Below are 144179 nucleotides of genomic sequence, written 5' to 3'. Positions count from 1 at the left end.
ACCGATAGCGTCCCAAGGCGGCCGTGAACTGCTTCGAAAAATGGGCTCTAGAAACTTTTGTAACACACGGACGGAAAAACCTTTTCGTCCCGACATTCTCGACACATATACCTTTCCCAAAATGCAAAAATAATCGAATTTTCGACTATTTTGATTGAAAAACTGGCTTTAATGTGCAGACATTTAAAATTTAGAACACAGCAAGGGGTCGTGTGCTTGTTTTGCGCCCAATACTATACTTTTTGCATAGGTGTTAGCAGAGGTCCAGTCCTCCATTATTGCAGTTCTAGGAAGTCAGATTTTTTACCGTATAACGCATTTCCTTTGTCATGGTTCTCTGCAGTCAGGCAACAGCAGGAGGACGAGACACAAGCAGCAACAGGGAAGTAACCGATTTTGTGACATTTTACTAGTTCGTGATTGAGGGAATTATTTAGTCTCACCTGAGTTCTTTGATAGTTTAATTTTTGAATCTCTGCGCATTAATCTAATTCATTAGACACAGTTCTTACGTTTTCGGCAGTGTCCACAGTAGAGTTCCGTAGCGCGTGTCGATAGTCTTTTGTTTGTCTATGTAGTGTAGTTTTTGATGGTCTTTAGTATGGATAGGGACTGTGATTGCTGCGTGCAGATGTGACCCAAGTTGGTGACACTTCACTCTCAGCTCCAGGCTGTGATGGCTTTGGTTGCATAGCTTGAGGCTGCAGTGGGTGGGTGTGATTGTTGTGGGTCAGCCATGAAGCCATGAGAATCCAATGGCCGTCCAGAACGATTCACGAGTCCGCCAACCGGTCCACACCGGTGGCCAGCCCTGTTACTGCTCGTACTGAGGTTGGCTCCTCACCTGTGGTCAAGTAATTGCCAGGAGTACGAACGTATGGGCTTCCTGGTAAGTCTGACAAACAAGTTCCAGGTGCTGTCTGTGGCTGGCGCTGTCCCTCAGCCAGATGCAGTCGGTTGTCCTGTTTCAATCGAAATCGCTCAGCTTGCAAGACTCGGACAATCACAGAGGGTGAGATTATTGGTAGTTGGAAACTCCAATGTTAGGCGCGTTATGGGGCCACTTTGGAACATGGCTGCCAAGGAGGAGAAGAAAGCCAATGTGCATTCTGTGTGCATACCAGGTGGGGTCAGAGCAGACATGGAACAGGTTCTGCTGGATATCATGAACAGCACAGGCTGGAGGCAGTTGCAGGTAGTGGCTCACGTTGATACTAATGACGTGTGTCACTTTGGATTGGAAGAGATTCTCTCTGGTTGCCAGCGGCTCTATGAAGTGATAAAGGCTGCCAGCAATGCTTGTGAGATGAAAGCAGAGTTCACCATTTGCAGCATAGTTGACAGGACCGATTGTCGACCTCTGGTACCGAGCAGAATGGAGGGTAAGAATCAGAGGCTCAGACGATTCTGTGACCGTGTAGGCTGCAGAGCCCTCGACTTGCGCCACAGGGTGATGGAGTTTCGGGTTGTGCTGCATAGGTCAGGAGTCCTCTACACGCATGAAGCTACACTGGTAGCGGGGGCTGCGTGGCGCAGATTGGGCAGTTTTCTAGGTTAGATGGTCTCAGGGAAACACAAGAAAGGCTTCAGCCTCAAAGGATGCAGGTCGAACGCAGGAAGAACGTAGGTATGGGAACCATCAGTATAACAGTTGTACATTGTCGTAGCTGTGTTGGGAAAGTATCAGACCTGCAAGTGCTAATAGAAAGAACTGATGCTCAAATCGTTCTAGGTAGTGAAAGCTAGCTAAAGCTGGGGATAAGCTGAAATGTTAGCAAAGGACCTAACGTTGTTCAGAAAGGGTAGGGTAAACACAGTTGGCGGTGGAGTGTTTGTTTCGGTTAGTAGTAGTTTGTCTTGTAGCAAATTGAAGTAGATTCTTCCTGTGAGTTTGTATGGGTAGACGTCATTCTTGGCAAACGAAAATAATAATGGGATCCTTTTATCGACTTCCCAACTCATATAACGCAACTGCTGAAAGGTTCGAAGAAAACGTGAGTCTAATTTCAAACACGTACTGTACAATTGTAGTTGGTGGTGACTTCAGATTACCCTAAATGCATTGGCGAAAATACATGTTTAAATTCGGAAGTACTCATAAAAATCATCCAAAATTATGCTAAATGCTTTCTCTGAAAATTATTCCAAATAGTTAATTCATGAACCCACTGGAGTAGTAAACGATTGTGAAAACACTCTTGACCTTTAAGCAATAAATAATCCTGAGCTAATAACGAGAATCAAAACGTTTACAGGGATTAGTGAACACAAGATTGACGTAGCGATACTGAATATCATAACTACCAAGTCCTCCAAAAATATACGAAAAATGTACCTATTCAAAAAAGCGATTAAAAGTTCGATTGACGTCTTCCTGAGAGACAACCTCCACTCCTTCCAAATTGATAATGTAAGTTTAGATTTGGCTTGGATTCAAAGAAATAGTACCGGTAGCAATTGAGAGATTTATACCAAATAAATTAACAAACGGCGGAGCTGATACCCCTTGGTACATAAAACGTGTAGGAGCACTGTTGCATAAACATCTAAAACAGCATGCCAACTTTCAGAGGTGGCAGTATGGACCAAAACAAGAAAAAAGTCCAGTAAAAATGGGCTCTAAGATGCGTACCTTAAGAGCTAAGAACACTTGTTCAATAGAAGACAAGTGTTTCACAGTAGCGAAGATGAACAAGTGCTCAGAGCTCCTCAGATATGCACTTTCGAGCCCGTGTTTGCTGGACTTTTTTCTTGTTTTGGTCCATACTACCACCTCTGAAAGTTGTCTACCCTACAAGCTTAGCAACAGCAGTACCAGTATATGTATTCCACTGCTAGAGGTATCAGAAAGGTTTTCGCTTATAACTTTCGAGTCGTTGGTTTCCGGTATAGGGAACCTTACCTCAAATTGATACATTTATCCTCCTCGATCATCCTAGAAAGTCCGTAACATCATCATGGGATCACTCTGTGTGTACATGCATTTACAGGCGCCGGCACCTTTAACTTTGACACTCTGTGGCGTAGTTGGATGATGTTTCCGGACATGGGTTCCACTTGATCTACCAAGTCGCCTCTACAATATCTAGAAGCGTGTAAGATTAATTGTGAAACACCTTGTAGGAATAAATACCGTATTCATATTTTTGGACCTTACCATGCTCAATCTCAAATTTATCATAATCATCGTCGCAAAGTAAACCCGAAAGAATTTTCAGACATTTTGCATGAAGAAAAAAAAAAAAAATAAAAACACTTGTTACCTTCTTTACGATCAAGAGAAGAAAAAAATGATATGCAGAAAATATTGGTAATTAATACCACGTACTTATGTGCAAATGAGTAAATATTTTATTCGATCTTCCGTGGACTATATCTTGCGGCAGAAAACACTCACTCACGTCTAGTCACGCTCGGTAACAGTTAGGTAGCTTAACGTACAATAATAATACCAGCAGTTACTCCGACTAAACTATTCCAAGCCTGTAGGCAAGAAAACAAAATACATTGCAGTAGAAAGTTCCAGAATAGACATAAGACAATTCTGTCCTGTCATTTTGATCCGATTCGAGCACTTATGTATTTGCATTACATATTTATTTATTTAACGTATGACGACAGGAGAAAATAATACACTACTTTTTACAACATGTACAATTATTTACATTACTACATAGGTACACACAACCTCAAGTTCATTATTGGTTCATAGCCCGAAGTCCAGTTTTGAAATCCAGTCATAAGCTTGTGCAGACAAACTGTGAAAGTTTTCCATTGCCCAACTGAGAGCTCTGAGTCAACATTAAAATATGATGCAGTGGTTAGCACACTGGACTCGCATTCGGGAGGACGACGGTTCAATCCCGTCTCCAGCCATCCTGATTTAGGTTTTCCGTGATTTCCCTAAATCGTTTCAGGCGAATGCCGGGATGGTTCCTTTGAAAGGGCACGGCCGATTTCCTTCCCCATCCTTCCCTAACCCGAGCTTGCGCTCCGTCTCTAATGACCACGTTGTCGACGGGACGTTAAACAACACTAACCTAACCTAAAATATGATGTGACGTACAGTACAGAGGGTATGGTCTAAGGAAGCTACGGTTTCTTTCTATCTCTTTTGCCTGTGCTTATTTAGTGATTGTAGAAGATCGGGAGAAGTAGGAGGATTACCACCGTCTTCGATTTCCTTTAGAAGTCTTTCGCTGTCTTCGTTCTAATCAGGAGTGTGTTTGCGGTAACCTCTTAACGCGAGTCGTTTTGCCGCACTTTTCAAAACGCCGATGAATCTTTTGTAGTTGTTGAATTTACGGGATTTGCGTGCTAGAGCGAAGACATCTGGTGCCAAATATCTCTGGAAACTTACCAAGGGCTTGTCGAATCCATGTTATGCAAAATCGCTGCTGTGGTGCGTTCCAATGGTGGACCGAAACGCTGTTAAGCAGATGGTCGTAATGTTTTGTCTCGCCCGCGTAATCAAGAGAATCATTGAGTAGACGAAAAGCAGATACAGTCTGAAGGAAATGAAGGAGGAAATGGCGAAAATAAATATGTCGAAGGAAACATATAAAACAGAAAACAATTTCTTAGACCTGATGAACAGGTAAATACTAGAAACTATAACACATAGTCACCAGAAAGCAAAGAAAATCACTGACAAAGAACGAAAGATGCACTCACTGTATCACTGAAAGCAATATAAGCTCTGACTGATGTTTAACGTTACATAGTCGTAATGAAAGAAAGAGGGCCGTTTGACAGACTTTGCGTACCGCACGTGCAGGATTTGGAGTGCTGGCGGTGCGTTGTTTAAGGTGTCGGTAGGAGGTTCTGAGAATTGCCATGTAGAAAGGGCTGGGTTTCAGTAACGAACTATATTTTCAGCCGTTGCCTTAGTGCCAGGGAAGTATACCTCCTGCGTCAGTAACATTTGATAGCTTATGCAATCTTCTATGTTTCAAAAATGAAAATGATCCAGTGCTACTCGATAAATGTTAACTGGACTTCATCTGTACAGGTATTCCCGATGATCATTTATTTTCTCCATATGTTTGAGAAACCGAAAAGATGAAATGATGCTCTTTTTGCTGTATCAAATTGGAAATGTAATTGTTGAAAACACTTATCAGATGTAGCATGATGTAAGTAATAACGAGCTGCTTTTTATTTTCCAATGTACGTCATCATAAGTTGTCCTAAGTGCTCACTGTCAGGATATTATTCTAGAAAATGCAGTTGCTACAAACCACACTGGTATGTACGATGGATGATGATGTCTTACTTACGATATTCTATATTGGTAATTTCAATTTTTCTTTTAAAAAGTTGAATGAATCCTAGACCGACTGAACAATAATCTGTAGCATGTAACAAACAATGAAATTAATATCCATAGGTTTGACAAATCATTTCACGCCATGAATGTCTTACTGAAGTGATAGGATAAAATACAGCTGCGTAGCATTTTGTGCAGTGTCAGATCCGAATCTTAGTTCACTTGTCATAATCGTAGCACAAAGAACTACTACGCAACCCCTAACAGGTAGCCGTAGAGACCCTTCATACGTCTTTGACAGACTGAGTAGCTTTTGACATGTTTTATAAACAAGCTGTCGTGATATGATCAAAACAGTCCCTCGAGGCAGCTGCTGAGTAGCCATGAATCATCAGGACTTCCTGTCCGCCTTAAGCTCTTGTCGAGCGTATGGCGTAACGAGCAGCCTGTGGCACTATGACGAAAGAGATATCCGAATCAGCTGTTATTTAGTATAGAAAAACTAATGTTCATAAATTAAGGGTGCTGATACATGGTGAAACAACGCTCTGGTGGGCGGTTTGCTGGTTTAGATCACCTCGGGGTATGACCATGCGATGAATCTGACCTGCGGTCGTCGCACGGTGGCGCTGGCAGCAGTCCACATACGCAGAGGTGTGTTGGTGATGTCAGAGTACGGTGCAGCGAGTAAGTGTGCAGAGGTTTCCAGACGTGCTAATGGTGACTGTGTGTTGAAAATGGCTCAAAGAACACACATTGGTGACATTATGAGGGGTAGAACACTAGGGCGACTGGAGGCTGGTCAGAGCAGGTTATAGCACGGGCCCTCCGTGTGCCACAAAGTGTGATCTCACGATTATGGCAACGATTCCAACAGACAGGAAACGTGTCCAGGCACTATAGTACGGGACGTCCACTGTGTACAACACCACAAGAAGATCGATATCTCACTATCAGTGCCCGCAGACAGCCACGGAGTACTGCAGGTAGCCTCGCTCGGGACCTTACCGCAGCCGCTGGAACAGTTGTCTCCAGACACACAGTCTACAGACGACTGGACTGAACAGACATGGTTTATTCGCCTGGAGACCTGCAAGGTGCAAGGTGCATTCCACTGACCCCTGGTCACAGGAGAGCCCGTAAGGCCTGGTGTCAAGAACACAGTACATGATCATTGGAACAGTGGTCCCAGGCTATGTTCACGGATGAGTCCAAGTATAGCCTGAACAGTGATTCTCGCCGGTTTTCATCTGGCGTGAACAAGGAACCAGATACCAACCCCTTAATGTCCTTGAAAGTGACCTGTATGGAGGTCGTGGTTTGATGTTGTGGGGTGGGATTATGATTGTTGCATATACACCCCTGCATGTCTTTGACAGAGGAGCTGTAACAGGTCAGGGGTATCGGGACGTCATTTTGCACCAGTATGTCGGCCTTTTCAGGAGTGCAGTGGGTCCCACCTTCCTCCTGAAGGATGCTAACGCACGGCCCCACCGAGCTGCCATCGTGGAGGAGTACCTTGAAATAGAAGATATCAGTCGAATGGAGTGACCTGCGTATTCTCCAGACCTAAACCCCATCGATAACGTCTGGGATGCTCTCGGTTGACGTATCGCTGCACGTCTTCAAACCCTTAGGAAACTTCAGGAGCTCCGACAGACACTGGTGCAAGAATGGGAGGCTATACCCCAGCAGCTGCTCGACCACCTCATCCAGAGTATGTCAATCCGTTGTGCGGCCTGTGTACGTGTGCATGGTGATCATATTCCATATTGATGTCGGCGTACATGCGCAGGAAACAGTGACGTTTTGTAGCAAATGTGTTTCGGGACGGTTTTCTCAACTTATCACCAATACCGTGGACTTACAGATCTGCGTCGTGTGTGTTCCCTATGTGCCTATGCTATTAGCGCCAGTTGTGTAGTGCCACGTTGTGTGGCACCACATTCTGCTATTATCCTTAATTTATGAGCATGAGTGTACTAACATAGTTATCAGCCGGAAAGGTGGTTTGAAAAACAAAGTATTTAGATATGCAATATAATTCCTCCATGGAAGGCAAAGGAAATGCAAGATCAGTTGAATGGATTTGATAATGCTTTGAAAGAGGATATAAGAAAAAATCAACAAAAGTGAAACAGTGGTAATGGAGTTAAATCGATTTAAATGAGATGATGTTATGGGAATTGAATTAGGAAAGAAGAGGCTAAAAGTGGTAGACGATTTTTGCTATTTGAACATTAACAGAAAAGTTACCACGACTACAATAAGGAAGATATAGAACGCAACTGGCAATAGCAAGAATACCTTTTCCGAAGAAGAGTAGTTTGTTAACATTGAATATAAATTTAAGTCTAAGCAAGTATTTTCAGAAAATATTTATCTGGAATGTAGTCTTGTATGGGAATTAAAAGTGGACTGAAAACAACAGAGACAAGAAGAGAATGGGATTTTTTGAAATGGTGTGCCACAGAAGAATGCTGAAGCTTAGCTGGGTAGATCGGATAAAAAAATGTAAGAATTGAAGCAAATTGGAGAGGCAAGCAATTTGCGACAAAATTTGACTAAAAGAAGGGAAGAAAACGACAGGACACCATCTTAGGCATCAAGAAATAGTTTGACGAGGAAGGGACCTGTTGATCCTAAACGCTATGGAGAGAGGTCAAGGCTTCACAACAGTAAACGGTTCAAATAGGTGTAGGCTGCAGCGTTTATGCAGAGATGAAGACACCTGATAGAAGGAAGTGGCGAGGAGAATTGCATCAAGCCAGTCGTTAGACTTAAGACCATAACAGTAACAGCTGTACTGCAGCCAGCAGGATCTCCGCTTCCTCCGATGTTGATATTAAGTGAGATGTGGCTAGATGAGGAACTTCCACAATTAAAAGTAGCTTTTGTATTTTTGACTCTTACAAGAATATTGTAGAGGGGAAAGTGAACTGCTAGAAAAAGAACTCTATACGTGTGCTAAACGGGAATCCATTAGTGGCTCATTGTATGTGTACTTGACACTTCCCTCCACAGTCACCAGGTGCAATAAAAGTTACTTAGTTCGTTAGTCGATTTCAGGTCAACGGAAAGTAAAATTACCCTTTGACCTCAGTCCATATGGATATATTAAAAGCAGAGTGTAAGCTACTATTGAAGAGGAATGGAAAAACAAATTTGACGATGCCTCATTGAAAGTATGGTCCATGGAACCTTGCAAAACCAGATGGTAAAACTGGTGTCTGAACCCTGGTTCTCTTGAATACTAGCCGGCCGCGGTGGCCGAGCGGTTCTAGGCGCTTCAGTCCGGAACCGCGCAACTGCTACGGTCGCAGGTTCGAATCCTGCCTCGGGCATAGATGTGTGTTTAAGTAGTTCTAAGTTACAGGGTACTGATGACCTCAGATGCTGTCCCTTAGTGCTCAGAGCCATCTGAACCATTTGAATCCTGAATACTAGTCTCTGAACAGCCACGCCATCTCATCTCACCCGGTCCGTTAATGTCCTTGTTGACTTAGTAGCAATCGAGTGTCAGTTCGAGAAAGATGGTGGTCTGAGCTACAGCCCTCCTCGTCTACCACAAAGAGCGTTGAGGAAGCCGTGGTAAAAGGATCGTGACATGCCTACGCATCGATTCAAATGCACAGTTCGAGCGTGTTCAATCGAAATGATCGCGTTGCCAAAGCAACAGGTGGCCAAGCAGTCACGGGGATGCCCCGGCAGTCAGTCGAAGCGAATCAGAGCAGTGTTGGTGGGGGAGAGGAGACGTTCTCCAGGGCAGGCACAATTACAGACGCGATCGCCTTTCACCGCCAGCTTGTGCAATCCGTAATGGCCCGCTCTCCGAGATGCAATTTGCCAGTGCGGCGTGAGATTGCACGTTGACTTCTTTTTAGTGCGCTGAATGGCTGGTTGCTTCTAAAGAGCGTGCGTGTCAAGCCATGGAAAGTGTCGCCTCGTCCATTTGTTAGTAAATTCAAGGTCTGTTAGCAGATCGTTTGTGTGGTTTAATAGCTTCGTGCACGTATCTTATCTGTAAACGACAGGAAAAAGTTCGTGTTCACTGCATGCCTTAAGACTTCTGCACAGTTCTTGGTATTTTTTCAACTTCTAGATATTCTTCCTCTTTCATTTCTTATTCTTGCAGTGTCTTTTAGATAGACCTTATTGTATTCTTTCTCGAATAACGCTAGTCGTGTAGCCTACACCGATGTCTTCAAGTAAGTAGATGTCGATGGAGTGTCTGCTTTCCGTCACGAAATTCTCTCCTGTGTCATCTTCTGCATTTGAGGGTAGAACTTGCAGCCAACGTGCCGAATAATACGTTGGATATATTCCAATCCTTGGTTCCCCTACCGTTTTTGCCCTCTACTGCTCCCTCAGGTACCATGGAAGTTATTCCCTGATGTCTTAACAAATGTATCATCCTATCTATATTTTTCACACTTTCCTCTCCCCTTCGAACCCTCTCCCTCCCCCCCTCCCCAAAAAAAAAAAAATTTCTACGTCCTTCTATACGTGGTCCACGCAAACGACTCATCATTTGCCGTATACCTCATCTACATCTACATGTACATGTACATCCATACTCCGCAAGCCACCTGACGGTGTGTGGCGTAGGGTACCCCGAGTACCTTTATCGGATCTCCATTCTATTCGAGTCTCGTATTGTTCGTGGAAAGAAGGATTGTCGGTATGCCTCTGTGTGGGTTCTAATCTCTCTGATTTTATCCTCATGGTCTCTTCGCGATATATACGTAGGAGGGTGCAATATACTGCTTGACTCCTCGGTGAAGGTATGTTCTCGAAACTTCAACAAAAGCCCGCACCGAGCTACTGAGCGTCTTTCCTGCAGAGTCTTCCACTGGAGTTTATCTATCATCTCCGAAACGCTTTCGCGATTACTAAATGATCCTGTAACGAAGCGCGCTGCTCTTCGTTGGATCTTCTCTATTTCTTCTATCAACCCTATCTAGTACGGATCCCACACTGCTGAGCAGTATTCAAGCAGTGGGCGAACAAGTGTACTGTAACCTACTTCCTTTGTTTTCGGATTGCATTTCCTTAGGATTCTTCCAATGAATCTCAGTCTAGCATATGCTTTACCGACGATCAACTTTATATGATCATTCCATTTTAAATCACTCCTAATGCGTAATCCCAGATAATTTATGGAATTAACTGCTTTCAGTTGCTGACCTGCTATATTGTAGCTAAATGTTAAGGGATCTTACTTTCTATGTATTCGCAGCACATTATACTTGTCTACATTGAGATTCAATTGCCATTCCCTGCACCATGCGTCAATTCGCTGCAGATCCTCCTGCATTTCAGTACAATTTTCCATTGTTACAACCTCTCGATATACCACAGCATCATCCGCAAAAAGCCTCAGTGAACTTCCGATGTCATCCAAAAGGTCATTTATGTATATTGAGAATAGCAACGGTCCTACGACACTCCCCTGCGGCACACCTGAAATCACTCTTACTTCGGAAGACTTCTCTCCATTGAGAATGACATGCTGTGATTTGCTATCTAGGAACTCTTCAATCCAACCACACAATTGGTCTGATAGTCCATATGCTCTTACCTTGTTCATTAAACGACTGTGGGGAACTGTATCGAACGCCTTGCGGAAGTCAAGAAACACGGCATCGACGTGGGAACCCTTGTCTATGGCCCTCTGAGTCTCGTGGACGAATAGCGCGAGCTGGGTTTCACACGATCGTCTTTTTCGAAACCCATGCTGATTCATACAGAGTAGATTTCTAGTCTCCAGAAAAGTCGTTATACTCGAACATAATACGTGTTCCAAAATTCTACAACTGATAGACGTTAGAGATATAGGTCTATAGTTCTGGACATCTGTTCGACGTCCCTTTTTGAAAACGGGGATGACCTATGCCCTTTTCCAATTCTTTATCGTATAACCGAAGTTTAACGAATTCCTTTTAAGCACTCATGAGGATGACCTCACACTTTTCGTTATTTAGGGTCAACTGCCACTTTTCGCACCATTCAGATATCTTTTTTAAATCGTTTTGCAGTTTGTTTTGATTTTCTGATGACTTTATTTGTCGATAAACGACAGCGTCATCTGCAAACAACCGAAGACGGCTGCTCAGATTGTCTCCAAAATCGTTTATGTAAATAAGGAACAGCAAAGAGCCTATAACACTACCTTGGGGAACGCCAGATATCACTTCTGTTTTACTCGATGACTTTCCGTCAATTGCTACAAACTGTGACCTCTCTGACAGGAAATCACAAATCCAGTCTGATAACTGAGACGATATTCCATAAGCACGCAATTTCACTGCGAACCGCTTGTGTGGCAACGTGTCAAAAGCCTTCCGGAAATCCAGAAATACGGATTCGATGTGAAATCCCTTGTCAATAGCACTCAACACTTCATGTGAATGAAGAGCTAGTTGTGTTTCACAGGAACGATGTTTTCTAAACCGATGTTGACTGTGTGTCGATAGACAGTTTTCTTCGAGGTAACTCATAATGTCCGAACACAATATATGTTCCAAAATTCTGCTGCATATCGACGTTGACGATATGGGCCTGTAATTTAGTGGATTACTACTACTGCCTTTCTTGAATGTTGTTGTGACCTGTGCAACTTTCCAGTCTTTGGGTACGGGTCTTTCGTCGAGCGAACGGTTGTATATGATGGTTAAGTATGTAGCTAATGCATCAGCATACTCTGAAAGGAACCTAATTGGTATACAGTCTGGACCAGAACACTTGCTTTTATTAAGTGATTTAAGTTGCTTCACTACTCCGAGGATATTTACACTGCTGGCCACCGTAAATGCAACACCCTGAAGGAAACATCCGAATCAAGTGAAATTTACACCATGGGTTTGCAGCGATGAGATATGCAACTGATTAGAATTTCAGCGCAGACGCACATCACGCGCGCCTGTGGCGCCACCTCATAGCGCCATTTAAGGCTTGGCGATTTCGACGAGTGTACGTTCGGCACGTGTGTTTACCCTGTGGTTGTTTCACAAGACGATCAGTTATGCCTCGTAGACAACAGCGAACATCGTTTGATCAAGTATCCGAGTTCGACAGAGGAAGGATAGTGGCTTACCGAGATTGTGGATTATCATACAGAGAAATCGCTAGTCGTGTTGGACGAAACCAAACAACTGTAATGTGGATATGTGACCGTTGGATGCAGGAGGGTACGACGGACCGACGTGGTCGATCGCATTCACCTCGGTGCACCACTGCACGTGCTGATAGGCAAATTGTGCGCATGGATCGCTCAGTGACATCCCGAACCATAGCACAGCACATTGGGTCTGTAACGCATCATCCAGTGTCTGCGCGTACCATTCGACGCCGTTTACAGCAGAGTGGTCTGTCCGCAAGACGTCCATTGCTTCATCTACCATTGACGCAGAACCACAGACGTCTCCTTCGCCAATGGTGTGATACAGACGGATGTGGACGGCAGAAAGGAATGACGTCTTTACTGACGAGGCACGCTTCTGTCTGCAGCACTACGATGGTCGGATTCGAGTGTGGAGACACCGTGGAGAGAGGATGCTGGACAGCTGCATTATGCACCGCCACCCTGGTCTTGCACCGGGTATTATGGTATGGGGCGGTATTGGATATTACTCTCGCACGCCTCTAGTACGCATTGCCGGTACTTTAAATAGCCGGCGCTACATATCCGAGGTGCTGGAGCCAGTTGTCCTTCCTTACCTTCAGGGCTCAGCCACAGCCATGTTTCAACAGGATAATGCGCGACCACACGTGGTACGCATTGTCCAAAGGTTCTTCGTCAATAACCAGATTGAATTGCTTCCCTGGCCGGCTCGCTCTCCGGATCTTTCGCCGATAGAAAACATGTGGTCCATGGTTGCTCAACGAGTGACCCAGATTACATCCCCAGCTGCACACCAGATGATCTTTGGCAACGTGTGGAAGCTGCTTGGGCTGCTGTACCCCAGGAACACATCCAACGTCTCTTTGACTCAATGCCGAGACGTGTGGCAGCGGTGATCTCCAACAATGGTGGCTACTCTGGCTACTGATTCTGGCAGGAACCACATGTCACAGACGTCTGTAAACTTAATCATTTGATACTTGGTCAACATGTTATCTACAAAATAAATTTTGTTGTGCTACCTCTTGTCTTTCTTGGTGTTGCATTTACGGTGGCCAGCAGTGTACTTCTACGTTACTCATGTTGGCAGCTGTTCTCTATTCGAATTCTGGAATATTTACTTCGTCTTCTTTTGTGAAGGCATTTCGGAAGGCTGTGTTTAGTAACTCTGCTTTGGCAGCACTTTCTTTGACAGTATCTCCATTGCAGTTGCGTAGAGAAGGCACTGATTGTTTCTTGCCACTAACATACTTCACATACGACCAGAATCTCTTTGGATTTTCTGCCAGGTTTCGAGACAAAGTTTCGTTGTGGAAACTGTGGTGTCACCGCCAGACACCACACTTGCTAGGTGGTAGCTTTAAATCGGCCGCGGTCCATTAGTACATGTCGGACCCGCGTGTCGCCACTGTCAGGGATCGCAGACCGAGCGCCACCACAAGGCAGGTCTCGAGAGACTGACTAGCACTCGCCCCAGTTGTACGGACGACGTAGCTAGCGACTACACTGACGAAGCCTCGCTCCTTTGCCGAGCAGATAGTTAGAATAGCCTTCAGCTAAGTCCATGGCTACGACCTAGCAAGGCGCCATTAGCTTTACATAGCTTGTATCTAAAGAGTCTCACTTATATCGTCAATAGCGATGTATACAACAAGGATGGATTAAAGTTAAGTATTCCAGAAGCTACGTACTTTTCTTTATAGCATTCATTACGTACCCTGTTACAGACCTATCTCTTGCCTGCGTGAACTAAACGCGTGCCTTTCGGCTACTTCCGTGGCGTGGCTGTCTTGCTACGCCACAACAGAAACTGTTATAAGCATCTCGCATTTAAGTCCGTGCTAAATTTCGAGCTTCTGTAAAAGATCGTCAATATTGGGGGTTTTTCGTCTTTTTAAATTTGGCATGTTTGTTTCGTTGTTTCTGTAACAGTGTTTTAACGTGTTTTGTGTACCAAGAAGGATCAGCTCCGTTGTTTGTTAATTTATTAGGTATAAATCTCTCAATTGCTACCGATACTATTTCTGTGAATTGAAGCCACATCTGTCTATTATTAATTTGGAAGCAGTGGAGATTGTCTCCCAGAAAGGAGTCAAGTGAATTTTTATCTGCTTTTTTGAATAGGTATATTTTTCGCTTATTTTTGGAGGATTTGGGGATTACAATATTCAAACTCGCTACGACAACCCTGTGTTCACTAATCCCTGTATCGGTTTTGATGTTCGTTATTAACTCAGTATTATTTGTTGCTAAGGGGTCTACTGTGTTTTCACAACCGTTTACTATTCACGTGGGCTCATGAACTAACTGCTAGAAATAATTTTCAGAGAATGCGTTTAGCACAATTTCGGATGATATTTTAAGCGTACCTCCGGAATTAAACATATCGAGGGTAAATTAAAGTCACCATAAACTATTATCGTATGAGTTGGGTACGTGTTTGAAATCAAACTCAAGTTTTCTTTGAACGTTTCAGTAACTGTATCATCTGAATTGGGAGGTCGGTAAAAGGATCCAATTATTATTTTATTCCGGTTGCCAACAATGATCTCTGCCTATACTAACTTACAGGAAGTATCTACTTCAATTTCGAGACTAGTTGAACTACTTCTAATAGCAATAAATACGCCACCGCCAATTGTGTTTCGCCTTATCCTTTCAGAACACCGTTGGGTTCTTCCCAAAAATTTCGGCTGAGCTTATATCTAGCTTTAGCCAGATTTCAGTGCCTATAACGATTTGAGCATCGTTGCTATCTATTAGCGCTTGGAGCTCTGGTACTTTCCCAGCACAGCTACGACAATTAACAACTGTTAAACCAATGGTTCCTGTATCTACGTTCTTCCTGTGTTCGGCCTGCACCCTTTGTGACTGAAGCCCTTCTTGTGTTTTCCCGAGACATTATTTAAACACAGTTCTTGATATTTTGTAATCAGGCTAGAGAGAGAAAGAGAGACCTGAGACCATTCGTGTTTTCCTTCTCTATACAAATTCAATATCCCCTGTTAGTTGTATGTGGCACACGTCCCACACGCATGAATAATATTCTAATATGAGTCACACGATTGACTTGTAAGCAAACTGCACTGTAGACTGAAAGCATTTCCCTTGTATTCAAACAATAAACCGAAGTCTGCTATCTCCTTTACCTGCGAGTGAGCCTATGGGATCGTTCCGCTACCAGGTACTTATACGGGCTTACCGATTCCAACAATGAGTCGTTGATATTTAGTTATAGGATACAGCTTTTTCCGTTTTCTGAAGTGCATATTTTTACATTTTTGAACATTTACAGCAAGTTCCGATCTGTGCACCAATTTGCCTGTCGATGGCTCTCCATCCAAGATAACATGCTGCGTCGTGCCTACCGAGAAATCCTCAACCTAGTCACACGTTTAGCTTGATACCACATAAGATCGTAATTTTTATAATAGGCGTGGTTGTAGTTCTGAATCAAGTGCTTTTAGGAAATCGAGAAATGTAACTGGTTGCCTTGATCTATCGTTTTCACAATGTGAGAAAAGTGCGAGTTGGGTTTCAAACGATCGAAATTTTCGGAATCCACGCTGCTTGGCTAGGTCGTTCTATTCAAGATACCACATTATGTTTGGGCTCAGAATATTTTCTAAGATTATACAACAAATGCATGTCAAAGAAATTGGACGGTAGTTTTGTGGATCACTTCTATTACTCTTCTTTTAGAGTTGTGAGCATTGTTCCAACTACTGGGATCTACGATAGATTGTGATTGAAAACGAGCTCAACTCAGCCGAAAATTGGGTATAGAATCTGACACAGATTCCACAGGATCCTGTAGTTTTGTTACGTTTAGTCGATGTCAACTGTTTCTGAACACATCACTTATCTTTGCAGTCGTACGAGAGATAAATTGGGACAGTAACCCTGGATTTTTCTTTGCAAAGCAACGTTTGACTCTGTTCCGCGTTTCTGCTTTTGCTGTGTTACCTTCAGTTTCAGTTTCTGCCCCGTCCATGAGCCTCTGGACACTAACTTTTGTACCACAAACATACAGGGTTATTACAAATGATTGAAGCGATTTCACAGCTCTACAATAACTTTATTATTTGAGATATTTTCACAATGCTTTGCACACACATACAAAAACTCAAAAAGTTTTTTTAGGCATTCACAAATGTTCGATATGTGCCCCTTTAGTGATTCGGCAGACATCAAGCCGATAATCAAGTTCCTCCCACACTCGGCGCAGCATGTCCCCATCAATGAGTTCGAAAGCATCGTTGATGCGAGCTCGCAGTTCTGGCACGTTTCTTGGTAGAGGAGGTTTAAACACTGAATCTTTCACATAACCCCACAGAAATAAATCGCATGGGGTTAAGTCGGAAGAGCGTGGAGGCCATGACATGAATTGCTGATCATGATCTCCACCACGACCGATCCATCGGTTTTCCCATCTCCTGTTTAAGAAATGCCGAACATCATCATGGTAGAGCACCATCCTGTTGAAAGATGAAGTCGGCGCTGTCGGTCTCCAGTTGTGACATGAGCCAATTTTCCAGCATGTCCAGATACACGTGTCCTGTAACGTTTTTTCCGCAGAAGAAAAAGGGGCCGTAAACTTTAAACCGTGATATTGCACAAAACACGTTAACTTTTGGTGAACTGAGAATTTGCTGCACGAATGCGTGAGGATTCTCTACCGCCCAGATTCGCACATTGTGTCTGTTCACTTCACCATTAAGAAAAAATGTTGCTTCATCACTGAAAACAAGTTTCGCACTGAACGCATCCTCTTCCATGAGCTGTTGCAACCGCGCCGAAAATTCAAAGCGTTTGACTTTGTCATCGGGTGTCAGGGCTTGTAGCAATTGTAAACGGTAAGGCTTCTGCTTCAGCCTTTTCCGTAAGATTTTCCAAACCGTCGGCTGCGGTACGTTTAGCTCCCTGCTTGCTTTATTCGTCGACTTCCGCGGGCTACGCGTGAAATTTGCCCGCACGCGTTCAACCGTTTCTTCGCTCACTGCAGACCGACCCGTTGATTTCCCCTTACAGAGGCATCCAGAAGCTTTAAACTGCGCATACCATCGCCGAATGGAGTTAGCAGTTGGTGGATCTTTGTTGAACTTCGTCCTGAAACGTCGTTGCACTGTTATGACTGACTGATGTGAGTGCATTTCAAGCACGACATACGCTTTCTCGGCTCCTGTCGCCATTTTGTCTCACTGCGCTCTCGAGCGCTCTGGCGGTAGAAACCTGAAGTGCGGCTTCAGCCGAACAAAACTTTATGAGTTTTTCTACGTATCTGTAGTGTGTCGTGACCATATGTCAATGAATGGAGCTACCGTGAATTTATGAAATCGCTTCAATCATTTGTAATAGCCCTGTATATTTGCATTTCTTTGGATTTTAAAGACCATTTGATGCTATTCAGTTATGGTGCCAACGGCTTTGCCTCAGTAGTAACTCTGGTTTCCGTCAGATCACCGAAGGTAAGAGCTATCGGGCTGGGCTAGGAATTGGATGGGTAACCATCCGGTCTGCCGAGCCCTGTTGGCAAGCGGGCTGCACTCAGCCCTTGTGAGGCAAACTGAGGAGCTACTTGATTGAGAAGTAGCGGCTCCGGTCTCGGAAACTGACAAAACGGCCGGGAGAGCGGTGTGCTGACCACACGCCGCCCCCCCCCCCCCCCCCCCGTATCCGCATCCAGTGACGCCTGTGGGCTGAGGATGACACGGCGGACGGTCGGTACCGTTGCGCCTTCATGGCCTGTTCGGGCGAAGTTTAGTTTTTTTTTCTTTATTCAGTTATGGTAGTCGTTGGAGGCTTCACGCATTGTCCTCTCGACAGTCAATCGCTTTTCTTTCGGCATCTCCCTATCTCGAGCCCTACACTTTGTTTCAAACATGTTATGGAGTAGCCTCTGTTTCTTTAGAAGTACAGAGGGTTCCCCCCCATCATGAACTATTCTCTTAGTTACTGTCAAGTGCATGGTACACTATTCTTAAAAACTTGAACCATATATCTTGTACTTGCTCCTCTCCAGAGCAAAATGTTTCGAATTCTATTCTGAGATGTGACACTACTGCCTGTTCATCTCTTTTGCTTAAAATATAAATCCTCCTGCTTGTTCCATTTGTCCTTTGTACTTTGTTAAGCACTAGTGCTACAACTGTCTTATAGTCACTGATACCGGTTTCTAGGTGGACATCATCACAAAGCTCAGCGCTGTTTATTGCTACTTGATGAATATATTTACATCATGAGTGGGCTTCCGAACAATCTGTTCTAGGTAATTGCCAGAGAACGCTTTTAGTAATGTTTTGCAAGACGTCTTGTTACACGACCCCCTACAAAACTGTAATGTTCATGGTTGGTTGTTGGGTGATTAACGTCTCCTTTAAAGATGACAGAGATTAAGGAATTTACCTACATTCTGAATAAAAATACACACGACACTGGTAAAATAATCTATAATATTTCTTATTCATTTCGTAAACCGGTTTTCGGCTGTTACGTCAACGTCAGGTGCAAAGATAAATATGTGGTGCAGTGAAATTTTTGTATAATCAAAGATTTTAATCTACTGCGTCTACAGAGTATCTCCTTTCTCAAAGATGAAAAATGTTAATGTAAGATTCAGGAATAAAACAAGAGAAATTATTTCAGTGAAAATACGATGTAAGATTATTTAACTTAGATAAAAATGTGACACATTAATTAATGAACCGTATAGCAAATTACAACAAATTACATAGAAGAAAATGATCTGAATAATAAACTCTGGTGACATGTCCCAAGGGTGTGGCCGAACAAAAAGAGATAGTATTATCTTTACCAACTCCTATGACAGGATATACCAGTGAGATTAAACAGGTAAGTGGAAAAATTTCACAGCACCACATATTTTTCTGATGATAGCGTAACAGCCGAAAATCGTTTTGTGAACTAAATAATAAATATTGTATAATATACGTGTGTGTTCTGATTCCTTATTCATAAAACATTCTACCAAAAACCGACGGAACAGTCAGTCTACGCAGTTAAATGTGCAAACACAGCAAAATTATCCGTTATTTATAGGAGGGTAATAAAATAAAAAGCAAAAGCTGATCAACATATTTGGTTCAACAGTCGGTGTATTCAGAAGAATCTCGTTCCGAAATATGTGCGGGTAAGACTAAAATCGATGACTGCTGTTTCTAAGAAGGCAGTAGACTTTGCACAGAAGTTGTGGATTAAAGGGAAAATTAAATGGCGCTACCGTACAGCATTCGTGATCACGTGAGTATCCGCCTGAAATTGACGCATACATGTATTTCGGCCCTTTTACAACCTGTGGAGTTCGATGTATTGTACAGTGAACTGAGACAGGAAGTTAATGACGTCGTGCATACCATGTACGCAAAGCAGGCAGCTAAAATTAGTGAACTATCCAGTAGTAAACAACCATCAAAACCAATTCAAAAATTAAAATTTACAGATCGTGTAACTAATCTTTCGGACTTAAAAACTATCACCCAAGAACTCAGTCTATTGGGAACAGGCTTTAAATACGCTCCATCACAAAAAGATTCCGAAAAACTACTGGAAGTAATAAAAACAGATCTAGAATGTGCATTACATGATGAGATATCCACTAAATATCTCGTAGCCCACGAACTAGAAATATCTAACCTCCTTTCTAGTGCCTCAGCAGCTAAAGTACAGCGAGTTTTAAACAATTTAAAGAAGAAAATGAGTGAAAATAATATTATAGCAGTCATATCAGACAAAGGAAGTTGTCCCAATGAAAAAATTGAACTACATTAACAGAATGGAAGGTTTCATAAACTCCATCAACTTCCAACAGAGCGGGAAGATTCCTATAACGCTAACATTAAAAGTGTTATTGAACTCTTTAAAACTATAATATTGGACTCTGAGACTTACTTTCTCACCGACATGAATCCCATAGCCCGCAAACTGTATGGCCTCTCTAAACTCCATAAAGAATCACAGTCAGTCCTGTGGTGTCATCAGCATCTTAGGATGTTGAGGTTATGTTGTGCTTATGGACAGGTACTACCAGACAACTTCAGAAATTCCTCAAGCAGCTAATTTATAAGCATAACAGTAAAAAATTCGCAATGGAGTTTGCAGGTAACTACATAAATGATTTAGATCTAAACATCTACATCAGTGATCATATTCATTCTTTCAAGATTTTTAGGAAACCTACCACCACAGATATTGTAATACCTGGCAGTTTTCACAACCAGTCACCCAAAAACATACTGCCTTTCATTCAACGATACATAATCTAATATCCGTCCCCATGAATGAAGAAAACTCCCAAATGGAATTAAATTCAATCAAACAAATAACATCAAACAATGGCTACTCTCCTATCTTGGTCGATTTCATAATGCACAAAAAGCAGAACCAACTGATGTACTCTCTTCTTTACCGTGCTCTCCACCCACCACCTCAAGAACGCAATAAACTGTGCACAATTCCTTATTTAGAGGAAGTCTCACCGAATGTAGCCAGGAGGCTTAAATCCAGTAACTTTAAAATATCTCTTTATGTGCACGACACTGTTGGACGATTTTTTCCCAATGATGAAGGCAACAATCCAGCTTTGAAGAGTGGCGTATACGAAATCTCTTGCAATTGTGGCGAATTCTATGTGTGTCAGTCTGGCAGGCAGTGTGCACCCTCTTGAAGGAATATCATAGAAGTTAGAAATTTAGAAAAAAGTAGCTCTTCTTTTGCAGGTCACCTACACAAAGAAGGCCATAGTAACAAGGTGCAACATGAAGAATTACATCACGTCCGTATAAGAAGGAAGATAAATTAACGTGAAATGGAAGTTAAAAAACATATGTCCATCTGCCCAAGCTTAGTACTGAATGATCAGGTGACCAAGCACAGTTCACTTATGCGCCACATCTAACTGCGGGTACTAGTCGTAATCCTATCCAGGCCATATTGTAAATTACCCCTATTACTCACATGGCCCCTTTTTTCCTTTATTCGTGTTACTATACTTTCTCTTGTTCTATTAAAAAATGTTACTTTGTATAATCACAGCTGCTTCACTTACCTGCTTAATCTCACCAATATAGTTTATCGATTACCATTTTTGTTCATCCACTCCCTTGGAACTCGTCACTAAAGTTTATTGTTCAATTTACTTCCTTTTATGAGCAACTGTTGTAATTTGTAAAAAGTCTTTGAGCTCACAAAAATTTCACAGCACCACACTTTTACCTTTGTACCTGAGTTGGCGTAACGGCCGAAAATCGCTTCGTGAAATATAAATATTGTACAATATAGACCAGCGTCGTGTGAGTTTTCATTCGTAATGTATAAAATATTCTACCAAGGACCAACGGAACAGTCAATAAATGCAATTTATTTACTATTGAACTTGGGCTTTCTCTCAAGTTTTCGTTGAGTCGAGTAGCAGTTACATCGCCTCCTTAATTATTTGTTGGCTAATTTCTGTCTGCCCTTACAATTTTTACCTTCTATTGCTTCCTCTAGTACAAAAAAGTTAATCCTTAATGTGTTAAAAGATCCTCTATCGTTCTGTCACTTGTTCTTGTCAATGTTTTCATGTTTCTATAGTCGCCAATACCGCGGAGAACCTCGTAATTTCTCATCAGCCAACATAATGTTTTTAACATTTTGCTGTAGTGCATCTTAAACGCTTATATTCTCCTCCTTTACGGCTTTCCCACAGTCAACGATTCGCTTCCGTACAATGTTGAGCTCCCAACGCACGTTCTCACAAATTTGTTTCTCAAAATTAAGACCGATGTTGATACCAGCAGACGTCTTTTGGCAAGGAATGCGCTCTTTGCCCGTGCTAGTCTGCTTTTTATGTCTTCCTTGCTTCCTCCGTCATGCGTAACTTTGCTTGCACGGTAGCGGAAATCCTGCACGCCGTCTACTACGTGGGCCCCAAATTTGACGCCGATAATCTCGTTTCTGCTACTGCTAGTGACTTTTGACCTTATTCGGTTTATTCTTAGTTTTAGTATTTTTGATTTCGGCAGGCACGGGCAGAGTTCACAGAGTCTGCTGAGCTCAGCTGCGCCAGACCGGCGGTAACGGTACCTCCTGTGTCGGCGGCGGCGGATGCTGCGCGGCGCGGCGCGCAGCGGCGTTCCGTGGAGCTGGCGCGGGGGTTGACGCTCGCCAGGGTTCGATGACACGTCCTCCGGCGCGCGACGCCGCCACTCACCGCGGACGCCAGAGTGTGCTCTGCTGGTTCTGGGTTAAGTGTACGGCGAGGACCACGAGTTACGTTACCGTCGGAGAAAAACGAAAAGTTCCTTGTATCCGTTTTCGGAACTACCGTGGCGTCGAGCGGATTTCGCACACGTGTCAGCGACCGCAATGCACGCGTTCTCAGAGCGCGAGGCAAAGTACTCTACCTACTGGTCCAATGATCAACTGGGAAACGTTTATTGATAGACAATATCAATTTTCTACACTAATAGTCCGCAGCTCGTGGTCGTGCGGTAGCGTTCTCGCTTCCCGCGCCCGGGTTCCCGGGTTCGATTCCCGGCGGGGTCAGGGATTTTCTCTGCCTCGTGATGACTGGGTGTTGTGTGATGTCCTTAGGTTAGTTAGGTTTAAGTAGTTCTAAGTTCTAGGGGACTGATGACCATGGATGTTAAGTCCCATAGTGCTCAGAGCCATTTTTTCTACGCTAATACAGTTTTCTATATAAACTCCTAATTCTCTAGATAGAGCAATCTGTTCGAGTACTGATCCATGACAGACTCGTGGCCGTTTCAGGCAAATACCAGGTTAGCTGGTAGTGCGGCAGTGGGAGGCCCAATTGGAAACATTTAGACTGGATTTCTACTTCCGGCATTTGTCATACAACGAATTGTGGTGTCACCGCCAGACACAACACTTGCTAGGTGGTAGCCTTTAAATCGGCCGCGGTCCGTTAGTATACGTCGGACCCGCGTGTCGCCACTATCAGTGATTGCAGACCGAGCGCCGCCACACGGCAGGTCTAGTCTAGAGAGACTCCCTAGCACTCGCCCCAGTTGGACAGCTGCCTTTGCTAGCGATCGTTCACTGTCTACATACGCTCTCATTTGCCGAGACGACAGTTTAGCATAGCCTTCAGCTACGTCAATTGCTACGACCTAGCAAGGCGTCATATTCAGTTACTATAATCTGAACGGATAATATTGTGAATCATGTGCGAAGAGCGACGTTCATCATTAATGGATTAAAGTTAAGTATCAAACTAATTACGTCCGCTTTCTGAATTCTAATTCCTTGTCATGTTCCAGACCTCACATCGGTATAGTTCTTCCCTCCTCACGCCAGCCCGCGTGAGCTAAAACGCGTGCATTTCGGCCTCCTCTAGTAACACGGTGTTGGCTCTTCTGCCAACACAACACGAATCTCCAGAATACCTTTGTCACACTAACTGGATGTTGGGAACTATTTTAGTTTAATTCTGGGATGATATGTCCAAGACAATATATCGAAGACTAGAGTATGTAAAAGTCTACTTGTTTATGTCCACATAATGTAAAGGTGATGACTTGCTCAACATGTGCAGTGCGCCTATGTCACTGTCGATCGTTGCGTCATGAGTCTACACTATCAAAACCGGGGAAAAACAAGGGTAGTCAGACCTTCCTTTGACCAGCAAGACAGGGTTGCAATTGTCACGAGTCCTACACTATGATAACTAGCCTAAACCAAGGGTCGCCAGCGTTGCTTTGGCCGATGATACAGGGCTAAAATTGTCTTTGTTACAAAACCAATTATTAATGCCTGATCTTCATTCAGAAATATTCAGAGCTGGACCACTGCATTGGAAACCGCGCACCACCTCCAGCTGGCTCGTAGTGCTTTTTCACCGACACAAATCTGCAGGATGAAATATACGAAGTAAAATCGTCATAAATTCGTAGCAGTTTGCGTTAGGACGTTCAAAGTGCACCGTTGGCCGCGGGGCATGATGGGAATTAGTATGTGCATGCGCACGCTCCTTGATGTCAGCCACTTCAATTTGTATGGGTTCGTCAATAACCAAAATGGCACATTTGGGGGACTGAGAATCCGCATTTTACGATCGAGAAGTGTCTTCATCCTCAACAGTTGACTGTGGTGTGCAATGCCCAGTCACCGAGTAATCGGTGCGATATTCCTTGATGGCACAGTGACTGCTGAACCGTACGTGAATGTTTTGGAAGATGATTTCATCCCCATTATCCAAAGTGACCCTCATTTCGGCAAGATGTGGTTCATATAAGACGGAGCTCGACCCCATCGAAGCAGGAGAGTGTCTGATGTACCGGAGAAGCACTTTGCGAACCGCGTTCTGGCTCTGGGATGCCCAGAGGCCACTGGCATGGTCCTCGATTGGCCACCATATTCTCCGTATCTGAACATATCCGGCATCTTTTTGTGGAACTATATTAAAGAAAAGATGTACAGCAAGAGCCCCAAAACCATTGCTGAGCTGAAAACAGCCATTCAGGAGGTCGTCGAGAGCATTGATGTTCCGAAACTTCAGCGGGTCATGCAGAATTTTGCTATTTGTCTGCGCTTCATCATCGGAAATGATGGCAGGCATATCGGGCATGTAACAACTTAAATCTGAATATCTGTAGTGACGTTTACATGTTGAATAAAATGTGTGCACGCCATAGTTTGTAACTAATTTACGTTTTTTTCATATAGTTCAATAATTGTCATCTTTTGTTCTACTGGACTCAACTGAACAACACTGAGCGAGTCACTTTCATGGAACACTTACTCCATCTGGCTCCTGACTCGTGACTCCTGGCTCGCCGCTCTGCTTTGAAGCCTCTTACTGCCGAGCATGTGCACCCTCACTAAACATCAACACTCGCTTCGAAAAACGGAAGATGATTAAAGAAAATTTCGCACCTCTGCGCTGGAACTCATAGTTGATTCTTGTAGCCTTTCTGTGTTCAAAACCATCTTAGTTCTTCACGAAGGATTACGAACTCCCGATTTCAGGAACGTCAAACACTTTGAAACAACTCATCCGTCCCAAAAGGTCTACGACTAGTCTCATACAGCCACGACGGTTGCCGACCAGAACATCGACTTTACGGGCTTCAAGCAACTCCACAAAGTTGTTTTACATCCAGTCTTTCAGCCATTCATACTCAGGGGCAGAAATTTCAACTCCTACGTTCACTAATAACACTCATCTGTAAAATTATACTATTTCTCCAGGTGCTACAGAAGGTTATTTCCAACAGTTGCTAAATTCAAGAGAAGTAAAAACCTAGCTGACAAACAAAAGTTGAACGAAGCGAAAATGAGCGGAAGGAGAGCAATGAGAGAAACGTTCAATGATTTCGAGGATAAGACGTTGTAAACTGACCTGAATAAAAACCTTAAGAGATTTTGGTCCTACGTACAATCAGTAAGTGGGTCAAAATCATCTGTTCATTCTCTCAGCGACCACACCGGCACCGAAACGGAAGGTAACAGAGAGAAGGCCGAAATACTGGACTCGGTCTTCCGAAGTTGTTTCACCGCGGAAGGTCGTAACACTGTTCCTCCTTTCAATCGTCGTGCGAACGTCGAAATGGCAGATATTGAGATAACCGATCGCGGAATTGAAAAGCAGCTATAATCGCTTAGCAGTGGAAAGGCTTCAGGACCAGATGAGATACTTATAACATTCTATAAAGATTGTGCGAAAGAACTTGCTCCCCTTCTAGCAATAATTTATCGTAGATCGCTTGAGCAACGAAAGGTACCTACCGACTCGAAAAAAGCGCATATCATTCCCGTTTTTAAGAAAGGCCGTAAGACAGATCCACACAATTATAGACCTATATCGTTGACGTCAATCTGTTGTAGAACTATGGAACATGTTTTATGCTCAAGAATTATGACGTTCTTGGAAGATGAACCGCTCCTCTATAAAAATCAACATGGATTCCGCAAACAGAGATCCTGCGAAACTCAGCTCGCTCTGTTCCTCCATGAGATCCACAGCGCAGTGGACAACGGCGCTCAGGTTGATGCCGTGTTGCTTGATATCAGTAACGCATTTGACACCGTCCCGCATTGCCGTTTAATGAAAAAAATACGAGCTTACGGAGTATCGGAGTAGACCTGCGATTGGATTCAAGACTTTCTTGCAGATAGAACTCAACACGTCGCTCTTAACGGAAATAAATCGACAGTGGTAAAGGTAATATCCGGAGGGAAGTGTGATAGGACCGTTGCTGTTCTCAATATATGTAAGTGATATAGCAGAAAGCATCGGATGTTCTTTAAGGCTGTTCGCAGATGATGCAGTTGTTTATACCAAAGTAGCAATGCCAGAAGATAGTAAGAATTTGCAGAACAACCTGCAGAGAATTGATGAACGGTGCAGACTCTAGCAGTTGACCCTGAACGTAAATAAATGTAACATATTGCGTACACATATGAAAAGAAATCCATTACTGTACAGCTACACTATTGATGACAAACAGCTGGAGACAGCGTCTAGCGTAAGATATCTAGGCGTAACTATCCAGAGCGACCTTAAGTGGAATGACCATATAAAACAGATAGCGGGAAAAGCAGACACAAGAATCAGATTCGTCGGAAGAATCCTAAGGAAATGTAACTCATCCACGAAAGAAGTGGCTTATAAAGAGCTTGTTCGTCCGATTCTTGAATATTGTTCATCTATCTGGGATCCCTATCAGGTACGACTGATAGAGGAGATAGAGAAGATCCAACGAAGAGCGGCGCGTTCCGTCACGGGATCGTTTAGCTGACGGGAGAGCGTTACGTAGATACTAAATAAACTCCACTGGCAGGCGTTACAAGAGAGACGTTGTGCATCACGGAGAGAATTACTATTGAAATTTCGGGACAGCACTTTTCAGGAGGAGTCAGACAACATATTACTTCGCCCCACATACATCTCGCGTATCCACTACGAGGAGAAAATTCGAGAAATAGAGCCAATACAGAGGCTTACCGGCAATCATTCTTCCCACGCGCTATTCGCGAATGGAACAGGATTGGAGGGATCAGATAGTGGTACCGAAAATACCCTCCGGCACACACCATTAGGTGGCTTGCGTAGTATGATGTAGATGTGGAAAACACCTGTCGACACACGAAAGTCGCTAGCTGCGACAGAAACCACTAATACGGACTACGGAAAGCGCGACCATCATTTTTGAGGTGGGCAAGGCTTCACCCATCCCCCTCCCAGGAGATAACAAACTATCTCACGTCTTCACAGTAGCCAAGAGAATGAGCGCACAGATTCGAACAGGAACGATGTGCTACATGAGGACGAGGATATACAGTAATATAGCTGCACTTTGATACTCAAATGATTTGAACGAAACGAAGCCAGTGAGAGCCATTGAAATAGGATAAGTCCTGGAGAGTTGGACCGGACTAGAGCAGTTCCCGCTACTGGTGAGGAAGGTCTTTTGTGGACAAATGTGGTGAAGAAGTGTTTTTTATTTTATTTTTTTTATTTATTTATTATTCCGTGGGACCACATTTAGGAGAAGTCTCCATGGTCATGGAACGAGTCAATACATGAAATTATAACACGATTGTAGAAACAGATAAAATGAAATATAAGAAACATATTCAGGCGACAAGTCGTTAGTTTAAATAAAGAAAATCAAGAATGTAACACTGGAATTTGCTTAATTTTTTAGCTCTTCCAGGAGCTCCTCGACAGAATAGAAGGAGTGAGCCATGAGGAAACTCTTCAGTTTAGATTTAAAAGAGTTTGGCCTACTGCTAAGATTTTTGAGTTCTTGTGGTAGCTTATTGAAAATGGATGCAGCAGAATACTGCACTCCTTTCTGCACAAGAGTCAAGGAAGTGCATTCCACATGCAGATTTGATTTCTGCCTAGTATTAACTGAGTGAAAGCTGCTAACTCTTGGGAATAAGATAATATTGCTAACAACAAACGACATTAAAGAAAATACATACTGTGAGGGCAATGTCAAAATTCCCAGACTATTGAATAGGGGTCGACAAGAGGTTTTCGAACTTACACCATACATAGCTCGAACAGCGCGTTTTTGAGCCAAAAATACCCTTTTTGAATCAGAAGAATTACCCCAAAAAATAATACCATATGACATAAGCGTATGAAAATATGCGAAGTATACTACTTTTCGTGTTGAAATGTCACTTATTTCAGATACTGTTCTAATGGTAAATAAAGCGGCATTTAGTTTCTGAACAAGATCCTGAACATGGGCTTTCCACAACAGCTTACTATCTATCCGTACGCCTAGGAACTTGAACAGTTCCGTCTCGCTTATAACATGCCCATTCTGTCTGATTAAAATGTCAGTTCTTGTTGAATTGTGGGTTAGAAACTGTAAAAACTGAGTCTTACTGTGATTTAGCATCAAATTATTTTCCACAAGCCACGAACTTATATCATGAACTACATTATTTGATAATGTTTCAATATTACACACAAGATCCTTCACTACCAAGGTGGTATCATCAGCAAACAGAAATATTTTTGAATCACCTGTAATACTAGAAGGCATATCATTTACATAAATAAGAAAAGCAGTGGCCCCATCACCGACCCTTGGGGAACGCCCCATTTAACAGTGCCCCATTGGGACTGAACATCATTACCACTCTCAATATTGCGGAGGATTACCTTCTGCTTTCTGTTCTTAAAGTAGGAGGCGAACCAATTGTAAGCTACTCCCCTTACTCTATAATGTTCCAACTTCTTCAGTAATATTTTGTGGTCAACACAGTCAAAAGCCTTCGTTAAATCAAAGAAAACACCTAACGTTCGCAACCTTTTATTTAATCCGTCTAAAACCTCACAGTTGTTAAGCCATTTCTAAAACCAAACTGTACATTTGACAGCAAATTATGTGAATTTAAATGCTGCAGTAACCTTGTATATACAACCCTCTCGATAATTTTAGCAAACACCGATGGCATAGAAATAGGTCTATAATTGTCAACATTATCCCTGTCTCCCTTTTTATAAAGTGGCTTCACTACCGAGTACTTTAATCGGTCAGGAAACCGACCACTCCTAAAGGAAAAGTTACAGATATGGCAGCCCGTCATATCCATGAGAGTTCTTGGTCTTTAGTGATTTAATTATTAACTCAATCTCCCTCTTGTCAGTATCATGGAGGAGCATTTCAGGTAACAGTCTCGGAACACTTTTTTCTAAGAGCGCTATATGATTCCCTGTTGGTACTAGGTTTCTATTTAGTTCACCTGCTATATTCAGAAAGTGATTATTAAGTACTGTACATATTTGCGACTTATCAGTAACACGGACATCCCCACTACGCACTGATTCTATATTCTCGACCTGTCTCTGCAGACCAGTCACTTCCTTTGCGACTGACCATATGGTTTTAATTTTATCCTGAGATTTAGCTATTCTATCTGCATACCACATACTTTTTGCCTTCCTAATAACTTTTTTAAGCACCTTACAATACTGTTTGTAATGGGCTGCTGCATTTAGATTTTGACTGTTTCTAACGTTTTGATATAATTGCCACTTTGTTCTACAAGATATTCTTATCCCTTTAGTCAGCCACCCAGGCTGCCTGTTTGTGGTAGTACCCTGTTTTGAACGTTCTAACGGAAAGCAACTTTCAAAGAGCACGAGAAAAGTCTTGTGGAAAGCGTTATATTTATCATCTACTGAATCAGCACTATAAACATCTTGCCACTCTTGTTCCTTGATAAGGTTTACAAAAGTCTCTACAGCAACTGGATCAGCTTTCCTAAAAAGTTGGTAACTATATTTAACATGTGTTGCAGCACAAAAATCTTTTAGACTTAAAATTTGTGCATCATGATCTGAAAGGCCATTCACCTTTTTGCTAACAGAATGCCCTTCTAATAATGACGAATGAACAAAAATATTGTCTATGGTTGTTCTACTGTTCCCTTGCACTCTCGTTGGAAAGAATACGGTTTGCATAAGATTATATGAATTAAGGAGGTCTACCAGCATCCTTTTCCTTGCACAATCACTTATACAATTAATATTGAAGTCACCACATATAACTAACTTTTTGTATTTCCTATAAAGTGAACCAAGAACCTCCTCTAGCTTTAGCAAAAATGTTGTGAAATCGGAGTCTGGGGATCTATAAATAACAACAGTAAGAAGTTTAGCTCCACTAAATTTAACCACACCTGCACAACATTCAAACACCTTTTCAGTGCAGTACTTTGAAACATCAATTGACTCAAATGGGATACCGTTTTTCACATACATGGCTACTCCCCCACACCGCAAAGAGCTCCTAGAAAAGCTGCCAGCCAACCTGTATCCTGGTAAAGGAAGCCTCTGAATTATCTCCTTATTTAAGAAGTGTTCAGATATACCAATAATTTCAGTGTCAACATCTATAAGCAGTTCACTAACTTTATCTCTAATACCTTGTATATTTTGATGAAATATACTAATTCCCTCATTAATCGGATACCCAAGCTTTGTAGAAAGTGGTTTCTTTGTTAGAGAGACTTCCCTTAAGCAGGAATACCTATCAGCTGACTTCAATCTAAAAAAGGTACAGCTTTAACACCCACAACTACCGGAATTTTCCCATGAGTGATCCCACCACCCCCACCTATGCTGTCACCTATAAGTTTTGCCAACCTCCCCTTCCCATACCTGTTGAGGTGCAGGCCATGTCTAGTGAAACCCGTCCTACTGATAGACTCCACCGACACCACTGAAATGTGACTCATGCCTTCTGTCATCAGCGCACCCCCAAGTCTCATGTTATTACGCCTGACGGCTGTATTAAGATGAGACCGATCGTGACGCTGAAAAAGTTCCACGAAATGCACATTCGTGTTGCCAGTCTGAGTGGCTATCTTTTCCAAGTCACCATCTATGTCATACTCCCCATCCCTATCAATACTATTACCAGCCCCACCCACAATCACTACCTGATCCTCTTTAGTAAAATCCCTACATAACCCCCCTATGTTAAAAGTCACCTGAGCCAATACTGCATTAGGCTTCACAATGCTGGTGACCTGGTACTCACTCCCCAAAACTTCCTGCAACTGCTGGCCTACACCTCTACCATGAGAACTACCTAACAGCAGAACCTTCTTCTTTCTCTTAGACTTTGCAACTGTCCTAGCCACCGTAACTGCTGAGGTCTGCTGCATACTTGCTACATCTACAGCTACTAGAGATTCCTCTCCACTAGACTCTGACAGTTGGTCATATCTATTACAAACACCAATAGTAAAACTGTCTGAAAATCTCCTTCTCCTAGCAGATCTCTTGCCAACAGCCAGCTCCCATTCCCCAACCCCCTTCTCCCTCCTCATCCTATCTAGCTCCTCCTGTGCGTTTTTCAACTGCACCTGAAGGGTACAGATCTTACGCTCCTGCTCCTCTATCAACTTACTCTTGCTACATAACCTGCAGTTCCGGGAGAGGATCTCACCAGAATGCCCACTGGCTTCCCCACTGCATTCCCCCCAGTGAAAATACTTCGAACAAGTCTCACACCGCAATCCACTACTCACGAACCTACGGCAAAGCCCACACTTCTCACTCATGGTAAAATTTTACAATTATTGAAACAAGAAAACAACTTTATCTAAGTTCCGCTACTACAATAAGAAGATGTTAAAAACTGACTACAATTAGCACAAACTTGCTCTACAAGGGAAGTAACTACTATTATTGACAGTATTAATCAACAACAAATGAGAATATAACAAAATACTAACACAGAAAGAAAATCAAACGTCTAATGACAGTAACGAAACTGAAAGCAGTTCGCAAAAATTTCTTCTGAAGTTATTTCACCGGAAAACACCAAGAACACCGGTTGAAGACTACTAAAGTTCCTAAATAAACTACTATACACAAACAATTAATTAGTACTTAGCTTTCGATGCGCCGCTACAGCTGCAACTGGTCAGCGCGGAATGTAAACACGGGTAAGAGGTTAAGTTGCTCGATACGAAACACTCACAAATATCAGGCCACAACACAAGAAATGCAGAGGTTATTTTCGTGTTAATTCTGGAGAAAAATCAAATTCCCTATTTTGGTAACTTTACCGTGTAGTTAAATAACTTTAGTATGAAGGCTTGGTTTGCATAATGTCGATGGTTTTTTTCCTGCACTCTTGAAAATTCTGTAGGCATGAATCGAACCTGGCCACCGTGATTGCTACCTGCAAATAGAAGTCGAAATAGGTCATCTCTCCCAGACAATTGGGAGAGATGGGCCAGTATTGGCTCTGAGCACTATGGGACTTAACTTCTGAGGTCATCAGTCCCCCAGAACACAGAACTACTTAAACCTAACCAACCTAAGGACATCACACACACCCAAGCCCGAGGCAGGATTCGAACCTGCGACCGTAGCGGCCGTGCGGTTCCAGACTGTAGCGCCTAGAACCGCTCGGGCCACCCTAGCCGGCAGGGCCAGTATTATTTGGGAGTGATCGAGCACGTGTTTTAATGTGTGAGAGATGCACCACAGTTAAATTTAGCTCAATACATGCGGAATAATCCCACCGAATATGACTGCGGTCTCCGACTATGCTTATTTGTGGAAAGATACAAATGGAAGAGCAGAATCTCACACAAAGGTCAACCAACCACTTCAAAGCTCATCAGAAGGCCTAAGAGTCATCAGAAGAGTGGTGTTATCAGCACAAGTCAAATATCTTCACTGACATAACTTCGGATTCTACTCCTATTAAACCTAAAACTTCTAAGATTACCACTTCAAAACTGAGTATTCCTAAGCCAACACAGACGAAACTTTTGGAAGAAATATTATTTGGCCCTGTTACTGATAAAACCATGAATTTTAAGAGAAAGGCAGCAACTATAGTCAGAGTGCTCAGCTGTGCTCAAAAGTTTGAAACTGTAAACAAGAGGGATGAGAAGAGAAAAAAGTAGGAAAAAAGCACAAGAAAGAACTAGTGAAGCGAAAAATAGACCGAAGCAGCTCAAAAAGGAAGATACTGCAGATAGCTCACTGTGTTCATCAGCTACAGAAAGCTACGACATTGAAGACTTTGTAGAAGATTACAAAAGTAACTTGATGAATGCGATGAAGATGAATGTACTGGGTGTGGTGAAATCTATTACGAAACTAATAAAAAGGACCACTGGATTCAGTGTGTCTCCTGTTCACGATGGTCACATGAGCGTCATTCAACATTAGTAATAAGTGTAATTACTGTGGTGAGAGAAACATACGCTAACGCTTGAACAAAATCAACAACTCCTTAGAAAAGCCAGTGTTCAATAAAGGTTTATAACAAACTGATAAAAGTGTTTGGGAGTAATACATTTAATAGTATCATTCTGTGTTCATTATGTTATACGTAATTGTAGTTGACTTTTGTCTTCGTGTATAGCCATTTTTATATGGTCCCTTTCTCCCCACACACTGGTCCAGCTCACCCATACGCCTATGTGAGAGACGGGCCACTCATATATATTTTAATTTTATCACATCTGTTGCATTTTAAGTGGCAGTGCCTTAATAATATATTGTACTTAATTTTATATGACACTGTACATGAACACGCTGCCAGAAGTAAAAAAGTTGAAAAACCTACAAATTTTACGCTGAAGGAAAAAGTGGTCCAAGTCCCCTAGACTTACCCTACCTTCTAAGTTACTAAATCAATGGAAGTCATAAAGTTTAAGTGTCTTGGTGGCTACGATGGCTAGTGTTAAGTGCCCGATAGATTCTAGATTAATTCATTTTTTTATCGCTTAACGAGAGCTTCACCTCTGGTCATTCTTTGTGTGCATGAAAAATAAAAGCTGTACCATGGTTTGGATATCACAGTAAATTGTAGGTGTCCCTATAGACAGGTAGACACGAGTTGGCCTAGTTGACTGGTAGAAGGAACTCAAGAGTTCAACATTTCCAATAAATCCAATACAGCTGTGAAGTATTCCAGTTGATGACGCACTTACGAATATGAAGAAGCCGGTAATTGATGAAAATGATTATCAACTCGAAAATGCAAGAGTTGATAAATCTGAGAACTACTGAACTGTCGGACTAACCGCTAGCTAATGTACAGGAAGAAAGAGTTGTAAGAACCCCGGAAGTGGAAGAATAAGAAGTATGTAGATAGATTGGCCATTTTCAATGCTTAATGGAGTTAATGAAATGTCAAAGAATGTAATTAAGTTTTAACGTAAGTGTCAAGTAAGGCTATAGTTTGTGGACATTGTTATCTTACTGTTGTGTCTAGGAAATGATTAAGGAAGTTAACATTTCAGAAGAGTTATAAGAGCGAAAAATCAACGAAGACTAGATCTAAGACGTGGTGACTGTTGGTGCTCGTGTCAAGATCTTCGGCCGATGGTCGCTTAGCAGATTTTGTGACGTTTCGCCAGCACGACTAGCTAGCATTGTCAAGCGTTCGCTCTCCATTGCTGGTGGCAGACCTCACCCGCATTCCGGCACCTGAAATGGAGGATGCATCTTTGTCAGCGCTAGCCACTTGTGCTGGCGAAACATCAGAAAGAGCACTAACGACCCCTACAGGCAAGACGTCAATAAGTTGCCACGAAGACCTCAACAGTTTCAGAAAAATACTACGTTTGTTCCGGTGGGGTTTTGAAATTGTCTTTTACAGTATTAGAGTCAATGGTCGTAAAAAAAACTGTGGAAATGTGTGACCATACTGGCAAAAAATTTCGCCCATTTTCTCCTGAAAACCTATTTGACAATTTGAAAGAACCGGTTTTCATGAAGGAAAGTACAAATGTTCTCCAGTTCCCTAGATCCTCTTCTTCAACATCTGTTAAAAACAAAGATTACTAGTGGGCCATATATTGGTTGCAAGCAGTCTGGTTCCATCTGCACAGCGACTTGCAAAGTGTGTATGTAGATGTAGAAATCAGTATGTGATAAAAATTAGAACTACCCTCCACCATGTTGCTAATGTGACTTACTTAGTAAAGACTGAATTTTCTCATTTTGAGAAGACAGAAGTGTTGATCTGTTGTTCTTGTCAAAAAACCTTCAAAAACCAAAATGCATAAATTTTTGTTTATTTGAAACCGATTTCGACAGACTTTCCTGTCATCTTCAGGTCTTAAAAAATCTTTTTGTTAGGAGATGTGTTCATTTTAAGAAGGATCTCAAGCGGAAGTTGTCATGTAGATAAGCAAAGATGTGAAGAAAGGGCCCACCATCTGCTGTTTCCCCATATGTGCAAAAAAAAAAAAAAAATGGCTCTGAGCACTATGGGACTTAACATCTGTGGTCATCAGTCCCCTAGAACTTAGAACTACTTAAACATAACTAACCTAAGGACATCACACACATCCATGCCCGAGGCAGGATTCGAACCTACGGCCGTAGCGGTCACGCGGTTCCAGACTGAAGCGCCTAGAACCGCACGGCCACAAAGGCCGGCATATGTGTAAAGTTACTTCGGTGTTTCGCTAATGGTACAGACGTAGACTCGTCTAGATCTCTCACTACATAGGGAGGAATGTTGTAAGTAGGCATTTTATATGACTACTCAGTGTTACTGTGTTGCGATGTTCCTTTTTTCTCGTGCCTGACTCCGGTACCATTGAGGTAGTGCAGTGGTAAATCCCCTTCCGGACTTCTAGGTACGTGGTGCTCTACTCTATACCGACAATGATGGATAGTCAATAATCTACCAGAAAAACATTAATGTAGACACAATGATGGGATTCATTTTTTGTAATCAAGTATTGCAACATATTATTTTCTGTATAAGACATACAAGCTCGGAGAACCGAATGGGCGTTAGTCGTTTGACTTGATTTTATGGTATAATCTGCGAAGATACTAAGGATAAAATCAATGTATGTCTAGATGAATGTAAGAGAAGCATGAATGCCACGATAAGTTAATAGTTCTTCGGTTTTGGTACCGAGGCATTCATCCTTTTATCTTCGGATCCCATGTTTTGGCGTTTTCGCTGAAACCGGCTTGTGGGAAGTGACTGCACGCTACAGTGCGCTGTCAAACATAAGCAAATGTGAGCAGAGTATTTCCCATGTTTGTCGCCGCAGATGTTTATGACTGGCTATTCTATAACATTCACATGACTGGAAGAAACGCTCACTGGTTACTGCTGGCTGGATGGGGGTGGGGGGCGTTTATGTTTACATGCGTGGTGGTCTCACAGCATTGATACAGACAATCAAGCCGCTGGCAGCCTAAGCCATCGTCACGATCAAAATTGTTCGACGGCTTCTCTGACCATTCGCTTCCACCGACACGGTGTTTTTGCTAAGATGTGAGCGTTAGCGAAGTCTTTAATCCTGGCCGTACGCTTCGCTGCGTTCGGCTGCTACTTAATCTGCTGAGTTGCTTGAGGCGCACATGTCATTAATGCTCTTTCAGCCATTCTCTGACTGGACGACCTTGTTTCCGCTGTATATATTGGGATTTGTGCCTAATTTCGAATACTCCAGTAGTCTGTAACGGACCTGTTTGGTCTTTCGCCGATCTTAACAAACCTTTTCGCCAGTCTTAACCAACCTTTAATTTTTATGGCTTTGGACCTTTACGCGGGAGAATCATTCCGAATGCCGGATATTTGCCACGCCGGACATTTGCCACACTTGCCCCTTCGCCAGGTAGCGATCCCTCAGGTAAGAGACGCCCTTCCTTGTACTTCTTCCGTCCGCTTTCAAACCGCCGTCTCCACATCTTACTCGATACAACCAGTACGTAAGGGACCTTCTTCTTCGACATCTTGACCAATTACAGAGCTTCTTTTCCGAAATCTAAATATATATAACTTTTGGGAAAGGAAACCAATACCGACGATTATGTCAGTATGTAATTAGTTCTGCCAAGTATAAATATAGATCCCTCTGTCTGTACGGTAGCTTCCTTTCACGCTTACTGATTGCAGTAGAAACAGTCCATCGCCATGACAGCAACAAGAAAGGAACGATGTAAAGAGAATACGAATGTACGCTAATCATTTATTTTTAATCACTGCATTTGTGCCTACTTTAATTGCTACAACTGCATGCCCAAAAGACAATAAGAAAAGAAGAAATCGGTGTGGATGTTCGAAAAGAAGAACGACATACTCCATATTAATTTACTCTCTAAAATGCGATATCCCTTGCGGCGAAACATTAGTTAATAAAGTGTAGCGGGACAATATTCAAAACATGACTGAAAATACGTTCACTAAATAGAGATAAGAACATCTATGATTGACATGTCATCTAAAGTCGACGTACAATTTTAAAATGTTAGAAATAAGGAAATGAAGTAATGCAGAATGCTATGCTACGTACGTTGTTGTTCTACATTGTTTAGCTCTGGTATATACAGGGTCACAGAGAAAGCATCTTAGGTTTTGGAGGGAAAAGCCGTAATTGTAATGATCTGCACTACAACAGAAACAAGAAGCGCAACTTACGGAAAAGTAATGTAATGTGTGTTCCAACTCACAAGCGACATTGAAGTAGATAGTTCCTGTGACTTAGTATGGGCAGAGGTTATATTCGACAGCCGGAATAAATTAATAACTGACTCCTTTTACTGACCCCCGGTCTGCCGGCCGCGGTGGTCTCGCGGTTCTAGGCGCGCAGTCCGGAACCGCGCGACTGCTACGGTCGCAGGTTCGAATCCTGCCTCGGGCATGGATGTGTGTGATGTCCTTAGATTAGTTAGGTTTAAGTAGTTCTAAGTTCTAGGGGACTGATGACCGCAGCTGTTAAGTCCCATAGTGCTCAGAGCCATTTTTTTTGACACCCGGTCTCAGATGAAATAGTTGCTGAACAGTTCAAAGAAAACTTGAGTCTCATCACAAATAGGTACCCCACTAATACAATTATAGTTGGCAGTGACTTCGGTCTACCTTCCGTACGTTGACAAAAATACATTTTCAGACCCAATTGTAGATAGAAAACAACTTCCGTAATTGTTCTAAATGCTTTTTTAAAAATATTTTGAACAATTAGTTCACGAGGACATTCAAATTGTAAATGGTTACGAAAACACACTTGACCTCTTAGCCACAAATAATCCTGAGCATCACGACAGATACAGGGATTGGTTCAAATGGCTCTGAGCACTATGGGACTTAACATCTGTGGTCATCAGTCCCCTAGAACTTAGAACTACTTAAACCTAACCAACATAAGGACACGACATACATCCATGCCCGCGGCAGGATTCGAACCGGCGACCGTAGCAGTCGCGCTGTTCCGGATTGAGCGCCTAGAACCGCTAGACCACCGCGGCCGGCATACAGGGATTAGCAAACACACAGTCGTGGCAAGGCTCAATTCAGTAACAAAGAAATTCCCCAAAACTAAACGCGAAATATATTTATTTATAAAAGCAACTAAAAATTCGGTTAACGTCTTTCTAAGAGACAGTCTCCATTCTTTCCAAACTATGTAAGTGAAGACCATGTGTGGCTTAAGTCCAAAGAAATAGTATCAACAGCAGTCGAGAGATTCATACCAAATAAATTAATAAGAGAGGGAACTGATCCCCCATGGTACACAAAACACGACAGAAAGTTGCTGCAGGAGCACCGAGAAAGGCAAGTATAATTTAAACGAACGCAAAGTCTCCAAGATTGGTGAAGTTTTACTGAGGCTCGAAATTTGGTGAGGATTTCAATGCGAGATGCATTTAATAGTTTCCACAACGAAACTCTCTCTGGAAATGTGGCGGAAAATCCAAAGAGATTCTGGTTCTATGTTAAGTAAACCAGCGGAAAGGCTCAGTAAGCGATGTGGAGGAGGAGGGGGAGAGAAGGGACCCAACCCTTCGGAGCAGGTAAAGTCGTGGCAAATGTCCGGCGTGGCAAATGTCCGCACACCATCCTTCCGATGCGATCGTGTGGTAGGAACACCGGTTGTTTTGGTGTTTTGTCCTCTCCTCTTTCTTGCCTGATCCATCTATCGACCTAGCAGCAGGCGGATGATTGATGTTAAGGTGTGCCTCAAGTCTAATCTTGAATAAGATCGAGTGTGGTGATGAAGTCCGTAGCAGCACCTTACTTGTAACGACTATAGTTCACCACTCTTACGTAACAAGCTCACTCTGAGAAAAACTGGCCAATTCAATGCACCAACACATGTTCAGTATTGCCCACCGTTGTAGATCTGCTGGTTTCAGCCTATACGCTTATCTCTTTAGGTTTTCACCGTCGCCGTGATTTAAATTGAAATTACAGAGATTTTGCATGAAGAATGGTTTGGCAGGCGAAGTCAGTTATGCATTTTCTTACCCAGCAGTTTCAACATCCGCGTCTGTGATATGAAACAAACGACGAGAAACGTAGGGGGGTTACGTGACCCGACTGGAAGTCGAACCCGGATACCGGTGGATGCGTGTCCTCAGAGTTGCGCCACGCTTCCTCAGGGAGCAGGTGGCTGGTTCACACGGCGCGCTGCAACCACGATGAAAGTGCCCCGAAGTGACCTTGAGAAATCCCGGCGGGACGGAGGCCGTTAATCAGGCGACTTGACAGGGCCGTTACATCCCTCGCTACTGTTTCCCTGGGGAGGCGAACCGGCCTATTGCTCACGTTACGTTACGTGATGTTGTGTTGTGTTGGCACCAGAGGCAGGCAGGCTGCGGCGCTCTTGTCAAGGCCAGTATACAGGTGCCCCGGGCTCTGCTTTGTGTTCTCAGCCCTGTTCGATAGGTTTCAGCAATTCCTTGGTGGGAACACAGCTCCTACAAAGAAACTTCCCACGTTTCATTACGGTGGTTTTTTCTGTTTTTTTTTTTATGTTACTTTTATACTTAGGGTGTAGCCGGCCGGTGTGGCCGAGCGGTTCTAGGCGCTTCAGTCTGGAACCGCGAGACCTCTACGGTCGCAGGTTCGAATCCTGCCTCGGGCATGGATGTGTGTGATGTCCTTAGGTTAGTTAGGTTTAAGTAGTTCTAAGTTCTAGGGGACTGATGACCTCAGATGTTAAGTCCCATAGTGCTCAGAGTCATTTGAACCATACTTAGGGTGCATGCATAAATTGCAACCAATGACAATTTTTATAGCTTTCTAACCTTGTACTATTGTATTTTCTGCAGCAGGTGCCCCACTATTTCACAAGTTTCTGAAAAGACAGTATTATTTCAGAACCGCCAAAAACTGCTAATAAGCAAATCTTTATAAACTAACGTTTTCAATCATTTGATCATCTTCCGGTATCATAAAATTATTTACAACAGTCTTACTTTCTGTCCGAATAAAATAAAATCCATCTAGCACTTTATTAACGATGGCAATGATGCAAGATGGCTTTTACGTTGATGGTTTGATACGTCTGCTAAATTTCTATGAAAGAACGGAACATTTTTGTTGCGCCTTCGTGGTTGCCAAGCTTTGTTATTCCAAACATCGTATAAAGCGTTTTAACAATGCACAGTCTACAGTTTATTGCTGACAGCCGCCTGAATTGGGCAGTGTGTTGACTGCGATTGAAAATGGAGAAAACTGAGTTTCGTGCTCATATTAAACATCCTCATTTGAAGGTTGGACTGCTGTACAAAATATAATAGAATTGGGCGAAGTTTACGCGAACTCTGCACCATCACTGAACACCATTTACTCTTGGATTAATGAATTTAAATGTGTTCGGACAAGCACCGAAAACGAAGCTCGCTCCAACCGTCCAATTGAGGTTACGACAAAGGAAACCATTGATAAAATCCATGATCTGGTAATGCAAGACCGCCGAATAAAAACTAATGAGATTTCTGAGACTGTAGGCATCTCAGCCGAAAGAGAGCATAGTATCCTGCACGGAGAACTGGATGTGAAGAGGCTGTGTACGAGATGAGCGTCACGATTGCTCACAGTCGACCAAAAGCGCATCCGGCACAGCATTTTAGCACAATGTCCGGCGATGATTTTTGCACCAATTTGTGGCTGTTGATATAAACTCCATCCATCATTACACACCAGAGTCAAAATTATAGTCAAAACAACGCACTAAGCTGGTGAAAGTGCATGAAGAAGACAAAGAGCTTTTTGTCGGCTGTTAAGGTGAGGACAACTGTTTTTTTCTTTTTTTTTGTATTCCCAAGGAATAATACTCATAGATTACTTGGAAAAAGACAGAAGCGTAAATGGACCCTATTATGCTTCCTTGTCAACCAACGGCCTTGCCGCAGTGGTCAGATCACCGAAGTTAAGCGCTGTCGGGCTGGGCTACGACTTGGATGGGTGACCATCCGGTCTGCCGAGCGCTGTTGGCTCAGCCCTTGTGAGGCAAACTGAGGAGCTACTTGATTGAGAAGCAGCGGCTCCGGTCTCGGAAACTGACATACGGCCGGGAGAGCGGCGTCCTGACCACATGCCTCTCCATATGCGCATCCAGTGAAGCCTATGTTCTGAGGATGACACGGCGGCCGGTCGGTATCGTCGGTATCGTTGGGCCTTCATGGCCTGCTCGGAAGGAGTTTAGTTTTTTTTATGCTGCCTTGTCAGATCATTTGGAACTTCTGTTGGCTCAAAAAAGACCAAGGTTGTGATACAAAAAAGTGCTTTTCACCAGGATAATGCACCATCTCAGACGTCAGCGATAACAATGCCAAAAGCGCATGAGTGGACTTCGAATAGGTTCCTCATCCATGCTATTCACCAAACTTAGCTTAAAGTGACTTCTTCTTGTTCCCTAACTTGAAACTTTGGCTTGCTGGGAAGAAATTTTCATTAAATTAGGTAGTGATAGTTGCAGTCAACGAGTATTTTGCAGAATCTGACGGAACCTATTTTTCCGATGAGATGAAAAAGTTGGAGGATCGCCGGACCAAGCATGTATCCCTCAAAGGAGACTATGTCGACAAGTAAGGTGAGTTGTTTACGAAACAAACATATTTTCTTCCTTTTTTCACTAGACTTATCATACCATCCTCGTATCTTAATTCAGTAATAACATTGCCATACTGTTCTTTAGAAATAGTTTTATGAACAGATGATGGAAGCTGGTATCTGGAGCTTCTGACGGTCGAAAATAAATTGTACATTTTCGACTCGTTTAGAGCCACTGGTGTTCATTTTCTGGAATGGAAACATATAACACACACAAACATTATTTACGCAACTATTACCTAGATTATCGATAGTCTGTATAACTGACAGGGTTTTCATTACGTCCAGATCGCAATCCTCTACACAAGGGACTGGAAAATATGTCTGGTATATGTCTCGCTAAATAGACGATTACTCCGTATATAACAGCCAAAACAAAAAATTTGAACTGATAAGCTCGGGTACCTTCTATTGTGTACAGCGCGCCCCAGTGGTAACGCAATACGTCACTGGCAACAGCGGCAGCCGCACATTTAGCATACTTGCAGCAGCGTATTTGATCTCTTCTTCTTGTAACGATTTTAGTTATAGACATTTTTGATTTTCTGTGACTGCATATAATTAGTGCATATTTTTTGTACTATACATCGTAACACTTACTTTTATGTTTGAAATGGCAAGATACTTCTGCCTCAAATTAAAAAATAGAAAAAAATCTGAATAATTACAAAGTAGCCGCTTGGCAGCGTTTGAGGCTCCGGAATTCCACTGACGTAATTAGTGCCCGCGTCTCCTCAGTTTTTTCTTTTCTTTTCCTTTTCTTTTTAACACAATATTATTTGTTAATGTGTTGCAAGCATAACATGAGAATAGCCGAGGTATGCCGAACATGATAACACACTGCGCCTCAGATAGGTATATGACGAACAGTCATTTACTCGCAGGATGTCTCAGCTTTCGCATGGCACGAAAAATAGTGTCCTAGAACTCGTCCAAGATAATGGATTTAGTGCGGATAAGCGGCAGCCAGTTGAGGGGTTCAGCCTCGCTGAATCCCGAAGTGGTTAAACAGACGTGCGAGACAGGGTAATTGGTCGGCTTCGAGGATCGGGCTCAGAAAAGGTGTCGACGCCTCAGAAAGACAACGTGTTAGTTGACGTCGGTATGGAACGATCGTTTTTGAACGTCGTCCAACTCAAGAATGAGATCAGTTTTCCTGAGCACTCGCAGACTGTTCACAAATGCTTATCCGACACTGGGTTTATAGCTCATAGGGCTGTTAATAAAGAGACTCTCTCTGATGATTAAACATGTATAGGGTTGCCGTCATTGAACTGAATATAGGTCATGATTACTGCTGTGTCGCCATTTGAGATGAGTCAATATTTACGAACCACAGTACGTGGTGCAACATACGCGTATTGGTCACATCACAGTGTCGTGCTGGGGGTGGATGTCGTCATATGGGGCAGGTATACTTCTTTATGGTCATCCGACCACGGACCAGTACGTGTACGTCATGAAGCATACCATGGTGCGGAGAATGTGGACGCGATATCCCAGAGGAGTGATCCACTGCCAGCAGGGCCAGTCCACAGCTCTTACGTATCGGATTGTTCAGCGGTGGTTTTTGCCACAGTCTGGTGTCGACCTGATAGACTGGCCATTGAAAATTTGTGTGCCAGAACGAAGCGTCACATGAATCTACACTGGCCCCGTACACACTTACCAACAGTGGTACCTAATGTTGGATACAGTGGAGAGTCTCGCGGACCACGAGACATAATTCTAGAGGCTGGCCGCTTCCATGACTCGTAATGGCAGGTAATTGAAGCCAGTGGTGGTTGGACCTCACATTAGCCTTATTCCTGATTTGAAACGTTCTTGGTCTCACATTATTTTACTTTATATTAGAGTATTTCACATAGCTGAATGTTTGTGAGCCGTGCGCGACACGTAGTCATGCCGTTTATTGCTTGTCATCTTGTTATTGTTGTTCTGTCGCCTCGTTTTTCTTTTAATTCGACTTACTGGCGTCACTAGGTTGCTGGTTTGCTTGCACGTGAGTGGCAGCAGCAGCGCTTATCGATAAGGGCACTGTCGTACCGTCTCTGGAGCGACCGCTAGTATTTCCGGGTCGTCATGTGTCTGGAGTTCAGTCGGGGACGGAGCGCCAGGGAGCCCGGACAGCCAGTACTTGCCGACCGCTGGCCAAACACATGAAATGTCCGACGGAAGGAGATTGGAGTGGGAACGACCGCCGGTTGGTCTTCGGTTGGTCGTCTCATTGGGCGACGTGTATTTCGTCTTTTGGCCGTTTCTGGGCCTCGTCAGTTGGTCATCTTGCCGGACCTGGGTCGGTTCGTTCCTCGTGCAGAGATGTCGTCGCCGATGGGCAAGAGTCACCGCTGCATGGGTGGGTCCGAGCCAGTGTGCCCGGGTCGCCGTGTCTCCGAGTTCCGAACGGACATCGAGTTGAGACGGGTTGGAGCTACAGTGAGCTCCGGACAGCCAAGACTCGCCCGACCGTTGCCGACACTCATAACTTGAGTGGGGACGACCGTTGGTTGGTCGTTCGGTCGGTCGTCTCATCGGACGACGTGTATTTGGTCGCCGACCGCTTATGGAAACTCTCTCTCTCTCTCTGTGTGTGTGTGTGTGTGTGTGTGTGTGTGTGTGTGTCTTGTCATTTCTCCTTGTGGTTCCACGGTGATTGGTTTTAGGATTGTCGGAGTTCTTGGTGCGAGTGTTTACGTGGAACTGTGTGCAGCTACTGTGATTTCCACTAAGCAGATGAATGCTGTCTGCGTACTGGAGTAGTCAGTCGGTCGGTTGCGAGAGATTGTGCCTTGACTGTGTTTAGATGCCAATTATTAAGACATAGTGCTGCTGCGATATTCGTCCTAGCTGATATTTTCGGTTGTCGTGCCGTTGGCATTTGGACACGGTTTTCTCTTGCTTTGCCTATAACACAAATGCTGTATGACGGCCATCAAATATTAGCACAACAGGTTCGTCACCAGATGGCTTCATGAAGCTCACGAAATTATCAAATTAGTTATTAAAAATCCAGTTATTAGGGTGGAAAGCTGAAGTTATCCTAATATGAGATAGCTTGTCCTAATATGCGATATGTCGCGTATTAGGATATCCATGGTATCTCATATAAGAAACAAGCAATCTCGTTCTAGAGATCTAGCCTCACAGTTACCCTGCTTAGTCAGAAGAGCAATTCGTTATAGCGAATGAAGGAGTAGTTTGTGAAGAATATAATCAGATCAATATTGTTGCAACATCTATCCAACTTGAGACAGTAAAGCCTTACAAGCACGTACACTCGAAAACTTGAAATTTAGCACTTTTAAAATCAATTATTCCCAACAACATCCAGTTCCATAATGTTTATACGGCCACTGTTCAACGTCTCGAGCGCTGTAGAAACGAAGTTCTGATACAACGGAGCAGTTACTGTACTTTAGTCAGAATCTAGCTGTCTCACATTAGGGAACTGTCCCATAAAGGGTCCCTTTCCTCTATATTCGCAATCATTTTCAGTGATGACAGTATCATTTGTGTAAATCAAAAACAATACCAATTCAGAACATAAATAGTCCTTTTTTTTTCAAATTAAGTTCTAATTGCAGTAAGGCAAAGCGTAGTGCATTCCGTCATCAGGCGTCTACAGTTTCATTCCTGTAGAGCACCGAAATTATTGAGTTCTATTTTCCCTGGAAACTGGGAAAAAAGAACCGTAATTTCCTTTGAAAAACCGTATTCTACGCCTGATTCTCAGTTTCAAGGTCACACCGTACCTGCTTATTTCTTTCGGATCATTAGCCACGTCCAACCGGATTGTGACAGAATTTGAACGTCTTATTCAGACTCATCTCGCCGAATTGTTAAGGTTACTTTTCTGAGCATACTTGTAATTTTACATCGTTACCAAATTTATGAACTCACTGTTAAACATCTAATCTCTCTCACTCATTTTCATCTTAACAATTTTATTCTCTTGCATCTACTTTCCCACTATGTCTGCTACTTCTGTGAATAGTGTTCTGCATATAGACAAAACTGTCTCTTCTGAAACTTAATTCCGACTTGACTACAAAACTGATAGAGATAGTGAATGTTAGTGTTCTCGATAAAGGAACAAAAGGAGCTTAAATATGAAAGCGTAGTATGAAAAAAAGGGTATCATTACAGGTTTGAATCATGTCAAATAAATGAATAATTATTCTATAAGTTATTCTCTCCTACATCTGAAATACGGACTTCGTAAAAGATAAAACTATACAACAAATCTGATTGATTTAAAGCTACTTACTCTTCAAAATAGAGCTCGGGGTCTAGTGGCTAGCGTTGTTACCTCTGAATCACGGGGTCCCGGGTTCGATTCCCGACCGGGTTGTCGTTATCATTCCATCATCATTCATGCAAGTGGCGAGGCTGGAATGTGTTCAGATTAGGAATGTGTACGGGAGCTGATGACAGCGTGGTTGAGCGCCCCACAAACCAAACATCATCATCATCATCATCATCTTGAAAATAGCAATATTTTCTCGCTCCTATAAAACCAACGGCGTTATAATAACTTGGATGAATTTGGTTTAAAATTTTGCGAGTTTTGCTACACAGTTTTTGTTAGCTCGCTTTACAATAGTTCTCCGAAGGACTGCCAGCAACATGCACCAGCGTTGTACTCATTAAGACAAGAGGAACTACCACAGAAATGTGGTTGGCACCTGCACGACGGAGATATAAAAGTATTCGCTAGATTTTGGAACCGAACTCTGATACAACGAATGACGAGCAAGCACTCTAACCGTGCGTACATTTTTTTTTCCTACTTGTACAGTGACGCTAACGTCTTCGGACCGCATCTAGAGCTGCCTGTGAAGTCGCTACATATTTCTGGATCGTTGTCGAGGTTCTGAAGCTCCGTGTATGATGTTTCACTGGTATTAATTACCAGTGCTATGTACAGTAAGTCTTTCCGGCATAATAATATGTTGCCAACCCAACATGGTCATCAACGGAGCGAAAGTGTTGCTACAATTTGTGATGTGGCTGTACATGCCGAGAATGATCGATATGAGACATAGACATTTTTCGTGCTGTAACGTCTCTTGGAAAACATATATTATATGTGGTAAAAAAGGAGAAAAGAGTAATTGAACTGGATAATTGTAATTGCGTGGGCAATGATTGTGAGAACTTTATGTAATAAAGAGAAAGCATTATGTGTCATGTTTTGTTCTTGTATAGAGTTATGTACCGATTTTTTTTAAAGATAATATCTGTGTCGGCGAGTACTGAAACCGCCACAGACGATACTTATTAAATATCAAACAAATATGAGAATATGTCACAACGAGTATAAATAGTAGTGACCGAACATTAATTTCTCTGTCGTCTTTTTGGAGTTACGTGAGTAGGAAGAGCCTGTGACGTTGTATTGTAGCTTGTGTAGCATTCTTTTATCAAGATTGAGAGACGTACGCCATTAGGTACTGATTTGTGAAGGTGTGTGATAATTTAATCTGTCTAAATATTTTGTTAGTGAAGAGTTACTTAGTGAAAACTTGCATTATGATTTGTAATAAGTTTGCCTGGTATTTTATCCCATCCTTTTAAGACGTTTTCAGCTATTTAAATATTATTCGTGGTGCAGAGCTGCGCTACGAACGAACGAGCCTCTGCCGCGGCGCATTCAAACTGCATTAAATGAAACCAATCATACCGCAAAGAAGCGGACAGGTAATAGTGAACTAAAATTATTCCTTTCAGCTTTCGGAATTGCAGAGCAGAGCAGCAGATTTTATGATGTGTTTTACAGGTGGACGCGGGCTGCGGATGATATATTATTAACAGTGCAAGAAGAGAATTTACCTTCATGACATAAAAGAAATCTTGCTGTGCGTAGTTCTGGTCTGGCAAACATTATAGTAAAAACATATTTTTCTCTGATAATAGTCTCATGTTCTCGTGTTAGTCGTGGTACTTATTGGTGTTTTACTGTTAACAAAAATCCACTGCAAAATTTTGATGTTGAACAAACATTGCGTACTGTAACCTCAGTATTGATAACGAAATAATTTCCAGTAACCTTTCCAATAACCATGAAATAAGGAAGATATGAGGAACTTTATAGCGAGTTACAGTAACGAAACAATGTTCTCTTTATAGAAAGCCAGATCCAGAATAATAAGAACATAATATAATTTGTTTTGTTGAAAATTAATTATATAAAGAAAGTCACAACACAGCATCCATAAAAAGTATTTCAGGGCTCTTTTCGTAGCAACATATTTTATCTCATATGTTAGTTGTTACGCGAGCAATAACAAAGCAAAGCAAAGAAACAGCGAAAGTGCGAACAGTTTTGTTTTGTCGACTGTACGTCCACTGGCTGCTACCGAGGTCGTCCATCTGTTCTCATTTTGTAGTACTTGTATATACGTACCATTGTAAATCACGTTAGTCTTTGCACTTCATTTTTAAGGAATAAACAAAAAGTAAAAAAAAAGTAAAATTTTAGTTTGGATCTTGAAACTGCACACATTTCTGAATTACTGGAGTTATAGGTCGTGACATCGCATAGGCTCCACTTTACCATAGATTTTCCATTAAATACGACGGGCCGTCAATAAGCAATGTGAAACATTTTTATCTGAGAGCAGGTTGGTTTTATTCTGGATTCGAGTACATCATATTGTTCTCTATTCTTTTGACTAGAAACCCCCGTTTTTTAACATAATCCCCATTCGATGTGACGGCCTTACGCCACCTTGCAGGTAGTGTCTGTATGCCTGCATGGTAGCACTCTCCTGGTCGACGTCACAGCCAACGTCTTGCTGTGTCAATAACCTCCCCATCATCCACGTACTGATTCCCATCCAGTGCATCCTTCACTGGGCAATACAGATGTAAGTCGGAAGGTGCGAGACCCGGGCTGTGGGGTGCTAAGAACAACACACACCCATGCCTGAGGGAGGACTCGAACCTCTGGCGGGAGGAGCCGCGCAATCCGTGACACATCTAACTCCAAGACGACACATATGGAATAGAAGAACAGAAAATGTATTTATTTCATTTATTTATTCAACCTGATCTGATTATGGCCATCAGTCTCTTTCTTACATCGGACCAGGGTTTCACACATACAGTACATATTACGAGTACATTACAGTTACCTAAGAAAATAACAGTTTTAGTATGAAAATGAATATTACAGTAATTTGAGTATCTGCAGTGATGTTATGAGTAAATTGTACTGAGTATGAGATAACGAGCCGGCCGCAGTGGCCGAGCGGTTCTAGGCGCTTCAGTCTGGAACCGCGCGACCGCTACGGTCGCAGGTTCGAATCCTGCCTCAGGCATGGATATGTGTGATGTCCTTAGGTTAGTTAGGTTTAAGTAGTTCGAAGTTCTACGGGGCTGATGACCTCAGATGTTAAGTCCCACAGTGCTCAGAGCCATTTGAACCATTTTTTTGATAACGAAGTCAATACTGGAATAACTTAAATTATTACAGCTGCAGCCACTAATAGTGATAATAGCAATAATAATTAATAATAATAACAATAATACTTTAAAAAAGCCTACGATTCAGTTGATCGACAATAATTATTCAAAATATTAAAAGTACAGGGTTTAGATCTGAAAACATTTGTAATCATACAACAGACATTGATGGACACAAAATCTAAAGTCAAATTTATGGGGGAAATCTCTGAACCTTCTCTGATCATAACAGGAGTAAAACAAGGAGATGGACTCTCTCCACTACTGTTCAACTGCGTCCTTGAAAAGGTGATACAAGAATGGCGCAAACTGAAATCAGTCCTCAAGATTGACAAACCAATTACTCTCGGCAGAGGAAAATTAACAGTAGATTGCTTAGCATTTGCAGACAATCTAGCCATCTTAACTCGCGATGTTTCAACAGCCAAAAAACAGATTGAACTCCTGAAAGAAACTGCGGAAACAGTCTGCCTGCCAGTATCTTTTGAAAAGACAGAATATATGACTTGCAAGAAACAAGCACCAAAATTCATGGAGACAAAATATGTCCTACAATTTAAATATCTCGGTGAAAATATTCAGGAAAATGGAATAGAAACGAAAACCAACTAAGTCAGATGCCAAAAGATGGACACTGCTTATGGCCCCACTCAAAATATCTACAGTAAAAAATGTGTCTCCAAGCACACAAAACTACGACATTACAATACCGTCTTAAAACCAGAATGCCTGAATGGATCAGAGACACTAATTTTAAACAGGAAAACAGACATAGAAAAAACTTCTTGTAGCTGGGATTCACAGTCATAAAAAATTTTTTGGAGGATTCAGCACTTGATAATGGCCTAAGGCCGAAATTGCAATAGTATAATAAAAACTTGTAACAGTCACTGGCGTAAAGATGATGTCGTTCAGGACTTAGAAAATATTCAGAAAATGGAACGGAAGATCATAAGAAAAATTTTAGGCCCAAAACTTGTAGATGAACTGTATCGTCTCAGAGGCAAACAGGAAATCAGACAATACTCTGATATTCACAGTAACATTAGAAAACGCAGATTAAGATTCTATGGACACATAAAAAAAAATGAATGCGGACAGATTTACAAAGCAAGTAGTTGAATTCTATGAAAACAGGAGTAAATCTAAAACAGACTCATTGTAATGGATTGGCGAAATCAAAACAGATCTGAAACTAACAGAAATTACACCAGAGGATATCCAAAACAGGGAAATCTTCAGATTCAAAATTCACAAGTGGCAAGTTGACCAAGAGGAGAAACCAAAGAAGAAGACTGGATCAACGTCGTCTCAAGAAAGAAAAGAAGCCCACAGCAAAAGAATGAAAGAATTATGGGAACAAAGTAAGGCAAATGCAAGCCACTAAGTACTTTGCGTAGTCCTAATGGGCTCATTCGCAAATATATATAAATAATAATATTAATACTTGTAACATCAATAACAACAATTGTAGTGGCATCTAAAAGAAGATTTTATAGGTCTACAAAATCGTAAGTAGAACTAAATAGCAGACTTAACGAAACTGGCGCTGTGAAAAGCTGTTCCCTATTTAACAAGAGAATAAGAAAAATACAGTAACTTACTTCAAATCATTACACAAGACGGCTATTATATACATATGTCAAATATGTATTACAGAGCAATGAAGGTGCTTCAAAAATAAAAAGAAACGGAATGCCTATGGTAAAAAACAAACATCCTTTCTGCGGTTGGACGACCGTTGATAACGAGAGCACCTACTACACACTGTTCTGAATCGTCTATCCCTAAACAATCGCTAAAATATTAGAATAAACTAAAAAGAAACGGAAGTAAATTTAATCAATATTCCTATTTGGATGCGACAGCAGCAACTAGATACCGGCGAAAGTAAATAACTACAATAAAGCGAGAAATTAGTTCAATCAATGGTTTCTCCATCTTAGGCCTTTGTTTTCTTTTCTTAGAAAGTACGGTAATGTAAGAAAAGAGTGAATCGATGATCATAATTCAACATGCAAATATTCTTGTCCGACATTATTCCTGTTTTGCAGTGAAAAGAAACCCACTGTTGATGTAATACCACGAAAACACGTACTGATAAATTTGAACAATAAATTCTGTTTTGTTCAAGATGGAAGACTCAAAATATATTTATTGCTCAAGCTAACACCGAGGCAAATTGTAATCCTCATAAATCTCTTCAAGGTGAGATCGAAAGCTGCAAAGCTTAAAAAACGTCTGCTGAACGTGCTACGTTACGAAAACGTGGCAAAACCTTGACTGGAACTACGAGTAGGATTATCGTCGCTGTGATTTGTTACTTGGCAGCGGAACAATAGGACACTAATCTTTATCTGTGAAGGAAACAAGAGAAGCAGTAAGATGCACATGGATTTTCCAGATGGAACACCTTAACAATAGCGAAGTTGTGGAGGTCAGAATATTCTAAAGGTTGCTTACTATTACACACAAAATCAAGTGGCCAGGAATTAGTTGCATCCGTGACAAGGCTATGACTTTCTATACAGTAACACTACGCCACTAGCTGCACTTAATGCTTGCCTGTCGCAGGCGTGTTTCAAGGAATAATAAAACAGAATACCTCTGCATCATTATCTCAGATCGCTTACATATATCGATGAAAAAAAGATACAAGAAGACTTGAGAGCAAAGTCAAGATTGTTTTCAAAAAATCCATTCAGTGAAATTAGGAACTGACAAAGTGCTTGCATGAGAGAATAGACACTGAATCTTGGTCTGAGAATTATGATTACAAATTTCCAAGGCTTCCGTAAATCACTGTGGATGAATGCTGAGATGCTACATGAGTGATACCTCCACAATATGAAACAATAGAAAGGAATGTTGTAAACAGTGCACAAGGTTAAAGTTGACATAACTGGAGCAAGAAAACGGAAGCGGTTCTTCTGGAGACATTTCTCCGACACTCATGTGAAACGATTTAGGGAAATCAGGACAGCAGCACGGAGGTTTAAGCCCCGGATACGAGTTCAGTATGTTAACCAATGCAGCGCCTACATCAGTGTAGTTCTGGTCTCTCTATGCTGCTATCAAAATCGACTGTGTGTTGAACCACAAGACACAGAAAGTGAGAAATATATCTGCAGTTCCTGTGGAAAGTATAATGAATATTTGGAGAAATGGTATATGTCTGCTATCAGTGCTCCTCTGATGATTACAAAGGCAATACCTTGACGCACTACGGTCGCACGTTCGAATCCTGCCTCGGGCATGGATGTGTGTAATGTCCTTAGGTTAGTTAGGTATAAGTAGTTCTAAGTTCTAGACGACTGATGACCTCAGCAGTTAAGTCCCATAGTGCTAAGAGCCATTTGAACCATTTTGAACCTTGACTCAGGTGAGCGTTACGTGCAACGTCGTCCCACAAAGTGATCACATGAAAACCAACACACTGTAAAAATATTGAGTCATCTAACCGTGTTAGACAGTCTCATTTTCTCTATGTATGCCTGTCTGTACATAGGAACAATGTGGCTCAGTGTCAAAACAAATTTCGTTTCTCCGATAAGACAGTCTCTCGGCTGACGGTTTAGGATGTCCACCGCCAGTTCCACACACAGTCTCGGATAGTATCTAGCAGAAGCCGACACTCCTGCTGGACAGGCACGTCTCTAGTCACATGATATATGCGATGAAACCACCGATCCGGCGGCTAGGCCGGTGAATCCCAGCAGTGAGTGTGGACCCAACGTCCGTATTATCAAGATCTACATGTTGTATCAAGACGTCTTCAAAGTATTGACGTCCTAGAAAAAGCATTCGATATCGTGATATTCTGCAATATATTTGAGATATCAGAAAAGTAGGTGCTATTTTATAGTGATATGCATAATTTAATTTATCACCAAACAGCTCAACGTAAGACATTAAGGCAGCATTAGGTATTTATAGATAGATATATCTTTTTAAACAGTTGTTGACATGAATAAGAGCGATAACAGAGGAAGATCAGTTCGCACATTTGGCGACACAGCCCTGGGACGTGTTTCGGGGGGAATCTTATGCAATGACCGTTTTTTGTGGTAGGAAGTGATAAATAGGCCTTTAAACTCAAACTCTGTGTAGACAAATATAATGTTAGTCTCGAAAAAAATACACTGACGAGCCATAACATTATGACCATCTGTTTAATAGCATGTTTGTTCGTCTTTGGAACGAAATATATCACTGATTCTGCGTATCAGGGATCCGACAGTTTATTGGTAGGTTTTGGGAAGTATATGGCAATAGATGTCTACGCGTAGGTCATGTAATTCGCGTAAATAACGTACGAGCGCGGTGATTGCGCCAGATGGTGACCCAGATGGGTTCCATAGAAATTACATCGGGCTAATTTGATCGTTGAGGCATCAATGACTATAACCTTCCTCAAACCACTGTAGCACTAGTCTGCCTCCGAGATACCGACAATTATACGGCTGACAGATGATATCGTCATCTGGGAAGGGTGTCTTCGATTACAACCACAGGTCCCATGTAAGAGCAGGAGAATGTCTCCAAAGTATAAAATTGCTCCCACCAGCCTGCGTCCATGGCATGTTTCGAGCACGAGGTAATGGCGGTCCTATCATAATTCCCTGGGGTATTACTGATGATATCCTTGCCTCTGATGCATATTCACCGTCGAGAAGAACATACTGGGTTCTATTACATAAGAAGTCTTTGAGCTACACTCTTATCTGGGAACCTATTCCATATTCTTGTACCTTCATTAACAGTCTGCGTGGCTCACCGTATCAAACGGTAACTGGAGATCTAGAAACATGGAATCTGCCTATTGCCCTTCATCAAAATTCTCAGTTATCACTTGGGAAGAGGACAAGCTGAGCTTCGCATGAGCAATGCTTTCTAAAACAGTACCGATTCGTAGACATAAGCTTCTCGTCTCAAGAATATGTGTTGTATTCGGACTGAGAATATGTTCAAGGATTCTGCAGTAAACCCATGTTAGGGATATTAGTCTGAAGTTTTGCTGGTTTGTTCTTTTACCCTTCTTATATACAGGAGTCATTTGCACTTTTTGTAGTCGCTTGGAGCTTTACATTGGGCGAAAGATCCGCGATAAATGCAAGCTAGGTAAGGGACCAAAGTCGTAGAGTACTCATTGTATAATCGAAATGGGATTACATCTCGATCTGGCGACTTGATCGACTTATTATTTTCAGTCATTTCTTACGCCAGAGATGCTTAGTACAATGTCTTCCATACGAGAGTCTGTTCGATGATCAAACGACCGTATGTTTGCACGATTCTCTTGCGCGAACGATTTCTTAAACGCGAAATTTAAAACTTCGGCTTTCGTTTTGCTATCTTTAACTGATGCACTAGACTGGTCAACGAGTGACTGGATGGAAGCCTTAGACCAGCTTAGCGATTTTACACAGGACCCGAATTTTCTAAGGTTGTAGGCCAGATCCTTTACTAAGGTATGACTGTGGTAGCTGTTGTACGCTTCGCGCATAGAGCCTTCTACAGACGTTCGAATCTCCACCCACTTTCGCCTGTCGTCATTTGAGCGTTCTCTTTTGAACCGAGAGTGAAAAAGCCTTTGCTTCTTCAGCTTTGCCCAAATTTCGTTGCTAAATCACGGTGGGGCTTTTCCGTCCTTAATCCACTTCCTCGGCACATACTTCTCCAGAGCACGGTTTACAATCCATTTAAACTTTGCTATAATTACTCGACGTCTGTCATATTAGGACTAAGAGCTGTCATTTAATTGTCTAAGTGAGATGCTAACAACTGCTTACCTGCTCTTTCCAGCAGAAACTCTCTCCTAGCCTTCTTGACTGATTGATTAACCTTCGTAACCATAGTAGCTATAATGACATCGTGATCGCTAATCCTTGTCCCTGTAATGACGCTGTCGATAAGGTCCGGCCTGTTTGTAGCTACAAAGTCTAAGATATTTTCAATGCGTGTGGACTGCCGAACAAGCTGCTCATAACAGTTTTCAGAAAATTTCTCCAGAAGTACAACACAAACAAAGGCCACAGTGAACCTCTATGAAGAAGTTGACATTTTTATTCAGAACAGAAAACATGAGCAGTTCACAATTACTTTACTTGAGTGTCAAAAGACAGAATGTTCTTCTCGACAAGTGCATACACGTCAACACCACCAGCCGGATGACCCCAACTGCTGGATGTAGGCTTACTACAGACGCCTTCACGCGTTACAGTCGTCTTTCAGACCCCTATTTCTGCTTGTTTTCTAATGTGATCCCGTTATTTCATCATCCCTTTCTTTACGTAATTCTTCGAAACCAGCAACGAATATCCTTGGCTCAGCTACTGCCCATTCGGCTTGCTAAATGTCGCATGCACCCCACTTTTACTTTCGTTACAGCCACATTTCCGTCTTTCACACAAATCTATCACCTGGAACCATTTATTTGTTTTCTCGTCTCTCCTGCTAAATCCCAAGACGCATCTCTCGTTTTTGAAAGGTTGTCATTTTAACAGTCCACGTCTCATAGCAATATGTTAGCTTTTCAGATAATCAGAAAGCATAATTTTCAAAGCATTATTAAGTTTGCAAAAAGCACTCACAGCCAGTTTTATTCTTGTATTTGCATCTCTTGCTGAAGATCGATGACTGATGACCTCAGAAGTTAAGATCGATTTAACTGTTGTGAAGTATCATCAACATATTCTGTGGCTTCATTGCTAGCTTGGGACTATTTTCTTTTCATTGCACTCAATGCATTTTTTTAGCCATTTGTAATTTCATATTATTTCTATTAAATTTTTCCATTAGAGGTTGAAATTTATTTGCCCTAAAGGCAAACAGAAGAAATCGAAAATGCTTCAGATATATTCCATTAATTTACCCATTTTACGAATCTGACAACTTCCTGTGGGGTATAAATACAACAGTTTTGGTGATGTAGTATCTTTCTGCTTAACCCGTCCTTTAATTTCGATTTTTTCACCTTCCTGGTGGGCTAACGGGAACTGTAGGCCTGACCTAAATATTCTTCATTGCGATAACATAGACTGAATTGCTTTGTTTGTCAAATGCTGTCGGTCCAGCTGCACGTCATATGTCGTTCAGAAGTAGGGCAGCCAAGACGTCGCAAAGCCAGTTGTAGATATAAATAAGTGCTATTACTCCTAACTGTACTGTCTTGACCGAATAATGTTGTTGTTGTTGTGGTCTTCAGTCCTGAGACTGGTTTGATGCAGCTTTCCATGCTACTCTATCCTGTGCAAGCTTCTTCATCTCCCAGTACCTACTGCAACCTACATCCTTCTGAATCTGCTTAGTGTAATCATCTCTTTGTCTCCCTCTACGATTTTTACCCTCCACGGTGCCCTCCAATGCTAAATTTGTGATCCCTTGATGCCTCAAAACATGTCCTACCAACCGATCCCTTCTTCTAGTCAAGTTGTGCCACAAACTTCTCTTCTCCCCAATCCTATTCAATACCTCCTCATTAGTTACGTGATCTACCCACCTTATCTTCAGCATTCTTCTGTAGCACCACATTTCGAAAGCTTCTATTCTCTTCTTGTCCAAACTAGTTATCGTCCATGTTTCACTTCCATACATGGCTACACTCCATACAAATACTTTCAGAAACGACTTCCTGACACTTAAATCTATACTCGATGTTAACAAATTTCTCTTCTTCAGAAACGCTTTCCTTGCCATTGCCAGTCTACATTTTATATCCTCTCTACTTCGACCATCATCAGTTATTTTACTCCCTAAATAGCAAAACTCCTTTACTACTTTAAGTGTCTCATTTCCTAATCTAATTCCCTCAGGATCACCAGACTTAATTTGACTACATTCCATTATCCTCGTTTTGCTTTTGTTGATGTTCATCTTATATCCTCCTTTCAAGACACTGTCCATTCCGTTCAACTGCTCTTCCAAGCCCTTTGCTGTCTCTGACAGAATTACAATGTCATCGGCGAACCTCAAAGTTTTTACTTCTTGTCCATGAATTTTAATACCTACTCCGAATTTTTCTTTTGTTTCCTTTACTGCTTGCTCAATATACAGATTGAATAACATCGGGGAGAGGCTACAACCCTGTCTCACCCCTTTCCCAACCACTGCTTCCCTTTCATACCCCGCGACTCTTATAACTGCCATCTGGTTTCTGTACAAATTCTAAATAGCCTTTCGCTCCCTGTATTTTACCCCTGCCACCTTTAGAATTTGAAAGAGAGTATTCCAGTTAACATTGTCAAAAGCTTTCTCTAAGTCTATAAATGCTAGAAACGTAGGTTTGCCTTTTCTTAATCTTTCTTCTAAGATAAGTCGTAAGGTCAGTATTGCCTCACGTGTTCCAACATTTCTACGGAATCCAAACTGATCTTCCCCGAGGTCGGCTTCTACCAGTTTTTCCATCCGTCTGTAAAGAATTCTCGTTAGTATTTTGCAGCTGTGACTTATTAAACTGATAGTTCGGTAATTTTCACATCTGTCAACACCTGCTTTCTTTGGGATTGGAATTATTATATTCTTCTTGAAGTCTGAGGGTATTTGGCCTGTCTCATATATCGTGCTCACCAGATGGTAGAGTTTTGTCATGACTGGCTCTCCCGAGGCCATCAGTAGTTCTAATGGAATGTTGTCTACTCCCGGGGCCTTGTTTCGACTCAGGTCTTTCAGTGCTCTGTCAAACTCTTCACGCAGTATCTTATCTCCCATTTCGTCTTCATCTACATCCTCTTCCAGTTCCATAATATTGTCCTTAAGTACATCGTCCTTGTATAAACCCTCTTTATACTCCTTCCACCTTTCTGCCATCCCTTCTTTGCTTAGAACTGGGTTGCCATCTGAGCTCTTGATATTCATACAAGTAGTTCTCTTCTCCTCAAAGGTCTCTTTAATTTTCCTGTAGGCAGTATCTATCTTACCCCTAGTGAGACAAGTCTCTACATCCTTACATTTGTCCTCTAGCCATCCCTGCTTAGCCATTTTGCACTTCCTGTCGATGTCATTTTTGAGACGTTTGTATTCCTTTTTGCCTGCTTCATTTACAGCATTTTTATATTTTCTCCTTTCATCAATTAAATTCAATATTTCTTCTGTTACCCAAGGATTTCTATTAGCCCTCGTCTTTTTACCTACTTGATCGTCTGCTGCCTTCACTACTTCATCCCTCAGAGCTACCCATTCTTCTTCTACTGTATTTCTTTCCCCCATTCCTGTCAATTGTTGTTATTCAGCAGAAAATGATGTGTCACCTGCTTTGTAACACTTCACTGTAATCCGTCGCCTTGTCTTTTACAACGCAAAATTATGTTAGAAAAAAGCATTGTCCCCTTTCACCGTCCGTATTGACGACGCAAGTAAAACCCGATAATTGTTAGCCGGCCGGAGTGGCCCAGCGGTTCTAGGCGCTACAGTCTGGAACCGCGCGTCAGCTACGGTCGCAGGTTCGAATCCTGCCTCGGGCATGGATGTGTGTGATGTCCTTAGGTTAGTTAGGTTTAAGTAGTTCTAAGTTCTAGGGGACTGATGATCTCAGAAGTTAAGTCCCATAGTGCTCAGAGCCATTTTTGAACCCGATAATTGTTTATTTTGGGGACATCTAAATTGTTAAATAAGCAATGTGGATACGCCAGAAAACGGCACAGGCTGGTACAATCACAGCGGAGCTCCCATTCTCAGCATTACTTAATACTCGCTCTCACTTTCCATGCCGGTAGAAGTTAGTTACTTATTTGTCCACAGACCATTTGAAAATGATATTATATTTACCAACTTAATAAAACAGTAACGCATATTTCAAAACTGTCAAACATTCAGGTGTCAGACTGGTTGTAGATGTAGTTAATTCCAAAGATAACGTTCTATTATTTTTTTTAAAATTTAATCACAAGTCACCGCATTCACTACACACACTACACGACATTCATTCGGGGCTGTGATGATATTATTGCCTTTCCATTGGATTCTTTATGCGTTTACATTTCCCTGTCTACATAACTTTCGCATCCTTCCATAATGAGATGAACACAAGAACATGAAAGAAAGCTAACAAAATGGCTCTGAGCACTATGGGACTTAACTTCTGAGGTCATCAGTCCCCTAGAACTTAGAACTACTTAAACCTAACTATCCTAAGGACATCCCACACATCCATGCCCGAGGCAGGATTCGAACCTGCGACCGTAGCGGTCGCGCGGTTCCAGACTGTAACGCCTAGAGCCACTCGGCCACCCCGACCGGCGAAAGCTAACATTTTCCGTTTAACATTTTCCATCACCGAATGTGGACACATAATCTTCCACTGTGGAATAGCCGAGATATTTTATTCTTTAATTGTTACCAACCATTACTTTTTATTATTTAAATTTTTACAGTATGCATCATTTAGCAGTAATTCTTTAAATGCATTTTTCAACATGTTCCTTTTAGTTACCGCTTTCAATTTCTTCGATTATTTATTGTAAATCCAGTACCTTAGTAGTTGTAGCGTGTAGATCGTATTCGGTCAAACTGTACGCCAGAGCGGAAGTGAGTTGCAACACAGGCAGTTGCAGGCAGTCAAGAGTGTTATGCGTTGCGTCAGACGGCAGCAGCCGGCCGAGGTGCAAGCAGCAACGGGGAAGGAACCGATTTTTTGGCATTTGGCGAGTTCCTAATCAGAAGCGAATTATATGCTTTCATCTGTGTGCTTTGGTAGCTTAGTTTCTTGAATTTCTGTGTGTTAATCTAATATTTAATAGACACCGTTCTCGCATTTACGTTTGTGTCGAAAAGTAAACCAATTTTGCGACATGTTACAACGTCCTAATCAGGAGCGAATAATTGGTCTCATCTGGGTGCTTTGATCGTTTAGTTTTTGAATCTATGTGTGTTAATCTAATTTATTAAACACAGTTCATGCGTTTTCGTCAGTGTCTACAGTAGAGTTCCGTAGCATGTGTCGATAGTCGTTAGTTTGTTTGTGTAGCGTAGTTTTTGACGATCTTTAGTATGGACAGGAATTGTGATTCCTGTGTGCAAATGCGAGCCGAGAAGGTGACATTTCGCTCTCAGCTTCAGGCTGTGAAAGCTTCGGTTACACAGCTTGAGGATGCAGTGGATGGGCATCACTGTTGTGGGCCAGTCATGCGGATTCAATGGATGTCCATCACGACACACGAATCCGCCTGTCGGTCCAAACCAATGGCCAGTCCAGTTACCGCACGCACTGAGGATGAGCCCTCAGCTGTGGTCAAATGGGAGGTCGCCTCAGGGAATGGCAGACAGCGAGAGACTTGCCAGGGAGCAGAACGTAATGCCTCCCCCCCCCCCCCCCCTGACAAAGAGGTTCCGATTGCTGTCTATGGCTGACACTGTTCCTCATCCAGATACAGTCCCTTGTTCTGTTTCAGAGGAAACCTCTCAGCCTGCAAGATCTGGGCAATCGCAGAGGGTGGAATTATTAGTAGTTGGGAGCTCCAATGTAATGCACGCTATGAGGCCCCTTAGGGACATGGCAGCCAAGGAGGGGAATAAAACCAATATACACTCCGCTTGCATACCAGGCGGGGTCAGCCGGCCGCTGTGGCCGAGCGGTTCTAGGCGCTTCAGTCCGGAGCCGCGCTGCTGCTACGGTCGCAGGTTCGAATCCTGCCTTGGGAATGGATGTGTGTGATGTCCTAGGGTTAGATAGGTTTAAGTAGTTCTAAATCTAGGGGACTGATGACCTCAGATGTTAAGTCCCATAGTGCTGAGAGCCAGGTGGAGTCAAAAAATGGTTCAAATGGCTCTGAGCACTATGGGACTTAACTTCTGAGGTCATCAGTCCCCTAGAACTTAGAACTACTTAAACCCAACTAACCTAAGGACATCACACACATCCATGCCCGAGGGCAGGATACGAACCTGCGACTGTAGCGGTCGTGCGATTCCAGACTGAAGCACCTAGAATCATTAGTAAAAACCTAATTTTGGATACTAGACCACCGACTTCACAACTATCTACGAAAGAGACGTTTCCAGACACAATTATGGATGGGCTTAAAGTGTACTCTGAGCTCCATGCAAGTTTCAATAAACACTGATACATAAAACCCTATAATATCCATACTGCAATTGTCAGAGAGAGCCAGAGAGAGAGAAAATAGAGGGAAGAGAAGAACGAGAAAAGACGAAGAAAGGAGAAGTTAGATGGTGACGAAACAGAAGTGAAGAAAGTCGAGCGATGAGGACCTGACATGTTGGATCACTGCCTTAACAGTACTTGCTCCAACGCCCACGTCTGGCGATCGTTAACCTCGACTCCTCAACGACTTCCTCTTTCGTGGAGTTGTACAATGTTACTGTGAGACTACAGCTGTTTCACGAGCTTTGTTGCTGCCAGGCAACTTATACAAGAAATGGACCGTCGGTGCGCAGTAAATGCACGCAGTAGCCGTGGAAGAAACGGGAAGTCTTAATGTTGCGACCGCGGCTTTGTTCACCTGGGTAGACGCGAGACGAGTGGAGTGGCGGTGTCATTTTGCGTGGACCGCCGCTGGGAACAGCCTAATGACAGCCAGAGACAATGGCGGCTGCGCTACCGTTAGCAGGCGCGCTCTGATGCGCTCCACCAGTCCGCCGCAGGACGTCCGATGCGCCGGGGCAGCCAACCACAACTTTCCACAAAGTTCGCAACCACTGCTGGCTCTTAGTAATGGTGCACGGCTACAGCAGTTGAGGATTCCGTGCCAGCAGCACAGGAGAAATGCAGAGTGTGGCAGTAGATGAAACTAGTTTAGACGTCAAAGGAGACCACGATCCTAGGTCATAACTGTAGACATATTTAAGGAGCACGCAATTAGAGGCTAAAAGTCGTGGACTGCAAACGGTGGAGACGTCCACCTCATACGATGAACGAGGCCGATCGTTATCAGTTCTTCCCCTTTCGTTTCCACCAGCTATGGTTGACACATGACTCTGAGCACTATGGAACTTAACTTCTGAGGTCATCAGTCCCCTAAAACTTAGAACTACTTAAACCTAACTAACCTAAGGACATCACACACATCCATGCCCGAGGCAGGATTCGAACCTGCGACCGCAGCGCCACCAGCTATGGTCGAAGCTATTTAACAGCAGTATTTTGCCATGAGTTCATATTTGCACTCAGCATTTTCACATTCGTTTTCTGAGTCCCTCCTAATCATTAACTGTTATCAATTACTTAAGAGGAATTCTTCTACGTGCTGTGAACTTTTTCTTGCGAGTTTATAGCGAAATATTTGTGTCCTCCTCGATGGGGTACTGTCATTTAACTAGCATTGTGTGAGCGTGACAAACACTGAATCTGCTTGATAAAAAAGGCGTAAACAACTGAGGAGCAAAGATCGGCCCCAGGAAACCGTTTTGGCACCCATTCTATTTATTTTGTATAGCCAGAACACGCCAGCTACAACTTCAACAAAATTCAGTATGCAGATGACTTGGCATTAATGTACAAGAACAAAGCTGTCAAGTGAACTCACCACACTGAATGAGTACTTTTCGAAATGTAGACTCCAGCCGAACTCAAGTAAAACAGAGGCCACTGCGTTCCATCTCCATAACTGAGAGACATACCGGAGGCTACTCGTGCTGTTTAATGGGGTAAAAGTTCCCTATAACTACTTCTCTAAATATCTAGGTGTCACCTTAGATCGAACATTGACGTTTAAGCAGCATTGCACGAACCTGTCAAAAAGTTTCACTTAAGAATAAGTCAGCTGCTCAGAAATAGCAAATATAAAGACACTGCGCAAGCTATAATTTCCATTGATATTAAGCTGCTGAATGTTGGATCTCTGTATGAAAAAATAGTGCACAAACAGTTAGATGTGTGTCTGAATGAGGGCACAAGGATCCTTCAGTGAGTGCCTATTCTATCCAATATTGCCTTTCTGAATTTGAGAAGGAAATCAGCCAAGATGCAGACCCTTAAGAAGACACGATTCCCATAAGAACTCACTACCAGCAGTATGTCTACAGTCACACAAGTCTCCTTATGTTGATCTTCGGGTCACATATATTTTAGATGTAACCGATAAGAGGAACCAGTACTGGAATGAATGTATGCCTCGCACCGTCCACCTAATTCAAAACTCCGCGATGAGGGAAACATGGTCTGATCTTCCACGACGCGAATAATCGAGACTCAATAGCACCCTAACTGGACAAGGCATATATGGCCACATCTTACAGAAGTGGGGTAACTGCGAAAGTGCTCCTTATGACTGCGGTGTTGGATAACAGACAATAAAACGTATTGTCTTATTCCAGTCTTCAAGGGTGGTCTGGAAGACTGGCTTAAAGGGACTACTGCTGTGGTTGACAAATTTAAACATTAACCTTTAATACACTGTGTACACACATTGTAAGTTACATTAAGCCATAGGATGATGACAGTTATACACTACTGGCGGTTAAAAATGCTACACCAAGAAGAAATGCAGATGATAAACGGGTATTCATTGGACAAATATATTATACTAGAACTGACATGTGATTACATTTTCACGCAATTTGGGTGCATAGATCCTGAAAAATCAGTACCCAGAACCATCACCTCAGTCCGTAATAACGGCCTTGATACGCCTGGGCACTGAGTCAAACAGAGATTGGATGGCGTGTACATGTACAGCTGCCCATGCAGCTTCAAGACGATACCACAGTTTATCAAGAGTAGTGACTGGCGTATTGTGACGAGCCAGTTGCTCGGTCACCATTGACCAGACGTTTTCAGTTGGTGAGACATCTGGAGAATGTGCTGGCCAGGGCAGCAGTCGAACAATTTCTGTATCCCGAAAGGCCCGTACAGGACCTGCAACATGCGGTCGTGTATTATCCTGCTGAAATGTAGGGTTTCGCATGGATCGAATCAAGGGTAGAGCCACGGGTCGCAACACATCTGAAATGCAACGTCCACTGTTCAAAATGCCGTCAATGCGAACAAGAGGTGACCGAGACATGTAACCAATGGCCCCCTTCCATACCATCACGCCGGGTGATACGCCAGTATGGCGATGACGAATACACGCTTCCAATGTGCGTTCACCGCGATGTCGCCAAACACGGATGCGACCATCATGATGCTGTAAACAGAACCTGGATTCATCTGAAAAAATGAAGTTTTGCCATTCGTTCACCCAGGTTCGTCGTTGAGAACACCATCGCGGGCGCTCCTGTCTGTAATGCAGCTTCAAGGGTAACCGTAACCACGGTCTCCGAGTTGATAGTCCATGCTACTGCGAACGTCGTCGAACTGTTCGTGCAGATGGTTGTTGTCTTGAAAACGTCCCCATCTGTTGACTCAGCCATGCGTTACAGCCGTTACAGCCATGCGGATAAGATGCCTGTCATCTCGACTGCTAGTGATACGAGGCCGTTGGGATCCAGCACGGCGTTCCGTATTACCCTCCTGAACCCACCGATTCCATATTCTGCTAACAGTCATTGGATCTCGACCAGCGCGAGCAGCAATGTCGCGATACGATAAACCGCAATCGCGATAGGCTACAATCAGACCTTTATCAAAGTCGTGATGGTATGCATTTCTCCTCCTTACACGAGGCATCACAACAACGTTTCACCAGGCACGCCGGTCAACTGCTGTTTGTGTATGAAAAATCGGTTGGAAACTTTCCTCATATCAGCACGTTGTGGGTGTCGCCACCGACGCCAACCTTGTGTGAATGCTTTGAAAAGCTAATCTTTTGCATATCACAGCATCTTCTTTCTGTCGGTTAAATTTCGCGTCTGTATCACGTCATCTTCATGGTGTAGAAATTTTAATGGCCAGTAGTGTAGTAATAGTACTCGTAGCTAGACGGCAAAGTTATTCGAAAGTAGCATCAGATCCTCTGTGAAAATTATTCTGACTTTTCCGATGTAGTATCTGCTTGAATAATTTACGTGCGTTACGCCGAACCGTGTTGCACAACATTTCCGCGAGGTAGCTGTTCGTCATCCTCAGGTGCCACTGACGCACTGCCATTATGTTCACCAGTTTATGCGCTGGTTCGCATGCGCCAAAGGGCGGAGCTATAATGTCATTGTAGACGAATCGTTAAGAACGCCGACATCTTACAGGTCCTGCCGCTGGAACAGACCGCGGTCTTCGCACGCGCGGCGCAGGAAAGCACGGTGTCGAACCGCGGACCGCCGCGTACTCGAGGTAGCAACGTTTTGGCGCACAACTTGTCCTGACTTCGATTTCCCATCTGTGTTGACTCACTGCAATAGGTTGTCTGCGGCCGACGATGCCTTAGTGCCGCCAATGTTGGTTCCCATGCTTTGCTGGGTTAAAATCCTATGGCCTTGTTTATTACGTTTATAGTTATATGTATTTCGACTAACTCTTAATGATGGAGTCCCAGTATATGGAAGTGTACGAGCGGATCTTCGTGTTAAGACAATGTTCAGCAACAGCAGATTTTTCTACCTGACCTTTATGTTTGTCGCATCTGTCTTGAAAAGACACGTCTGGCCAATGTAAGATTTCCCATACTGGCGCTGTATCTTATATATTATTGGTTTCCTTAGGCCTAGGTTGTCTTTAACGCAAAGCAGCATCGTTTGTACTTACGCTGGGAGGCGGAATACACACTACATTAGATGTTTCTTGAACAGCTTGCCGATCTATTTCAATTTTCTACGTTGTCAGAGTGCATTTCAAATATTTTCTCAAGGCTTGTCTATCCATTACTGTAGTCGATTCGTCCGTTTGATAATAGCAGCTATCGTAGTATCGAAAAACTAAAATTGCGTTTGTATTCATCTAACTGCCGAAAGTGTTCTCCGTAGTTGTAGACTGTGGTGTTGATTGTTCGTGTCGTAACGGTTAGACAACGAATGTACGGGCATAGGTTCAATACCAGAGACAATGATCATGCCAAGAAGTAGCGTTATTTAGCAAAGAAAGACGGAATGTGCGTATTTGTGAAGAGCGACATACTGAAGTGGTGGAGAATTCTATCGTGATTTGTTTCTGCCTAATAAATGCTTCTTTAACGAATAATATTACACTACTGGCCATTAAAATTGCTACACCATGAAGATGACGTGCTACAGACGTGAAATTTAACCGACAGGAAGAAGATGCTATGATATGCAAATGATTAGCTTTTCAGAGCATTCACACAAGTTTGGCGCCGGTGGCGGCACCTACAACGTGCTGACACGAGGAAAGTTTCCAACCGATTTCTCATACACAAACTCCAGTTGATCGGCGTTGCCTGATGAAACGTTGTTGCGATGCCTCATGTAAGGAGGAGAAATGCGTACCATCACGTTTCCGGCTTTGATAAAGGTCGGGTTGTAGCCTATCGCGATTGTGGTTTATCGTATCTCGACACTGCTGTTAGCGTTGGTCGAGATCCAACGACTGTTAGCAGAATATAGAATCGGGGGGTTCAGGAGGGTAATAGGGAACCCCGTGCTGGATCCCAACGGCCTCGTAGCACTACCAGTCGAGATGCCAGCCATCTTACCTGCATGAATGTAACGGATCATGCAGCCACGTCTCGACCGCTGAGTCAACAGATGGGGACCTTCTCAAGACAACAACCATCTACACGAACAGTTCGACGACGTTTGCAGCAGCAGCGACTATCAGCTCGGAGACCGTGGTTACGGTTACCCTTGACAGTGCATCACAGACAGGAGCGCCCGCGATGGTGTACTCAACGACGAACCTGGATTCACGAATGGCAAAACGTCATTTTTTCAGATGAATCCAGGTTCTGTTTACAGCATCATGATGGTCGCATCCGTGTTTGGCGACATCGCGGTGAACGCACATTGGAAGCGTGTATTCGTCATCGCCATACTGGCGTATCAACCGCGTGATGGTATGGGGTGCCCTTGCTTACACGTCTCGGTAACCTCTTGTTCGCATTGACGGCACTTTGAACAGTGGACGTTACATTTCAGATGTGTTACGACCCGTGGCTCTACCCTTCATTCGATCCCTGCGAAACCCTATATTTCAGCAGGATAATGCACGACCGCATGTTGCAGGTCCTGTACGGGCCTTTCTGGATACAGAAAATGTTCGACTGGTGGCCTGGCCAGCACATTCTCCAGATGTCTCACCAACTGAAAACGTCTGGCCAATGGTGGCCGAGCAACTGGCTCGTCACAATACGCCAGTCACTACTCTTGATGAACTTTGGTATCGTGTTAAAGCTGCACGGGCAGCTGTGCCTGTACACGCCATCCAATCTCTGTTTGACTCAATGCCCAGGCGTATCAAGGCTGTTATTACGGCCTGAGGTGGTTGTTCTGGGTACTGATTTTTCAGGATCTATGCACCCAAATTGCGTGAAAATGTAATCACATGTCTGTTCTAGTATAATATATTTGTCCAACGAATACCCGTTTATCATCTGCATTTCTTCTTAAGGTAACAATTTTAATGGCCAGTAGTGTGCATCTAATTACCAGTTTACTCTCTTACGACTACCACCTTTAGTTGATATTCGTGCTGTGACTTTATATTAAGTTACTAGAAAAATGTAAATCGTCGAACGGGCCCAGAGGACCACACGATGTCAGTCAACGCCATATCACCCTATATCCCGTCATTAGGATGCGTTGTGGAGGAGCTTACTGTCAGCACACCGCTCTTCCTGAATTTGTCAGTTTTCCAGATTTTGGAGCCCATATTGCGTCATTTGGATGCGGTATGTAGTCAGAAAACCGCTTTCACGGCCATTGTCAGTTTTACAGTTATTGGAATCGCCAATTCTAATTTAAATAGTTCCTCAACTGGCCTTACGTTGCTGTTTACAGCCATTGCACTCCGCCCATAGGTGAAAAATCCCTGATAGTACAGGGAGTGGAAACATGGTCATCCGCATACCAGTGAGGTTAGCGCTCAGTTACAGAGGTAGACGCTTCAACAAATTATTGTCTGTTCAAATGCAGGTGACGTTAAGACTAAGCTCTTCTGATGGAATACATTTATGTGGTGTCCAAGATCGTGGTTTTCGTTGTGTGTGTTTTACGGCGTTCACACCTACATCTATACGTATTCTCCGTAAGCCAACTGATGGTGGGTGAAGGAGGGTACTTTGAGTACCATAGTAACTTCCCACTTCTCTTGTCCCTGTCCGCGAGGAGAATGATCGCTGGTAACCTTTTTTGAAGCTCGAATATTTCTGATTTTTCCTTCATGTCTTTTCGCGTTGTATGCAGAAGGAAGTAATATACTCCTTGATTTCACTAGCAAAGTACGATCACAGAATTTTAACAGTAAACCATACCGTAATGCACAACGACTTTCTGGTAATTTCTGCGACTGGAGCTGCGTGAGCATCTCTGTAACGCTTTCTCGTTTCCTAGACAATCCTGTGGTGAAACGTGCTACTCTTCTTTGGATATCTCCTATTTCCTCCATCAGTTCTTCCTGCTACGTTTCGCCGGCCGATGTGGCCGAGTGGTTCTAGGCGCTTCAGTCTGGAACCGCGCGACCGCTACGGTCGCAGGTTCGAATCCTGCCTCGGGCATGGATGTGTGTGATGTCCTTAGTTTTGTTAGGTTTAAATAGTTCTAAGTTCTAGTGGGCTGATGACCTCAGATGCTAAGTCCCACAGTGCTCAGAGCCATTTGAACCATTTTTGCTACGTTTCGCAGAGTGAGGAGCAATATTCAAAGTATCTACTGACCGTGAGCTACTTTCTTTGTGGTAGGATCACACCGCTTGAAGTTTTCTCCAATAGATCTCAGTCTGACATCTGCCCTTCCTATTACTTACTGTTCTTCCTTTCAAGTTTAGTGAAAAATTACTGTTTGTACCTGTACGGTCACTTATCAGTTGCTAGCTCTCAACTAAGGTATTTTGAATCTGCTAATCGTCTTTCACGTGACTGGTATGCTTGTTGCAACTATCCCAATGTAAGAGAATAGCAGAGTCCAAGCGTGTGATTATAACGAATAATCGCACATAAACTCCTCTCTGCTAACACGCGAACACACAAACAGAACTACTGCGCGGTCAGCCCTGTCCCGTATCCCAGATAGCTGGCAGATCTCGGCGGCCACGCCCTCGGCAGCCGCCTTCAAGGCTGCAGACTCATTGTGCTGTGCGCCCCGGCACCGCACCGTCGAGACCGCGCCCAATTCTTCAGAGCCGACCTGCGACACTCTGACGTCTCCTTTGTCGTCGAAGCTCCAAAAAGAAAGGCGAGAGTGATATGCATCGAGTACCACAGAATGACTGTCAAGTTTCTGACAGCTCTGCAGTAACGAGTAACCGGTCTTCAGGTCGATAGGTGGGCACTCCTCAGAGCAGTTTCTCTGTAGACCAGTGCTGGCGGGCAGCATTCTTTCTACAGTACATCTGCATCTACATGGATACTCTGCAAATCACATTTAAGTGCCTGGCAGAGGGTTCATCGAGCCACCTCCACAATTCTCTATTATTGCAATCTCGTATAGCGCGCGGAAAGAATGAACACCTATATCTTTCCATACGAGCTCTGATTTCCCTTATTTTATCGTGGTGATCATTTCTGCCTATGTAGGTCGGTGTCAAGAAAATATTCTCGCATTCGGAGGGGAAAGGATGATTGGAATTTCATGAGAAGGTACCGCGCAACGAATTACGCCTTTCTTTTAATGATGTCAATCCCAAATCCTGTATCATTTCTGTGACACTCTCTCCTATATTTCGCGATAATACAAAACGTGATGCCTTTCTTTGAACTTTTTCGATGTACTCCGTCAGTCGTACCTGGTAAAGATCCCACACCGCGCAGCAGTATTCTAAAAGAAGACGGACAAGCGTAGTGTAGGCAGTCTCCTTAGTAGGTCTGCTACATTTTCTATGTGTCCTGCCAACAAAACGCAACCTTTGGTTAGCCTTCCCCACAACATTTTCTATGTGTTCTTTCCAGTTTAAGTTGTTCGTAACTGTAATACCTAGGTATGTAGTTGAATTTACGGCTTTTAGATTAGACTGATTTATCGTGTAACCGAAGTTTAACGAGTTTCTTTTAGCACTCATGTGGATGACCTCACACTTTTCGTTATTTAGGGTCAACTGCCACTTTTTGCACCATTCAGATATTTTTTCTAAATCATTTTGCAGTTTGTTTTGATCTTCTGATGACTTTATTAGTCGATAAACGACAGCGTCATCTGCAAACAACCGAAGACGGCTGCTCAGATTGTCTCCAAAATCGTTTATATAAATAAGGAACAGCAAAGAGCCTATAACACTACCTTGGGGAACGCCAGATATCACTTCTGTTTTACTCGATGACTTTCCGTCAATTGCTACGAATTGTGACATCTCTGACAGGAAATCGCAAATCCAGTCACATAACTGAGACGATATTCCGTAAGCACTCAATTTTACTACGAGCCACTTGTGTGGTCAGTGTCAAAAGCCTTCCGGAAATCCAATAATACGGAATCGATCTGAAATCCCTTGTCAATAGCACTCAGCACTTCATGTGAATAAAGAGCTAGTTGTGTTTCACAGGAGCGATGTTTTCTAAACCCATTTTGACTGTGTGTCAATAGACCGTTTCCTTCGAGGTAATTCATAATGTTCGAACACAATATATGTTCTAAAATCCTGCTGCATATCGACGTTAACGATATGGGCCTGTAATTTAGTGGATTACTCCTACTACCTTTCTTGAATATTGGTGTGACCTGTGCAACTTTCCAGTCTTTGGGTAAAGATCTTTCGTCGAGCGAACGATTGTATATGGTTGTTAAGTATGAAGCTAATGCATCATCATACTCCGAAAGGAACCTAACTGGTATACAGTCTGGTCCAGAAGACGTGCTTTTATTAAGTGATTTGAGTTGCTTCACTACTCCGAGGATATTTACTTCTGCATTACTCATGTTGGCAGCTGTTCTCCATTCTAATTCTGGAATATTTATTTCGTCTTCTTTTGTAAAGGCATTTCGGTAGGCTATGTTTAGTAAATCTGCTTTGGCAGCGCTGTCTTCGATAGTATCTCCACTGCTATCGCGCACGGAAGGCACTGATTGTTTCTTGCCGCTAACATACTTCACATACGACCAGAATCTCACTGGATTTTCTGCCATACACTTTCATACTCTGTCGGGTGAATACGTCACTGCCACAGAAGAAAAAACTGTCAATTTGGATGACACCATTATGTTTCAGTTCGAATGCTTAATTGGGCTAGTTATTTCAACAGGGAATCACTTAACGCATTCGTAATACCATTCATAGCACATGAGACAAATTATAGTGCCACATTTCGAAAGTTCGAATCGTGAATGGCTTTACAAATCTATCCGCATTCAGATACATTTATTTTTTCTTTGTGTCATCTTGCAGGAAGTAACAATATCACTTTGACAGCTATACCTCAATGTGCTGCACAAAAACACAAATTAGCGATTGGAATTTAGTGTGGAAAATAGCTGCAAGTTAAAAAAATTGACCCCGCAGATTGTATAAAATGTTAGCAAGAAGCATACTCACAGATGATAGATCTGAAATTTTTATTGGCCATCTGCTCAAACCATTTAGCAGGTAATCGATCTGTATTGCTAGCCAGCTTTGGGAGGTAATTACTTTAATTATATTTATTATTCGCTTAAATGAGGCACACTGCTATCAAGCAAATTTAAATAACGGACTTGTGTAAGACATTTGGAATTAATGAAATAAAAAACTGAGGTACACCAACTGCAAGAGTATAATTAAAGTACATTAAGATTGCCTTTATGTCCAGGAGAATTATCCATATCGGCTCATAAGTTGATGGTAGTTACCCTTAACAAAATTATTTCGTGTCTTACTCTAAAGTCTTGTATGAAATTATACACATTAATCCATGGAAGTTGCTTCAACTGAACCTCTACACTGCAATAGACCTATTTCGGCTATAATTGCCGATGTCAAGCTATCTGAATAAAATAAGTAGAATTTTATCATTATTTGGTTAACGTTTTTCTATTTACATGGCTACATGGTTTGTGTGTACATTAGTACTTACATCTAGTCATTCTTGACTTCCATTTTACATCGGTGGGTAATGTCGCTTATTAAATTGCTGTCTATGACTACGTTTGTGTTTTAGCGAATTTGTGTGTGACTATGTTTGTACTCTAGCGAATTTGTGTGAGCACTTTAATAGGCGACAGTATCCACCAATGTGAAACGGAAGTCAAGAATAACTAGATGTAGGCACTAGTGAATATTCACACTTTATAGCCATAAAATGTAAATACAAAAACATTTAAGCAAATAATGCTAGCTAGACAATGGGAATTATAGCCGAAATAGGCCTATTGCCCCAATTAAATTTCACTGTACCAGATTCATTTTTATAATGTCATTACAAGACTTATTTCTTGCTGCAGTCCCAGAATAAAGTTAATTACTCTAAAGTGTTAAACCCAAATAAGTAACACCTTTCCATAAGAAACTGAGTTTAAGTGAAACAATAAAAAAACCATTTCATTAATGATAAAAACAAAACAATAACGTCTGTTGCAAAATTACAACTAACACACTATCAGCAAAACTGCTCGTGTTTCCTGACAAGAGTAACATTCAGAAGAATGGAAAAAAACTGAAGGAATGTTGGACGGCGATAATTTTTACTGGTGGAAAGGTAAAGCTTTCAGACAGGCAGTTCTCATGTTGTGCTTGATAAAGGGGGCAAGCAAAATCGACACCTTCAAAGCTTTGACGTCCTAGAAAAAGTATTTAACAACTTAAAATGGAATGAGATGTTTGAAATGCTCAGAAAAATAGTTACAATCTATAGAGTAAGAAGGGTAATGTAGTGCATATAAGAACCAAGACGGGAAAAGAAGAATGAAAGTCCAAGAAGGAAGTCTTCGAATGAAAATGGTGTAAGGATGGAGTCCTTCCCCGCTTCTGCTCAACATATAAATCGAAGAACCAATGAAAACAAAAATGAAATAAAGTTTCCGGAGTGAGATAAAATTAGTGGCGAAAGGGCATCAACGATAACATTCTCTGATGATCTTGCTATCCTCAGTGAAAGCGACGTAGTCTCAGCATTGCTTGAATGGAATGGTCCAATGAGCTTAGTATATAGTTTGAGAATAAACCGAAGAAGGACGAAAGTTATGTGTGGCAGCAGAAATGACTTTAACTATAAACTTAACATTAGAATTGGGGATCATGTTGTAGACGAAGTGAAGCAAAATAATGCAGGGCGGACGAAGAAAGGAGCATCCAATAAGCAGACTAGCACGAGTAAAGAGGTAATTCTGTACTAAAAGATGGTTACTGATATCAAAGATCTTAGTCTGAGAAATTTCTGAGAATTTACATCACGGGAACAGCGCTCTACGGAAGTGAGTCGCGTACTACGGGACAACCGAGAGCTAGGAGATTCAAAGCGTTTGAGATGTGGTGTTATAAAAGGATTCTGAAAATTGAACAGATTTATAAGATTATAAATGAGGAGGCTCTGTACACTAACTAGAAGAAGGAACAGGATCATAGGACGTGTTAAAACGTCAGTGAATAACTTCTACAGTTCTAGAGGGAACTATAGAGGGCAAAAATGTAGGTGAAGACAGAGATTGGAATATATCTAATGACGTTGTGTGTAAGCGGTACTCTGAGGTGAACAGGTTGGCACAAGAGAGGAAGTCATGGTGAACCACATCAAAGTATAAGCTATTGAAAAAGAAGAAAGAGGTAGATGTTGCGTTTATGTAGTAGCAATCAGCCTTAACCAGGCACATGTCAACAATGAGTGATCGCATTCTCTGAAGCTGATGCTTGGTTCATCTTCCAGCAGGACAAGAAGTGTCTCACATCAGAAATGGTGGCAATGTGTCCTGTAAGACTAAAAAATCCTCTTGTCTGCTGTTGCGTTCTGCGAAAGTTCCTTTGGATTTGTCGCTAATATTCAATTATTCAAAATGACAGTCACAATCGCATTACTTATATTGCCGCCAACTGGTTTCAACTCGCGGTGGGGTCATCTTCAGAGCAATTTGCACCATTTGGTCGCTCGCTGGAGTCGTTACCCTGCCTGTGCACGGTTGGATAGTTACCAACCGTGGAGACGTATCACTCTCGGGAATGTGGCCTGTCACCAGATTGCTTACTGCCACGATGGACCACAAAACAGAAGCGAGACTCATCGCTGAAAACCACAAAATTTATCTCAATGTTCCAGTTTACTCTGTATTCTGTGATATAGCATGAGTGATAAAGAACGCATGTCAATTCGAGATCTTAACTCAGCTTTCAGTAATATGTTCCCTACGGTTCGTGATGGTGGTCTACCTGTAAACTCTGTCCCAACTTCAGTTGTCGTCGCAAGTCAATTCGTCATAGCTAACAAAGAATTCTACTATCTTCGCGTGCATGTCTCCTTCTTGCCGCAGCGTAATCCTGCGTCCAGCTCATCCCGATTCGTTCTGCAGGCACTGTGTTGCAGCCAACCGTCTGTGCGATCTGTCGGTCTGTTGGATGTCTCTAGTGCCAACGGTTAGACATTACTCAAAGCCCTTAGACTGGCGACAAGCGATGAGTGCAGGTGCTCTGAGCATGCTGTGTTGCAATCTATATCTGAAAAGATCCGTTAACGTTAGAGCACCATACAACCCTAATGTATTCACAACGTTCATCTGTAGGACGGGCTATTTCTATACTTAAAAGGAGCTCCCATCAGAATGAAATAGTAATCAATATATCTTTCAGGTTATATATTACCGACATTGTTATTGGGGGTGATGTGAAGAAAACATCACGAGCCAAGAACGCTGAAAAAGCATTTTATTGGATGGCCGGTTTTGACACAGCTAGTCATCATCGGATCTTATGCTTAAAAATATTGAAACATATTCCCCATCAGTGTTGCAAGATGTTTCACATTCCATATGTTCTTCCCGCTATCATGAAGATCACTACAAATCGGCATGTCAGATGTTTGTACACAGTAAATTTAAATGTAAAATGTCAATTTGTACTGATCTTCATTATAGGGGGAAGTGTACACGCAATGTTAAACGACTCGAAACACTGTTGGACAATATGCTGTAATATTTTGAAGCATAAGATCCGATGACGACAACATAGCTCCGTTGAAACCGGTCATCCAATAAAATACTTTTTTTAATGATTTTGGTCTATAAAGTTCTCTTTAGGCACCGTATCCTACAGGCATGGGAATGCGGTAGTATAAATTTGGCAGCGTTCGGTCAAGGCGTTCATGATCGTGTGCTGCGCGGTCTTGGCTGTAATTTCCTTCTTATTGCAGATATGTTAATTCCATTTCGTGCTTTCAAGTTAAACCAGTCTTTACTGTGGCGGCATGACTGTCACCTTTTTGCCGGTTCCCGTAACTGCAGTCGGAGCGGCGCCTGCGCTGCTGACTGCCCTTGAACAGAGGATATCCCGGGGCACGAGGCAGGCTCAGTCAGAGCCAGCTATTAAGTTGTCAGCAGCGACGTGGCGACCTTAAGGCGACCTAATTGCCAACATAATAACTCTTCACCTGTCGAATAAACAGTCCACTGCCCGACCTTGACTGAAGCGCTGAGATGGCGTAGCATTATTTAGAAAAAGAGTGCACTCAGTGAAAGTTATTTTGCACGGATGAATTCTTTGGTAAGATTAGCAACATTTCTGATGATTGACACTGGGACTAACTACTACTATTAACACTAAGCAAAGCTCAAAAAGTTTGCAATGAAAAATAGGGGTAGCTATGATTTTGCGTTTGTTCCGTATTAAACCTTATGCTGCTGCGTATGAAATTTGGGTAACATGTTGAATTTTTGTTTGGACTTGGGAGGAGGTCTCTATCTGTCTCAGATCTGGACAAAATGAATCCTGTGAGGCGTATTCACTCCCGATCTCAACGCTGCTATGAGGACCATAACTGGATGCATAAAGACTAGCCCCACTATATTGGCTTCCAACACTTAGTCATATAGCTCCATCCTTCCTGCGAAGACAGGAAGCTCTGATGAAGGAATACACTTCCTATCCATGAAGATGTCCCAGCTTTGGAAAGAACATGACTCCGCTCCAGAAATCCCCCTTTAAGACTGGCGCAACAACTGTCATCTGCCAGCTTCAGCATGGATACTAAATAGCACGAGAGCTGGAGTGATAGTGCCTCCCCTGACAACGGTGAACTTATCTGTCCATCAGAGAAACCTAAGGGCTTTGAACTTTCACGACAGCTATGGAAAAGCCTAAACAGAATCCGAACAGGACATGGAATAAGTGCACACAATCTACACAAGTGGAGAAAGCTCCCGAGGCCTAGCTGTGACTGTGGGGCACCTAATCAAACAATACAGCACATCGCCCAGGACTGTAAATTAAGAACCTACCAGGGTAGTCGGGCTGACTTCTTCAACGCCACACCGCCCTGCCTCGAATGGATCGCCAATTTGGACGTCAGAATTTGAAGACTTGTGTAACGCAAAATATCTGCTGTGATGTTACTTTTATTATGTTTATGTATTATATTTTATCTGAATATGTATCCTTCACTTACGTATTTTATAGTGTATTTTATCGTATAATTTCGTATTGTGATAAGTGTAAACCATGTGTGTAGCGCCATACGCTAAATAAATAAATAATCTCCCGATCTCACACCCACGGGAATGAAATACACGTACACACCTCGTATCTCCCAAACCGCTCGAGACATCGAAACGAGAGTTTGGTGAATGGTGGCACACAAGGAGGAGAGTACTTTGCCAGTTCGTAAACACACTGAACTTTCTTACCTATAACGATATATCAGAAGTTGTACTTTCTATTTCTTTTTCATTCCAGTGACTGTAATTCGTTTAAAGCAATCGACAGCTAGTGAGACAAGAGTTTCCTAGTATGAAAATAAACATGAAATTTCTTCTCGTATGTTATAACAAACAGACACAATGAGATTTTCGTAAGCCATTGAGCTCTCTGGCCGCCATTTACCTGTTTAATGAGACACTCTATTTCAGAATTCAGTCACAATAGCTGCTGAAAAAATGGATTTGTGCTAATTATAGTGCGTTTTGGCAAAAGGAGGTTAACAATTCATACAAAAATAAATCGCCAAGTCTGTTGTAATTTTCGTCGAATCCTATAACCCGTCGTATTTTTAACTCTGGGCGTCTGGAATGGAAACTTACCAAAGTATTTTATTCCTTTTCTTCTTCTGAGCAGCGCCCTAATTGCAAAAATAATGATTCTTCACCTGTCGAATAAATAGTCCACTGCCCGACAAGCGTTGCCTTGACTGAAGCGCCCTTCAGGCGGAATGACACGCACATGCCAGATGCTTGTTACTCACCTATTCATTGCCAAACTGACAATGTAAGATTCGCGACTAAAATAGTTGTTATTGAGAAAGGTAAACAATTGATACGTGGCACAACACAATGGTCAGTGTATTGTCAGCAGCTGAGAATAATGCGCGCTACAGGAATGCGGAGCCAAGTGTGCTTTGTGAGAGGAAGAAAGTAGATCTGCCTTTGTCAGCAATACATTTCAACAAAATAAATATATCAAATTAAAATGTGTGTGAAATCTTATGGGACTTAACTGCTAAGGTCATCAGTCCCTAAGCTTACACTCTACTTAACCTAAATTATCCTAAGGACAAACACACACACCTATGCCCGAGGGAGGACTCGAACCTCCGCCGGGACCAGCCCCACAGTCCATGACTGCAGCGCCTGAGACCGCTCGGCTAATCCCGCGCGGCAATAAATATATCAAATCACCCCACTCTTTCAGGTTACTCATACTTTTGGAATAATACCGAGCAGTTTCATTTATGTAGCCTGTTGTGCAATTAGTTTATTAATGATGTTAGCGTATATGCAACCACTGAAATGCTTTTTCTTGTCACAACGAGTCAATTAAAACATCGTTATTCGTGAGGGCTTCTCGACTGTTTCTGGCTTGCAGTGGAAATGTGATGTCCACATGTACTTAGTGTAATGTCTCTTATTAGACCCATATCCACATAATGATAGTGAAACTTATGTACTTCATATCTCGGACGATTTTTACCAGGACCACAGAGGGGTCATACCTGTGGAAATTGCTCCTTTTCGACTTTTTGTAACAGATCGTAGACAGACGTCAGCAGAACAGGCAGCAAGTAGATAATCTTGTTTTACTTTCGTGCCTTGCTTCTAGATCACATGATTATCTAATATTCCTTACTCCCTTATCCGCTGCCCTCACGATGAATCGTCTGTCCCTTCTTACGAACTGAAAATATTGTGGAGGCAGAAGATATACTTCCGGTGGCTACTGGCTCACCAGTTATTGAACTGTGCATTGTTCTTGACAAAACAAAACAAAAAAGTATACTGATGTATGTAACTGAAAATTGTTATGAACTACAATAAAGATATGGAGAGCTTAACCGGCGAAAAACGAAACACTACTCTCGGTGACAATAAAACTCAGTATACCGTAAGGCCGATTTTTCTGATGGGCAATAATTCCACTGCCCATATGCGCCATGCCGAAGTGAGCATATGGCAGGACTGCCATCCCACTCCCCGCCTCACCCCTCCCGCAGTGCTCGCGTGACGCGCTGCGCGAGAAACTGTGCCGCAACCACCAACGCCGCGCGACCTGGCGCAGGCGCGTGTCGCGTCCCAGTCGCGTCGCGTCAGAATATGCGCGGTCCCATTTGAACCTGTGAAGCTACAATTTGCGCCTAGCTAAGACAAGTGATTTGAATAGCGATCAATATCACTTAGGTCACACTTCCGACGCATCCGGGAATTGCCCGCCTCGTTTGTCTGTCGGAAGGGTAGGCAATACTACTGACCCTACTTCGGTCAGTCTTGATCAGCTGCTTCCTACCTCTCTTGTGTTAGTTATGTGGCGTCCACAGCGTCCCATATATCCTTATTGCTGACGTCAACAGAACAAGAGAGGATGGCACATCTGCCAAGGGGAGGTTACCATGAGAAAAATGTGGAATAACCAAGAATAGGGTAATATCAACAGCATCAGAAATTGTATAACGGGAGTAGGATTAGTTATGAATAGGTGAATAGGGCAGAAATTGAGTTACTGTGACCAGTTCACTGATAGGATTGTTCTCAACGCAATCGATAGCAAACCAACGCCAACAACAATAATTCAAGTATACACGCCGACGTCTCAAGCTTAAGATGAAGAGATAGAGAAATAATATGAGGATACTGAACTGGAAATTCAGTACGTAAAGGGATGAGAAAATCCAACAGTCGTAGGAGATTGGGACGTGGAACGTAGGGGAAGATGTAGAAAAAACGGTTACTGAGAATATTGGCTTAGTAGTAGGAATTGAGAAAGGCGAAAGCTAACTGAGTTCTGGAACACATTTCAGCTAGGAATAACTCAAGAACCGGGAGAGGAGAAGGTCTCCTTGGAAAAGTTGGGAGATACGGGAAAATTTCAGTTAGATTACATCATGGTCAGGCAGATATTCCTAAATCAGATGCTGGGTTGTAAGGCGTACCCAAGAGCAGATATAGACCGAGATCTCAATTTTGTGATGATAAAGAGTTGGGGAAGTTTAAGAGAGTACTCAGGAAAAATCAATGGCCAAAGAAGGGGGATACGGAAGTATTAACGAATGAAAAGATACGCTTTAGTTTCTCTGAGACTACACATACTGCGACAGTGAATAGCACAATAGCCAGTTCAATTGAAGAGGAAAAGACATTTCTAAAAAGGGCAGTCAAATGTTGGACAGACAAACACAGGTATAAGGAACCCAACCGCGAAGAAAGTATGGGTAACAGCAAAAATACTTTACCTGATCGACGAAAGAAGAAGGTGCAAAATGGCTCTGAGCACTATAGGACTTAACAGCTATGGTCATCAGTCCCATAGAACTCAGAACTACTTAAACCTAACTAACCTCAGGACATCACACAACACCCAGTCATCACGAGGAAAGAAGAAGGTACGAAATGTTCAGGGATGTACAGAAATAAAATAAATAGCTAGTGCAGGAAAGGTAAGACGAAATTACTGCGTGGAAAATTTGAAGAAATCAAGAAAGAAATGATTGTCGGAACGACTGACTCAGCATACAGAAAAGTCGCCAACCTTCGGTAAAATTAAAAGGAAGGACGATAACATTAAGCGTCAATGGGAATTCCACTATTAAACCAGAAAAGAGAGTGTAGATGGAAAGAGAACATTGGAGGCCTCTATGAGGGGGAATACTCGTCTAATGTGATAGAAGAAAAAACAGGAGGCGACAGGAATGAGATAGGGGATGCAATATTAGAACTAGAATTCGAAAGATCTTTGGAAAACTTAAGATCAAATAAGACAGAAAGGTTAGATAACATTGGATCGGAATTTCTGAAGTCATTGGGAAAAGTGGCAGCAAAACGACTACTCATGTTGGTGTACAGATTGTGTGAGGCTGATGATATATAATCAGACTTTCGGGTAACAGCAGCTACACTATTGCGAAGATTGCAAGAACCGACAAGTTGGGGGGTTATCGGGTAATCAGGTTAACAGCTCATACGTCCAAGTTACTGACAAGAATAATAAACAGAAGACAGAAAAGAAAACGGTGGACATGTTAGATATGTTTGACTTTAGTAAGGTAAAGGTACAGAGAGATAGTTCTCACGTTGCTGTTGGTAAAAGAAGCAACACTGAAGAAAATCAATACACGTTCATAGGTTTTGTCAACCAATAGCGTTCGGCAATGTAAAATAGTCCAAGACGTTGAAATTCTGGGTAAATAGGTGTGAGCTATGGGGTAAGGCGCGTAGTATGCAATGTGTACAAGAACCCAGAAGGGACAATAAGAGTGGAAGACCAAGAACGAAGTGCTCTGATTAAAAAGGGTGTAAGGCAGTGATGTAACCTTTCGTCCCTGATGTTCAGACTATACACCGAAGGAGCAATGATGGAAATAAAAGAAAGGTTCAAGAGCTGGATTAAAATACTAGGTGAAAAGATATCAGTGATAAGATTTGATGATAGCATTGCTATCCTCAGTGAAACTAAAGAAAAATTACAGAATCTATGGAAAGGAATGAATAGTTTAAAGAGTACAGAATATGGACTGAGAGTGAATCGAAGAAAGACGAAAGCAATGAGAAGTGGGAGAAATAAGAACAGCGAGGAGGTTAACATCAGAATTGGTTATCGCGGAATGGATGGAATTAAGGAATTCTGCTACATAGGCAGCAAAATAACCCATGACGTACGGAACAAGGAGGACATAAAAATCAGAGTAGCACTGGAAAAAAGATCTTCCAACTCTACTGTTATTAAGAGGCGTCAGGTGCCTCTTCTCTGGTGTTCCATTGTGTCAAAAAAATGGCTCTGAGCACTATGGGACTTAACTGCTGAGGTCATCAGTCCCCTAGAACGTAGAACTGCTTAAACCTAACTAACCTACGGACATCATACACATCCATGCCCGAGGCAGGATTCGAACCTGCGACCGTAGCGGTCGCGTGGTTCCAGACGGTAGCGCCTAGAACCGCTCGGCCACTCTGACCGGCTCCATTGTTTCAGTTTTGTGGAGTCATGTGGTATTCTACACAATGCGTTCACTTGAGCCATTAAAACCATTTACAACTGAAGCAGTTTATCATATGATTCTACCATGTTTTTTGTTTTTTTATTTTGTTTTTGTTATTTTTTTAAAAGTTCTATGATTCATAGTTTATAAGGTTGCTTGTGAAAATACATATCATGACCGAACGAAACGAGAAAATATAAGATTTTTCTGGGCGATAAAAAGGAAAAAAAATTATTTGCTTATAGGAATTGTAGATGGTGTAGTTTTGTAGTTGAAAATAAGGAAAAAATAATGAAATAAAATGTCACTCTTGTTGACTATTGTTTTCTTCACGATTAAAATTAAAAGAAAAATTCTCTTCTAAATTCCTTACGCCTTTCTTCTTTCTGGATATTATAAATTATGCTTCATGAGAAATACTAATAATTCTGATTTTTTGACAAAAACCCGTCTTCTGCTCCTCCACAATAACTGAAATTCTTACTTCTTTACCGAGCGAGGTGGCGCAGTGGTTAGACACTGGACTCGCATTCGGGAGGACGACGGTTCAATCCCGCGTCCGGCCATCCTGATTTGGGTTTCCCGTGATTTCCCTAAATCACTCCAGGCAAATGCCGGGATGGTTCCTCTGAAAGGGCACGGCCGACTTCCTTCCCCATCCTTCTCTAATCCGATGAGACCGATGACCTCCCTGTCTGGTCTCCTTCCCCAAACAACTCAACCCCTCTTACTTCTTTACAATGACTGAAATTCCTTCCTTTGCATAAAAAAAGATAAAGATATTATTCTTCGTCACAATAATTTCTATCTTGTTGTACAACCTTAAGCTGTACTATGTTAATCTGCATGTGCAATAAAATAATCATAATGGATAAAAATATTAACCAGGCTTAAAAATGAAAAAAAAACAAGACACTGTTCATCATGGCCCTAATACCGCACCTGCAGATATACTCTCGACTCATATTAAAGTGACCACCTGTCAAAAGTCTGAATAGCCGCCGTTTACCGCGACGACCAGTGCGAGACGTGTAGGAAAATTGTCAAGGGGGTTCTGAAAATTACCGAAAAAGGTGTGGATCCATACCGACTGGTGCAGTGGGCAGCTGCACAAGGTTTCTCAGTTGAGAGTCCATTGCTCGACCAGCCAGGTCGAGGTGGTTTCACACATTCTTTTGTTTCTTTCTTTTGCTTGTGCTGTTTTTCCCGCGGATACGCAAGGTCGGCATGGTTAATCGGACGTGGCAGGGATTGCCGGATGCCCTTTCTACCGCCACCCCCCGGGAAGGAATTAGTGTACCCCAAATGTCTGCGACTAGGGTAATCCATGGAATTGTGCGAAAGTGTTCAGATGTCTGCGAGCCGTGGAACTGAGGCGGGACGTGGGGACCAGCCCGGTATTCACCTAGGGGATGTGGAAAACCACCTAAAAACCACATCCAGGCTGGCCAGCACACCGGCCCTCGTCGTTAATCCGCCGGGCGGATTCGATCCACGGCCGGCGCGCCTACCCGAGTCCAGGAAGCAGCGCGTTAGCGCGCTAGGGTAACCTGGCGGGTCAGGTGGTGCCACACATTCTCGGATTTAAATCCGAGGAGTATGGTGGCCAAGGGAGTACGATGAAGTCATCCTGGTGCTCTTCGAGCCAAGCACGTACAGTGCGAGCTGTGTGAGGCGTTGCATTATCTTGCTGGTAGGAGCCATCGTACCGAAGAAAAACAGTTTTTAGTGGTGGACACGGTTCCCAAGGATAGATGCGTACACGTGTTTATCGACTATGCCTTGCAGAAGGACGTAATGACCCATGGAATGCCACGTAAACATTCCCCGGTTCATAATGCTCCCTCGTCCGGCCTGGACCCTTCCGACAGTTGTTACCGAGTGCCTGCTTTCAGATGTTTCACACAGTACACGACGTGCTAATTCAAGCCTTTGTCGCTGGTGAACAGGAGTTAGCATGGGTGCATGAACCTGCTGCGAATGCTCATTCGCAGCATCGTTGAAAAGACAGTGTTCGTAGCCTCAAGGATCACCTGGGCGGTCATTTGCTTAACAACTGCACTTTTTTTCACCTGTGTCTTTCACCCATAGCAGCTATGGCTTGCGGTGGACAACAGATACCTCGACGCTGGTTCCGAATAGCGTCATGTTGCAGTGCACTGCACTACTTCAACCACGGCGGTACGCAAACAGCTTACAAAGTGTTGCCGTTTTAGGAAAGCTTCAGCGCTTGGCCCGAAAGCCAATGATCGTGACCTCCTAGACGTCAAATAACTTGGTTTGTTTCCAAATTACGACAACGACTGTACTCTTTTCCGAAAACCCCTGACACGCTTTATATACCCACCACTGCTAATACTGCCGCCTGCCGTCTATGAGTGGTTATGCACGTTGACGTTGAACGTACGTTGGTCACATTAATGTAACTGGCCTTGTGTACCACTCATTTGCGTACTCAGCAAAACTGTGGCGACTATCTCGCCATGTTTGCATTTTCAGATCTATTGAGAACTAAATTATACACACACTTTCATCTACATCGCTGATTTTGATTCCTTGTAGTTATGCTACATCCATTTCAGCTGCATATAAAAACGATCAGAAACACGTCGCTTTTAACTAAGTTGAAATTCTGTTGTCATTTAAAATCCAAATTCTATCATTTGCGCTAGTCATTATCGTCTTTCCCGGTTGTGAACTACTTCTTTCCAGTTCCGATACATACACATCTACATCTACATTTATGCTCCGCAAGCCACCCAACTGTGTGTGACGGAGGGCACTTTACGTGCCACTGTCATTATCTCCCTTTCCTGTTCCAGTTGCGTATGGTTCGCGGGAAGAACGACTGCCGGAAAGTCTCTGTGCGCGCTCGAATCTCTCTAATTTTTCATTCGTGCTCTCCTCGGGAGGTATAAGTAGGGGGAAGCAATATATTCGATACCTCATCCAGAAACGCACCCTCTCGAAACCTGGACAGCAAGCTACACCGCGATGCAGAGCGCCTCTCTTGCAGAGTCTGCCACTTGAGTTTGCTAAACTTCTCCGTAACGCTATCACGCTTACCAAATAACCCTGTGACGAAACGCGCCGCTCTTCTTTGGATCTTCTCTATCTCCTCTGTCAGCCCGACCTGGTACGGATCCCACACTGACGAGCAATACTCAAGTATATGTCCAACGAGTGTTTTGTAAGCCACCGCCTTTGTTGATGGACTACATTTTCTAAGGACTCTCCCAATGAATCTGAACCTGGCACCCGCCTTAACAACAATTAATTTTATATGATCATTCCACTTCAAATCGTTCCGTACGCATACTCCCAGATATTTTACAGAAGTAACTGCTACCAGTGTTTGTTCCGCTTACATATAATCATACAATAAAGGAGCCTTCTTTCTATATATTCGCAATACATTACATTTGTCTACGTTAAGGGTCAGTTGCCACTCTCTGCACCAAATGCCCATCCGCTGCAGATCTTCCTGCATTTCGCTGCAATTTTCTAATACTGCAACTTCTCTGTATACTACAGCATCATCCGCGAAAAGCCGCATGGAACTCCCGACACTATCTACTAGGTCATTTATATATATTGTGAAAAGAAATTGTCCTATAACACTCCCCTGTGGCACGCCAGAGGTTACTTTAACGTATGTAGAAGTCTCTCCATTGAGAATAACATGCTGTGTTCTGTTTGCTAAAAACTCTTCAATCCAGCCACACAGCTGGTCTGATATTCCGTAGGCACTGACTTTGTTTATCAGACGACAGTGCGGAACTGTATCGAACGCCTTCCGGAAGTCAAGGAAAATGGCATCTACCTGGGAGCGTGTGTCTAATATTTTCTGGGTCTGTCTACTTGTTGTTTCTGTCCTTGTAACGTACCTCGTTGTTGGACTAATATTATACTAGACGATTCTAGCTATCTGTGCAGGTCTTCCCACTCCCACACACAGGCACATAGTTATACTAAGATAGCAGCGTGGCTCTACACCACAGCGGCCGTATTCGGCCGCTAGTGGAAACGCTGATGGCTATAGGTGAGTTACTGTCAACGTCAGAAAGTCTCCTTGAACTGAACATCACGTCACATTGTGTTTGCCCTGCCGAGTGGGAACATAAATTTAAGTCAACAGTTTGTAAGAAAAGAAACCAAAAAGACGTTTTCTGCAGACACTGGTCGTGTTACGAAACGTCTAGAAAAGTCTTTGTTTGGACTGACACCAAAGTAAATAATTCGATAGAAATAAAGAATTATCGGCAAAGACGATAAAAATGGTGGTAGAAGTACCATTAAATCAATTAAAAGCAATTAGAACCACAATTGTATGTATTGTATTGTATGTTAACCGGGGAGCTAGAAACGACGGAGAGGCTCCGTCCCCGCCGCAGCCGCAGTGGTCCACAACCCCACGACCACTATCGCAGTCCACTTCACCCCTCCGCTTCCCCACAACGAACCCAGGGTTATTGTGCCCCAGGGAACGTCTCACACCAGACGAGTGTAAGCCCTATGTTTGCGTGGTAGAGTAATGGTGGTGTACGCGTACGTGGATAACTTGTTTGCGCAGCAATCGCAGACATAGTGTAACTGAGACGGAATAAGGGGAACGAGCCCGCATTCGCCGAGGCAGATGGAAAACCGCCTAAAAACCATCCACAGACTGGCCGATTCACTGGACCTCGACACAAATCCACCGGGCGGATTCGAGCCGGGGACCAGGCGCTCCTTCCCGCCCGGAAAGCCGAGAACAACAATTAGGAAAACAATAATGAAAGAGATTATAGGAAAAATCGTTTTATTCAGACATTTCGGGAAAAAGAAACAAAATAAATTCAAACAAGTCGACAGAAAACTGACAAAGTTGTCACTTCCTGGATTGTGATAAATCGTATCGTGTATGACAAACTGCCTATTGGCTTCTGTCTCCGGTTTTTCGGCCGACGTCCATCTAATGATTTTTCTGACGTTTCGCCAGCACGAGTGGCTGGCATTGTCAAAGCTTCGCCCTCCATTGCCGGTGGTGAACTGGAGCCGAACTCGCGGGCGCGCCAACGTCCGAGGGCTTCTCCGCGGTCATTTCCGGTGCGGTTCTCTTCTTGCTACCTGCGACGGTAGTTCGCTGCAGTACGGGAAGCCAGGATCCGTTTACCTTAAGGCTTTCCTCTTTCTCGTTCAAACTGTTCGCGTGTTTTTGTATTTCTACAGCTTCTCTGAACAAGCGCGTGTGATAGTGCTTCTCTACAGCCAGAACTTCCGTGTCGGCGAATTTTATTACGTGGTCGGTCTCATTCAGTGCGTGCTCTGCCACGGCCGATTTCTCCACCTGCCTCAACCTGCAATGCCGCTTATGCTCTTTGATCCTGGTGTTAATGGATCGTCCAGTCATTCCGACATAAACTTTTCCACATGTGCATGGTATACGGTATATTCCCGACATTGCAAGTGGGTCTCTTTTCTCCTTCGCCGATCTAAGACACTCTTTGATCTTCCTTGTCGGTTTGAAAATCGTCTTTACGCCATGTTTGCGCAATATACGGCCGATTCTGTCCGTCACTCTGGGAATGTATGGCAGAAAGGCCGTACCCGACATTTCTTTTCCTGGTTCCTTACTTCGCCGAGTGTTTGGCTCTGTTACACTTCTAATATAATTTGTGGAGTAACCATTGCTCCTCAGGACAGTTTCCAGGTGTTGCATTTCTTGTTTGGGGTGTTGCGGCTCACATATTCGTCCTGCTCTCGTTACGAGCGTACTAATCATGCCAATAGGCAGTTTGTCAACAAGTGGCCACGAAAGCCTTGACAATTTCGTATCGTGCATACTGCAAGGAACAGTCGTGTGAATCCTTTTCATGATTTATATGTGACGTTTCACAAATAAGTGCTGGATCACGAAACGAAACTGGTGTAAGGTACCTATGGAGATGTGCACGGGCGCATAGACTTGCAGCTGTTTAGCAATGACCTCTCAGATGAACGAGGGACTACCAATAGTGTCTCCTCAGCGACCTTTCAAGACGCAAGAGGCGCCTGTTTCATGCGCCAATGCTAACTGGTCTTCACTAGCAAAGAAGGCTGCCATATGCACATCAATACCGCTATCGGACGTCCACTGGTTGGCGACAGTCAGCTTTTTCAGATGAATCACTTTTATGCTCCAAGGGACAGATGGCCGTTAGCGTGGAACATCGAAAGCAACAATCATCGGAAGGGTCTAGGACGGAAAAGGGAGCGTTTGGTCTGGAAGATGTTTTCGTGGCATTCCCTGCGTGACTTCGTCATTCTGGAACGCACACTGGATCAACAGAAGTATGCGTTTATCCTTGGGAATCCTGTCCATCTCTACATGCAGTTTGCTTTCCTCCGAACGATGGCATTTACCCGTAAGACAATGCAACGTTTTACACAGCTCTCAGTGGGCGTGCTTGGTTCGAAGAGCAATAGGATGAAATTACCGTACACAGCCGGATACCAAACTCCCCGGATTTAAACCCATTTTAGAATCTGTGGGCCTGTTGGCGCCAAGGATCCTAAACCGAGAAACCTGTCGGTACCTTTCATACCGTTGTTGAGTCTCTACCAGCACGTCTCGCCGAAGTCCACGCTGCAATGGTGGTTATTGAGGCTTGTAACAGGTGATTACATTAGGCTGGACAGTGTACGAAGAGGGCAAATATTTAACGTTCTACGTGTCAACTCAAGTACTGTATCTCCTTTTTACATATCTGATTTGTGTCTACAAAACCGAGAAGAATTATGCTGGCCAACGCACCACAGAAAAAAGTAATGAGACAAAGTAGAAAATAAGTAACTTATTAAGAACCGACTGAGTGCTGTACCAAGAAACTGAGTGGTTCTAAGTGGCATAAAGAAGTTTTTGGTTTAACTGCCATTACTACTGAGGCACTTCGTTTCATTTGTGACAGTAATATTTTACCTAGTAAAACCGTAATTTCTCGTGGAGAAAAGCGGTATGAAGAAGACTAAACTCCATTCCATCAGGTCTTGAAGGCCCGACCGACCGACCGCCGTGTCACCCACAGCCCACAGGCGTAGCTGGAAGTGGATGTGGAGAGGCATGTGGTCAGCACAGCGCTCTCCTGGACGTTGTCAATTTTCGTGACCGGAGCCGCTGCTTCCCAATCCGCTTGCCAACAGCGCACAGCAGTCCGGACGGTGGTCCGAAAAAAGTACTTTAAAAATAGACCGAACAGTTTACTCCGGAAAAATATTTATCTTGATGGCAACTGGTATCGGTCAGTTTTTAAGCATCCTTAAGCCCTCATTCCATGATGGTAGGCGGTGTCAGTGAATGGAGCAGGTGTTGTAACTACACAGACATCAACTACAGTGAACTATAAACATTATTATGCATTCGTGAAATCTTCTCGGGTGATTAGCCGAGTAAAGGCGTCGTCTTCTCGCAACGTTTCGAAGGGTTTCGTACCCATCATCTTCAAGCGAAGATGATTGAAGATGATGGGTACGAAACCCTTCGAAACGTTGCGAGAAGACGACGCCTTTACTCGGCTGATCACCCGAGAAGATTTCACGAATGGAATACGCCGAGAAAGTCTCAAATCACATTATTATGCATGTAATCTATGAATTTCAAAAAATCCTATTTTTGTAATCACTGAAAATGACGCGCCACATATTGCACAAATTGGTGTAATTGTCCCTTTAAACGCCAGCATTTGTTACAATATTTCACCAATATCTTTAAAAGCAAAGAAATCAATTATATGCATACGAATGATGTGGAATGGGTTCATAGATTTAGCTGACCCAACAATTTTGCTTAAATCTTGCTGAATAAAGGCCTTGTTTACGTTTCTTCGTTTCTCTATAACTGCAAAATTTCTGTCGTATCTATAGAAACTGTACCTACTCACCAAACACTTGTGCATTATCTCTTCCAACTATCCCAGGCTGAATGGAGGAGACCTCGAAGCACGGGGCTTTGAACTTCAGAGGGAAGCACTGCTTGACGCAAAGACTATGTGCTAGCTACACTGTATAACAAAATTAAAGGACCATTTTTCTGCAATCCAGCAGTTGCCTCCCATTGCTACGCATAAGTTTGAAATTTTGGCTCAAAGGAGTATGTAGCCTTCCCCTGTAATGGTGCAAACGCGTGGCGCCTTGCGAGGTCACCCTCGGGCTCGGCATCGCTTGAAACACCAGGGTGTCGTTACATGCGAAAAACAGCCCACAGCTCAAAAGTTCCTGCGAGCTGTAAAGTGAGTTAATGATGTGACACTGGCACCAAATTTCACAATAATTCTGCCCAACGCCACCGTGAACGTGTCACGCGATGAGAAGTTCGTCACAGCCTCTGTTACGCATATTTCTCTCCTTCTTTTGGTTGGTTGGTTGTTTTTGGGGAAGGAGACCAGACAGCGAGGTCATCGGTCTCATCGGATTAGGGAAGGACGGGGAAGGAAGTCGGCCGTGCCCTTTGAAAGGAACCACACCGGCATTTGCCTGGAGCGATTTAGGGAAATCACGGAAAACCTAAATCAGGATGGTAGGACGCGGGATTGAACCGTCGTCCTCCCGAATGCGAGTCCAGTGTCTAACCACTGCACCACCTCGCTCGGTCTCCTTCTTTTGACGTCTCTGTGGCGGAGGTCAAAACCGTGACACCCAGCGTTCAAATCACGTGTTTCTCTAATGGGTGGCAGAGCAAAACATTTCAGAAACACCGTCGCTCAGAATCGGCACGAAAAGAACCTCAGACGGTTACATAAAGGGCGTCAATGAGACCACTCTTTCCCTTGGGGCGTTGATTCCCACACAATTCGAGGTCGAAAAAGACAGTTGGCAGTATGACGAGCAACAGGAAGATGTCCTTGACAAATCTTTGACAATAATGACACTCTCTGACGTTTCAAATGATTCAAATGGCTCCAAGCACTATGGGACTTAACAGCTGAGATCAATAGTCCCCTAGGAACTAGTTAAACCTAGCTAACCTAAGGACATCACACATATCCATGCCCGGGGCAGGACTCGAAGCTGCGACCGTAGCAGCAGCGCGGTTCCGGACTGAAGCGCCTAGAACCGCTCGCCCAAAGCGGCCGGCTCGGACGTTTCATCCGTGCTCTAAGGACATTGTGGGGTTCTATCCCCGTTCAACGTGATGGCACCCCTTTGGAGTGCAGGGCGACCGTTATTTTTACGCTCATATGAGGGTTAGAACCACTAGCGATCGTTCTGAAACGAAATTGAAACGTTATCCGGAGCATCAAAGAGCACTTAACGTTTTTCAGGTCTCGTCCTTTCCGCCCTCCTGTGACACGACCACGTGGGAAGGCAACATTAACATGTGTGTGAATAAAACGACAAAGGGTCCCTCTAAGATCCTCGAGTTCGTTAACATTCTCGAGACCACCACACAACTTTGTTGAGCTCGTTACAGATCTTCAAAATGTTCAAATGTGAGTGAAATCATATGGGACTTAACTGCTAAGGTCCCTAAGCTTACACACTACTTAACCTACATTATCGTAAGGACAAACACTCACACCAATGCCCGAGCGAGGACTCGAACCTCCGCCCGGACCAGCCGCACAGTCCATGACTGAAGCGCCTTAGACCGCACGGCTAATCCTGCGCGGCGTTACAAATCTACCTAGCAGGAACTTCGACAGCAATTCAGCCTGGCTGCTCTAGCACCTGAAGGTAGGCAAAACGCACCTAAAGGTTGTCGAAGGGTTTGCCTAGCACTCACTCATAGGAGCAGCCACCAGGCTAGTTTGGTGTCGAAGTTCCTGCTTGGTACATCTGTAGCGTGCTCAACAACATTGCGTGGGTGGCTACGAGGGTCATGACGAAGTCGGTGGTCTCAGAGCGACCCTTCTCCGTTTTATTCATGCACATGTTTTTGTTGCTCTCCCACGTGATCATGCCATAGGAGGGAGGAGAACAGGAGGACTGAAAAATATAAGTGCCTTTGATGTTTCGGATAACGTTTAAATTTCGCTTCAGAACAATCTCTAATGGTTCTAACCCGCACGTGAGATTAAAAATAACTCCAAAGAGGTGCCTTCACGTTGAACGGGGATAGAACGCCACAGTGTCCTTAGAGAAGGGTTGAAACTCCGAGAGTGTCATCATTGTCAAAGGTTGTCAAGAACTTCTTCCTACTGCTGATCGTTCTGCGAACTGTCGTTTTCGACAGCGAATTGTATGGGAATCAACGTTCCAAGGGAATGGGTGGTTTCACTGACGTCCTTTAAGCCACCGTCTGAGGTTCGTGTCAATTCTGAGCGGCGGTGTGTCTGAACTGTTTCCCTCGGTCCACTCATCAGAAAACAGCGAGATTTGAACACTGGGCGTCGCGGTTCTGACCCCCATCCTCCTTCAGATTCTATGAACTATTACTAGTGTCTCTAGCTTCGGAGTTTGCTGGCCACGCAACTGTATGTTCAGTTAATAGAAAGCCGCTTCAGTTGTTGATGTGAACTTATTAACTGTGTGGCCAATTTCTGTCTTTATATCAGTGCATTTTCTAATGGGTCGGAGACTCTCACTTTTAATGTAGACGATGATGAACGTATAAATTGTTTATATAATATGAGATAAAAAATAGAGCTCTGATATACACAGTATAAGTGGAGAACTTCGTCCTATAGAACATTTTTATTAAACGGTAAAAAATGAAGTTAGTAGATTTAAAAAGTTCTTAACTGTATCTAGAATCTGTAAACATGCTTGCAAAAGCAGTCCATGCTGGATAAAAGCTACTCTAGCACTTTCTACATCTATGTTTTAACGTTTACAGACTAAAGGAGGTAATTTTATACTCAACTTGGAGTGCAACTGTTTTACATTTTTATTAAATTTAAGAAGTGCTTTTAGTGTTTTATTGATAAAGCATTCATTTTGAAAATTCAGACGTGTCAGATATAACTCTTCTTAAAGCTAAAGCAGGGCGATATTTTTAATGCTTCGAATTGTACATTCTTTACACCGTCCAGTCGCATTAATGTGACCATCTGTCAAAAGCCTCAATAACCACCTTTTGGAATGTGGACACTGCGAGTCGTGTGGTCATTGAGGTTCTGTAAGGTACCGACAGGGATGTGGAGACATGCCGACACCAACGCCGTGGCCGGCTGCGCTAGGTTTTTCGGTTGGGGATCCATGATGCGAACAGCCCGATCGAGGCGGTCCCACAAACTGTGGACTGAATTTAAAAGTGGAGAGTTTGGTGGCCTGAGTAGTAGGGTAAACTCGTCCTGGTAGTCTCTGAACCAAGCAAGTACACTGTGAACTGTGTGACACGTAGCATTGTCTTGCTGATAAACTGCTTCGTGCCGAGGAAAAACCAACTGCAGGCACGGGTGGACAGGGTTCCCGAGAATAGATGCATACTTGTGTTGGTCAATTATGTCTTCGAGAATGACGAGATCACTCAGGGAAAGCTACGAAAAAGATTCCTCAGACAATAACGCTCCCTCCCGGTTGCAGATGTTTCAAGCCGTACAGGCCAACGGACATCTGTCCGATGGAGTATAAAACGTGAATGATCTGAAACGGCCATCTGTCGACACTCAGTGGACGTCCCGCTGCAGTGCTGGTGTGCAAATTACAGCCTTCGTCGCCTATAGACAGCAGTCAGCATTGTTGCGCGCAGAATGCACCTGCTGAGGAGACAGCAGCGTTTGCCTCAATGGTCGTTGAGGAGCCACTGTTGGTAGCCCCTTGGTTAAGTCGGGCGGCCAGTTATTCACCCGTTGCACGTCTATTTGCCTGTACGCATCTTCGTAGCTGTAGTTCACCCATAGTGCATCGCAGTTGACTCGGTGTTGGTCTTGGATAGCACCATCTTCCCTTGCGCGGAATGCTTTAACCAGGGCGGCACGCGAACTGTTTACGTACTGAGCCGTTCCGGAAACGCTCGAAAATTAATGATTACTCCCTTGTTTGCGTCAGATAACTGGCTGTGTTTCGTCATTACGACGACGGCTGCATTGTTTTCCATGTCATCCCGACACGATTTGTACACACACAACCACACAGACACACACAATACACACACCGCCGTTAGAGATAAAAAAATACATATTTCATTGTTTTGGATACTCAACTACTGTGGGGGTCAAATACGCAATGATATGTTTTATGAAAATATATAATTGTGAAAGCATTTTTAAAGCGGTATGAGAATTGCTATTTGGTTTCTCAGTTAGAAATGGAAAAAAATGCCTGTTTCACTGGTTTTGGAAATTCATCCTTTAACGGGGTGGAAAACAACTAGAAAAAAGAAAGGGAAGAAGTCATTCTCTCGGTATCTCGGACACATTACATACACCACGTTTTTATAATTATACGTTTGTTTTAAAGTTTCTATAGAAAAAACCAACTTGGTTTTTATTCATAAAAGGTTCTCTCTCATCGCAACTTAGGCAGAAAAAATTGCGTAACGCATCATTTCGCCAAATATATACGAGGATAACTGGTGATGTACAACGGAATAACATATTTTGATGCAGTCTTATCGAGATTTGCTTTCTTTTTCTCTCGATGGGCCGATCTTACCTACAGCTAGGAACCCACTGTTCACTTGCAGCTGACGAGGGCTGCTCGAAGGCCGAAATAAATCTAACGGAATACGCACTCCTGTACACTTTAATTACGCTCCCATCTTTGGAAGTTATTTTGCAGAGTCCTTGTGGATGTTCAGAGTACAATTTTTTCTTGGAAATTCATTTGCAATTCCAAATTTTCCATTGTCTTCCCTCTTCGTACCTTTTATGAAAATATTTATTAATAGATTCAGCACTATGTCGGTTATTTGCAGTGCAAGTGACACAGATTTGTTCAGTGCTCCCTCCGCTGCACCAACAGCAGCCTGGTAGCTACGCTGATATAGATGATTCAAGCCTCGCCCACCCGATGTATAAAATAGTGTTTTCTCTTAATGCTTCACCTTCTGGAGTCCAACTTCTACCACCTTAATTTCTGGCCTAGCCCTGGATACGCCTGTACCATGGATTTTAAAGAAATCGGTGGTGACTAGTGCGCGCGGTCCCTTTGTCAGTCGCAAGGAAACCGCAAATGGAGCGTCTAATATTGCGCTTGCGTTCTTCGTTAATAGTGACGCATTATCGATTCGCATGCGACAGTATGTGCTACATAATATGCTTCAAAACGCCGCACACAAAAACGGGGTTATTCCGGTGACAGAAAGGTATGGTTTAGTGTTTTGGATAAACCGTCGGCTAGGGACATTTTTTACAGCCAACAGAACGATATTGTTCGTGTCACAACACGGTTAATACAGTACAGGGTCAAAGTATGAATATTACACATTTCCTTGTGCTTAGGCAAATGTAACAAATAGATTGGTTTTTTTTTTTCGTTTGATGTGTTCTGTGGTGGGATTACGGAGCCACATTAGTTCATGGGTGGTTCCTTAGAGAACCCCAAAAAAGTGAACTTTCTGCCGTGACAAAACCGAGCCGCGAATTCAAAGACGGTTACTCACAGCAAATAGCTGAAACTTTTGTGATATATTACTAAAATCCCAGGAGATACAGAGCTTCAAAGTTATCCTACTTGTACACTTAAAATGTAGTGTGAGAAGAAAACGTAGTTTTTTCTATATGTTTTTAGGTAACGTAGCACGGAGAATTATCCTGCAAAGTATCTACTCTTCCATCAGAAGGGTTCTGTGAAGCAATGTTGTACTACCGAAGTACATGGAAAACTTTTTGAGTACTTAAAATCCGGTCTGAGTTTAGTTTTGTGTTATTTTAATGTCACTTAAGTAAAGTGCCAAAATTTTACTTTACCATAAAATTCTTTTCATACGACTGACACACCTTGCTCTGGCAGGAAAAAGAAGGGAATCGACGGAAAAGTGCTCCTAACGGATGTAGCATCCACGAGATAAATTTTAGCTACAGTGCGACGAGAGGAAATTATGCCTGTAACAGTTATAAACATTATCTATTCGACATATAAAAAAAATAGTGAAAACGATGATAAATATTAATTATTTATATAATATTCTATGATGTAATTGGACATATCGATGTGTATCACACAAAGACAATGATAATTGTAAATTCCTTTTATCATCTGCGTTTGTCTGCCTTTGCTTTTACCTTTTGTATGTTGCGGACGCATATCAAACTGAGGTCTTTTAAAAATTGTAATTATTTGTTAATTATTACTTGAGAATAGAGTTCATTATTATTATAAATATGAGTGAATAATTATTTGTAACTTTAATTCCTCCCTCAGTAAGCATTATCTGTGTTAATTATTTCTTTCCGCTGTAACGAGCGCAGCCATTGATGATAGTGATTTGTATCGCGTTTTTGTCTGTGTTTTCCTTAGAAACAAATCAAATGTTTGCTTGATGAAGTCTAAATAGTGCACAATACGAAAGTAGAGTTTAATAAGCATTTCAAATACTTACGTATTTGGTCCAACAATAGAAAGTCTCTAGGAATTGTCTGCCGCCATCTTAACAATTATCTCAGCGGCAAATTCAAATTACGCAACTCTGTAGACGTAAACGCCGAACATAATACAAATGTGTAAAAATAAATGTGCACCGGTGGTCCCGAACTCATTTTAATGAAAATGATTCGAATCGGATTGGTTCTTTAAAAACAGTGCTCATTGCACGATCGTCATAACAAACTTTTCTAGCTGATGTATGGAGCCGAAATTAATTACGCACGAGTTGTGAAGAATATTGTTTCAGGTAACATACGTCAATGTTGTGCGCGGCTGATATTTGTTGGTTTTAATGATAATTTTGCTGAAGATAACTGCTTCCATCATAATCAGTAGTTGTATAGAATCTGTTGTATGAACTGGGATTTAGTGACACTTACACAACTTACAGACAACACTTTAACACGAAGTTAACGTGGAGTTCTTTAGCAACTTGACCAAATCTTCAGCCGGGAGAAAAATTATTTAGTAATTACTCAATATAATAAAATAAGATTATCATTTCCATTTACAAATTAGTTAACTACCAAACCACTGAATAACACAGCGAACGCCACACTGGCGCCCAACGTGGGGCCACCAATGCACGTTTATTCATTTTAATAATTGAAATTGTGATCTATTACAGGTACGGGGTACCAAAACAAACTATTAATCATTGTTTATTCACTTGTTTCATGAGCATCGACATCTTCCTGCCGAACTGCTGTACGAATCTGTATGAGCGCCGGTGTGACAGTAACTTCATATAAGCAGTTCAGTCGACCACTCTCAATCAATACAGGTAGGAACAGATGTTAATTCAGTAATTACATAGCAGAACACAAACATCATACCCTGTGTGCTCAATTTAATAATAAAATCAGTACCTTCAGCAATAAGTAGTAATAATTGAATATTCTGGCTACGAGAATAATATTTGTAAGTGTTATTTGTGTATATGTGTTAGATATAAGATTATTTTGTGTCAATTGGTGCTTGTCAGTGATTTATATATTTGTTGTGCTATATTGGTGATAGAATGGTTAAACAAAAGAAAACGCCCGAATGAGCATACTGATGCAGAGATGACATCAGAATCTCAGGTGGAACAATCTACCCATATTTCTGTCGAATTATTAGAAAATTTAATTATGAATGATAATTTAGTAACTGATGTCCCGAGTGATAGTAAAACTGAGGAGCTGCCAAAACAAACTGACACTCCTGCATTCAACCAGTTAGGAATTAATGACAATATTTGTTCTGGGCAAGGGGCAGAAGTTAGCAATGCTCAAGCTATGTCGATACAGGATATGCTAACAGCATTTTTTGAAATGTTTTTCTATTTAAGAGCAGGAGCGTGAAAGACAACGTCAGCAGGAAAAAGAAAAACGTAGACAGGAAAAGCTTATAGAAAAACAGCAACGGGAGCTCAGGGACCAAGAAAAGGAAAAGAAATTTATGGAAACTATAAATATTTCTAGACAGAGATAAAGAAATTGTCCGTAGGATAAATCAAGTGTTGGTCGATCGTGATAATGCTCTTACTACCCATTTTAAGCAGGAGATCGATGCAGTAAAAAACGCTATTGAACCGTTAACAAACATTCCAGTTCAGGTCAATAGTCTTCAAACTGAAGTAGATAGACTAGAGAACCAATTCAAAGCCTTGGCTACCGTTGTGGAAACAATGCAGGAGGACATTCCCTCGGAAATCCGAAAGCAAGTCCGAACAGAAGTAGCCAGGGTGCTGAGCTCTGAAAATCAAAACTTTGACAATCTGACAGTATGCAGTAATGACAACACTGGTACTGACAGGCAAAAGATCGCAGATAATCTAACGGCGAATTTTAATGCACCAGAAGGAAGACCAAATTTTGGCTGGTTCAAATGGCTCTGTGCACTATGGGACTTAACATCCATGGTCATCAGTCCCCTAGAACTTAGAACTACTTAAATCTAACTAACCTAAGGACACCACACAACACCCAGTCATCACGAGGCAGAGAAAATCCCTGACCCCGCCGGGAATTGAACCCGGGAACCCAGGCGTGGGAAGCGAGAACGGTACCGCACGACCACGAGCTGCGTACCCAAATTTTGGTAATCAACCTATATTACCAGAGCATTATGTGACACCAAGGAACAATAATAGTGGAATAGAATGTACTTGTAATAAAGTAACCACACCACCTGCATATGATAGCAATTCCATGTACTTAACTACTTTGATGCATGAAGAAAGCCTGATCAAGCATAGACAGTTTCAAATATTTAACGAAGAAAGCAATAAAAACATACATCCAGTAGTTTTCATTCGAAACTTCAAAAGTGTTCTTCCAAAATCATGGTCGGAAGAACAGAAAATACAGTTTGTGGTTTCACGTATTTATGGTGATGCGTCGCTCTGGGCATTAAATGCAGCAGAAACTTGCAAGACTTTCCACGACTTTGAGAAGGCGTTCCTTGATCAATTCTGGTCAGCGTCTACTCAAGAGCGACTCCGTAAAGTTGTTTACAATGCAGAAATGTACAATCCGAAGTCAGGTTCCTTAAGAAAGTACTTTGAAAAATATATTAACATGACCCGGTACTGGGATGAGCCAGTAACCACCGGAGACTTATTGCGAGTGTTAAAAGCTAGATTACCCATGCATATTAGAGAAAAATTATTTAATGTTACAGACACCGATCGGAAAGAATTTCTGTCTGTAATTGATTCTCTGGATCTAGTGCAAGAAGACGCCAGAAAAAATTCTGACGTGATCAGCAATAATGATAGTCCTAATAGAAAAAAATCATGGAATGGAAATAATGGAAATAGGGGCTAAGGTAGTCCAAAGAAAAAGAAAAATAAAGCTAATAGTAACGGAAAATACAACAATAATAATAGTAGTAGGAATCCACACAACCAAAATTTTGGTTATCCTAATAATAATAACGGTAATTATCAAAAGGCCGAAGAACAACAACCGAATGGTAATCAGAGGCCGTACCACAATGAAAAACCACACAATAACAATAACAACCGAAAGAGACGAAATGACAACAGGTCAGACAGTCAATATAAAGACAAGCCTAAAAATATGCAGGGTGACAGTGAATATTGGCGACAGCCAGGGCCAAGTCATTGGCAGCCGCAGCAAAATTCTATCAATTCAGGTCAGGCAATAAATTATGTACAGGCTATACCTATACCAAGCAATCAATATCCACCGTGGTGGGATCCAAGCAGGCCTCCTCCGACTGAAAACTCACAAAATGTTAGAATAGTGGAGGTATCTTCGGAAGCAAAACAAAACACTCAGAAGCCAACAAACTAATTTCGGTCCCTGTAGGCCTTGCCACGTGACCGAAGCCAACAATGAAGGCAATAGGTCGACAGAACAAAAAATAAACATGGTACGGTATCAGGATGGCAACAGGATCGAAGATGAGCTATATCAGGAACCTGCTATCTCTGATAAGGCACAAAGGGAAAATATCCAAGCAAGTGTCACCGTAGCTGTAAATGGTGTAACAACTACTATTCTGCTTGACACAGGTGCGAATGTATCAGTTATGAACACGCAGTTTTTCAAGAAGGTATCGGAGATAAGAAGATTGCCGATTTTGCCGGTTGCAAATTGTAAGATTATAGGGGCATTGGGCAAAAAGGCACAGAGTATAAAATACCAGACACTGGTGGAAGTTTCCTTGGGAAATGATCGCTTATTATGCACGTTCCTACTAATGGGTAACTTGTCAGTACCGGTGCTTCTGGGTCTTGAGTTCCTTCGGGAAAGGGAAGCTGTAATTGATCTCGCCCGTGGGACATGTGCACTTAAGTACCAACAGCGACCCATAACATTATTGCTGAATCGGGAGCTCGGTGCGAACAGGAGGCAATTTGCGTTAATGCTTCAGAGGCTAGACAATTAACAGAATTATTATCCGGATACCTCGAAGTATTCACTGAACGCCCTGGAATCATAAAAGATTACCAGTATAATATGAAAGTATATCCGCACAAGACCTATTGCAGAGCATCTTACTCGGTCCCCTGGACTAAGAAAAACGAAGTGAATATACGAAGGACCAATCAGAAGTGCAAGTGCACTGCCCCGTAACTGTAAATATAATGTCTATGGTAAAATAATTAGCAGTAATAATGTGATAATATTGTGTATGTATTAGTTTATAAGCTTTTATGTCAAGTATTACATTGTAAGGTTCTTGAATTATTTGAACAAGGAGTAGAGAATCTCCATAATAAATGTATTTGTACTCAAAAAGGGATCAATAACATGATAAACACCTGAGTGTTATTGCATTAAATGTGAGGAATTTTACCTTTCTATATGTAGGAAAGAAATGATTAAAATGCTTAAATAATATATTTGTCCGTGTGTAAGAATGGATATAACAAAAATATTTTCATAAGATTGAGTCATGTAGTCCCACACACGTAGCGAGTGTTGGTGGTGTGTGAGCTGTGTGACTGAAAAAAAAAATATATATATAAAATGAAATAAATACTTTACCATAAAATTCTTTTCATACGACTGACACACCTTGCTCTGGCAGGGAAAAGAAGGGAATCGACGGAAAAGTGCTCCTAACGGAGCACAAATAAGGCGAGTTTGCTCTTGTTTAAAAGACTGAGTAAAAAGTTGTGTGCTGCCTCATTCTACCTTCCTTACCATCTTTAAAAATTTTTTCAAAAATTCTGGCATGCGAACATATTCGCGCTTTTTTATGCTGAGAGAGAAGGAGCTATTGGCAGTGGGAAGGAGACGGTAAAGTAATAAATATTGAGTGATGATGGACAGTGGTTATGGTATAGAAAGAGAGGAGACAATGGCAGTGTGAAAGAAAGGGAGGGACATAGTGGCAATGGTACATACTTAGACAATGACAGAGTACTGTTAGCAAAAGAGTGAAGGAGACAGTGCAAGTGAGAGAGGAATAAAGAGAAGGAGAAAGTGGAAGTGGGAAGGAGATGGGGAAGTAATAAACACTGTACAATGGTAGACGATGGTTAAGGTATAGAAAGTGCGAAGGAGACAACGGCAGTGGGAGAGAAATAAAGGGAGAGTAGCAGTCGTACATGATTGGACAACGACAGAACAGTGCTAGGGAAAGAGTGAAGGAGACAGTGCAAGTGGAAGATGAATACAGATAAGGAGAAAGTAGAAGTGGGTGAGAGACAGTGATGACGAGGGTCAGAGTCTGTGGCAAAGACAGCGAGAAAGGGAAATAGTGACAGTGAGAAGAAAGAACAGCAGCAGGAAGGAATGAATGAGACAGTAGCAGTAAGAGAGAGCAAGAGGGGACAGTGACAGTGTAAGCAGACAGTAGTAGTAGGATAGAACGAAGGAGACTTGGCTATGAGACAGGAGACAGCGAGAGAAACACACAAAGAGATAATGACAAGAAGTAGGGTTGAATGAGTGAGCAGGAATGTCAAATGGGAGTAGATGCATATGAGCGACTTACAGCAATGGACTATGTAGGTGTAAGTCAATTAAAGTTAGGGGCGCTTGTGGGAGTGTGAATTGAGTTTGTGGCGAAACAAGCGCTGCATCACTGTGTGAAATGCAGAGGTGACCGAGTGAGTAGGCACTTACCCCAGTTCACTATTGCTAGCGCCACGTAATCATAACGCACCTGTGCGTAGCATACAAAGGACTGCGTCATAATCTAAGAATGAAATTAAAAATTAAAATTACTTTTCCAAACTTTGTCAGTGTATGATTCAGTATATTAATCTTAACATAGTGAAGTATCAGAATAAACTAATGAATATATTTCACTGCATATATTATTTTAAGGAAAAAATAAGTAGCGCTAAATAATGAAGTCAGAAAGCTAAAAACTGTTTAGAATCTGCCAGTGTGTGTCTCAATCAGAAGTTACAAGTCTCACTTGATTGAAGCAATATTTTGGTCAAAATCGGCTTTTTTTACGAAAATTTGAAGGCGCTTTCAGCTTTTCCCTCTTTGGTTAGGACTGGTTTTCCGTCAGAGCTCTTGAGATTCATACAGCTGCTTCTCTTTTCCCCAAAGGTCTCTTTAACTTTCCTGAAGGCGGTATCTATCTTTCCCCTAGTGAAATATGCTTCTAAATTCTTATACTTGTACTCTACCCATTCCTGTTTAGCCATTTTGCTCTTCCTGTCAATCTTATTTTTTTAAACGTATGTATTCCCTTTTCCCTGCTTCATTTCCTACGTTTTTATATTTTCTCCTTTCATCAACTGAATTCATTATCTCTTATGTTGTCTAGGGATTTCTACTAGACTCTGTCTATTTACTCATTTCATCCTCTGCTGCTTTTACTATTTCATCTCCTAAAGCTACCTATTCATCTTCTATTGTATTCCTTTTCTCTGTTCAAGTCAACCGTTGCCTAATGCTCCTTCTAAAACTATCAGAAACCTATGGTTCTTTTAACTTACCTTGGTCCCATCTCCTTAATTTCCTACCTTTTCGCCGGCTGGTGTGACCGAGCGGTTCTAGGCGCTACAGTCTGGAACTGCGCGACCGCTACGGTCGCAGGTTCGAATCCTTAGGTTAGTTAGGTTTAAGTATTTCTAAGTTCGAGGGGTCTGATGACCTCAGATGTTAAGTCCCATAGTGCTCAGAGCCATTTGAACCATTTGAACCTACCTTTCCTAATTTCTTCTGTTTTAATCTACTGTTCATGAGTATTAAACTGTGGTCATAGTCCACATCAGCCACTGGAAAAGTCTTACAATTTAAAATCTGGTCCCTAAACCTCTGTCTTATCATTATATAATCAATCTGAAATCTTCCGGTGTGGCCAGGTCTTTTCCACATGTACAGCCTTCTTTTAAGGTTCTTAAACCACTTCTTAGGGATGATTAAATTATTGTCTGTACAAAATTCTACCATGCGGCTCCCTCCTTCATTCGTTTCCCCGAATCCATGTCATCCACTATTTTACCTTCTCTTCCTTTCCCTACTAGCGAATTGCAGTCCACCATTATAATTAAACCTTCGTCTACTTTAACTACAGTCCGCCATTATAATTAAACCTTCGTCTACTTTAACTATCTGTCATAGTGGCTTACCCTCGTTCCTATTTTCTTATTCATTATTAAACTCACTCCTGCATTACCACTAATTTATTTTGTATTTATTACCCTGTATTCAACTGACAAGAAGTCCTTTTTCTCCTGATACTGAACTTCACTAATTCCCACAAAATATAAGTTCAACCCAGTCATTTCCATTTTTAAATTTTCTAACCTACCTGCCCGATTAAGATAGGTGGGAGGCAACAAAATAGTTTCAAATTCAGAGGAGATAAATGATGGCTGAAATTTTGTGGAAAGCTCTCGCCTCAAAGGAAAACCCTCAGTTTTAAGATTTGCCACCCCAGCTTGCGTATCACATTCGTGGCACTCTCTCCCTTATCTCGCTATAATACAAAACGAGGCGCTTTTCCCTCCACTTTTTCGATATTCTCCGTCAATCCTATCTGGTACGTACCCCATACCATTCACCAATACTCTAGCAGAGGAAGAACAAAGGTATTGTAGGCAGTCTCTTTAGCATATTAGTTGCTTCTTCTGGGTGTTCTACAGTATAACGTAGTTACTGGTTCGATTTACTCACAATATTTTCTATGTGATGGTTCCAATTGAAGTTATTCGTAATTAGAATCCATAGATATTTATATGAATCGACAATCTTTAAATTTGTATTATTTATCTAGTAACCGAAATTTAACATATTATTTTTGATACTCATATGAAGGATCTTGAATTTATTTGTTGTTTGGGGTCAATTTTCACTTTTCGTGCCATACTTTTATATTTTCTAAACCATTTTGTATTGATCTTCTGATGACTTTTACAAGACACACAGGATGTTCGGAAATTCCCGTTACAAACTTCTGGGACTTGCTGCGGGAAGTGAGTAAGTAATATTTTGAATAGGAATCCGTGTCCGGAAATGTACCGTTTCCGTGCTGCAGCCATTTCAAAACATGTTTGCTAGGTAGGTGCGCAACAGGGCAATCATGATAAGGGGGGGGGGGGGGGAGGGTCACTTGACGTCTGTCTTACCTCTCTGAGTTGGTTCGAGCCTCATTACGTGCCTGTGAGTGTTAGAGCAACATGGTTGAGTATGCGTTGCAGGAATACACCGACATGATCCTTCTGCATGGCGATTCTCACGGTGATGGAAGAGCAGCTCGTTGCCTTTATTAAGATCGTTATCCATAACGTCCGACTCCTTGTCATGCCCTTTCCGGCACGATTTCGCAACGGATTCGAGAAAAGGATACCTCTTCTGTCAGCAGGCGTGACTGTGGTGCTCCACGGAGACGCTGCACACTCGAATTGGAATTGGAATTGCTTGCGAAAACTGATTAACTTTCCTTCTGTTTCTTTGGTTAGTAATGAGTGGAATTGTAAAACAGGGTATGTACTGGGTTACACCTAACAAATTAACTGTAAAAGTAGTCCCATTACTAACATAGTTTCAAATGGTTGTAGCACGGAAACAGTACGTTTCTGCACATGGGTTCCTATTCTAAATATTATGTACTCTCTCCCCTGTACAAGTGCTAGAAGTTTGTAACGGGAATTTCCAGACACCTTGTATATATTAGAAACAGTAGGGGACATATAGAAATTCGGATATCCTTTCTGTTTCACTCAATCACTTCCAGTCAGTTACTATGAACTATGTCATTTCTGACAGAAAATCCAGCACACAGCTGAGACGCAACTCCAAAGCCACGCAATTTCATTAGAAGCCGCTTGTAAGGAACGTTGTCAAAAGACTGCTGAAAATTTAGAAATACGGAATCGACATGAGATTGTTTGTCGACAGGATTCATTACTTCTTGTGGATAAAGGGCCTGTTGTGCTTCACAAGCACAATATTTTCTGAATTCGTGCAGACTATGCGCCAATAGATCGGTTCTTCAATGTAAGTCACAATGTTCGAATACAGATTATATTCCGAAATCTTACTGCAATGTGATCTCAGTGATATGGGTCAATTATTCAGTGGATCACTTCTACATTTTTTCTTGTGAACTGCTATGACCTATACAACTTTTATGGCTTTAGGTACACATCTTTAACCGAGAGTGCGATTCTATACGATTGTTAATTGTGAGACCATTACATCAGCATACTCCGAAATATATTTATTTGGTATACAGTCTGGACTGGAATGTTTGCATTTATTAAGCGACTTAAGTTGCTTCGTTACACCTATCTACTTCTAAGTTACTCATGATAGCGGCTGTTCTTGATCTGAATTCTAGAATGTTTACGGCATCTTCTTTGGTGAATGGATTTCGGGAAATCGTGTTTTGTAACACCGATACAGTGGCGTTGTCATCGGTAACATTATCATCGATATCGCACAGTGAATGTATTGATTGTGTGTTGCCACTGGCGTACTTAAAATTCTGTCAGACATCCAACATAACAGAGACATCTCCCACTGAAGTACTTGTTAAATTTCGAGTTTTTTTAAAACATCGCGAATCTCGGAGGTTTTGCATTTTTTTAAATCTGGCGTATTTTTTTGTTTGTTCTAGAAGCGTGTCCTGACACGTTTCGTGTAAAATGGATGATCTGTTCCGTCTCTTATTAATTTAGTTGTAATGAATCTTTTAATTGCTGTTAATTGCGGTCAATACTATTTCTTTTGAATTTAAACCACATATGGTCTGCCCTTACATAATCTGAAAGGAATGAACACTGTCTCTTAAGAAGTCGTCAAGAGAAATTTTATCCTGTTTTTTTCAATATATTTTAGATTGGGGTGAGGGAACATCACATTGCAATCATAGAGGAAAACAGTGGACATACCTCCATGTAGACTCGATAAGTCACCATACAGTGCGCGGTGGGCGTTACTCCATATAGTAAACGTACTTCCATCTTGCAGTTATGGAGTGTGGGACTGCGGCTAGTCGATGAATTATAAAAATAAAGCTCTAGCAGCAGGCGTTTAACTGCTTTTTATTTATGCTACCGGCTTCGACTCCTCAACAGAGTCATAGCAGAAAACCTGTATTTTCGCTTGGTTTCCATAAAAGAGTTGCTCGTGAAGTCTTCTACGGAAACGAGACGCAAAGATACGAGGGTCGTTCAATAAGTGAAGCCCCACATTTTTTCCTAAGAACATATTTATTGTTAAGAGTCAGAATTTGGTGACAATATACATCAACGTGTCTTGTCCATGTCCTATTTTTCTACGTAGTGTCCATCACGTTCTATTGCCGTACGCCAACGTTGTGAAAGACCATGAATTCCCTGCTGGTTAAAACTCTTGACCTGTAGGCGTAGCCATGTGTTCACTGCATGACTGACACTCCCGTGATCTTCAAAGTGTGTTACCAATAGAGAATCTTTAAGCGGCTCACACTTGTGTGTGGGTGTGTATCATTGCATTGGAGCAAGATTTCTGCTGGAATCTTGTCCGATCGAACAAGCCGGAAACGGTTCTTGAGTTTATTCAGGGTCTTCGCGTAGACTACGCCTCTGAATTGATGGTTGACCCTCTTGGCATCACATCCACGAGAACGACGCCATCACAATCCCAGAAGACGGTCACCATGACTTTCGCGGCAGAGGGGGTTGTCTTGAATTTCTTCTTTTGTGGTGAATGAGGATGATGCCACTCTATGAACTGCCTGCACCCAGATTTCGTCTCCCGTAACGATCCGTGACAGAAAAGCCTCTCCCTCGGTCTCAAAACGCTCCAACAATTCAGATTAAATAACCATTTCTTTGAATCTTGTAATCCGCTGTGAGCATTCGTGGAACCCATCGTGAACACCCCTTTGAATATCCGAGAGTCTCGGTCATTGCAGACGCACTTCCAATGCTGACCGACAAGGGTAGAGCCAATTGTCGAGTTGTGGTGCGCCGGTCGGCACGAATAATGGCATCCGCACGATTCAGCATGTCTGGAGCAGTGGTTGTGACAGGACGTTTCGAGCGTGGATGACCATGGAGCTCTGTTCGTACATTTCCTGAGGCTGTAACTTTCTTTACCCATCGCCCAACTGTACTCCTATCAACAACAGCATCGCCATACACTGCACACCTACGTTTGTGTATGTTCATCACGGTTTCTTTTTCTGCACACAAGAATTCAATTTAAGGACGCTGCTTGTAACGTGAGTCGTATGTAGGCGCCATTTTGACGCTGTACTATGACTCTGCTATCCGCCAGAACGCTTCGAAATTTCACCGGTACACAGAAAAAACATAAAATGTGAAGCACCAACAAGGACGTTTGTCTATGTTTGTTAATAGCCTTTTAAAAAAATCTGGGACATTACTTATTGAACGACCCTCATAGGTTCCCTGTTAAATACATGTACGACTGGGTGCTTTTTGTCTTTCATGCTACAAGGCCTGAAGATGACTCTATTGAGGAATCGAACTGGTAGCCCAAACAAAATATTATAAAAATAGCGGCTGTTGGAGTATTATTTTTAAGATAGTGCTTCATGTAGGCCTACCACTGTCATTCCCCCTTTTCCTGTTACCGTCGCGAATGGTGCACAGGAGAAACGATTGCTGGTAAGCTTCCGTGTGAACTCGAATCTCTCTAATTTTACCTTCATTGTCTATGGTCTTTTCGCTGGTTATATGTAGGGGGAAGCAGTATATTGGTCCACAGCTCTAGGAACGAGGTCTCTCAAAATTTTAACTAAACCACATTGTGAAACTGAATGTCTCCCTTGCAGTGTCTGCCAGTGGAGTTGAATGGGCACATCCGTTACAATTTTGTCTTTCTCAGTCAAACTTTTGGATCTTTTTTAATTCGCGTATCAATCTCATAAGAGTTGACCGAGGGACTTGTAAGCCATCTCATTTGTGAGCGATCCTGTCTCAGGATTCTTCCACTAAATATCATCTGCCACACAATTTCCTTCAGTTACCTTTATGTAATCGTTCCTCTTTAACCCGTTCCGTACACCAACTTCCAAATACTAGGGGGCTTCCAACAAGTAAGTTACACATTATTTTGGTAGGCTAAGTAATTTAAGTTGAATGCAGCACTACACTTCAAAGTGGCACAGACACATGACACTATTTTCGAACATAGTTACCAAATCTCCGTAAATAAGGAGCGGAACGTTGTACCTATCGTTCCTCAATGACAGAAATCAGCTCTGGAACAGCTCTGTGAAAGTCGCCATTCTTGAGATACATCTTTCTCTCTAGATTTTCTGTCAGCCTCCCGAAAAGATGGACGTCACATGGTACAATACATGATCTGTTCTTCCCGATTAATGTCAGTCACGTCTGTGCGGTTTTCGTGAAACAGATGACGCCCTTTCATACGGCTGGGCGCGGCACTGCGTTTCACGGCGAATTTGTGGAATTTAGACATTTTGTCCATAAGAATCGCACTGTCCTCCGTCTTAAACATTTGTGTACTTTCCCACACTGTGATGCACATGTTATTCATAGGGCAGCAGAACTCTGTCTGCAGGAAACCCGGAACATGTACTCTCTTCTGACGATGTGGCAGTCTTGTTGCGAGACGATCATAGCATGAGATGAAATGTGTAACTTACTTCCTGTAGTATTTGTGACTGTTTCCAGTCAATGTTCACAGTTGTGAGATACACAGTAGCTGTTCTTTTAGTTTATTTATCACAGTACTTTAAAGCTGTTTACGTTGAGAGTCAACTGCCAATCCCTGCTCTAAGCCCCGATCTCTTCTAGTCTTCCTGCATGTCGCTGTCCGCCCCATTAGCAGAATGGTCGGTGCGTGGGAATGAAACGCACAGGGGCCCGGGTTCGATTCCCGCCTGCGGCGGGAGACTTTCTCCCCTGAGGGACTGGGTGTTGTGTTGTCCTCATCATCATTTCATCCCCATTGTCGACGCGCAAGTCACCAGATGTGGCGTCGCACTCAATAAGACCTGCACTTGGTGGCCGAACTTCCCGCCTGGGAACTCCCGGTCACTGACGCCATACGATCATTTCCATTTGCATTTCGCTATAGTTTTCTTTCTACTACAGAATAACCAGCGAACAACTTCATCAATCTAGTCACCTGCTGGAAACATTTCGGTCTTCTTTTCCTGTATTAGAAATAATTTCCCACAGAACTTGCCTGCAATACCTAGTTGGAACTGATACAGTAGTAAGGCTATTATTCATAAAAATTCTGTTGCTATGTTCACTTGTTATCTGCGGCCTGTCATTTATTAGAAATGGTAATTAGTTTTAAGGATATCAAGACGCACATAGTACACCGAACCCTATCAAATTTAACGAATTAAGGATGCAAAGGGAAGTATCCTACTCTCAGGACAAGAATTTGAGATTTTATTTTCATTACATTTTGGAGAGACTTCACTGCACTTACATCAAATTTCTTTTCGCGGTAATGACTGAGTACTATATTCACTGTAACATTTCATTTAAGTATTTACCTTAAGGGCTTTTTCTCCTAACAGTTCTTATACTTTTACGTTCTCTTTCACGTAATAACCTATTATTGAAAATTCAAGTAATTTTCTTTTGAGTGTATCTAGAGGGACATTGAAAGTGTGAGGGCTTGCTGAAAAGTAATGGCTCCGGATTTTTTCATATGAGAAGTCTCAAAGCTTTTTAAATAAAAAAACTTTATTAACATTCTACATCTTCGTTCTTCATGTCTACATATTTGCAGCCCTGTCGATAGAAGGCTCCGAGCCGGCCGGAGTGGCCGTGCGGTTCTAGCGCTATAGTTTGGTACCGAGCGACCACTACCGTGTTAGGTTCGAATCCTGCCTCGGGGATGGATGTGTGTGATGTCCTTAGCTTAGTTAGGTTTAATTAGTTCTAAGTTCTAGGCGACTGATGACCTCAGAAGTTATGTCGCATAGTGCTCAGAGTCATTTGAAGGCTCCGAATTGTAGTGTGTAGCATGGCAGCGTGTAACATAACTATGTCGGCACATGAGAAGCAGTGTGCTATAATTGAGTTTCGAATTCGAAGAGTTCGTCCACACATGGAACACCCACACTTTCGGCATGACAATGCCAGACCTCATTCGATCACTGTTGCATCTGGAGCAGTCCGACGCGTTGGGTTCCCTGTCACCGATCATCCTCCACACAGTCCCGACTTAGTCCCATCCGAGTTTATCTTCTTTCCAAAATATAAAGAACACCTTCGACAACTGAACTTTGGTAGTGATGAAGCTGTACAAACAGAGTCGAGGTTGTGGCTTCATGGATAAAATCAAACTTCTGCACTTACGGTATCAAGAAACTGGTCCCTCATTGGGAGAAATATGTTCGTCGCCAGGGTGACCAAGCTGAGAAATAAATATGTAGGCAAGAATAATAAAGATGCAAAATGTTAACAGAGATGGTTTGATTTCTTCTAATTACATTGCGTGCCTATGGAGTATCGTCTCAGTTTTGTGACTGGATTCGTGATTTCCTGTCAGAAAGTTCGCAGTGATTGACGGAAAGCCATAGAGGAAAACAGAAGTATATCCGACGTTCCTCAAGGAGGTGTTATAGGCCTTCTGATGTTCCTGATCTGTATACATGATTAAAGAGACAATGTGAGCAATCCTTTTAGATTGTCATCAGATGATCAAAACGAAGTGCAAAATGATTTAGACAAGATATACGTATGGTACAAAAAGTGGCACTTAACTCTAAGTCATTAAAAGTGTGTAATGATTCACAAGAGCACTAAAAAGAATTCTCTTAATTGATATTCATCGATAAATCACACAATCAAGGCAGTAAGCTCAGCTAAATACTGAGGAATTACAATTACGAGTACTTTAATTTGGAACGGTCGCGTACATAGTGTTGTAAGGAAAGCAAACCAAAGTGTGCGAATTTTGGCAGAACACTTAGAAAATGAAATAGATGTACTGCGTACTCTGCGATTGTCCGCTCTCTCCTAGAATACTGCTGTCCAGTGTGCGATCCGCATCAGATTAGTTTGAAGGAGGACATCGAAAATGTTGAAAGAGGGGCAGCTCGTTTTGTAATAACGCAAAATAGAGGAGAGCGTGTCACGTATATGACACGAATTGAGGCGGCAGTCATTAAAACAAAGGAGTTTTTCGCTGTAGCAGGAGCTTCTCATGTAGTTTCGATCACTAACTTTCTACTCAGAATGTAAAAATAGTTGGCGCCCCATCTACATAGCGAGAAATGATCATCATAATAAACTAAGAGAAATCAGAACTCGCCAGTAAAAATTTAAGTATTCGTTTTTTCCGCGCTCGTTTTGAGAATTGAACGATAGAGAAGTATCTTAGAGGTGGTTTGATTAAACCTCTGCCAGACACTTAATTGTAAATTGCAGAGTTATCATGTAGATGTAGACGTACATATAGATTTTAAATGCTTTATGAGTTTTCATATAAAAAATTCGGAGGCGTTACTTTTCAGCACATCCTCGTGATAAACAACGCAGGTTGAACTGGTACAAGGTGAAAAGAAATTTATTTCGAGTTGTGGCACAGTGTTTGGAGTTTTCTTCTCTTACATCTCCGAACAGACTGCAGAGTAATTTCATTATTTTTCTTTTTGCAAAATTTATTCACTAAATTACTTAATTTTCTCGGAACTGTCAGCGAAAAGGTGAGAACTTCAGACTGCTTTCTCATTGTCTGAGTAAACATTGATTTTTATTGGATTTAAGTTGGAAAATTCACGTTTTGTTTGCGTTATACTGAAAAATGAAAACTTGTCGTTTAACTGTAAAAACGTAGATGAAAGTGTTAAGAGGTTCGGTTGGTACAGAAGTCAGTGTGAAACTGACATCAGAAATACACACAGTAATGACCAATTAATGCGGCTTCCGTGCCGATGAATGATAAGCGAATATACGAGGGGTGACACGTCAATCTAGATGATTTCTGTAGCTGTCTTGGTGGCCCGACACAACTGAAACATTTTCACTGCTACAAAAAACCAACTGCCGCACAATACTCCATTTTATCTGTGGACTGTGCCATTTTCGTCGCCCTTTCTGGCGCCGTGCTACGGTACTATGACGTGGGGTTTTCTGTCTGTGCCAGAACTGCAGACATCTGCCTGTAAACAAAAAAAAAGTTAATTAACGGCGAGTGGCATTTTTTCGGCGTAATAATATGATGAGAGGCCAATAAGTAACGCAACAGTTTTTTTCTGTGTCAGTTCCGGTTGAAAAAAATGCGGTTTTTATTTTGTGACATCGTCGAATATTCCTGCTTCAGCCCCTACAGTTTCATGAAGTTTCGATCGGTGGTCGCACTATTCGTAACCCCCCTCAAAATGGCGACTGTAACGGAGGTCCGTTCCAAGTGGAGAGCTATCTTTTTCTTGTAGAAAACCGGAGTATCGCAGATATTCATAGACGCTTGCAGAATGACTACGGAGTGCTGGGAGTGAACAAAAGCAGGGTGAGTCGCTCGGCAAGGCGTCTGTCGCCATCGCAACGAGGTCGCGCAATCCTGTCCGATCTCCCGAGTGCCGGGCGCCCACACACGGCAGTAATTCCTGTAATGTTGGAACGTGCGGACTCTCTCATTCATGGTGATCGACGGGTCACAGTCAACCATCTCGCTCCTCAGCTGGGCGTCTCAGTTAGTAGTGATGACACACTCGACAGCCAGTCGGGATACTCTGAAGAGGGGTATTCCGTCTGATGTCCTCCCGATCAACTTTGAAGTGCATTGCGCCACCCTCAGGAAATTGAGGAAACGACTTCAGCGTGTTTTGCACCACAAAAATGCAAACTAAATTTTCCTTCTACATGGGAACGCAAGGCCTCACAATAATCTGCGCAGCCCGAGAGGAGCCCACAAAACACCATTGGACTGTTCTTCCTCATCCATCCTACAGCTCTGAATGGGAAACTTCCGATATCCATGTGTTTGGCCCAATGAAGAATGCACTCTATGGGAAGCAGTACGTGGATGATAGGGAGGTTATTCATGCTACATGAGTTGCATCCGACGTCGACCAGCAGAATGGTACAATGCTGGCATATGGCCCTCCCAGCAAAGTGGTGTAAGGCCGTCTCATTGAACGGCAATTGTGCTGAAAAATAGGGTTTCATAACCAAAAGAGTGGGAATAACATGGTCTATCGGAAGCCTGAATAAAACAACCGTGCATAAAAACATGTGTTGCCTTACATATTGAACGCCCTTCGCAATTAAAACTTTGGAACTGCCCCTCTTAAACGATCTCTTTTTGCTTAATCACTGGACTCCTACGATTTACACTGATCAGCCAGAACATCATGACCAGCTACCTAATAGTCGATATGTCAACATTTGGTATAGTTAACAGCGGCAATGCGTTGTGGCATGGAAAGAATGAGGCCTTGGTAGCTCGCTGGAGGAAGCTGGCACCACATCTGCACAACCAAGTCATCTAATTACCGTGTCCGCCTCTGTAGCGCAGCGGTAGCGTTACCGCCTACAACGCAAGGGGGCCCGGGTTCGATTCCTGGCAGGGGACTGGGTGTTGAATGTTCATCATCATTGACACTCAAGTCGCCGAAGTGGCGTCAACTAAAAGGGCTTGCAATACAGCGGCCGAACACCGAAGGAAATATCCCGGCCAATAAATGCCATACGATCATTTCATTTCATCTAATTCCCGTAAATTTAGGGGAGGGGGAGTATCAGCTCACGCTCAATCACATCCCAGATGCGTTCGATCGCGTTCATGTCTGCCGAGTTGGGGGCCAAGCTCATCAACTGGAATTAGTCATTGTCTTTCTTGAACCACTTCATCACACCCCTAGCCTTGTGACATAGCGCATTATCTTGTTGAAAAATGACACTGCCTTCGGCAAACGTGTTCGTCATGGAGGGGTGTATGTGGTCTGCAACCAATGTACGATACTCCTTGACCATCAGCCGGCCGCTGTGGCCGAGCGATTGTAGGCGCTTCAGTCCGGGACCGCGCTGCTGCTACGGTCGCAGTTTCGAACCCTGCCCTTAGTTTAGTTAGGTATAAGTAGTTCTAAGTCTAGGGGACTGATGACCTCAGATGTTAAATCCCATAGTGCTTAGAGCCATTTGAACCTTGGCCATCATGGTGCTTTGCATGGACTCCCACGCGAATGTTCCCCAGAGCATAATGGAGCTGTCTCCAGCTTGTCTCCGACCCACAGTACGGTGTCAAGGAGCTGTCTCGTTCAAGACGATGGATTCGCGCCCTCCAATCGGCACTATGAAGGTACCGGGAATCGCCAGACCACGTAACGCTCTGCCACTGCGCCAACGTCCAGTGACGATGGTCACGTGCCCATTTCAGTCCTAGTTGCCGGCGTCGTAGTGTTAAAATTCTACATCTACATCTACATACATACTCCGCAAGCCACGATACGGTGCGTGGCGGAGGGTACCTCGTACCACAACTAGCATCTTCTCTCCCTGTTCCACTCCCAAACAGAACGAGGGAAAAATGACTGCCTATATGCCTCTGTACGAACCCTCATCTCTCTTATCTTATCTTTGTAGTCTTTCCGCGAAATGTAAGTTGGTGGCAGTAAAACTGTACTGCAGTCAGCCTCAAATGCTGGTTCTCTAAATTTCCTCAGTAGCGATTCACGAAAAGAACGCCTCCTTTCCTCTAGAGACTTGCACCCGAGTTCCTGGCTCATGCATGCCGGCTGCGGAGGCCATCGTTAGGAGTTCACACTCTGCCCAGCATTAAAGTCTGATGTTAATTCCATCATAGTGCGCCACCTGTCCTGTTTTACGAGTCTGCCCTGCCTGCGCCGTCCGACATCTGTAATGGGGGGTGGCCGTCCTACCCCACGACGTCAGGGCGTGGTTTCACCTTGGTTTCGCCACTTGTTGAAGACACTCACCACAGCTCTCCTCGAACACCCGACAGCTCGTGAAGTTTCCGAAATGCTCGTGTCGAGCCTCCGGGCCATCACAATCTGCCCTCGGTCAAACTCAGACAGATGACGCGCCTTCCCCATTCTACACACGGACAGCACGCTCACTGGTACTACATGCACCAAGCGTGTGTCCTCGAAAAGTGACGCTGCTATCGTATGGACAGATTTATATCGATAGTAGGTCGCTGGCTAATCAGTGTACTTTATCTACAACAAAGCTTATCCCATCGTTCCACTTACCATCTCTACAGTCTTACTTCCGTTTCCCTGAGAAACGTAACATAAATAAATACACTACTGGCCATTAAAATTGCTACGCCACGAAGATGACGTGCTACAGACGCGATATTTAACCGACAGGAAGAAAATGCTGTGATACGCAAATGATTAGCTTTTCAGAGCATTCACACAAGGTTGGCGCCGGTGGCGACACCTACAACGTGCTGACATGAGGAACGTTTCCAACCGATTTCTCATACACAAACAGCGTTGCCTGGTGAAACGCTGTTGTGATGCCTCGTGTAAGGACGAGAAATGCGTACCATCACGTTTCCGACTTTGATAAAGGTCGGATTGTAATCTATCTCGAATGCGGTTTATCGTATCGCGACACTGCTGCTCGCGTTGGTCGAGATCCACTGACTGTTAGCAGAATATGGAATCGGTGGGTTCAGGAGGGTAATACGGAACGCCGTGCTGGATCCCAACGACCTCGTATCACTAGCAGTCGAGATGACAGGCATCTTATCCGCATGGCTGCAACGGATCGTGCAGCCACGTTTCGATCCCTGAGTCAACGATGTTTGCGGCAGCATGGACTGTCAGCTCGGAGACCATGGTTGCGGTTACCCTAGACGCTGCATCACAGACAGGAACGCCTGCGATGGTGTACTCAACGACGAACCTGGGTGCACGAATGGCAAAACATCATTTTTTTCGGATGAATCCAGGTTCTCATTACAGCATCATGATGGCGCATTAATGTTTGGCGACATCGCTTTGAACGCACATTGTAAGCGTGTATTCGTCATTGCCATAGTGGCGTATCACCCGGCGTGATGGTATGAGGTGCCATTTGTTACACGCCTCGGTCACCTCTTGTTCGCATTGACGGCACTCTGAACAGTGGACGTTACATTTTAGATGTGTTACGACCGTGGCTATACCCTTCATTCGATCCCTGCGAAACCCTACATTTCAGCAGGATAATGCACGAACGCATGTTGCAGGTCCTGGTTCAAACGGCTCTGAGCACTATGGGACTTAACATCTATGGTCATCAGTCCCCTAGAACTTAGAACTAATTAAACCTAACTAACCTAAGGACATCACACAACACCCAGTCATCACGAGGCAGAGAAAATCCCTGACCCCGCCGGGAATCTGCAGCTCCTGTACGGGCCCTTCTGGATACAGAAAATGTTCGACTGCTGCCCTGGCCAGCACATTCTCCAGATCTCTCACCAATTGAAAACGTCTGGTCAATGGTGGCCAAGCAACTGGCTCGTCACAAAACGCCAGTCACTACTCTTGATGAACTGCGGTATCGTGTTGAAGCTGCATGGGCATTGTACCTGTACACGCCATCCAAGCTCTGTTTGACTCAATACCCAGACGTATCAAGGCCGTTATTACGGCCAGAGGTGGTTGTTCTGGGTACTGATTTCTCAGGATCTATGCATCCAAATTGCTTGAAAATGTAATCACATATCAGTTCTAGTATAATATATTTATCCGATGAATACCCGTTTATTATCTGCATTTCTTCTTGGTGTTGGAATTTTAATGGCCAGTAGTGTAGAAAGAAATATTCACAGTGTCGTCCCTGGTGTACAGAACGTCAATAAGTCAGGCAAGGCTGGCCTTAGGCCGTACCCGAGCAGTGGTGTATGTCAGGAGACAGAGCGGAATCAGCCAGGAGCGCCTCCGCCGCTGGAAGGCGAGACAGCCGGCCAAGGCCGTCCCACCGGCAGTGCATCTCTGTTACCTGCGCCAGGCACGCGCTGCCCTCGCCGTCCACTTGATCTGTTCTCACAGCTATGGTTACCTCCGCCTCACCAGCAAGTCCTTCCTCGAGACATGCACCGGCGTGTACTAGCCGATCCTGATATTTGCTCTGTCCATACGGCCCAATCCTCCCCGCACATTCCACCCGAGGATGGAGGCTCCCCTCGCGTCCAAACTGGCGGAAGTACACTAAAGAACAGTTGCGACTTTACCTAATGGTTAGTCTGCTAAGTACTAGCTTCCCTAAAGTGCACCCTATACGAGAAAACCAACGAAAACTTAACGTGTAGCTCAAAAATGGTCAAACGGCTCTGAGCACTATGGGACTTAACATCTGAGGTCATCAGTCCCCTAGAACTTAGAACTACTTAAACCTAACTAACCTAAGGACATCAAACACATCCATGCCAGGGGCAGGATTCGAACCTGCGACCTAGCGGCCGCGCGTTTCCAGACTGAAGGGCCTACAACTGCTCGGCCACAGCGGCCGGCTTACGTGTAGCTACTCGTACTTTAGAGAACAGAGCTACGCACGGCACCGTTTAAAAACAATAGTTCGATAATGTCGTAGGGTCGAGCCGCACTCATCTGCTTTCATGCCCAACAGCTTACGCGCTGCAAATAGTAACCTATTCTGTGATCCTGTTGTAAAGTAGCCAATCTATTGCTTAGAATTACCTATTAATGAAGTAAATAGACAATTAAATTAAAGATAAATGAAAAATTCATAAAAACTGTTCTGTTCTAAGATCTGTAATTGATGAAGACGACAGAGAATTGTTTTCAGTACTGTTTGTTCCAGAAAGACAATGTCAAAAAGACGGATAGTCGTGGTACGATAACTATGTATAATACAGACAGAAATAATCTTATTAAATGCAGTAAAGCTGCGTTGAGAGCGTTACGAGAATAGTAGACAAATCTCCAAGCTAAACAGTTATCCAGGACACAAGAAAACTGTATTTCATGACCATAATAAACTTCAGTGTTCAGTACGACGATTTGCACAATAACACATTATCTATACAACCAATTGCTCGTCCTCTGTCTATTCTCAGTTCAATAAAGCAAGTGGAAGAAGTTAGAGTTCTACATGTGCACATGTAGACCTCTCGAGAGTTAGTCCCTTCAAAAGTTGAAGTACTGTAGCGGCCATTCACTGCCCAGAATCTATCACCAACACGATCAGATATTTCACGTTACCACAGGCAGGTCTGCCTTCTTCCAGAACTCGACATAAAAGTGTCATAAATCGCTCCCTTGAGTGCACCACTTGGAAAGTCTCCATCTGCACCTGACTCCAGCAGTATTCCATCACCGTCTGCTTCTCCATTGGCTGAAGGCCGCCCCACCAAAAAGACATCGTTCTCGTGCTCTACACACATGACCTGACTCATCTCGATCACTTTCTGGACGAGACTACGATATTAAAACAGTATTTAAATAAAGAAGTGTTATAAAGATTCATATTCTTCACATTAAATATAAAGATTCAGTCATGCTCATATTCTTCACATTAAATATAAAAAAGGTTTGTTCACAAATAAATAACGTAACATTCTTACGCCAGTGCACTAATGTCAAATCACAACAAACTATTGGTAAATATTGTTTGAACAATCTTTTATGTCTGCTTGATAGAAGCGTCTTTTGGTTCTCATTTCAAAGATGGTGTCAACTAACACATCCGACTGGCCACTTTTAAATTACTGCAGTTTTTAATATCAATTGTTATCAACATTTAAATAACGCTATTGACAAAATAGTGGCATATCCCTTAAATAACTACACAATTATGACAAAATATGAGGTATTCATGCTGCATTCTGTTGCTGTGGAGAATACTATTTTGTGGCAGGCAGATGCAAATATGTAAAAAACCAGAAATAATTTAGATACAGATGAATAGCTTTCAGGGGTGGTAGCTGCAGTGCACTGCTATCACCCGAGATATTATTTGTTGAAATCGCATCGAGTGTTCAAAAGTTGTTAATTCTAAGGTTCAGTGTGAAAACATTTAGTCGCTGTAAATTATTAATCTTGTAGTTTTAAAGATATTGAAAACATTATTCTCATTGGATGCACCTCATTTTTTGGTTCAAATGGCTCTGAGCACTATGGGACTTAACTGCTGTGGTCATAAGTCCCCTACAACTTAGAACTACCTAAACCTAACTAACCTAAGGACATCACACACATCCATGCCCGAGGCAGGATTCGAACCTGCGACCGTAGCGGTCGTGCGGTTCCAGACTGTAGCGCCTTTAACCGCTCGGCCACTCCGGCCGGCCACCTCATTTTTCTGAGATTGCCAATGTATTCACATTTGCTTTACTATGTAACTGTGGTATATTATAGATTTTCTATTAGCTGTAAGTACCCACATTTCACAGCGAAATTCCGTCATTTCTGGTGCATCGCCTGTCCATCTAAGCGAGAAACCATCGTTCAAATTCCCCACTGCAGGATCTACCGGTTTCCAGCTATGTGCACTTCATACCTGCACCAAGGTGCTTCTGGAGCTGCCTCACGACTTCCTTATCCAGTGTACTGGACACACTGATGTCGCGATTAACGTTGTGAAGTTTACTGCTTTTCTAAGTAATTTCGAATAACTAAATTCTCTGCCCTATCCTCCAATCATAAGATGAAAATACATTTGCCTAATTGCTTGCATATGTGGCTCGTTGCGAGTACAGTTGTCTGACACGTATAATGACGGATTATGATGATTACGACACGAAAAGCTGTCGACAGGGGACCGAAGTTAGCGTCGCGTTATCTGCCATGAGATAGCGTTCTGCACAATTCCGCTATGCCACGTAATAAGTAAGCAAGAGAGGAGAATTACTTATTTATGTGCCGTCTTCTTAATAGCATAACTCGCCTACATACTCTGAAAGTTACATAGTTAAAACAGAAAGGAGAATTGCCTTACACGACATTTATGATGGTGGAGGCATGACAGTCACATAGTCTTCGTCAAATGCAAGTGTTCTACATTTTACCAATCGCTTTACACAAGAGGTACAGCTTACTATATGAGTAGGTTATGGTCACTGTGATCTGATTAACTCTAGTGTGAAATCAATTTGCTAGTATTCGAAAAAAATGTTATTTATACCTCCTCCTATTTCACTGTCATATTCACAATAAGGACTATCTCGAACGTGTGTTCAATGAAGATGGTTGGGAAATGATCAATGATTGAATCTAATGCCAATTACAGAACTGTTACATGCCTTTACTATGTAGTACCAGGCCTTCGAGGAAATAATACCACTGAAGATTTATATAACGTTATGCCCTCAAGTTGATCACCACAATTCTAGTAATCAGATATTATCGGGCTCTTTGTTACAGACATTATCTTACATTATAAGAGAGCTTCCGGAAAGCGTCCAGTCATTTCCAATCTATCATTTCACATTTGTATGATATGCAAATCACATTTCACAACGATTAAGGTCATGTGTAGACAGCTAAGACAGCTATGAGTGGAGGCCACTGACTGCTTTCAAAAAAATTTTGCAGAGCAGACCGCGGATTGGTAGTTAAAGAAAAGGGGCTCTAACGTATGCCGGTTCCTTGTTATTCTCACAACAATGCAAGCGGGGAGACAGACAATTAGATGGAGATTTTTATGCAGCCCCTGAGGGGAAAAAATAACAACATAAAAATTATACTACTGGCTAGCGCCAAGCTAGTCTTTTCTCATTGGTGATGACGTTTCACAGGACGACTCTGAGCAGAGAAAACAAGTTCTATTAGTTAAATATTCATCGAGCCAATCAGAAATGTTTGAATACATTCCGAATGATAAGACATTCCGTATGACCGTGTCCGGGTTGGTAGGCAACGGCGTGGTTGGAAGTATAGATAGATGGAATCTATCTGCTTACCTGTATCTGCTGTATGTGCGAATAAAGCTGGAAGAACAGAAGGAATGACGTGAACAAAAAAAAGTGACTAACGATAAGAAGTAATACTATTCATAGTAGTAACTTAGTAACGTGAAGCATGGGAGCTGTTCATGATCCTAGCAAATAATATTGTGAGAGATTAAACCATATTATTAGAGTGACGTCTAAAGATGCTTTAGAATAAAGCGAAACGCGTGTGGCCTTAATAAGACTTTAATTACAGTTGCAAAAGATGATATTTAACCTATACAACTTGTAACAAACTTGTGTTCCACAGGAGTAGTTTTTCTTAGATTCGTACTGATTTTCTGAAAGACACTTGTTTTCCTCCAAGAACGTCCTAACGTTTGATCTTACAATAGGCTGAAGAACCTGCGGGACGTCAGCGACGTTGTTCCGTAATTCTGTGAATCCGATCTTTCATTCTATTGTAAGCGCGTTTGACCTGCACCTTGTCTAGTCACACTGTTCACAGCACAAGATATTCTCAAGAAATGAGTTACGAAATGAATTTAATCCGCGGCGTATTCAGTGTAAAATCCAACTAGCATTCCGTCAAGTGAATTATTTTTCAGTATCGTGTGTGCTCATACGGGTATCTCTCATTCGTGCCTTGTGCGGAGGTCATATAATGGGATAATAGTGTTGTCTTGCGTGAAATTTTTTTTAAATGTGAAATTTAAGATGTCAGCTTTTTGACTGCTGTTTCCAAAAAAAATGTGTGTGTGTGTGTGTGTGTGTGAAATCTTATGGGGCTTAACAGCTAAGGTCATCAGTCCCTAAGCTCACACACTACTTAACCTAAATTGTCCTAAGGACAAACACACACACCCATGCCCGAGGGAGGACTCGAACCTCCGCCAGGACCAGCCGCACAGTCCATGACTGCAGCGCCTTAGACTACTGCTTCCAGATTCAACACCAGAATTGAAAGTCTGAACCTGTTCTTTGACTTAACGTACTATTAGAACTTCACAGGGTAATCTGGTAGATTTTTCAACAGAATATAACTGAAAATTATGCTAATTATGAAAATTACACACACAACAACACCACAACAACAACAACATGAAAATTATGCTATTATAACTGAAAATTATGCTAATATTTCGGTCCGTCCAGGCTGCGCCGATAGCTCACATACAGATGCCAGGCACACGGCAGGCGCTTCACGCACGCACCCCGAGTGAAAATAAGAGCTCGACTTCACAGATGGTAAACGATAAGTGTAAAGTAGTTCAAATGGCTCTGAGCACTATGGGACTTAACTTATGAGATCATCAGTCCCCTAGAACTTAGACCTACTTGAACCTAACTAACCTAAGGACATCACACACATCCATGCCCGAGGCAGGATTCGAACCTGCGACCGCAGCGGTCGCGCGGTTCCGGACTGTAGCGCCTAGAACCGCTCGGCCACTAGGGCTGGCAAACGAGAAGTGTAGATGGAGCGCTAAACTACGGTCGCTTTCTTCGGAAGAAAGCATGTCCCGGTGCCCGCAAGGAATTGTAAAGTGTACAGTACGAAATACAACGATTAGCTATACTCTGTGTAAAATACAAACATCAGTATGAACGTCTGCATCTGCATCTACATCAGCACTCAGCAGGCCACATTGCTTCTGGTACTACTAACTGATCACCCCTCCTCTGTTCCACTCTCGAATGGCGCGTGGGATGAATGATTGTCGGTTAACGCCTGTATTAACTCTAATTTCTAGAATTTCCTCATCGAGGTCGTTATGCGAAATGTTATATGGGAGGAAATAATATGTTGACGGACTCTCCCCGGAAATCGTTCTCTCGAAATTTCAATATAACACCTCAACGTTTTCTCGAAATTTCAATACTAGACCTCTCTGTGATGAACAAGTCCTCTCTTGTAGCGTCTACCACTGGAGTGTGTTGACCATATGTATGACGCTCTCACAACGACTAAACGATCCCGTGACGAAACACGCGTCTGTTCGTGGGGTATTTTCTATCTCTTATGTCAGTCCTACATGCTAAAGGCCGCAGATAGTAGTCAATAATCGATCGAACAAGCGCCTTGCAAATCACTTCTTTAGTGGATGAGTTACAGTTCCTTAAAGTTCTTCTCGTGAATCTCAGTCTGGCATCTGCTTCTTCTAATATTTGTTTTATCTGGTCATTCCACTTAAGTTCGTCCTGAATAGTTACTCCTAGATATGTTACAGTGGCTAGTGTTTCCAGCAGTTAGTCACCAATAGTGTAGTTGTACAACAGCACGTTTCTTTTCCTGTGTATTCGCAATATGTTACATTTACTTACCTTCAGGTTAAACCGCCAGAGCGTTTACCATTCATCATTCACAGACCATGACCACCGTCATTCAGCCGTCAGGGCTCTCTGAACATTTACATTACGTTAATTTACAGAGCTCAATTAAAAATCTCTTCTACCTCATTTATTTAATTATGACAGTAAAAGGTAACGAGGCTCTCGACAAAGTAGATCACAATTCCTCACTGTTGGTGGCCGTCGGCTAAAACACCGCAGCGATCAGTTCGCCATAACTTCGTGTCAGTATAGAAGTGCGATACCACGTTTTCACGATCTCGTAAACGCTACCTGAAACAGTATGTTGTGTGAAATTGTGAAGTAATACCGATATAAATAGCAATTTGTAGCCGTCCATGCGGTTCTAGGCGCTGTAGTCCGGAACCGCGCGACTGCTACGGTCGCAGGTTCGAATCCTGCCTCGGGCATGGATGTGTGTGATGTCCTTAGGTTAGTTAGGTTTAAGTAGTTCTAAGTTCTAGGGGACTGATGACCTCAGATGTTAAGTCCCGTAGTGCTCAGAGCCATTTTTGAAGAATTTGTAGTTGCTTACCTAACGTTGCACGGCTGGGAAAGACGTCAGCTTTAACGACAATATTTGTAGTACTTCAAATGTTCCAATAAAAGATAAAAAAAAGAAAAAAAAGAATTAGTCCGTCTGTCGGCAGGTCCTATGAGAGTATCCTTGCGGTGCCGCAACTTGAATGCCCAGATATTACTTTGAGCCGGTAAATAGGTAGCAAAATGCCTCTATGAACCCTGAACGTGAAACGAGAATATTCAAACAGCGGATCTCATATGCAAAAGCTGCTGAGCAGTCCCTACGAACTTTAGAGCCTTCAATCTTGTATTTACCTCCTCCATCGTTTCGTGCTCTTAGACTTAATATAATTGTAATAGGCAAAAAGAGTGTGAGGAGCTGTCACGTCCGCAGCTGTTGTTTGTGTTCTTAGCTGTACGAGTGATGGAGCTGATGACAGGGTGTTAAAGTTGATGCGCATTCCATAGGTCTAATTAACATTTTCCACAAAAATGTATTGACGATTTAGTAGTGCTAACGCTACTACAGAGAAAGGTAAGCCCTGAGACTTCAAAATAAAATAAAAGGATGAATATGTCTTCTGAGAGATAACGCAGAAGCGCTAAGCCGCAGCTTAAGGTAATGCCGAAGTACTGCCTCATTGAAGTACATAGCAGGTATGGAATTTAATTTTTCTTTGTCTTGTTGCTCCTATCTGTAGCAATCTCTGGATAGCATATAAGTTGCCGCCATCCGGGACTAATATGGACGCAGCGGCATGCCGTACAGTGGTTGCCAGACCCCCAGCGGCCGAGGAACATTCCAGCAGAGCTCGCCAGCCAGGAATGCAGCAGGCATGGTCGTGCCTGCCGGCAACACGCACCGCGCCTCAGAGCTGAGGGAAGCGGCAGGCGATTCATTTATGTGTGGCGTTACGGATCGCTTTTTGTGACACGAGCTTTTTATTAACTCTTACAGTTGTTCTCTGCGTTGTAGACCTTTTTTGCTTTTCACATCATTACAGGTAACCGGTTTCAACAGGAATAACCGTGCCAGCGCACGAGTTCGTGGCTAAAGACAACCACACCCTGAGGAAAGCAGTACAGAAATATATTGCATAATCTTAGTGAAGCTTCACATTTTCAGGGACGAGACAGCAGTCTTAAAGTAATTCAGTACGTAAAAATTTTATGTAAGAAACTTTTCTAGAATAGGTTGCAATTTTTAGTATGCAATTAAAGCACAATGACTTATTTCGGTTGCTTTCTGCAACCTTTTCAGATCGTTCAGATTGCAAAAAAGCGATGAACACGCATTGTAAAACACTAACATTATCTGTTGTCATGCAATGAAATGCATTCGTTTTATGGGCCGCCAAGACTTCGACAGAATATAATTAAAAATTTTATCTCGCAAGATGACGGTAATAAAGGAGGAAAATGGCCAGTTCAATTAGCAAAAATTGCTTAACATGCCCATGATTTGCAGTGGTATAGCAGGCATTATAGATATAATATAGATAGAACAGTATATGTAACGGTAACAAGAATTGTCAGCTGTTCCTTAGCATTTCTTGCAAAGGAGTGATACAGTACGGCGTATAAAATTGAAATCTTTCTAAAATGTGCACAAACTGAACATTAAAAGTAAAATGCCAAGAGTCCAACCTCCATGGCAAGACACGTATGCATTTTATAAAGATGACTATTTTATACGCCATGTTGGATCACTTCTTTCCATGGAACAGCTGACAGTTCTTGTTATCGTTGTATACAGGGCTTTACAAAAGTGTATGGCAAAAATTGCAGGACATATTCCTCACATGTAGACGAAGAAATTATATGAACATCTGTCTGGAAACGCTTTTTTTCTACGTTACAACCCATTTTCTCCAACTCATTAATAATGGGAAACACACAAGAACAGAACGTTAGAACCAAGGGGAACGTGCACTCCGAGGCCCACGAGAAAGACAGGCCGCGGCGCGTACGTCACGAAGGAAGTCCTAAACTCGCTCGCTCGCTCAGCTCAGCAGACAAAATGCGTTTCTAAACCTGCTAACTCGCAAATCGGCGTGTAAATACTAACGAGAATTGAATCTTCCACTGGAATCTGCTATTATGAAGTCTTACAGATTAACGGTACTACAGCAAAATTTAATTTAAGATTAGGACTCGATATAAATGGTATAGCCGCTTGTTTATAGCATTTAGTCTCTTCTGCTTAACAGTATTCATTACATGTTGGAAGCGGTGCCTTGTGCAACTGATAATCATTTTAGTATGATTTTATTTTATTGTACGCCAGTACAGCCGTAACAAATTATAAGTAGGCCCATAGACTTATCATTATAGTACTAATAACAGTAAGACTCCGTAATAGCGGATTCCAGCAGAAGATTCAGTTTTCGTTTGTACGGACACGCCTATTTACGAGTTAACAGGTGTAGAAACGTAGTTAGTCTCCTGATTTGAGCGAGCGAGCGATTGCAGGACCACCTTCGAGACGTACACGCTGCGGCCTGTCTCTCGTAGGCCTCGCCTGCACTATTGTTGACGTCTAGTTACGTTGTGCACCACACACGTCCCTGTCGACATGCGACGTATGTAGTTCGCTGTTTACAGGTGAAATCAACTGTTCCAGCGGTCAGTACGACCATTGCAAGCAGGTAGGTTATTACGTAGAATTAATCACTGACTTGGCTGGTGCAATGACAGTGTACACAAGTGTAGAGATGGACGATGCCCATCTGATGTATGAATTAGCTGAAGTCAATGCCGATCCCGCTCATTGTTTGTACCGGGAGAAATTTCCAGGACGAAGGTGCCTTTCAGGAAAACTTTTGAGGCCATTGATCGTTATCTTAGGGAACTTGGGGCATTTAGGCCTGATACTGGCGACCAAGTGAGGCCTAGAAAGACGAGAACACCGCAACGGGAGGCGGCAATTCTTCATGCTATTGACGTCGACCCTAGTGTCGATACAAGACGTGTCAATGCAACTCTGGATGTTGAACACATGACTGTCTGGCGAGTGTTACACAAGGACCAGCTGTACCCGTAACTGGCGGACCTCAAATCCCAAAAATTTTAACTGCAAACACGGCCAATACAAGGAGCTGCAGCTGTAGAGGCGCATCGAAAGCTAAGTACTAATTAATTGTTTGTGTATAGTGGTTTATTTAGGAACTTTAGTAGTCTTCGACCGGAGTTTTTTGTGTTTTCTGGTGAAATAATTTCAGAAGAACCTTTTGGGAACTGTTTTCAGCTTCGTTACTGTGTCATTAGACGTTTGATTCTCTTTCTGTATTAGTCTTTTGATATATTCACATTTGTTGTTTATTAATACTGTTAATAATAGTAGTTACTTCCCTTGTACAGTAAGTTTGTGATTATTGTAGTCAGGTTTTAAACATCTTCTTATTGTAGTAGCGGAACTTAGAAAAAGTAAAATTTTACCATGAGTGAGAAGTGTGGGCTTTGCCGTAGGTTCGTGAGTAGTGGATTGCGGTGTGAGACTTGTTCGAAGTATTTTCATTGGGGGGAATGCAGTGGGGAAGCCAGTGGGCATTCTGGTGAGATCCTCTCCTGGAACTGTAGGTTATGTAGCAAAAGTAAGTTGATAGAGGAGCAGGAGCGTAAGATCTGTGCCCTTCAAGTGCAGCTGAAAAACGCTCAGGAGGAGCTAGATAGGATGAGGAGGAAGAAGGGGGTTGGGGAATGGCAGCTGGCTGTTGGCAAGAGATCTGCTAGGAGAAGAAGATTTTCAGATAGTTTTACTATTGGTGTTTACAATAGATATGACCAACTGTCAGAGTCTAGTGGAGATGAATCTCTAGTAGCTGTAGATGTAGGAAGTATGCAGCAGACCTCAGTAGTTACGGTGGCTAGAACAGTTGCAAAGTCGAAGAGGAAGAAGAAGGTTCTGCTGTTAGGTAGTTCTCATGGCAGAGGTGTAGGCCAGCAGTTGCAGGAAGTGCTGGGGAGTGAGTGCCAGGTCACCAGCATTGTAAAGCCTAATGCAGGATTGGCTCAGGTGACTGTTAACATAGGGGGGTTATGTAGGGATTTTACTAAAGAGGATTAGGTAGTGATTGTGGGTGGGGCTGGTAACAATATTGATAGGGATGGGGAGTATGACATAGATGGTGACCTGGAAAAGATAGCCACTCAGACTATCAACACGAATGTGCATTTCGTGGAACTGTTTCAGCGTCACGATCGGCCTCATCTTGATACGGCCGTCAGGCGTAATAACATGAGACTTGGGGGTGCGCTGATGACAGAAAGCATGGGTCACCTTTCAGTGGTGTCGGTGGAGTCTATCAGCAGGACGGGTTTCACTAGACATGGCCTGCACCTCAACAGGTATGGGAAGGGGAGGCTGGCAAAGCTTACAGGTGACAGCATAGGTGGGGTTGGTGGGATCACTCATGGGAAAATTCCTGCAGTAGTGGGTGTTAGAGCTGCACCTTTTTTAGATTGAAGTCAGCTGATAGGTATTCCTGCTTAAGGGAAGTCTCTCTAACAATGGAACCACTTTTTACAAAGCTTAGGTATCCGAGTAATAAGGGAATTAGTATATTTCATCAAAATATACAAGGTATTAGAGATAAAGTTAGTGAACTGCTTATAGATGGTGACTCTGAAATTATTGCTATATCTGAACACTTCTTAAATAAGGAGATAATTCAGAGGCTTCCTTTGCCAGTATACAGGTTGGCTGGCAGCTTTTCGAGGAGCTCTTTTCGGTGTGGGGGAGTAGCCATGTATACGAAAAACGGCATCCCATTTGAGTCAATTGATGTTTCGAAGTACTCCACTGAAAAGGTGTTTGAATGTTGTGCAGGTGTGGTTAAATTTAACGGAGCTAAACTTCTAACTGTTGTTATTTATAGATCCCCAGACTCCAATTTCACAACATTTTTGCTAAAGCTAGAGGAGGTTCTTGGTTCACTTTATAGGAAATACAAAAAGTTAGTTATATGTGGTGACTTCAATATTAATTGTATAAGTGATTGTGCAAGGAAGAGGATGCTGGTAGACCTCCTTAATTCATATAATCTTATGCAAACCGTATTCTTTCCAACGAGAGTGCAAGGGAACATAGAACAACCATAGACAACATTTTTGTTCATTCCTCATTACTAGAAGGGCATTCTGTTAGCAAAAAGGTGAATGGCCTTTCAGATCATGATGCACAAATTTTAACTCTAAAAGATTTTTGTGCTGCAACACGTGTTAAATATAGTCATCAGCTGTTTAGGAAAGCTGATCCAGTTGCTGTAGAGACTTTTGTAAACCTTATCAAGGAACAAGAGTGACAAGATGTTTACAGCGCTGATACAGTAGACGATAAATATAATGCTTTTCTCAAGACTTTTCTCGTGCTCTTTGAAAGTTGCTTTCCGTTAGAACGTTCAAAACAGGGTACTAGCACAAACAGGCAGCCTGGGTGGCTGACTAGAGGGATAAGAATATCTTGTAGAACAAAGTGGCAATTATATCAAAACGTCAGAAACAGTCAAAATCTAAATGCAGCAGCCCATTACAAACAGTATTGTAAGGCGCTTAAAATTGTTATTAGGAAGGCAAAAAGTATGTGGTATGCAGATAGAATAGCTAAGTCTCAGGATAAAATTAAAACCATATGGTCAGTCGTAAAGGAAGTGGTTGGTCTGCAGAGACAGGTCGAGGATATAGAATCAGTGCGTAGTGGGAACGTCCGTGTTACTGATAAGTCGCATATATGTACAGTATTTAATAATCACTTTCTGAATATAGCAGGTGAACTAAATAGAAACCTAGTCCCAACAGAGAATCATATAGCGCTCGTAGAAAAAAGTGTTCCGAGACTGTTACCTGAAATGCTCCTCCATGATACTGACAAGAGGGAGATTGAGTTAATAATTAAATCACTAAAGACCAAGAACTCTCATGGATTTGACGGGGTATCTAGCAGAATATTGAAATATTGTTCTATGTATGTTAGCCCAGTACTTAGCCATATCTGTAACTTTTCCTTTAGGAGTGGTCGGTTTCCTGACCGATTAAAGTACTCGGTAGTGAAGCCACTTTATAAAAAGGGAGACAGGGATAATGTTGACAATTATAGACCTATTTCTATGCCATCGGTGTTTGCTAAAATTATCGAGAAAGTTATATATACAAGGTTACTGGAGCATTTAAATTCACATAATTTGCTGTCAAATGTTCAGTTTGGTTTTAGAAATGGTTTAACAACTGAAAATGCTATATTCTCGTTTCTCTGTGAAGTTTTGGACGGATAAAATAAAAGGTTGTGAACGCTAGGAGTTTTCTTTGATTTAACGATGGCTTTTGCCTGTGTTGACCACAAAATATTACTACAGAAGTTGGACCATTATGGAGTAAGGGGAGTAGCTTACAATTGGTTCGCCTCTTACTTTAAGAACAGAAAGCAGAAGATAATTCTCCGCAATATTGAGAGTGGTAGTGATGTTCAGTCCCAATGGGGCGCTGTTAAGTGGGGCGTTCCCCAAGCGTCGGTGCTGGGGCCATTGCTGTTTCTTATTTATATAAATGATATGCCTTCTAGTATTACAGGTGATTCAAAAATATTTCTGTTTGCTGATGACACCAGCTTGATAGTGAAGGATCTTGTGTGTAATATTGAAACAGTATCAAATAACGTAGGTCATGAAATAAGTTCGTGGCTTGTGGAAAATAATTTGATGCTAAATCACAGTAAGACTCAGTTTTTACAGTTTCTAACTCACAATTCAACAATAACCGATATTTTGATCAGACAGAATGGGCATATTATAAGCGAGACGGAACAGTTCAAGTTCCTAGGCGTTTGGATAGATAGTAAGCTGTTGTGGAAAGCCCATGTTCAGGATCTTGTCCAGAAACTAAATGCTGCTTTACTTACCATTAAAAGAGTATCTGAAATAAGTGACACTTCAACACGAAAAGTAGTCTACTTCGCATATTTTCATACGCTTATTTCGTATGGTATTATTTTCTGGGGTAATTCTTCTGATTCAAAAAGAGTATTTTTGGCTCAAAAACGGGCTGTTCGAGCTATATGTGGTGTAAGTTCGAGAACCTCTTGTCGACCCCTATTCAATAGTCTGGGAATTCTGACATTGCCCTCTCAGTATGTATTTTCTTTAATGTCGTTTGTTGTTAGCAATATTAGTCTATTCCCAAGAGTTAGCAGCTTTCACTCAGTTAATACTAGGCAGAAATCCAATCTGCATGTGGAATGCACTTCCTTGACTCTTGTGCAGAAAGGAGTGCAGCATTCTGCTGCATCCATTTTAAATAAGCTACCACAAGAACTCAAAAATCTTAGCAATAGGCCAAACTCTTTTAAATCTAAACTGAAGAGTTTCCTCATGGCTCACTCCTTCTATTCTGTCGAGGAGCTCCTGGAAGAACTAAAAAATTAAGCAAATTCCAGTGTTACATTGTTGATTTTCTTTATTTAAATTTACGACTTGTCACCTGAATATTTTTTTTATATTTAATTTTATCTGTTTCTAATATCGTGTTATAATTTCATGTATTGACTCGTTCCATGACCATGGAGACTTCTCCTTAATTTGGTCCCACGGAACAATAAATAAATAAATAAATAAAATAAATAAAAGATGGATGTACCCATATCATATACAGCGTGTGCAGGCACTGTCAGCGGCTGATTTTCTGCACAGCTACTCTTCTGCAAATGATTTATTGAACAAAATGTGAACCCTAATTTTAGTGAAAAGGTGCTATTCACAGATGAGGCGTCGTTCAACGTGATCAGATTGTAAATTTTCACATTCACCATTGAACCATGTATCGACTCGTGTTACACCTTGTGTTTAGATTGCACTGGTTTTCCTTTTCTTCACCTGACATGTTTGTTTGATATGTTGTCTGTCATTAAGTGGCAGGTTGATTGTCTTTTCCCTCTGCTATCGATATCTAGATTTTTTCTTCCGGGAAACTGCTATGGAGTAAGTGAGATCTTTGACCGGTTGTAACCTCGTGTGGTGGTGCTGAAGTAGGGGCGTTGCACCCAGAGAGAATGTGGTGCACACGGGAGGGCAGTGTGGCTCTCCAGCGCGAAGCAGGCGTGGTCGGTTGCGTGTAACGAGCGGGTCGAGTTGACGGAAGACCTTCCCGCGTGTTGGTTGTATAGAGAATCGCTCCACGAGTAGTTGCTGTTCATTTCGCCTTGGTGGGACGTTAACAAGCTTCTTTAAATCCTCCGTTTCAACACTGGAGTTTAAAAGGAGACACCTAATATGAAGGAGCGGTCACTAACAGTCAACGATGCAGAGAAGACGTGAACTCCGGTGACAGAGCGTCTTGTCGCGCGACCGTGGCGTGTTCGGTACGCTGGCGACGCGTGCACGGTCGGATCTGTGGATCTTTGCCACCGGAGGTCGTGTTCTGCCTGTTCGAGCATAATTGCAAGTTAAGTTCGTGGAATGTTTAATCATTAAGTAATAATTTTGTGTAACCAGCGTCTCTTCTACCTTGTGGCCTCCGGCGACCGGGTTTCCTGTCCCTGGCACCAGTGTAATTGATGACAGTGATATTTCCTCCTCCTCTCGTTACTGTCCGATGGGAGGTGTAGTATGGTAGTTTAATTGTTTCGCTATGTTGTCGTGGGTTATGAGTAAATTCATGCTTCTTGTTGGTTGATCATGTGGTCGCTCATTCAGGACTGTGTGGTGTAATGTTTCCTTGCGCGAGGTTATCTCTAATTCTGTCAGCAAGTTAAGCCATCTTACAACAAGTTTGCACTGGCTAAAAGTCGGTGCAGTGACCAGCCTGCGAGTGGCAATTGTGTTTACGGGCGTAATTAAATTGGTCAGTATTATGTCTAGCCTGAGCATCCCTAAGTGGGTGATTTGTGGCCGCCTTACACGGGTCCGTCATATCTGTTATGTTCTAATGGTATACCAGGACACTTTTGTTTAAAAATTTTTAAATTCCTCCAAGTTTGTAAACTCTTTTATTGCCATCAATCGTGTGTTTGCTGAGACCTGTTTAACTTTTTTAATGGCGGTGTTGGAAGCTTCACTACCTCACCGCACGTTATTAACAAAGTTCTGTATTTACTTTAGTAGCCTGTTTACTAATGTTCTTTAAATTTTTTTAAATTGTTGTATTGCTATAAATTACTTTGATTGGCGTTAGCGGCGTGTTTTAAAAGACAGTTTATTGCTGTACTGCTAATTTCTGTAAGATACGAATAAAACATTTGTGAAAATCTCAACTCGACAATGAACTACTAGAAATTTGGCCCCGTTTCCCAACTTGTGGTGTGGCTTGTAGAAACCGTAACCACTATGTGTGTCAAGCATGTATGTACAGACGTCGATCTTCACGAAACTATTGAACCAAGTGATCACCGAACATTTTGTGTCAATATTTGGGCCGACATCGTTGATGACTATTTGGTAGGGCTTCATTTCCTTCCACCTAGGCTCAACGGACAAAGTTATCACAATTTTGTAGAGAATGTTCTACTTGATATGTTGGCAGATGTTGCTTTAGTTGTGTGACTAACACAACATCTACTTCATGCACGTCTCCTCATTTCAGCGTTAATGTAAGTCGGTTTCTAAGTGATAGATTCGGCGACAGACGTTTAGAGATGGATCAACTGCCTGGCCTCCGCGCTCTCCGGATCTAAATTCACTGGACTTTTATTTGTGGGGGAATTTGAAAGCTCTTGTATACAGTACCCCAGTACAAGATGTTCAGAGTCTCCGTGCTCGTATTATGGAAGGTTGCGAAACAATACGCAGTACTCCAGTGATATATCAGCTCATCTGAGGTTCACTGCGACGGCCCGTTGATGCATCTATCAAAGTCCACGAAGGGCATATCGAAAATCTCCTGTGGGAAAGAGTTGTATATGGTACGCTGGTACGTTCTATTCATATGTGTTTCCCATGATTAATGAGTTGGAGAAAATGAGTTGCAATATGGAAACAAAATTTTTCCAGGCCCATGTTCATATAACATAATTGATAAATCTATGTGTCAGGAATGTGTCCTGCAATTTGTGCCGTACATTTTTGTTACACCCTGTACACTGTTCCCACTTCAATACCTGCTGTACAGTTGCAAATCATGGAAATGTGAAGCAATTTTTGCTAATGCAACTGACCATTTTACTTGTTTATTACCTTCATCTTACGAGAATGTGCTTTACAATCTGGCTCGTTCACGATGATATTTTTAACTACATACAGTCAGACCTTGTTGGCCCATAATATGAATGCATGTTACTGCGTGAATACAGCTAATGATGTTTTTCAATGCATGTTCAGTTTTTTTACCATTTGAATTATCTGAAGGTGGTTCTAGAAAACAACCATAATTAGTCATTGTACTTTAATTGTATAATAAAAATTGCTGTCTACACAATAAAAGTTTTTTGCATAAAAATTTTTCATTTAATACATTGCCTGTCTTTGACAGAGTCGACCATTTACTGGTTGCTATGGACACAGAGAATCACTAGCTTTTTCTGAGTGCTAAAGACATTTAATCGCATTCCCTAACAATTTTTACTTCGTTTTTGTTAAGACTTTATTAAAATTAATTACATGCTGAAACATAATTCTTTCAGTCTTGAGCACTATCTCATACAGTACAGCATTCACATTCTTTTCGCTTTTATCTTCATTTCGAATAAATTCTCGTGTTATTCTCGTGTCAGATGACATTTCGATTCTAATTTATCCTCTTCTTGTTTTTTTCTTATTCTTGGTTCATGCAAAGCACCATATGCACATCTCTTCCTACATTTAGTAGCATTTTTTTGCCAGCCTTTTAAATACGCTGTTCAACATTTTCCAACAGAATAAAATAGTCTGTCACGTCATATATACAGGGTGAGTCACCTAACATTACCGCTGGATATATTTCCACATCAAATACTAACGAATCGATTCCACAGACCGAACGTGAGGAGAGGGGCTAGTGTAATTGGTTAATACAAACCATAAAAAAATGCACGGAAGTATGTTTTTTAACACAAACCTACGTTTTTTAAAATGGAACCCCGTTAGTTTTGTTAGCAAATCTGAACATATAAACAAATATGTAATCAGTGCCGTTTGTTGCATTGTAAAATGTTAATTACATCCGGAGATATTGTAACCTAAAGTTGACGCTTGAGCACCACTCTTCCGCTGTTAGATCGTGTGTATCGGAGAGCACCGAATTACGTAGGGATCCAAAGGGAACGGTGATGGACCTTAGGTACAGAGACTGGAACAGCACATTACGTCCACATGCTAACACCTTTTTATTGGTCTTTTTCACTGACGCACATATACATTACCATGAGAGGTGAGGTACACGTACACACGTGGTTTCCGTTTTCAATTACGGAGTGGAATAGTGTGTGTCCCGACATGTCAGGCCTATAGATGTTCAGTGCACATTTGCTGCACACAATTGCAATCTCTGGCGTAATGAATGTCGTACACGCCGCAGTACATCTGGTGTAATGTCGCCGCAGGCTGCCACAATACGTTGTTTCATATCCTCTGGGGTTGTAGGCACATCACGGTACACATTCTCCTTTAACGTACCCCACAGAAAGAAGTCCAGACGTGTAAGATCAGGAGAACGGGCTGGCCAATTTATGCGTCCTCCACGTCCTATGAAACGCCCGTCGAACATCCTGTCAAGGGCCAGCCTAGTGTTAATTGCGGAATGTTCAGGGTCACCATTATGCTGATACCACATACGTCGACGCATTTCCAGTGGGACATTTTCGAGCAACGTTGGCAGATCATTCTGTAGAAACTCGATGTTTGTTACAACACGCAACTGAACGTCGGAGGTTTCAAGCGTCAAATTTAGGTTACAATATCTCCGGATGTAATTAACATTTTACAATGCAACAAACGGCACTGATTACGTATTTGTTTACATGTTCAGATGTGCTAACAAAACTAACGTGGTTCCATTTTTAAAAAAACGTAGGTTTGTGTTAAAAAACATACTTCCGTGCATTTTTGTATGGTTTGTATTAAACAATTACACTAGCCCCTCTCCTCACGTTCCGTCTGTGGAATCGGTTTGTCAGTATTTGATGTGGTTTACGAAATATATCCAGCGGTAACGTTAGGTGACTCACCCTGTATAATGTTTTTACACAGCAAGGTAAACCTGAAAGGTTTCAAAACAAAGTAAAAGAGTGGATCTAGAACTTGTCAAGCGCAAAAATAAGCAGTAAAATTGTCAATATTAAAATTTGAACAATTGCGTAGTTTCAATTTCACAGAAAGTAGCAAGAACAGCAGACAACTGGCATATAATGAGAGAGTACGGAACTGTGAAGAAATGTGCAGGCACTGTCAGACTGATAAACCAAATTTATTTATTTGCTATTTGCGTTTTATCATTTACCTACTTAGATATTAAAGCGCATCGTATGTTGCACATAACAATTAATGTATGTTCATACAGTTTAAAAATATATGGACTCTAATCTTGACGCCGCGCGGGATTAGCCGAGCGGTTTCAGGCGCTGGAGTCATGGACTGTGCGGCTGGTACCGGCGGAGGTTAGAGTCCTCCCTCGGGAATTGGTGTGTGTGTTTGTCCTTAGGATAATTTAATTTAAGTAGTGTGTAAGCTTAGGGACTGATGACCTTAGCAGTTAAGTCCCATAAGATTTCACACACATTTGAACATTTTTTTCTAATCTTGACCTTGCCTTTCGCTCTTTCCGACCATCCAGGCAAGACCCACGATTTACCCTCATATCTTGAATACTTGTCTCCTACTTTCATTCTGGAAACGTTTTGCCTATTAAGCCCTCGGCACACCGACCATACATCCGAACGTTGAGCCTTGAGAGTGCCGAGTTTCTGACGTCATAGCGTGGAATAGCATGTTCGGGAGTCCTTCCGAAAGTGCAGAGCAATAGTTAGACATTCTGGGTGTTGACCAATGAGATGGCACAACGCCACATGCCATCACCCTTCAGCACAGCACAGAGTTGTGAGGCGCCGTATTGGCATTCAGTTCAAGCCTATACGTATATATGCCGTTTCTTAGCACCAGGAATTGAGTCACTCGAAAACCCGTTGTTAACTGTATGATTCGTTGCAATAAAATAGTGAGAAACATATTTGTGGCAAAAGAATTATTGTAACTTTGGTATGGTGAGAATATGCCATTTGAAGGCAACGCCGCACTGAGGATCCACCAAAAACGCATTGTTCTTGGTACAATTTGTTATAATTAATTTCAGTTAGTATAACAGCTACGATTCAAGTTTTTAGCCAGTGGCGATTGGCCATCAACGATCTGCTGTCGATTTAGAGTGGTGAGTAGTGTCTGAAGTAAGGGCGTGGCAGGGGGGGGGTTTGAGACACGTCACGTCTAAAAATTTTTTTCCTAATTAGCGTTTTAATAGGTTCTGATGCTTTATTATTAGTTCGATGTAAGTATATATTATATTATTTGATGTTATGTAAATATAGGTTCATCTTTGTTTTGAGAAGTGAGTTTCTTCTATTGGCTTGATCTACAGGAGAGCTTGTGCTACTTGTATAAAGATAATTTGCTACTTTTTCTTTTAAGTTTCGTAATTCACATGTTGTGAAGATTATGCTATTGGGTAGGAACAGTGATCGAGTAAGAATGACCCTGGAGTTTTACTAATACGTGGGAATGATGATTTAATTTTTTCATCTTATGTGGAGAACTACTGCAAATTTGTATCGCACTGTTTGTAATGGAACTTTTAAAAGCCTGTGTCCATATTGATTGGACATGGTACTTTCGTTTTTGTCTTACTACATGTACATGGATATTGAAGTGTTTATTTGTGTATTTTACATACAGAACAACGTGACTATCATATGGACAAGAGAGGAAATGTGCGTTTAATAGAGCTAACGTGGGAATTTTACGCGCACCCGTTCGAAAAACGGTGTGATTTATGAACTAAGAACACCCCGCAACTGCCGCTGGAGTGCGTTGCGATCGCGTATACCACGTTGGGGCCCACGTACCGTGTGCACAAGTCACGTCGTTTCTGAGCATTCACCAGTTCATTGAACTCAGCACGCTCAACGTTGACGTTCGACAGCACAGTCCGTGTGCCGACGACCACATTCGCAGGGGCCGGTAGTTTTGTGAAGAAGTGGGTTATGCCTCAAGACCAGACGGGGTAAATCTGAAAAAAAGATTAAGAGATTCTTCGGGGATATTGACTGAGAATTTTGATGAAAGGGACGCGTTATCTCCGGTGGTTCGATATGTAGTGATTGTAGATCGTTTGATTTCTTACCTGCTTTTATCTCTGTATTATGTGCTTCAGTTCGAAGACGAGTTTGATGTAGCTCTCCATGTTAGTCTGTCCTGTGAAGGCACCTTCATCTCTGCATAGCTAGTGTAGTCTACATTCATTTGAACGTGCTTATTGTAGCAAAGCCTTGGTCTTCCTCTGCAGTTTTTACCCCAAGATTTGCCTGAACTGCACTATGAATGTCTGCACAATACACATGTCTACGGTATGAGCTATATGTATTGCTTGGGGAAAAATAGCCTTCAGATTCATGGTATTTGCTTTTGACAACAGCTATGCCCACTATAGGCGCTGATGCTTGCATTCAGTATATCTTGCTCCTGTCTCGGCTTTGTACATTAACGATGTTATACAGCAGTATGTAAAGGCATACTGACGATGAATTGTCTGATATTCATTCAGTGTACGGCGTTTATCAAATGTAATGCAAGGGAGGAGCGGCACAGCGATGTTATTCTGACCTGCTGCCACAGCAACGGAAATCACATCACAGTACTTTCGCATCTGTACGTTTGTTGCACTTCATTTCGTTGATTGCATATCACATTATTTCTCAGTGCCGTCAAGTTATTTTCAAAGAAACAAAGATAAAAGGGGTACATGGAAATACCGTGTGGCTAGGGCCTCCGGTCGGGTAGATCGTTCGCCTGGTGCAAGTCTTTAGAGTTGACGCCACTAGGGCGACTTGCGTGTCGGTGGGGATGAAATAAGGACAACACAACACCCAGTCCCCGAGCGGAGAAAATCTCCGACCCAGTCGGGAATCGAACCCGGGCCCTTAGGTATGAGATTCCGTCGCGCTGACCACTCAGCTACCAGGGGCGGACATAAAAGGAGTATTAAATAAAAGAAATCATAATTATATTAATCACCATGGATACTAATTATCAAAAGATATAGAAAACATCCCTGGACAATTTTGGGATTTTTTTCGGTGGAGTTCGGGATCACCCTCGAACCCTTTGGGACCTGGGGGAACTTGTGTGTCCCACTTAAAAAAAGGGCATAAAATATTCTCTATCGTTAGAAACCTAGCGGGACGGCGGCATAGCGTTTATTCTTAATCAAATGGCTCCAACCACTATGCGACTTAACATCAGAGGACATCAGTCCCCTAGACTTAGAACTACTTAAACCTAACTAACCTATGGACATGGATTCGAACCTGCGACCGCAGCAGCAGCGCGGTTCCGGACTGAAGCGCCTAGAACCGCTCGGCTATAGCGGCCGGCGTTTCTTCTTAGTTTGGTACATTATTAACATACAACAGAGCTTTTACAGAAGTACTATCTGTGGATCTAGAGCAGTTTGAATCTCAGTGTTCGCAGTCTTCTCACTGTTTGTTTGTGGTTGGAAGATGGTTATTCCGTGCTTGATTTCGAGTGCTTACTGTGATAATCCGGTCTACATACACACTCGGAAAAAAATTAGTACATTTGGAAAGTTGACGTCGATTTTCATCCGATGACGGCAAATGCCAGGTGGGGGGTAGTAGATTTGCTGATAATAGTTTCAGCGTTGTACGCCAACAGATAGCGTAGTGGCATAGCTACCGCAGTGCCATTGTGTCTGTCCTTTACTAGGGAATGCTCACTACCAAAATTGTCAGTGTGGTGCAAATGTAAAGCAGGCAACCATGCCAGAGAGAGACACTCGTGCCTCCTGTAACCAACTGGGCGAGTTCAAAAGGCGTCATGTTGTGACCATCCGAATGGCGGGATAGTCCTTTCATAGAATTGCCTCACGAATTGGACGTGCTGCGTCAGTTAACCAACGATGCTGGTTTCAGTGGTCACGTGAACATTCTCATACATGTAGAACAATGTACTGGACTATCCACATAGTACAGACGTACTCCAGGATCGTCGTATTGTAAGGACAGCAGTAGCAGATCGTGCAGCTACCATAGCACAGATAAGAGCGCTTGTGAGCCCAGACGTATCAAGACGAACTGTTGTGAACCGCTTATTACCATCTCTAGCCTGTCTTCTACTCACGCCGCAGCACCGACGCACACTGCTCGAATGGTGCCGTCAGTGGATCACGTGGAAGATGGAATGATGTACCGCGGTCTTCCACGATGAAAGCAGATTCTACCTGCACGTACGTGATGGTCGTTTGCGTGTACGACGCAGACCTGGTGAGCGCTGTTTCGTAGAGTGCATTCATCCAAGACACACTGAACCCCACTGCAGGCCTTATGGTCTGCAATTAGATAAACTACAACTCACGTTCACCTTTGATGCTTCTGGAGGGGATGCTAACCACCCCTTAGTAAAGGCAGAATGTTATTAGATCCGTTCTTTTGCCGTTCTTCCATTAGGAAGGTGATCCACCAGGGTAGTGCTCGCGCCACACACAGCCCGCGAAATTCAACGTGATCTGCAAGAGGTGCAGTAACTTCCCCGGCCAGCACAGCCTCCGGACTTGCCTCCAATCGTGCACGTTTGGGGTATGATGGGAGGAGAAGTGACTCGCGGGACTCATCAGTCAACAACTTTTACAGAACTACATTAACAGGTCGACCAGGAGTCGCAAACAGTATTCGCAATCTGTACGATAGACAGCATGTCGGAGTTAGTGCCCGCATTGCCGCCCGTGAAGGCTACACCGCCTACTAACATTGCTGTTTCAGCACACCTGGTACCTCATAACCGCCTGCGGTATTGATCAGTAAATGTAATCATTTCATGTACGCCATATGCACTGTTGCAACAACAAATCTTGAGTTAACTAAAAACCTCTAAAAGGGTGTGCTATTTTTTTCCCCGCACTGTATTGTTCCCTAGTTTCGTGGCAAGGTTATTTATGCCAATAACTGTTTAGAATCACAAAATATTGAATTTATTTTTTAGAAAATTTTCATATAAAATATTCTGTTCTATGGCTTCATGTTCTTGCATAACAGGCCAATCGAGGACATTGGAAGATAGGGCAATAATAGAATACTCAAGGAGTATTTCATATCCGATACTGATACGCCAAATAAGGAGAATAGTGCTTCTGAAACAAAACATGAATTTGAATGGTTCAAACACAACAATTTACAGGCCAAACAAACGGAAAATGACACCGTGCAATGTGTCGTCAACAAGAAAGCACTTCCACTTATTCTCTAGAAACTGAAGCAATTCAATTTGAAGATACCAGTGATAACATGAAATATCTACCAGTTCTCTACAGCACAGAAGAAGGAAGAAGGGATTTTCACTTGCAATGAAATTCGAAACCAAAATCTTGGAGATCTAGGCCAGATTTTATTGTTAATCGTAGAAAATGTGAAAACAATACAAAATCAAGAACGCATTCAAAGTTTTCCCAGTGTAATGCATATTTATGTGTCAGTGAGAGAGAAAATTGTTTTTATCAAAGCAGTCTCATGCGGTAATGTTTGTCAATCATAATGTACCATTATGGCCCTCTTCTTAAAAAAAAAAAAAAAAAAAAAAAAGAGAGAGAGAGAGAGAAACGAAACATCAAAAATGATCTATTTTCCACATTTTCTTTCTACTAAAGCAATTTCCTACATACTATAATGATATGAAAATATTGAGAATTCTCAACATCAGAGGAAAAAAAAGGCTTAAGTAGGAACTGGTAAGTTCTCCTATCTTTGTCTGTCCAGTTCTCGATTTCCAGCCACTCTCTACACTGAAACTCCACTGTCGACAAACGTTCTTTTTCTTTCTTCCCCCCCCCCCCCCCCTAAATATAACTGTGCAGCCGATGCAGCTCTAAAAGTCATACGATTTCGATTTACTCCAGTTAAAAACCATCTTTACCATCCACCACCAAACTGAATAGAGGGACAGCGGAATTTACATAAGAATTAGAGACATTATGATTTGTATCTTGGTGGAAAATCAGTGCACGACCCAAGCTGAAGGCCTAGAGACCTTTCCAGCCTATCAGAAGCAGAAACAATCAGGTCTCATGCAGAACAACAACATTTTCATTAGTAACTCCAGCAGTTTGGTAAATTTGGTAATAAAGGTGAGCATTATGGTCTCTTTTTAGCAAGGAAAGAGGGTAGACAATGTTCCCATGGGCCTGCGGTTGCTTCCTGGTAGTCGCTAACAACATGTGATATTTGACTAGTCATGTCAGACATTCGTATAACGGCGTCAGGGTCCATTACACGGCAGGCGCTGCGGATGAAGAGGCTCGCTACTAAATCTTCAGGAAGCGTCTTCCGCTGTGCCGTTGCTGCGTGCCTCGTCTGATGAATACGCATGTCGTCATCTGTCTTCCCATGCACGTGTTCGCCATCAGATTGGCCACGCGTCACTGCTCACAGATGAATATGCCCTACGTCCGTAGTTGCGTGCTTCGCAAGTTCTCTACCTCAGCAATACTAAATCAGAAATACACAAGAAGGCTATTAAAATTAAAATCCTTTAATATCAAAATACCAACAAACATCACGAATAGCATTAGCGCCAGGCATGAAAACATTTTAGGTTTTGATTCTGTTTCAAAATGTTTTGTGTAACAGTCTAATCTCAATCTTCCATTCTTCTTTTTTCAATAGTTTCGCTCGTATTTCAGCAAAATTTTTGTATTTCGATTCCTTCCTTTGTTTATTACATTTGTTTGTTTTATTATTTCCTTACTTGTGCTAAATATTTTTGTATCCAGTCAGATATTTTATCTTTAGTATCCAGTAATGTATATTCCGCCGCTTCTAAGAGATCTCATGTGAAAATAACAGAAGTATGTCGTATACGAATTTGACGTACAGGCCTAATGTCAACGCTACGAAATTGAGTGACTTGAGACTGGGCCCTCAGACATGCTTAGCACAAAACTGTTTCCCCTTCCAAGGGACTCTGTAGGAACAATTAGGTTGCTCAGCTATGGCATTCCCTCTTTGTCCACTTTTGGCTGAAATATTCACGGATAATTTTGAACAACGCTTTTTTAATAAAGAACTTTTTAGAGGAAATATCAAATATTGGTTCAGGTATGGTGATGTGTTGTGTATGTGGACAAACACTACAACACAGCCCAACACATCTTTTCACTACCTACACTGTCAACATTTAAATATTCAGGTTACAATGGAGACTGCCAACAAATCCATAAACTTCCTAAATCTAATCATATTGATACCAACACATAAATATATTGTTTCAACATTTGTAGAACTACAAATGTACGCACAGTAATATATTTTTGCTCACAACACCAAGCAGCTCACAAATATGCAGCTTTCCGCACAATGATGCACCATCTCATATTTGTTGCCATGCCCAAAGAAGATTTCAAACCAGTGTAGGATATAAAAAAATTACTACCTCAATCAATAACTGCAACCCTGTCCTGACTGCCACTTCTTCCACAGGAAATAAAAATTGAAGATCATACTTCTCCTCTATGGTCTCTCTGACGCTCTTTCCACAGTCTGGAGGAAGTGCCGTACGATACCATACCTAGGGCAGGTATCCCAGAGTGTAGCAAAAGCAATGAAATTCTAGGACTATTATAGGATTTCCTGTCCGCCTCTGGTAGCTGACGGAATGTAAATCCTACGGGCCCGGGTCCGATTCCCGGCTGGGTCGGAGATTT

The sequence above is a fragment of the Schistocerca serialis genome, chromosome 4 (assembly GCF_023864345.2).
Source record: "Schistocerca serialis cubense isolate TAMUIC-IGC-003099 chromosome 4, iqSchSeri2.2, whole genome shotgun sequence".
Classification (NCBI taxonomy): Eukaryota; Metazoa; Arthropoda; class Insecta; order Orthoptera; family Acrididae; genus Schistocerca; species Schistocerca serialis.
Note: the sequence above shows the minus strand (reverse complement) of the source record.